Source organism: Leptodactylus fuscus, chromosome 3 (genome assembly GCF_031893055.1).
Source record: "Leptodactylus fuscus isolate aLepFus1 chromosome 3, aLepFus1.hap2, whole genome shotgun sequence".
NCBI classification, from domain to species: domain Eukaryota; kingdom Metazoa; phylum Chordata; class Amphibia; order Anura; family Leptodactylidae; genus Leptodactylus; species Leptodactylus fuscus.
The window spans coordinates 226,196,542-226,332,512 of record NC_134267.1 but is presented as its reverse complement, the minus strand read 5'-3'; the positions used below and the strand labels follow the sequence as shown (position 1 = coordinate 226,332,512).

Sequence of the window (135,971 nt, the reverse complement as noted above, 5' to 3'; positions counted from 1 at the left end):
ACCCAGCACTGAACAATGGGGTACACCACTTATACCAGAGGACCCAGCACTGAACAATGGGGTACACCACTTATACCAGAGGACCCAGCACTGAACAATGGGGTACACCACTTATACCAGAGGACCCAGCACTGAACAATGGGGTACACCACTTATACCAGAGGACCCAGCACTGAACAATGGGGTACACCACTTATACCAGAGGACCCAGCACTGAACAATGGGGTACACCACTTATACCAGAGGACTTAGCACTAAATCCTGGGGTACATCACATATATCAGAGGACCCAGCACTGAATCCAATATAATTGGACCATATAATTATCCTGCAACAAGTTAATACAATTCTGCAGCGTTTTACAGACCAGACATTTTGAATAATTGTCCCATAAAGGGTTCGCAATCTGCTTTCTCTATCATTATGTCTTTGGGGTATGGCAGGAAATCCACAAAAACACAGAGAGAACATACAAACTCCTTGCAGATGTCTTTGGTTGGATTTGAACCTGCAAGTTTACAGTGCTAGCCACTGAGCAACCGTGCTGCCCTATTAAAAAAAAAAAAACCTCCCATCAAGACCACTGTACCCGCCTGTGCTGCTCACTCGAATTGCATATACAAATGGCCCTCTAACTCCTCGGTTATATTGGGAGGGGGGGATCTATAGATTATGCCAAAAAGTATTTTACCAGTGGTCACATCTTTATGAAATTCCACCAACAAAAATTCTGCATCCTCACAATCTTCACCTAAATTTGCTTCTTTCAAATTCTGTGGTGAAAGGGCAAACTGAATTGCTAACAATGAGTTAAACTACACATGACTTGTATGTCCTGGAAGAAACCCAAGATTGGGATGGAACTTGGCAAGGCGCACAGTTCATAGCTCAGTCCTTGTTGTTACACTATGTTCTAACTGTTTTTGCTGCTCATAGTATTTGTGAGAAGAGTCTTCTAGTAATTTGTGAACGTCTTCTTGGATTACTAAAGGGATCCAGAACATTAATGACAACAAGGTGAGGAGGCAACCAGGAGGAATTAAAAAGTGGAACGTCTTGCATGCGATAATACACAGACGTTGCTGAGCAGCACGGTAAGTTTTTGTTGTATAAACTCATATCAGCCAAACCAGAGACTGTTGTAGTAGACAGAGCGACCTATCTAGAGGTAATTCTTCACCAGTCAATCTTAAAGAATAAAAGTCTTCCTTACTGGACACACCTTGGTGTGAGGTATTAGGTTCCTAAATTAATAGACTCCAGCTAAGCTATACTGAGTACCGGATAACTTATGGTGTTTGACTTCAGGTTGGCCACTGACTTTGTCTCTGCTACTGCTCTCTTCTGACTACCTGTTGCTGACTCCAGCTTGTCCCTGACCACTGAACCTCTGCCGCCAGCCCAGATTTTTAACCTGTTTACCCACTCTTTGCAAACTATGCCAGCACTGACCACTTGATGATCTGCTCCTTAGTCCCTCGTCCACCTGGTCAGTTGTCACCAACATTCGGGCCACTTAAAAACGTAACAACCTAGTGGTCTCCCTGCAGCAAAGTCCAGATCTTTGTCCCGGGGATAAAAGGTGCAGACCAGGGAGGCCAGTTGGTCAATGTCCTTAGGACTGGCCTTAAGCCAAACTGTTAGCCCTCCAAGAAAAGGATTAGAACAGTGAACTGGGCATTTTAGGAATCAGGCGAGAGTTGATAAGAGGAAACAGTAGCATTTCCATCTGGTAATATATATTACAAAGTTTCTTGCATTCACCTGAACTATTGAATTATAAGAGAGCCTCTTTAGGAGAGTGAATTATTGTCAGCTAGACTTTGTACCTGTTCATTAGGGAATTGAAAACTTATCCAGAAACTGGGGTAGGTTATGGTAGGGTTTTGTGGTTTGGATGTTCCAGTATGTTTATATAAGTTATATTGTATAGAGAAAGTTGCCATGTTCTAACAAATCTGCAATCTCCATAGAATTCTTGATCGTTGTGTAAACAAGGAGGATTTTCTGACTTTGGGATCTGGTTTTCATATTATTTGTGCGTAGTCCCCCTGCTCTGTTCTCAGGACTATAATACTGGGCTTTTGTGTTCATATAATAGTATTTGTGGTTATAATACTATAGTAGAGTTGAAGAGAGTTGTAGAATTGAAAGTCAAGATCTCTGAGTTATTTTTATGTACTTGAGAACCAGTGGCGTAACTAGAAACGGTGGGGCCCCAAGGCAAACATTTGACATTGCCCCCCCCCCCCTCAGCTCCCTAAAAAACAAACACACATCAGGGACCTGCCGGGACCCCTAATGTCCTGGGCCCTGTACTGCTGCTAGCCCCATAGTCATGCCCCTGTTGCGAAAGTTATTTATTTTATTCTGCTCCCCAGTGGTGGAGATATTATTGTCATTAATTTCAGCACCAATGTCTCCCCACTAGGGTTGAGCCGATCTTGAGATTTCAGGATCAATTTTAACATCTGATTTCCGATCATTTTCCAGCCGATCCCGATCGTGAAATTTGCTCGATCGCCAATCGGGATCCGATCTTTCCCGATCGCTCAACCCTATTAATGATATATACATGAATAGGGTTGAGCCGATCTTGAGATAACCTCTGACCTCAATCCCGCCGGAAAAGATCGGGATCGGAATTCCGATCGCGATCGTGAAATTTACTTGATCACCGATCGGAATCCAATCTTTTCCAATCCTGATCGTTCAACCCTACTCCCTGCTGTCAACAGGGCAGGCCTAACACCGTAGCGCCATCGCTGACAGTACTCTTCCATAGACAATGTGTTGCCGATGCAGTTTTTCCCACATTGGTTTTTTACTGCGATCCACCACTTGGGGCCTTAGCCTAAAAGCCTGACCTCATGTATACTGTGTATACTATTATATTTGACTAATTCTGTATTATATGTGTATCATATCTGAATCACATAAAGATTACCAAGATCACAAGAGACACACATGACCAGCAATGAAGATGTTTTGAAGGGAATCTGTCACCAAAACCCAACATACAAACCCATATCAAGTGGTGCTTTCCTCTTGTACCTCTGTTGCTGCGATATCGCTGTCTTTGTAGGTATGACCTCTTTGGAGCAACAGCTACACTCTCATTGCTCCAAGGAGTTCATTTTCATATTGACATAAACAGTAATATCTCAGCAATGGAGGAAGGGGGAATACACCATACTGACTCAGGTGACCCTAACCTATCTATCTGGGGCTGAGTTGATATGCTGGGCTCTGGTGACAGACTCCCTTTAGTGGGAAGTCTAATGGAATTCCTTCCCCTAGGATGTTATGTATTCTTCTTGTACTGCTTATTAATTGATGAAATAGACTTTGTTAATGGTTAGATACAATTTCATGATACCGTCGATAAACCATGTTCATATTTGTCTTTCCACAGAAACCTTTCCTGGCACCATGATCATCGCCAATCCCACCGTGTTGGTTCTGTCTATCCTTTTAGGCCTTCTTATTGCCCTATTTTTCTATAGACAGAAAAGAAATTCTCATTCTAAGCTGCCCCCTGGACCTAGACCACTGCCCATCATTGGGAACCTGCACATGCTAGACCTGAACCGACCATATCAAACCCTCCATCAGGTAACAGACTGTATGGCTATTGTATCTTAAAGGGATCTGGTTCTGTCCCCTTGAAACCTGTACTATATACAGGGGCGAACCTGTGGCCAACTACAGAAAAACGCCCCCCCCCCCCCCCCCCCCCCCCGCCGGGAGGAGCTTGTCCTGGACTGGCTTAGGTAACCAAAAATGCCGCCCTCCCTGAGGCCCTGGCATAGCGCCTCTTGAAGCGGTCGCTTCAGGTCGCCTCATGGGAGGTGCGGCGCTGACTACATAGAGTGAATATTTAAAGGTATTGACCATGTCATGTCTTTTTTTTTTGTGGATCTTTTGTGGCTCTGAGTAGGCTTCCTCGAGCAGGACATGTATAAACAGGTTGTAGGTGATCATATTATCTTGCAAATGGACACCAAGAGGAAGTGTCAGACTAACAGACTCTCCTGCTTCACTTTTGCAGCTTTCTAAGAAGTATGGACCGGTGTACACAATACAGATGGGAGGAGAAAAAGTTGTTATGCTGTGCGGATACGAGGCAGTAAAAGACGCCCTTGTCAATCATGCAGATGAATTTTCAGGAAGACCAGGAATACCACTTTTTGATGATATAGTAAAAGGACGTGGTAAGGATCGTATGGTTAGTGCTGAATGGTTTAAAGGGGTATTCCCACGTCGCATACTCACCAGTCTTCACTGCTGTAAAATCTTCTTTCTTCCTGGTTTCTTACATCATATGGTGGGCGGGGTTTCACATGCAACCTGCCGTTTATCTCTGCCTCCAAATTCGCATGTAGCTCCGCCCACCCATATTGGACTATGAAGTACAGGCAGGAGCAACTCCATTCTGTGTTACATACAGAGACTGCCTGTCTCTGCCATAATGAACACAACTGAATTATCTAGCCTGATAACTGGGAGACCAGAAGAAATGAAAGCAGCTCCTCTATCTGAGTGCAGGATCTAGGTCACGTGGTGTAGACACAGGATTAGCTAAATACACAGGCTCGCTCCCTGCACTTAGCCCCTCCTCCCTCCCACCTGAGAGCAGCAGATACATCACTTGACTTTTGAGCAGATAAGTCAGGGCTGTGTCAACAATGAATTGAATAAAGTAATATAGTGGACAAACAAAGCAGTTTTTCTGAAGCAATGTATTTAGGAAAAGTCTTACATCCACAGGATTTCAGGTTCCCTCCTGTCTTCTCTCTCCTTCACTTCCTGGTTTTCATCTCAGTCCAGCAGCGTGCTTACCAGGACTCAAAGACTAAAATCAGAAGGAGAGTAGAAAATATGTGGTCAGGAGCTGGGACTTTGTTTTAAGCCCGACCTGAGATCAGATCTGTAACCTAGACATCCAGCTACAAACGCTGAGGAGAGAGATTTAGCTGTATCTGGTGAGGAGCGAGATAGATAAGGTAGTGTATTGGGTAAAATGCATTAGACAGCATAAGCTAAAAGTCTTAATATGATCCTTGAGATGGGAATGCCCCTTTGATCTCTATCCCTTGGTCATTTCTATTCTGACACAGGTAACTACGTTAAAGGGATCCTATCATTAAAACATAGACATTTCTGTCTACCACATAGGAATAGCCTTCAGAAAGGCTATTCTTCTCCTACCTTTAGATGTCTTCTCCACATCGCTGTTCGGTATATAATCTGTTTTTTTGTCGACATGCAAATGTGTTCTTTTGTAGCACTGGGGGCGGTCCTCAGTGCTCAAACAGCAATGGGGGCGTCCCCAATGCTGCGAGAGATCTCTCCAGTGCTGTCTCCATCTTCTTCAGGAACGGGTCTACTTCGCGTCTTCTTCCGGCGGTGGCTTCAAACTTCTAGCCGACTGTGCATGCCTGCCAAGCACAAGAAAATGGCCGCTTACAATACTGTTTAAATGGCTATTTTCTTGTGGCTAACGGGCATACGCAGTCGGCTTTTCCCTTTTTCCCTAGGGCCGAGACCTAGAAGTTTGAAGCCACCGCTGGAAGAAGACCCATTCCTGAAGAAGATGTAGGAGAGTTCTCTCGCAGCATTGAGGACACCCCCAGTGCTGTTTGAGCACTGGGGAACGCCCCCATTGCTGCAAGAGAACTCATTTGCATACCGACGAAAACCGGATTATATACCGAACGGTGGTGCGGAGAAGACATCTCAAGGTATTAGAAGAATAGCCTTTCTTAAGGCTATTCCTACGTGGTAGGCAGAAAAATTTTTTAATGATGGGATCCCTTTAAAGTAAACACAGTACAAGCCAGAAATTATGTGAGGTCATCTGCTTCACTGGCAGATTTTTAGTAGACGGAGTGAATAAGAGCTTACACAAGGCCCTACAGACTGACCCATGAGTATAAGGGTGAGTTCACACAATGTCTTTTGGCTCGTAATCTGGCACGTCTACGCCGCAGGAGCTTTTGCGGGCCGTATAAGCTCCCATTGATTTCAATGGGAGCCAGGATCATATACGCGGCACTATTTTGCGGCTGTGATTTTGCGTAGATTACGAGCCAAAAGACATCGTGTGAACTCACCCTAAGGGTCTACTCTAGTTTAATTTTTTTTATTGGTTTCCAGTTTCTTAAGTTCTTATTACAGTGACTTTCTTCCCATTCCTGACCCACGATGACCACAAGAAAAATTGTTAATCGGAACTTTACAATCCTACAATAGAAGAAGGCACCGATTAGGTCCGTGGGGTCTAAAATTTTTAAACTTCCACACCCCAAGTAACTTTAGCTTGACTTTCTTCTAAAATGTGCGATTCTGAGAAAACTTTGCATAGATAGTCAAGGCACAATATTTCATCAATGAGAACTTTTGACACTGCGCTCTAAATAAAACAGAAATATTGGTCGCCATCTTGTAAGTCTCATTATTTTTCACTCATAATTTGACACCCTCAGGAGTTATTCTTGCTACTGGTGAAAACTGGAAAGTGATGAGACGGTTTACTCTGTCAACACTTCGAGATTTTGGAATGGGGAAGAAAACCATTGAAAACAAGATTTCTGAAGAAAGTGATTTTTTGGTACAGAAGTTTAGATCTTACAAAGGTAGGTGGTCCAATCCAACCTTGTTCATAGCCATTTGCATATCTTACATTTAGGAAATACTAAGGCTACATGAGCGGGTGCGGGGTACGGGCCAGTAAAAATGGCATTGATGGCTCTTCACTACGGCCACTATGGCTGTGTGTATGGGCCCATAGAAATGAGTATATCCATACTTTGATCCTTAATTCCGAATCCAAAATTGCGTATAAAAAAATTGATCATATGCAGGAGACCTTAATGGTTAAGTATTCTATCTCACCCCAATGCTTTACTTACATCAGTACTGCTCAGTATACTTCTATGATGGACTCTATCTTGCTTTTGAGTGAGATAGGTTCCACCCACACGGAAGAAGTTGGCACTGATTCTGGCGTGGAACCCATGTCAGAATCAGCGCTGAAAAAAAAAGACTCCCATTGACTTCAATGGGTTCCGTTTTCCATGCGGAATCCATTGAAATCAATGGGGGGGCTTTTTTTCCCATTGATTTCAATGGGTTCCGCGCGGAAAACGGAACCCATTGAAGTCAATGGGAGTCTTTTTTTTCAGCACTGTTTCTGACACAGGTTCCGCACCAGAATCAGCACCAATTTTTTCTCCATCTTTGGATGATGGATTGAACAGTGCTCCTTGGGATGCTCAAAGCATGGGATATGTTTTTAGAACCTAACCCTGCTTTAAACTTCTCCACAACTTTAACTTTGTCTTGTCTGGCGAGTTCCTTGGTCTTCACGATGCTGTTTGTTCACTAGTGTTCTCCAGCAAACCACTGTTAATGTTGAGTACACTCTATTGTTCTGTTCAGTATATTGCATGTTTAGTAATTCACTGTTTTGGGTTTGGTTTCAGCTGCAGGGCTGTCTGTTTAATGTGTAGGGCTTTACGACCGGGGACTGCTGTACCAGGTTCATGATTGTTCATAATCTCACTGGGATATGAGGGTGCTGGACACTGTATCACATACAGGGCTAGAGTTTTGGGGTCCTGTGTTTATTAGTTTTTAGCTTAATAGTAAGATATTTCACACCGGTAGTTATTTGAGGCAAAGATTTGAACATAACAATCATGGCGGAGTTTGGTTGTGAGTCAAGGCTGAGAGACCGAGATGTTCAATGTGAAAGAGCTGGGAGATGACAGTCCATGGAGATTACTCTGCAGTGCACATGATACAGTCTATGCTCGGGTCTAGAGCAAGTACATGAGACACAGTCATAGACCTGCAGCCGGAACCTGCTTATTGTTTGCAACTTACGAAGGCAGATCCTTGGTGTATTGGCGAAGACGTGTTCTTCAAGTAAATGATGTGACCCCCATGGGTCTGCCTTTTACCTTGCAACTTCTACAGAGTCTGTCTCTACTTTACAAGCTTAACCTGAAAAGTCCTCCAAAAATGTAGCTACATGTTAATTGATGTCTCTATGACCCGTATCTTCTCATGTATTTCCAGGAGAGCCATTTAATAACATATTGATAATAAATGCTGCCGTAGCCAACATCATCGTCTCCATCCTACTGAGTAAACGCTTTGACTATGAAGACCCCACACTTGTGAAGTTATTAAAGATGAATTATGAAAATGTTCAACTGTCTGGAGGAACAATGGCCGTTGTGAGCAGCTCCATTCCATATTATATAAGATAAGATAATCCTTTAATAGTCCCACATTGGGGAAATTTCAGAGGGGTCTTACGGGAAATGATAGATGGAACGATAGATGGTCTATCCTTAGGACATCTAATGTGATATTGGTTAGCTAAAACTTACAAACATTAAGGTGTTTGCAAAATACAATCAAAAATATCCATTTACATAGCCAACCAAACTAATATAAGGCTCGGGTCTCACAGAGCGATCTCTTTACAGTTGGAATTATTGGGGGGGGGGGGCCTACTGATGGACGCAAAGTGTTGGAGTTGGTGGAGATGATAAAAGGTCTTCTAAAGCAGCCATAGAGTAAGCCAAGCCCAGTGTAGGACAGTAAGGGTACTTGATAGAGATGAGCGAATAGCGTTCTATCGAACACATGTTCGATCGGCTATCAGGCTGTTCGAGATGTTCGATTCCATACGGACACCACGTGGCAAACTCCAAAAAAATTTGATTCCCCTCCCACCTTCCCTGGTGTTTTTTTTTGCACCAATAACAGCGCAGGGGAGATGGGACAGGAACTACGACAACGGGGGCATTGAAAAAAATCGGAAAAAGTCATTGGCTGCCGAAATCAGGTGGCCTCCAATTTATACGAATAGTGGATTTCAAATCTGGGTCATATGAGACTGTGAACTATGTGACTATGAGACAGGGATAGCTGTACTGGCAGGGATAGCTAGGGATAACCTTTATTTATGTAGGAATGTTATTAAAAATAACTTTTTGGGGCTCTATCGGGTGTGTAATTGTGTTTTTTGTGAGATAAACTTTTTTCCCATAGGAATGCATTGAGCAGCGTTGATTGGCCGAATGAGATACAGAACACGTCATTCGGCCAATCAGCGCTGGCTCTGCCGGAGGAGGCGGAGTCTAAGATCGCTACACACCAGTCTCCATTCAGGTCTGACCTTAGACTCCGCCTCCTCCGGCAGAGCCAGCGCTGATTGGCCGAATTCTGGAGACTGGCCAATCAATGCTGGCCAATGCATTCCTATGGGAAAAAAATTAGCTTGCGAAAATCGCAAGCTGACAGGGATTTCCATGTAATAAAGTGACTTATATGCCCTCAGACATGCTTCCCCTGCTGTCCCAGTGTCATTCCAGGGTGTTGGCATCATTTCCTGGGGTGTCATAGTGGACTTGGTGACCCTCCTGAGATGGATTTGGGTTTCCCCCTTAACGAGTATATGTTCCCCATAGACTATAATGGGGTTTGAAACCCATTCGAACAGTCGAACAGTGAGCGGCTGTTAGAATCGGATTTCGAACTTCGAACATTTGGGTGTTCGCTCATCTCTAGTACTTGACAAAAGACAGTCAGTCTGCACCTCCTAACAAGGTGAAATACAGAAGTGTCCGCTCTTACATTTTCTTGACTTTGACTTAGTACAAGTGCAAATCATTGGAAAGAAATAAGTGGCACTGAGTCACCTGGAAGTGCCCCGTGTATAGCCATATACACTTGACCACTAGGTGGTGATGAACTATTTTTTCTCTTCTATCCTAGACTGATATATACTACAAAACACTGTATGAGAGGTGCCAGGTCGATATAGGTTTTATAGTAGTAGAAATAAAAGTATATTAGTAAGTTGCTGGACCTCCTACATCCATACATCATATTTATCCCCTTTCAGCTTTATAATACATATCCATCTGTGATGAAATGGTTTACTTCAGTCAAAGATAAGATGGCTAAGAATGTAGAGGAAGTTCAAGGGTTTCTTAAAGAGACCTTCACCAACCAGAGGAAAGAACTGGATGTCAATGACCAGAGGAACCTTATTGATGCATTCCTGGTCAAACAACAAGAGGTAACAAACACTAAAACATGGTTACATTGCAATGTGCTAATTATTATTTGTTTCACTTACCAGATTAGCTTCAGGGGTCTAGTGTCTTCTTTACATGTGATATATTTTATATTTTAGGAAAAGCCAAATCCTGAACTATACTTCACCAATGAAAACCTAATAATGCTTGTTAATGACCTTTTTGATGCCGGGATGGAGACAACCTCAACCACCCTGAGATGGGGAATTCTGCTGATGATGAAATATCCAGAAATCCAAAGTAAGTGACTAACCTGTATGTGTAGGAATGTCTCCTGTATCCTGTCAAGCAGTGACCTAGGGATGATGAATGTCATGACTCACTTCCACTTTGACTTAACTTTGAATATGTTTGCCTTAGAGAGCTAGAACTTGGATAGATAGGTTCATGGGAGCCCTAAGAGTATTCTACACTATGTTTTATAGATAGGTTCCTAGGAGTCCTAAGAGTTTTCTACACTATGTTTTATAGATAGGCTCCTAGGAGCCCTAAGAGTATTCTACACTATGTTTTATAGATAGGTACCTAGGAGCCCTGACAGTATTGTACACTATGTTTTATAGATAGGTTCCTAGAAGCCCTAAGAGTATTCTACACTATGTTTTATAGATAGGTTCCTAGAAGCCCTAAGAGTATTCTACACTATGTTTTATAGATAGGCTCCTAGGAGCCCTAAGAGTATTCTACACTGTTTTATAGATAGGTTCCTTGGAGCCCTGACTGTGTTCTACACTATGTTTTATAGATAGGTTCCTAGGAGCCCTGACAGTATTCTACATTATGTTTTATAGATAGGTTCCTTGGAGCCCTGACTGTGTTCTACACTATGTTTTATAGATAGGTTCCTAGGAGCCCTGACATTATTCTACACTATGTTTTATAGATAGGTTCCTAGGAGCCCTGACTGTGTTCTACACTATGTTTTATAGATAGGTTCCTAGGAGTCCTGACAGTATTCTACATTATGTTTTATAGATAGGTTCCTAGGAGCCCTGACAGTGTTCTACACTATGTTTTATAGATAGGTTCCTAGGAGCCCTGACAGTGTTCTACACTGTTTTATAGATAGGTTCCTAGGAGCCCTGACAGTGTTCTACACTATATTTTATAGATAGGTTCCTAGGAGCCCTGACAGTGTTCTACACTGTTTTATAGATAGGTTCCTAGGAGCCCTGACATTATTCTACACTATGTTTTATAGATAGGTTCCTAGGAGTCCTGACAGTATTCTACACTATGTTTTATAGATAGGTTCCTAGGAGTCCTGACAGTATTCTACATTATGTTTTATAGATAGGTTCCTAGGAGCCCTGACAGTGTTCTACACTATATTTTATAGATAGGTTCCTTGGAGCCCTGACTGTGTTCTACACTATGTTTTATAGATAGGTTCCTAGGAGCCCTGACAGTTTTATACACTGTTTTGTAGATGGGTTCCTAGGAGCTCTGTGAATGTGCTACACTATGTTTTAAGTTAATTTAAGTTGTGTTTTGTACTGTACTTGTTTGACCCAAAACAAATGTGTGGGACGAGTATCTGAAACCAAAACAAATCGTGAAAGGGTCATCTCAATGTTTCTCTACGGGAAAAAACATCAAAAAATTTGTGACAATAGCAGAAATGAATGAACAGTTGGGTTACGTGATGCTTGCACTAATCGGTGATTTCACTATAATCACCACACAAACAAAAGTCTTAAGATTGAACGTGATCAAAGTTAATGCTTTATCAGGTTGTTCAATGATCTTTTTCATTCCTAGATTTGTTTTTGTTTTGAAAATAGAAAAGGTCCAAAGTGAGATTGAGAAAGTTATTGGGTCGGCTGAGCCTCAAGTGACTCATCGGAAAGAGATGCCGTATACTGACGCCGTCATCCATGAGATTCAACGCTTTGGAAATATTATTCCAGCTAACCTTCCCCATGCTACTACTCAAGATGTGAACTTCAGGGGATATCTTCTACCCAAAGTAGGTAAAATGGAAATATGGAGGCTTATTAGTCTTTCTAAAGTACAATAGCATGTGGATTGTGTAATAGGGCGATTTGAGACACCAAACCTCCAGCCCATAGGGATCCATGGGAGGTTTAGCGCCCTAAATCACCCTGACAGGTTCTCCTTAAGTCCTATTGGTAATATGATTATGCCTATGTTGACCTCCAGGGCACCCATGTGATCCCACTGCTGACCTCCGTACTCTTTGACAAGGATCATTTCAAAAAAGCGGATGAGTTTTATCCAGAACACTTTCTGGATTCCAGTGGAAATTTTGTAAAGAAAGAAGCATTCATGCCATTCTCAGCGGGTGAGTAATTGTATCCCGGGTCACCTTGGTGATATCTCAGCAATGGAGACACCGATTCACAATGAGTTAAACAAATAATTGATTCAGGTGATTGTAACCTATCTACCTGCAGAGTGGGTTTGATATTCAGGGATCCAGTGAAACAATCCCTTTAAGACCACTAATTGTTTTCCAATGGTATTCAATTTTTGGATTTATAGCATCTGTGTAAGGAGAGGGCGGCTTTGCCTCTTTTCCATTTTTATGGAAATGTTTATATTGGATTGGCCCACTCATGATATTGTAGCACCAGGCTGACCCGTCTTTTTATATAGTCTATATTGGAAGCCATATTTTCACATACATTTTCCCTTTCATCTTTCATTGCTGTAGGGAAGAGAAGTTGTGCCGGAGAGAACTTGGCCAAAATGGAGCTGTTCCTGTTCTTCACAAAACTGTTGCAGAACTTCACGTTCCAGGCTCCTCCTGGGGACACGCTAGATCTCACCCCTGCTGTTGGATTTACATGTGCCCCAATGCCCCATAAGATCTGTGCTTTACCCCGTGTATAACCAATGAGAGCTCTGGTGTCTGTGGTTTCCATTAAGAATTGCAATTGGTTCATCTGACCACAGAACAGTCTAAATCCACATCGCACAATAGTAGTGGTGGCCGTGGTTCTAGTATTGCACACTTTGCTAATGTAATAAAAGAATCTCCATTATTTTTGCAGGGCTTTTTGTGTGTTCACTGAATACATTCTAACCTACAAAATATTAAGGATTAGGAATTTCATGGTTTTTTCGCCCTGGTTTGATGTCTGATCCACACACAGTGTGAAGGAGGTGGAGAATTGTTGTTGTTCTGAACTAAATCTTTGAATGTCCTGCAGTCTGATCCACATGTGGCCAAAGCCGCCTAGGGCCGACCACCGCTGCCACCATGCAGTCAGACATGTCCTGCAGCCTGGTCCGTCATATTCGTCCTTGTCACACTGCTACATACTGCCATGACCACTGCCACTTGGATAGATATGTCCTGTGGCCTGGTCCACCATCACATTCCACTATAGCATGATATTGGTATAAAGACAAAACAAACAAAAAAAATTCGATTTCACATCCGCTCCATCACAGGATAATTTTTGGTGGCTTTTTGTTATTTTTGAAAATCCAATTCTTCATCACATTTTAAGTGTCTGGCACAAATTGGTCTCCCAAATAACAATAAGCTTCTAATAGAAATGCGGTAATTTTTCTACAAAACCATTTGCAATAAAACCGCAATGTGTGTATGAAAAACCAGACATGCACATTTTCTTGATAAATTGGGTAATTTCGAAGCATGTTAAATGTGTAAAAGGCAGTTTCAGCGCAGTGTATGGTCAAACTCTGAGCTTGTATTCTCAGCTTACCATTCATTTTCCATAGACATACATAACGCATTCACTTTGACGTAACTTTGGCTGAGTTTGCTTTAGAGAGCTAAAAATTGGATAGATAGGTTCCTAGGAACCCTAAGAGTGTTATACACTATGTTTTATAGATAGGTTCCTAGGAACCCTAAGAGTGTTATACACTATGTTTTATAGATAGGTTCCTAGGAGCCCTAAGAGTATTCTACACTATGTCTTATAGATAGGTTCCTAGGAGCCCTAAGAGTATTCTACACTATGTCTTATAGATAGGTTCCTAGGAGCCCTGACAGTATTCTACACCATGTTTTATAGATAGGTTCCTAGGAGGCCTAAGAGTATTCTACACTATGTTTTATAGATAGGTTCCTAGGAGCCCTGACAGTATTCTACACCATGTTTTATAGATAGGTTCCTAGGAGGCCTAAGAGTATTCTACACTATGTTTTATAGATAGGTTCCTAGGAGACCTGACAGTATTCTACACTATGTCTTATAGATAGGTTCCTAGGAGCCCTGACAGTATTCTACACTATGTTTTATAGATAGGTTCCTAGGAGCCCTGACAGTGTCATACACTATGTTTTATAGATAGGTTCCTAGGAGCCCTAAGAGTATTCTACACTATGTCTTATAGATAGGTTCCTAGGAGGCCTGACAGTGTTCTACACTATGTTTTATAGATAGGTTCCTAGGAGCCCTGACAGTATTCTACACTATGTTTTATAGATAGGTTCCTAGGAGTCCTGACAGTATTCTACACTATGTTTTATAGATAGGTTCCTAGGAGCCCTGACAGTGTCATACACTATGTTTTATAGATAGGTTCCTAGGAGCCCTAAGAGTATTCTACACTATGTCTTATAGATAGGTTCCTAGGAGGCCTGACAGTATTCTACACTATGTTTTATAGATAGGTTCCTAGGAGCCCTGACAGTATTCTACACTATGTTTTATAGATAGGTTCCTAGGAGTCCTGACAGTATTCTACACTATGTTTTATAGATAGGTTCCTAGGAGCCCTGACAGTGTCATACACTATGTTTTATAGATAGGTTCCTAGGAGCCCTAAGAGTATTCTACACTATGTCTTATAGATAGGTTCCTAGGAGGCCTGACAGTATTCTACACTATGTTTTATAGATAGGTTCCTAGGAGCCCTGACAGTATTCTACACTATGTTTTATAGATAGGTTCCTAGGAGTCCTGACAGTATTCTACACTATGTTTTATAGATAGGTTCCTAGGAGTCCTGACAGTGTTATACACTATGTTTTATAGATAGGTTCCTAGGAGCCCTGACAGTGTTATACACTATGTTTTATAGATAGGTTCCTAGGAGGCCTGACAGTGTTCTACACTATGTTTTATAGATAGGTTCCTAGGAGCCCTGACAGTGTTATACACTATGTTTTATAGATAGGTTCCTAGGAGCCCTGACAGTGTTATACACTATGTTTTATAGATAGGTTCCTAGGAGCCCTGACAGTGTCATACACTATGTTGTATAGATAGGTTCCTAGGAGTCCTGACAGTATTCTACATTATGTTTTATAGATAGGCTCCTAGGAGCCCTAAGAGTATTCTACACAATTTTTTATAGATAGACTAGTAGAATACCCGGCGGCTTCACTCGCGGAAGACATGTTAAATTGTTGGTTAGGCTAAAGTAAAATTTTCCATGTCACACTGATATTGACATTTTCAGAGCTACAGTAAATCTTTCTTTTCCACTTTAAATTTTTATTTTGGCATTTTACTTATTTGTCGTAACATTGATGTGAACAACTTTTTCTTTCATTTCAACATTTTTCTTGATTTTATATATTCAATACATATTATGTAGTATAAACTACTACAACTATTTTTTTGAACTATTTTTTTTTATCAAAAATTTAAATGTATGCACCTTAGGCAGCAGCTGCCACAGGCCTTGGGACATTAGGGGGCCCGGCGACAACCGCTACTGCTGTGTTTTTGTTTTTTGTTTTAATAGGCCGTTACTGACTGGAGTTACTCCAGGCGGTAACAGACCCTACTTACTTACTGATCCTGGCAAAAGCCCCACAAACATTATTATACTTGAGGGTCTGAAAAGACCCCCGAGTATAATGACCGGATGCCCAGGAGAGGTAAGGAAATATAAAAAACTGTGTGACTTACCTCTCCGGGCAGGCTTCGGGCCTACTTGTGTGATGTCCCTGACTTCACATGACCGGGGCCTGCGTCCTCTGTGTAGCGACCCAGGTCCCTTGGGTCACATGACGTCCCGGACATCATTGAAGATGGCCGCCATCAGCGGGAAGTACAGCAAAGCCAGGGATAGGTAAGTAACAGTGTTTTTTTATATTTGTATCCCTCCTAGGTCTACGATTATTATACTCTGGGGTCTGAAAAGCCCCCAGAGTATAATAATTGTTCATGGATGTCCACAATGGGGCATAATGCTGTATGCAGGAGCCACTATGGGGGATAATACTGTGTGCAGAGATCACTATGGGGTATAATAGTGTTTGTGGGCGGGTTGGTCGGGGTCTTCAACGTCGGTGGGAGGGGGCCCATGTTAAAAGCTTGTCACGGGGCCCCGCCATTCCTAGTTGTGCCACTGATTTACACCCAATTAACAACATAGTGCAACCCTTCCCCCTCCCTCCAGTGTAATCTATAAATAGTTCATGGACAAAAGAGTACAATTGGTTTCCAGTTACACAACTATCTATTGTAGATCTTCAGTGATGAAAGCTCTCTCTATAGTCAGCAATAATGACAATCTTACTATCAGGCAGTTTACTCCTGACCAATATGGCTGCTCAGTAAGGCTGCTTGCACACTACAGTAACACTACAGTCTATGGGCCGTGGATTCTACACCTGCATAGACTTGTATGGAGCCTGCAAAATTCACAGCTTTCTGCACAAAGAAGTCTAAGAACCGCCAAATCCATGGCCCGGAGGCCTGTGAAAAATACTATAGTGTGCAAGCAGCCACTAAAGATACCAGACATGTTTTGTCAGTGCATACGTGCGTGTGCATGCGTGTGATCCAAGTGTGTGTATGTAATATGTGTGTGGTCCGTGTATATATATGCGTGTATGTGCACGTGTGATACATGTGTTTCTGCGTGCACAGCGCAAGTGTCCATGCGTGTGGTAGTTGTGTGTGAGTACGCATGTGCTCTGTTTCTCAGTGTGTGTAGTGTGCATCCATCTGAGTGTGTTTGCTTGCGTGTGTTGTCTGTGTGTGTGGTGTGCATGTGGAATTCATGGGGTGGTGCTGTGGTATTTGTGAGGTGGTGTTTGTGTTGTGTGTATCTAGAGTGGTCTGGTGTTTGTGTGCTGTGTTGCGGCATTTGTGTGGTGTTGTGCTTGTGGGTTGGTGTATGTGTGCTGTCTGTATGATGTTTATATGGTGTTTGTGGCATGTTTGTGTGTTGTGCGTGATGGTGCATCCCCTTTAGCAGCGACTCTTTGGTGCCGTTGCTATAATCAGTCCCCGTCAGTCACAACTCTTGTTTTCCCCTCAGCGCTTTCACATTTCCCCATTATATGTATAGGGCCTAAATTTAGGGTCCCCAATCTCATGACGGGGGGACGCTAGTGAGATGTAACGTGCGCAGTATTCTGCTCCTGTGGGTGGAGAGGGGGCATGTCAAATTTCAGCCAAATCGGGTGAGAACTGTGGATATCTCACAGTGTTCTACACTATGTTTTATAGATAGGTTCCTAGGAGCCCTGACAGTATTTCTACACTATGTTTTATAGATAGGTTCCTAGGAGCCCTGACCGTGTTCTACACTATGTTTTATAGATAGGTTCCTAGGAGCCCTGACATTATTCTACACTATGTTTTATAGATAGGTTCCTAGGAGCCCTGACAGTATTCTACACTATGTTTTATAGATAGGTTCCTAGGAGCCCTGACAGTATTCTACACTATGTTTTATAGATAGGTTCCTAGGAGCCCTGACAGTGTCCTACACTATGTTTATAGATAAGTTCCTAGGAGCCCTAAGAGTATTCTACACTATGTTGTATAGATAGGTTCCTAGGAGCCCTGACAATGTCCTACTCTATGTTTTATAGATAGGTTCCTAGGAGCCCTGACAGTATTCTACACTATGTTTTATAGATAGGTTCCTAGGAGCCCTGACAGTGTCATACACTATGTTTTATAGATAGGTTCCTAGGAGCCCTAAGAGTATTCTACACTATGTCTTATAGATAGGTTCCTAGGAGGCCTGACAGTATTCTACACTATGTTTTATAGATAGGTTCCTAGGAGCCCTGACAGTATTCTACACTATGTTTTATAGATAGGTTCCTAGGAGTCCTGACAGTATTCTACACTATGTTTTATAGATAGGTTCCTAGGAGTCCTGACAGTGTTATACACTATGTTTTATAGATAGGTTCCTAGGAGCCCTGACAGTGTTATACACTATGTTTTATAGATAGGTTCCTAGGAGGCCTGACAGTGTTCTACACTATGTTTTATAGATAGGTTCCTAGGAGCCCTGACAGTGTTATACACTATGTTTTATAGATAGGTTCCTAGGAGCCCTGACAGTGTTATACACTATGTTTTATAGATAGGTTCCTAGGAGCCCTGACAGTGTCATACACTATGTTGTATAGATAGGTTCCTAGGAGTCCTGACAGTATTCTACATTATGTTTTATAGATAGGCTCCTAGGAGCCCTAAGAGTATTCTACACAATTTTTTATAGATAGACTAGTAGAATACCCGGCGGCTTCACTCGCGGAAGACATGTTAAATTGTTGGTTAGGCTAAAGTAAAATTTTCCATGTCACACTGATATTGACATTTTCAGAGCTACAGTAAATCTTTCTTTTCCACTTTAAATTTTTATTTTGGCATTTTACTTATTTGTCGTAACATTGATGTGAACAACTTTTTCTTTCATTTCAACATTTTTCTTGATTTTATATATTCAATACATATTATGTAGTATAAACTACTACAACTATTTTTTTGAACTATTTTTTTTTATCAAAAATTTAAATGTATGCACCTTAGGCAGCAGCTGCCACAGGCCTTGGGACATTAGGGGGCCCGGCGACAACCGCTACTGCTGTGTTTTTGTTTTTTGTTTTAATAGGCCGTTACTGACTGGAGTTACTCCAGGCGGTAACAGACCCTACTTACTTACTGATCCTGGCAAAAGCCCCACAAACATTATTATACTTGAGGGTCTGAAAAGACCCCCGAGTATAATGACCGGATGCCCAGGAGAGGTAAGGAAATATAAAAAACTGTGTGACTTACCTCTCCGGGCAGGCTTCGGGCCTACTTGTGTGATGTCCCTGACTTCACATGACCGGGGCCTGCGTCCTCTGTGTAGCGACCCAGGTCCCTTGGGTCACATGACGTCCCGGACATCATTGAAGATGGCCGCCATCAGCGGGAAGTACAGCAAAGCCAGGGATAGGTAAGTAACAGTGTTTTTTTATATTTGTATCCCTCCTAGGTCTACGATTATTATACTCTGGGGTCTGAAAAGCCCCCAGAGTATAATAATTGTTCATGGATGTCCACAATGGGGCATAATGCTGTATGCAGGAGCCACTATGGGGGATAATACTGTGTGCAGAGATCACTATGGGGTATAATAGTGTTTGTGGGCGGGTTGGTCGGGGTCTTCAACGTCGGTGGGAGGGGGCCCATGTTAAAAGCTTGTCACGGGGCCCCGCCATTCCTAGTTGTGCCACTGATTTACACCCAATTAACAACATAGTGCAACCCTTCCCCCTCCCTCCAGTGTAATCTATAAATAGTTCATGGACAAAAGAGTACAATTGGTTTCCAGTTACACAACTATCTATTGTAGATCTTCAGTGATGAAAGCTCTCTCTATAGTCAGCAATAATGACAATCTTACTATCAGGCAGTTTACTCCTGACCAATATGGCTGCTCAGTAAGGCTGCTTGCACACTACAGTAACACTACAGTCTATGGGCCGTGGATTCTACACCTGCATAGACTTGTATGGAGCCTGCAAAATTCACAGCTTTCTGCACAAAGAAGTCTAAGAACCGCCAAATCCATGGCCCGGAGGCCTGTGAAAAATACTATAGTGTGCAAGCAGCCACTAAAGATACCAGACATGTTTTGTCAGTGCATACGTGCGTGTGCATGCGTGTGATCCAAGTGTGTGTATGTAATATGTGTGTGGTCCGTGTATATATATGCGTGTATGTGCACGTGTGATACATGTGTTTCTGCGTGCACAGCGCAAGTGTCCATGCGTGTGGTAGTTGTGTGTGAGTACGCATGTGCTCTGTTTCTCAGTGTGTGTAGTGTGCATCCATCTGAGTGTGTTTGCTTGCGTGTGTTGTCTGTGTGTGTGGTGTGCATGTGGAATTCATGGGGTGGTGCTGTGGTATTTGTGAGGTGGTGTTTGTGTTGTGTGTATCTAGAGTGGTCTGGTGTTTGTGTGCTGTGTTGCGGCATTTGTGTGGTGTTGTGCTTGTGGGTTGGTGTATGTGTGCTGTCTGTATGATGTTTATATGGTGTTTGTGGCATGTTTGTGTGTTGTGCGTGATGGTGCATCCCCTTTAGCAGCGACTCTTTGGTGCCGTTGCTATAATCAGTCCCCGTCAGTCACAACTCTTGTTTTCCCCTCAGCGCTTTCACATTTCCCCATTATATGTATAGGGCCTAAATTTAGGGTCCCCAATCTCATGACGGGGGGACGCTAGTGAGATGTAACGTGCGCAGTATTCTGCTCCTGTGGGTGGAGAGGGGGCATGTCAAATTTCAGCCAAATCGGGTGAGAACTGTGGATATCTCACAGTGTTCTACACTATGTTTTATAGATAGGTTCCTAGGAGCCCTGACAGTATTTCTACACTATGTTTTATAGATAGGTTCCTAGGAGCCCTGACCGTGTTCTACACTATGTTTTATAGATAGGTTCCTAGGAGCCCTAAGAGTATTCTACACTATGTTTTATAGATAGGTTCCTAGGAGCCCTGACAGTATTCTACACTATGTTTTATAGATAGGTTCCTAGGAGCCCTGACAGTATTCTACACTATGTTTTATAGATAGGTTCCTAGGAGCCCTGACAGTGTCCTACACTATGTTTATAGATAAGTTCCTAGGAGCCCTAAGAGTATTCTACACTATGTTGTATAGATAGGTTCCTAGGAGCCCTGACAATGTCCTACTCTATGTTTTATAGATAGGTTCCTAGGAGCCCTGACAGTATTCTACACTATGTTTTATAGATAGGTTCCTAGGAGGCCTGACAGTGTTATACACTATGTTTTATAGATAGGTTCCTAGGAGCCCTAAGAGTATTCTACACTATGTTTTATAGATAGGTTCCTAGGAGCCCTGACAGTATTCTACACTATGTTTTATAGATAGGTTCCTAGGAGTCCTGACAGTATTCTACACTATGTTTTATAGATAGGTTCCTAGGAGTCCTGACAGTATTCTACACTATGTTTTATAGATAGGTTCCTAGGAGTCCTGACAGTATTCTACATTATGTTTTATAGTTAGGTTCCTAGGAGTCCTAAGAGTATTCTACACTATGTTTTATAGATAGGTTCCTAGGATGCCTGACAGTATTCTACACTATGTTTCATAGATAGGTTCCTAGGAGTCCTGACAGTGTTCTATACTATGTTTTATAGATAGGTTCCTAGAAGCCCTCAGAGTGTTCTACACTATATTTATACAGAGGTTCCTAAGAGACTTTACAGTATTCTACACTATGTTTTATAGATAGGTTCCTAGGAGCCCTGACAGTGTTCTACACTATGTTTTATAGATAGGTTCCTAGGAGCCCTGACAGTGTTCTACACTATGTCTTATAGATAGGTTCCTAGGAGCCCTGACAATGTTCTACACTATGTTTATACGGAGGTTCTTAAGAGACTTTACAGTATTCTATACTATGTTTTAAACCAATCTATAGTGTGGTGCCGAGAGGAAGGGACAGGACGTTCCCGAAATGCATCGCTAATTAGACTGGTTAACCTCTAACAGTTACTATGTAACTATTTTAAATGATAGAATAAAAGTTACGTTTTAATCTACCGCGAGAATTTGTCTACTATCATCCTGGATGCAGCTGGTCATCACGTTTTATTTGAAGCTTCCGGGCTCTCCAGGAGAGGTTTACTTACATGGATATGGTGAGCTGAATACACATTTTTCTTATTGCTCAATCTATAGTGTGGTTCTTGCTGAATCTGCTCGCCCCTAAATGAACCAGGGATCAGAGGACCAAAAGTGAACACAAAACAAATTGTGAGAGGTTCATCCATCTCTGTTGCTGTACCCATTGTTGTATTGTCTACATATATACCCCCCATCTCGATATTGTCATGTTTAGTGCTGTATTGTAATACGACCATAATTGTTATCCCTACCAACCCTCACCCCCCATTGTGCTCATGCCTTTTGTACTCTGTGAACCCCTCTTATACTCTCACCCCCCACACTCTTGTTGTTGTGCTCTTTTCTGTATGGACAGTATTGTGCCTTCTCCCATCATCATTGGTAATAGATAATTAGATACAAAAGATACAAAAAACAGACACCACTAACCATCAGATAAGGGCCACACCGAGTCATCTCTACTGGCAGGAGACACCGATATGTTATTAACTTCCCATTCTGTGATATTCAAAGTCACATTTTGAAGCCATTTGAGCCAACAGACACCTGCGAGTTGCTTCAAAAATCCATTGAAGTGAATGGGTTTTTAAAAGGACCATTTTCAAGCCATTCCCAGTCTGTTTTTCTGCAATTTCGTAGGATTTACGACAGACGGAAAGCAGGTGCAAGTGTGACAGAAAAGGCGCTTCTCACAACTGAGGTGTTGTTATAGTTCACGTGTATTGAAACCCCACTAATCATACATAAGTGAGGAATCTGGGGGAGACATAGTGACCTTCCATAACCTTGCCATTTCCATACATAAATATATATATATATATATATATATATATATATATATATATATATCCTATTAATATTAAATGTTTGTGGGTTTGTGTGCTTGGATGTTTGTTCCTCAATCACGGCCAAACGGCTGAACGAATTTGGGTGAAATTTCACACACACACACATATTTCCCACGAAAGGCGAATAGGCTACTTTAAATTTGGGTCACTCACCCCAAATCGCCACCGTCACCCTCCAAACACCCCTCCGCCTCGGCTATAGAAGCTGGCATTCTGCCAGCACTGCTCTGTCCACGCTCCTCCTATTGGTGCATGGCAGGCTGTGGGCGGGCTATAGAGCCAGGGCTGCGGCACCATTGGTTAAGGGCTGCATGTGGGCGTGCCGATTCACCAGGAACACAGTGAGGAAGATGGCGGCCACCCACAGGGTCCCGGAGCCGCAGCTATACCTCGCTGCCTAGACACATCGCGGAGGAGGCAGCTGCACCCGACCCATCAGATACAGGTGGGTGCAGCGGGGGGAGGGGGTGTCCCGAGGGAGGGGGGTGTCCCCAGGTCGGTGTCCCCAGGTCCCCAGCTTCAGTTCCCCCCTACATCGGCCCCCGTCACCTCGGCCTATCTCCTCCTCTCCTGTGTCTCCTCGCTGCATACAGCCGGCTGCCTGTGTCCTATATGAAGCTCTGGGTTGCTGGATGCTATGACGCCAGGCCTGCTCTGCTATATAAATGACACAGAACTGTCTGCAGCCAGCAGCGAGAGCAGTGGAGGACATAGGCAAAGGTGAGTGCTACTATACGGGGGCCGATGTAGGTGAGGGGGGTTATGAAGCTGGGGGAACAGATGGGGGGACATGAGACTGGGTGGAAGAGATGGGGGGTGAAGAAACTGGGAGCAGAGATGGGGGGGAGAAACTGGGGGCAGAGAGGAGGGCACATGAGACTGGGGGGAAGAGATGGGGGGGGGAGACTGGGGGCAGAGAGGGGGGCACATGAGACTGGGGGGAAGAGATGGGGGGGAGAGACTGGGGGCAGAGATGTGAGGGACATAAGACTGGGGGGCAGAGATGGGGGGAAGAAACTGGGGGCAGAGATGGGGGAACATGAAACTGGAGGGCAGAGATGGGGGGGAAACTGGAGCCAGAGATGGGGGGACATGAAACTGGGGCCAGAGATGGGGGACATGAGACTGGGTGGCAGAGATGGGGGGGAGAAGACACTGGGGGCAGAGATGGGGGGGAGAAACTAGGGGCAGAGATGGGGGGGAGAGACTGCGGGGCAGAGATGGGGGGACAAGAAACTGGGGGCAGAGATGGAGGGGGAGAAGACACTGGGGCAGAGATGGGGGGGCGAGAAACTGGGGGCAGAGATGGGGGAAGAAACTGGGGGCAGAGATGGGGGGACAAGAAACTGGGGGCAGATGAAGTGGACTGGGGGCAGAGAAGGGGGGACATAAAGCTGGGGGCACAGATGGGGTGAGAAGAAACTGGGGGCAGAGATGGGGGGACAAGATACTGGGGCCAGATGAACTAGGCTGGGGGCACAGATAGGGGGACAAGAAATATAAGTGGTTCAGCCCCACCGCCAACCCGTAGACGAAGTCGCGGGTACCAGCTAGTATATATATATATACTGTGACAGGACCAGGGGCAAAGTGGTAGGAGGAGTATACATTTCTCCCAGGTTCCTGTCATACACAATCTAGGTGCAGCTGAGCAAAGCTGTGCTCCTAAAACCCTGGAAAAGGTCTGGCTGCTGGAGTTGGAGTATTGGGTGTGTCTATACTCCACTCAGCCACTCCAGGTTTTGAGATGTGTGGGGTTAATTCCTGGTTTCATGAAAGTGTCTGTATAAAAGGGCAGACAGCCCAAAGGAAAATGGCTCTGTCTACTGCTGGGGGAAAATACTTGTAAGTAATATTGCTGGTTTTGTGTTCAGGGAGCTGTGCAGAAGGCCCAGCTCTCATAGTTAGGTAACCTGTGTTGAAGGTAGAAGCCGGACGTCGAGGACTTTATTTTGCATTTTTTGTTTTGCCTGGAAAAATCCTAATAAAACTGGTTGCGGCCAGTTGCACCATACTTGGCTGGATTGGACTTTCATTATGTGCCAAAAAGTGCTCAAGACAGCGATCCCTGAGCTAATCTTGTTGCAATATATATAACATATATGTTCTTCACATTGTATCATTTCCTTTCTGTTAAACAAGGGCCCACACAAATTTATACACTCATATATATTTATATACTCTTGTACACTTTATACACTTGCACACATATTTATATACTCATCTGCACTCATATATACATGTACTTATATACTCCTGCCCACGTTTATACTCATATATAGGTAGATATACAGTATATGCATTTATACACTCATGCACACATTTCTAATCATACACTCACACTTATATACTCATGCATACATTTATACATTGTATATACAGTATTACACTCTTTTCACTTGGCGCCTGCTGTTACGGCTCCACTATAGTCTGTGACGTTTCATTGTTTTACATTAATCGCACTGGCCAGGTTGCCCTTTAAGTGCCAAATCACTATTTTTTAACCCACAGCATCAGTGGTGTGCACTCGGGTTATTATTACATGTTAGTTTATCCGCACCTTTATTTCTTGCAGTGTCCATTACTCACATGCCAGCTAGGTAGGGCAGATATATCCAGAACATTTGATATCATTGTCCAATGATTTATTTGTTATGGTGCCAGATACAATAAAGCTGTGATACATATATATTTAGACACTGTTGTGTGCTTTGGTTTCATGCTCTCCTGTTACTCATTCCACTATGGGTCACCCGGAGTTATTTTAACCCTTCACTGCAAGTCGGCCGCTCCGGCAGGTCTTAGACCAGAGACAGAGGAGTTGACATCAGGCAGTTTCCCGAACCCCCAGACCATACATGTACAATGCAGAAACGCGTTGGTCAGTGACAGCCTAGAGACAATTTACACTAATAGAATGAGAAATTAGATTTAGCTACATAGGGACCGAGCGGATGTGATGGACACCTACATCTGGTATCTGACACCTACAGCTCCTTTCATCCTCTGGTTGTAGCCCTTGAGGATTCAGTCTATGATATAGGTGGCTATAAATAGTCCGGGCAATGGACCAGCAGTCCGTAGTAACAGCTGAGAAATAACTGAGCAAACCGCACCGCGACATATTGTATTGTTTCCGCAGTGAATATTTATCAGGTTTTTAATTTTTGGATAGGGGGGAGCTGGACTGTTCACATCATAGACAATATCATTGCTTAAACAATATTTAGCAAGGTACCAACAATGTGATACATGTTATAGTCTCCTCCTCTGCACATTCACTCTCCGCTGACTAAATAGCCCCGTTATTACCTTTCGTTTGGGCATACATTGTTATCAATGGGAATTTTTTTTCTTTCATCACATATCTTTATTTACTGAATATTAAATGTTTTGGTTTTATATTCATTGTTAATAACCAATTTTGTAGAAACAATACACTGTTTCTATCACATTTCCTTCTTTTAGATCACTTGCCATGTGGATGCCCAAACACTCATTCCAAGTCTGCTTGTATCCTACGTACATCCTCCATAGACTGCAGTGTACTGCATAGCTTGTGTCATCTGCAAAAATAGAGACAGCGCTAATAATCCCATCTTCTATATCATTAATAATAAATTATATAACAGAGGACCCAGCACAGACCCCTGGGGTACACCACTTATATTAGAGGACCCAGCACAGACCCCTGGGGTACACCACTTATATTAGAGGACCCAGCACAGACCCCTGGGGTACACCACTTATATTAGAGGACCCAGCACAGACCCCTGGGGTACACCACTTATATTAGAGGACCCATCATTAAACCCTGGGGTATGCCACTTACAACAGAGGAGTCTGAGCTGCCGTCATTGGGCACAACTCTCTGGATATGATCTTTTAAACAAGTTTTCAATCCAATTACAAACTATATTGTCCAAGCCACCAAGAGTCTGATTGTACCCATTAAATATCTATTATGAACAATGTCAAATGCCTTTGGAAAGTCCTGATACACTAACCAGATTCCCACCTGTCCACTATATCCACAGCCTCCCCTCTGTCCACTATATCCACAGCCTCCTCTCTGTCCACTATATCCACCGCCTCCCCTCTGTCCACTATATCCACCGCCTCCCCTCTGTCCACTATATCCACCGCCTCCCCTCTGTCCACTATATCCACCGCCTCCCCTCTGTCCACTATATTCACCGCCTCCCCTCTGTCCACTATATCCACCGCCTCCCCTCTGTCCACTATATCCACCGCCTCCCCTCTGTCCACTATATCCACCGCCTCCCCTCTGTCCACTATATCCACCGCCTCCCCTCTGTCCACTATATCCACCGCCTCCCCTCTGTCCACTATATCCACCGCCTCCCCTCTGTCCACTATATCCACCGCCTCCCCTCTGTCCACTATATCCACCGCCTCCCCTCTGTCCACTATATCCACCGCCTCCCCTCTGTCCACTATATCCACCGCCTCCCCTCTGTCCACTATATCCACAGCCTCCCCTCTGTCCACTATATCCACAGCCTCCCCTCTGTCCACTATATCCACCGCCTCCCCTCTGTCCACTATATCCACCGCCTCCCCTCTGTCCACTATATCCACCGCCTCCCCTCTGTCCACTATATCCACCGCCTCCCCTCTGTCCACTATATCCACCGCCTCCCCTCTGTCCACTATATCCACCGCCTCCCCTCTGTCCACTATATCCACCGCCTCCCCTCTGTCCACTATATCCACCGCCTCCCCTCTGTCCACTATATCCACCGCCTCCCCTCTGTCCACTATATCCACCGCCTCCCCTCTGTCCACTATATCCACCGCCTCCCCTCTGTCCACTATATCCACCGCCTCCCCTCTGTCCACTATATCCACCGCCTCCCCTCTGTCCACTATATCCACAGCCTCCCCTCTGTCCACTATATCCACAGCCTCCCCTCTGTCCACTATATCCACAGCCTCCCCTCTGTCCACTATATCCACAGCCTCCCCTCTGTCCACTATATCCACAGTCTCCCCCTGGCTACTCTATCCACAGCCTCCCCTCTATGCACTATATCCACAGTCTCCCTCTGCCCACTATATCCACAGCCTCCCCTCCAGTCACTATATCCACAGCCTCCCCTCTGTCCACTATATCCACAGTCTCCCCCTGGCTACTATATCCACAGTCCTCCATTGTCCATTATATCCACAGCTTCCCCTCCAGTCACTAAATCCACAGCTTTCCCCCAATCCAGACTACTACTTGCCTCTTCATAAAAGCAAATCAGGTTATTCTGGTAACTTCTGTCACTTATAATATTACATATAGTCACATACTCCTGTATAGATTTGCTTAAGAGCCCCTCAAACTGTTTCCCCACAATGGATGTTAAGGTCACCGGTCTGTAATTACCTGGGGTAGACCTAGAGCCCTTTTTGGCACTAGATATCAAATTAGCCTTGTGCCAGTCCCTTGGCACTGTACCAGTCACTAGAGAATCCCTAAAAATTAAGAATAGGGGAACAGCAATGACAGGACTCAGTTCTTTAAGTAATCCTGGGTGTTATCCATCTGGACTTAGAGCCTTGTTCAATTTAGTTTGTTCAGCTTGACTTGGACCATTTCCATGTTTATCGAGTTTAGTACAGACAGTAGGTTGATTTATTACCAGCATTGGAGACACCTACATCATCTACCCCCTGTTCTATTATATATACAGAGCTAAAGAACCCATCTAGTACCTCTGCCTTTGATCCTGCATTATCAGAAATGACCAGATCCAGCAGAGCGCCCCCTCTAGGTAGATTTTCTAGAATCTGAACCATGAGACGCCAGATGACTAGGCCGAAGTCTCCACGGATCATGGAGAGGTAAGTAACAGTGTTTTTTATGTTACTTTGCTCTCCTGGTCCGCCAATCATTATACTCGGGGGTCCGAAAAGACCCCCGAGTATAATGATAGCAGCAGTAGCAGCTGTTACCGGGCCCCTAATGTCCCGGGCCCTGTGGCAGCTGCCTCTGCTGCTATGGAGGTAGTTACGCCACTGATTATACCATAAAGTATTTTATCAGTGGTCACATCTTATTCATTTCCACCCACAAGGATTCCACATCCTCACAATCTTCGCCCACATTTGCCTCTTTCACACTCACTTTCATGCCAATTCTGACATACAGTGTTGGCCAAAAGTATTGGCACCCCTGCAATTCTGTCAGATAATACTCAGTTTCTTCCAGAAAATGATTGCAATCACAAATTCTTTGGTATTATTATCTTCATTTAATTTGTCTTCAATGGAAAACCACAAAAAGAATTGTCAAAAAGCCAAATTGGATATAATTCCACACCAAACATAAAAAGGGGGTGGACAAAAGTATTGTCACTGTTTGAAAAATCATGTGATGCTTCTCTAATTTGTGTAATTAACAGCACCTGTTACTTACCAGAGGCACCTAACAGGTGGTGGCAATAACTAAATCACACTTGCAGGCAGTTGAAATGGATTAAAGTTGACTCAACCTCTGTCCTGTGTCTTTGTGTGTACCACATTGAGCATGGAGAAAAGAAAGAAGACCAAAGAACTGTCTGAGGACTTGAGAATTGTGAGGAAGCATGAGCAATCTCAAGGCTACAAGTCCATCTCCAAAGACCTGAATGTTCCTGTGTCTACCGTGCGCAGTGTCATCAAGAAGTGTAAAGCCCATGGCACTGTGGCTAACCTCCCTAGATGTGGACGGAAAAGAAAAATTGACGAGAGATTGCAACGCAAGATTGTGCGGATGGTGGATAAAGAACCTCGACTAACATCCAGACAAGTTCAAGCCGCCCTGCAGTCCGAGGGTACAACAGTGTCACCCCGTACTATCCGTCAGCATCTGAATGAGAAGCGACTGTATGGTAGGAGACCCAGGAAGACCCCACTTCTTACCCAGAGACATAAAGAAGCCAGGCTGGAGTTTGCCAAAACTTACCTGAGAAAGCCAAAAACGTATTGGAAGAATGTTCTCTGGTCAGATGAGACAAAAGTAGGAAAAGGCCTCAACATAGAGTTTACAGGAAAAAAAAGAGGCCTTCAAATAAAAGAACACGGTCCCTACAGTCAGACATAGCAGGGGCCCCTGATGTTTTGGGGTTGCTTTGCTGCCTCTGGCACTGGACTGCTTGACCGTGTGCATGACATTATGAAGTCTGAAGACGACCAACACATTGTGCAGCATAATGTAGGGCCCAGTGTGAGAAAGCTGGGTCTCCCTCAGAGGTCAGGGGTCTTCCAGCAGGACAATGACCCAAAACACACTTCAGGTCAGCACTAGAAAATGGTTTGAGAGAAAGCCCTGGAGACTTGTAAAGTGGCAGCAATGAGTCCAGACCTGAATCCCATAGAACACCTGTGGGGGGGAGAGATCTCTTGGTGGCAATTTGGAGAAGGCCCCCTTCACATCTCAGGGGGGACCTGGAGCAGTTTGCCAAAGAAGAATGGTCTAAAATTCCAGCAGAGCCTTGTAAGAAACTCATTGCTGGTTACCGGAAGCGGTTGTCCGCAGTTATTGTGTCTAAAGATTGTGCTACCAAGTATTAGGCTGAGGGCGCCAATACTTCTGTCCGGACCAGTTTTGGAGTTTTGTGTAAAATGATCAATGATTTGACTTTTTTTTCATTCTCTTTTGTGTTTTTTTTTCATTGCAAGCAAAATAAATGAAGAAATTAATACCAAAGAGTTTGTGATTGCAATCATTTTCTGGAAGAACATGAGTAGTATCTGACAGAATTGCAGGGGGGGCGATACTTTTGGCCAACACTGTACGTACACGCCACCTCCCTTCCTTCTAGCCCTGTCTTTGAGAACAGTGTAAAACTTGGAATATTAACAACCCAATCCTATAATCTTTGTTGACTTGGCAAAATGATTTGTTAACAATGAGTTAAACAACACACGCCTTCTATGCCCTGGAAGAAAGCCAAGATGAGTCTGGAACTTGGCAAGGTGCACTGTTGACTGCTCAGTTCTTGTTTTTGTGGTCTTACACTATGCCTGACTGTTTCTGCAGCTCGTAGTATTTGTGAGAAGAATCTTTTGGTAATCCGTGAACGTCTTCTTCGATTACTACAGGGATCAACAAGAGTAGTGAGGAGGAAACTAGGAGTAGATAAAAGGGCATCTCTTAAAAGTGGAACGTCTTGGATGGGATAATACAGAGACGTTGCTGAGCAGTAAGGTAACTTCATATTGTTTTATGTGGATAATGTCATATCAGCCAAACCAGAGACTTCCATAGAAGACAGAGTGATCTATCTAGAGGTAATTCTTCCCCAGACGACTTCTGTCAATCTTCAGGGATAAAAGTCTTCCTTACTGGACACACCCTGGTATTAGGTTCCTAATGTAATAGACTCCAGCTAAGCTATCCTGTGTACCACATAACTTATGGTTATTGACTTCAGCCCAGACCTCTTGACTGTTTATCTACTCTGTGTAAACTACGCCAGCACTGACCCCTGAACCATAGTCCCTCGCCCGCCTGGTCAACTGCCACTAACATTTGGACCACTCGAAGAGGTAACCACCTGGTGGTCTCCCTGCAGCAAAGTCCAGATCTTTGTCCAGGGGTTAAAGGGTGCAGACCAGGGAGCCACTTGGTCAATGCCCTTAGGACTGGCCCTAAACCAAACTACGAGCACTCTGAGAAAGGGATTAGAGCAGTGAATTGGGCAGTTTAGGAGTCAGGAGAGAGTTGTTAAGAGGAGACAGAATCATTTTCCTTTGATACGATATACTACAACGTTTCTTACTATTGAGTTATAAGGTAAAGCCCCTCATTTTGGAAGCACAGCATTTTTTTTTTGTGGATAAGTGGCGTTTTTTGCTGCAGATTTTGCTACGGTTTTTAAAGCCAAAGCCAGGAGTGTATAGAACAGAAGGGAAACGTCTAAGAACTTCTTTTATGTTTCCCATTCCATTTCAAGCCACTCCGGACTTTGTATCAAAACACCACAGTAACTAAAAAAAAAATGCTGCGTTTCCTCACGGTGGGGCCTCAGCCTAAAACTCGGGTCCCACGTTGTTTGGCTGTGGCAAAAACGCCACAGAAGAAGTGCGGCGTCCTACAGTCCCTGCATAGTGATTGGTAGTCTAGCGAATGCCATCCATACAGCGAGCTTGCTGCCATTTACAAAACCGTTTAGGGTTTGGGCATGTCCATTATAGCTACAGAAACGCGTGTGGTTTCCCTATAAGCATAACGGAAGCAGAAAATCTGCAGAAGACACTTTTAGTGATAAGCGTTGCGACCCGCTACGGGGAGCTTTAGCTAAGACAGTTTCTCTTTAAGAGAGATGTTGTAATTGTTTCTTAAGGAAGTGTAAAATGTTCCAGGAACGGTTTTATATGCACTGGGTGTGGTGGGGTAGGTTGGGGTGGAGTAGGTTGGTTGTGCCAGTTACATTGTATAGAGAAAGTTGTCATGTTGTAACAAATCTCCGTAGAATTCATGATCGTTGTGTAAACAAGGAGGATTTTCCATCTGGGATTTGGCATTCATATTGTTTGTGCTTAGTCCCCTGTTCCCACAACTATAACACTGGGCCTTTGTGTTCATCTCATAGTATTCCTGGTTATTACGATGTCATAGAGACTTGTAGAATTGAATGTCAAGAATTCCGGGTTATTTTTAGGTACTTGATCCAGAACTGCCAAATGACAACGCATTTCCGTAGAACAACTGTGGCTTTTCTCAAGCCTAAGTAATAACGGCATACATGGGGAACATATTGCACATGTAAAACCAGTGGTATAACGAGGAATGGCGGGGCCCCGTGGCAAACTTTTGACATGGGGCCCCCCGACCGAATAAGGGGCATAATACTGTGTGCAGGGGCCACTATGGGGCCTAATAGTGTGTAAAGGGGCCACTATGGGGCAAAATATTGTGTGCAGGGGCTAATATGGGGCATAATACAGTGTGCAGAGGCCACTATGGGGCATAATACAGTGTGCAGAGGCCACTATGGGGCATAATACTGTGTGCAGAGGCCACTATGGGGCATAATACTGTGTGTAGGGGCCACTATGGGGCATAATACTGTGTGTAGGGGCCACTATGGGGCATAATACTGTGTGTAGGGGCCACTATGGGGCATAATACTGTGTGTAGGGGCCACTATGGGGCATAATACTGTGTGTAGGGGCCACTATGGGGCATAATACTGTGTGTAGGGGCCACTATGGGGCATAATACTGTGTGTAGGGGCCACTATGGTTCATAATACTGTGTGTAGGGGCCACTATGGGGCATAATAGTGTTTGCAGGGGTTACTATAGGGCCTAACAGTGTATGCAGGAGCCAATATGGGGCATAGTAGTGTATATAGGGGCCACTATGGGACATAATACTGTGTGAAGCAATGCAGTTTGTGAGGGGGGACCTTGGGGCCCAGTCATTCCTAGTTGCTGAGATGTGTGCTATGATGTTCTGCAGCAGCTAATGTTAAGTAGAATAAGGTGTTGCAGCAGCATATATTTTTTTGCACTGGTCCCACCAATGGTTTAAAGCAACCCTGATCTTTGTGAAAAGAAAAGCTTCTTGAATATTAAAACTACAGTAAATACAAGGTCCCCTAAGGGCTTGTCATACTAATAACCTATCTGCAGGATAAGTCATCAGTATGTGATCTGTCGGGTCCAACACCTGGACCCCACACAGAGCATCAGTTGTAACAGCCCCCGGGTGCAGGAAGCTCTAGTGGACGGGCAGTGCATGCAGCAATGCTACTATACAAGTAATATAAGAGGCGTTGAAGTTTTCCAGAACCATTGCTATGTTATGGACAGGGCTGCTGCCCCTCTCCTCTACCTTGTATAGTAGCAGCGATGCAAGTGCCACCTGTCCACTAGCAACTTCCAGCACCCAGAGGCTGCTAGAATAGATGATCTGTGCAGGGTCCAGGTGACAGATCCCAACAGATCATATGTCCTATCCTGTGGAAGGGTCATCAGTATGAAAATTCAATTTGGGGGCTGGAAAATTATTTTAAAGACTGACCTCATGTATATTGTGTATATTATATCTGACTAATTTATTATTATGTGTGTATCATATCTGATAGATATAAGTATATAGGGTTCAGGATCACCAAGATACAGGCACACATGACCAGCAATGTATACGTTTTAAAGGAAATGTTACCAAAACCCAACATATCAACTCCTATCAAATGGTGCTTTCCTCTGGTGAATTGGTTTCTCCTCCGTTGCTGAGTTATCACTGATTTTGTAAATATGACTTCTTTGGAGCAACAGCCACGCCCTCATTACTCCAAAGAGTTAATTTGCATATTGCCAAAAAACAGCGATATCTCAGCCATGGAGGAAGGAGAAACATCATACTGATTCAGGTGACCCTAACCTTTCTATCTGGGGCTTAGTTGATATGCTGGGCTCTGGTGTCAGACTCCCTGTATTGGGAAGTCCCTTGGAATTTCCTTCTCCTAGGATGTTGTGTGTTCTTCTTCTACTGCTTTGTTAATTGGTTAGATATAATTTCTTGATGTGATCAATAAATAATCCAGTTTATATTTGTCTTTCCGCAGAGACCTCTCCTGGCACCATGATCACCGCCGATCCCACCGTGTTGGTTCTGTCTATCCTTTTATGCCTTTTTATTGCTATATTTTTCTATAGACAGAAAAGAAATGCTCATTCTAAGCTGCCCCCCGGACCTAGCCCACTACCTATCATTGGGAACCTGCACATGCTAGACCTGAACCGACCATATCAAACCCTTCATCAGGTAACAGACTGTATGGCTATTGTATCCTAAAGGGATCTGGTTCTGTCCCCTTCAAAGCAAGACCAGGAATAATAGGCTACATATACTATACATAGTAATATTTAAAGGGATTGACCATTTTATGTAATCTCTTGTGGGCACCTGCAGTTCCTCTGGATGTGAGCTGCTTTATACTGTGACTCTGAGCTCTGAGTAGGTTTCCCCAAACAGGTCATATATAAACAAGTTGTAGTTGATCAGATTATCCTCGAAAATGGACACCAGGAAGAAGTATCAGGGTATCAGAATCTCCTGCTTCACTTTTGCAGCTCTCTAAGAAGTACGGACCGGTGTACACAATACAGATGGGAGAAGAAAAAGTCGTTGTACTGTGCGGATACGAGGCAGTAAAAGACGCCCTTATCAATCATGCAGAAGAATTTTCAGGAAGACCAGGAGTGCCACTTTTCGATGATATGATAAAAGGATATGGTAAGGATCGTATGGTTAGCTCTGAATGGATTAATTGGGTTTTCTCATCTCAGGATTTCACCTGCCCTCCTGTCTCCTCTCTCCTTCACGTCCTGGTTTTCATCTCAGTTCAGCAGCATGCTGGTGTGTGTTGTAAACTGCAGAGTTATCTCTGGATTTACATACACAGATAACAAAGATATCGATCAATAAACTTTACTAGGTGTGAAGGATACCGCACACCTGGTGCTCACCCTTCTTCCTTACTTTCTACTCACGCTCCGTCAGTGTGTCCAGGCCTTATAAGATAATACAAAACAAGCTTTCAAAATTGTATATGTTTATTAATCCTGGATGGGTCGATACTAGCCACTAACATATACAGAAATATATATCAATGGATTGTCAAGCAAAACCAGTTACAGAACAATACAATGCATAAAACAAAAGGGGAATAAAAGATAGAAAGGAAACAATACCAAACGAGTCTCTGAAGTTGATCTCCTAGACTCCAGGGCATATGCTTAATCAGTAAGAGATCCTTAGCCTTCTCACATGGCTTCCAGCAGTAGAACAACTTGTCTCCTCATGGGAAACAATATATCTCTCCCCACTCTCCTCTCAGAAAGATGTCATTAGGGAGGAAGTCCAACTTTCCATCCTTGAAAGCAAACAACTAAGAACAGTCATAATTCCTCACCAGATGATCATAGGTCAAGCCAGTGTTATCATGGGGTTTGTAGTGACGTCCACTTCAGGTAGACACCAAGGATGATACCTCTCATTCCTTTTGGGTAATGAGTTCAGTGCCTGGACCCTTCTCTCTTCTTCTTCTGCTCTCAACACTAGGGAGTTTGGACTTTGGGCATTCAAGTTGGCCTGACACACCCAAGGGAAAAAAACATGTGTCCTTTGAAGTCTGACCCAGAGACAACCGGTCAGGTAATAACTCGCACAGGCCAAAAACATAATTGTAAATTACATAGCTGGGATTCTCTTATCCTCACACTAGGACTCAATTCTGAAAGTAGAATGCAGAGAGAGGGAGAGTAGAGAATATATGTGACCGGGAGCTGGGATTCAGTTTTAAGCCCGGCCTGAAAGCAGGTCTGTAGCCTAGGCAACCAGCTGTAAAGACTGAAGAAAGAGATTTAGCTATATCTGAAAAAAAACAAGATAAACAAAAGTTGTGTATTGAGTAAAACACATCAGCTAACTAAAGGGGAGTCTATCATTGCTCCAACCCATTTTTCACTGAACCCATAATGGAATGGCCTTTATTCTGCTCCTTCCTTTTTAACTTTTCAGTTTGCCACTATTATTTAAGCACAGCATGGACATCCCCATCACGCCACCTCTGGTGACCATTTGTTAGGACTGTGTGGCAGGTGCAGCCAAGGGATCAGGGTCGAAGCCAGTTCCACTGTTATTGCTCAGTCCAGGAAGGCTGGGGTTAATTCCCTTGCAGCCGGTAGATGTGGTCGGTTTCCTGACTGACATTGGTGCTAACCTATGAGCACCGGGCATGGGCACTTGGGCTTGATGTTTAGACCCGCCTTCCCTCTATTTAAGGAGGAAGGTCTGTTTGCCCGGTGCCCTAGCCTTAACTCAGATTTGTGCACATTAATGCAAACATTAGTTTGGCAGTAAGCTGCCTTAGCTAGGTAGGTCCTTAGATAGAATTGTTCTCTAGATAGAATTGTTTCCTTAGTAAGTACCCAGGGAACTACTACCTTAGCTATTCAGCTACCTGTGGTGCTACAACAGCAGGTGGCTGTAGTGAGTGCGGCCCAGGAGGTTACTGGGAGCACATGGTCATAGTTCTTTATGTTAGTCTAACAGTGAAGCAACTGTTAGACACTGTTTCCATTAAGCAGCTGCTTTGTTCTGCAGTAGCCTGCTCCCTGTTTAGTAACAGAGAACACCCAGTTGGTGGTGTAGTCCGGCAGTGAGGCTAACTGTTGGGCCTTGTTCGCACCAGTGTGCCCTGCAGTTCAGAGGCCAGTTGGGCTCCGCGGGCTTTTGTTTATTTTTTTTAAGTAAGCCTGCTGACCATAACACCGTTATTCACACTCACTGGTTCTGCCAAGTCATCCTCTTCACTGTGTAAGCAGGGGGCGGTCTGTGGGTGGGGCCGGCGCGGAGCATGAGAGCAGGAGACAGCGGCGTTCTGTGGCCGCCCAGGGATCCCCACTGTCTGCTTGTTCACAGTGCAGGCAGAGAGTTATCTCTGGACACTGGCAGCCCCACCTGCCAGTGTCCGGAGATGACTCTCAGCCTGCACTGTGAACAAGCAGACAGTGGGGATCCCTGGTTGCATCCCGCAATCGACCCATACGTCCATTGCGATTGACCAGTAGATCGCGATCGACGTATTGAGCACCCCTGTTCTTACCTATCTTTTCAACCCAACCCCTGACCCATATTCCATACTTACCCTTCTTCCTGTGAGACGGCCTCTTCTCCTCCTATACTGTGTGCACGCTCCTTCTCCAGCAACGAGTTACCTCTACTGCGCATGCGTAGACACGTACGCACCCTGCCAGTACAGGATGAAGAAGCCATGGATGAGTAAGTATGAATGAAGTGGATGGGGGTAGTAGTAGTGACGATCTATTTCTGACTTAGGATGGGTTCGAGAAAAATTGTTGATCAGAAATGTATAATCCTATAATAGAAGAAAGCACCGAGTGGGTCTGTGGGGTCTAAGATTTAGAGATTTCTGAACCCTAAGGAACGTTAGTGTGAGTTTCTTCTAAAATGTCTACTTCTGCAAAAACTTTAGATGGTAGAATATTTCATGAGAATTTTTGAAACTGTGCTCTAAATAAAGCAGAAATATTGGTCACCATCTTGTATGTCTATTATTGTTCCCTTATTATGTAGGATCCTCAGGAATTATTTTCGCCAATGGTGAAAACTGGAAAGTGATGAGACGGTTTACTCTGTCAACACTTCGAAATTTTGGAATGGGGAAGAAAACCATTGAAAACAAGATTTCTGAAGAAAGTGATTTTTTGGTACAGAGGTTCAGATCTTACAAAGGTTGGTTTTGTTGGTTGCTTTATGAATAAAAATGGAAACTCCTATAATAGTCAAATTGGTTATAATGGGATCACCAGAAGAGATGATACCAGAGCTACAATTTCCAGGTAAGGTCATTCTTGGGTCTATAGTTACTTGGTCACCTATAGAGTTATCATTACACATATACTGTATATTATTAATAATATTATTTATTTATATAGCACCATTAATTCCATGGTGCTGTACATTATTATATTAATTCCATGGTGCTTTACATTTGGGGGTTACATACAATACACAAATTATACAGGTAGATATAATACTAACAATGACTGACTGGCACAGTAGAATAGAGGGCCCTGCCCACGAGGGCTTACAATCTATGGGGGAAGGGGGGTAGAGACAGAAGGAGAGGGGGAGACTGTACAGATGGCAGTGAGGTGATAGTGTTATTGGAGGTTGTAGGCCTTCCTGAATAGATGAGTCTTCAGGGCCTTCTTGAAGCCTGTGATTGTAGGGATCAGTCTTATGTGTCTTGGTAAGGAGTTCCAGAGTATGGGGGATGCACGGGAGAAATCTTGGAGACGGTTGTGTGAGGAGCGGATGAGAGCAGAGCGGAGTAGGTCATTGGAGGATCTGAGGTTACATGTGGGCAGGTAGCGGGAGATGAGGTCAGAGATATATGGAGGGGACAGGTTGTGGATGGCTTTGTATGTTAGCGTTAGTAGCTTGAATTCAATTCACTGGGCTATAGGTAACCAGTGGAGGAACCGGCAGAGGGGAGCAGCTGATGAAGATCGGGGGGTGAGGTGGATTAAGCGAGAAGCACAGTTTAAGGTGGACTGGAGGGGGGCGAGGGTGTTAGCTTGGAGTCCATGGAGAAGGGTGTTGCAGTAGTCTAAGCAGGAGATTATGAGGGCCTGGATGAGAATCTTAGTAGTTTCAGGGGTGAGGAAGGAGCGGATTTGATGGATGTTCTTGAGTTGGAGACGGCAGGAGGTGTTGAGGGTTTGAATGTGTGACTTGAAGGATAGGTTGGAGTCCAGGGTTACCCCAAGGCATCGGGCCTGTGGGACAGGGGTAAGTGTGATTCCGTTAACTTTGATAGATGGGTCAGGTGGAGGCGCCATACGGGGTGGGGAGAAGATGAACTCCTTTTTCTCCATGTTGAGTTTGAGAAAGCGGGAGGAGAGGAAGGAGGCTACAGGCGCTAAACAATCTGGAACTCTGGCCAGCAGGGAGGTAATGTCTGTTCCAGAGATGTATATTTGGGTGTCATCGGCATAGCAATGGTATTGAAAACTATGAGATTCTATGAGTTGGCCCAGGCCAAGGGTGTAAATGGAGAACAGGAGGGGTCCTAGGATGAAGCCTTGGGGGACACCTACAGAGAGAGGGCGTGGTGAGGAGGTGGTGTGCGAGTGGGAGACGCTGAATGTACGGTCGGTGAGGTATGAGGAGATCCAGGAATGGGCCAGGTCTGAGATGCCAAGGGATGAGAGAGTTTCTAACAGGAGGGAGTGGTCAACTGTGTCGAAGATGAAGGAGAGGTCAAGGAGCAGGAGGACAGAGCAATGGCGCTTAGCTTTGGAGGTAAGAAGGTCATTGGTGACTTTTGTTATACTACTGTATATACTTCTATGATATACTCTATGCTGCTTCAGAATAAGGAACAAGGAAAAACCTTCTGCTTCCTCCATGTGCTAGCTATGGGAGATATCAATGCAGCTGGTCCAATGGTTAATGTTGAGTACACGCCATTGTTTTGTTCACCATGATATATGTTCACTTATGACACTGTGTTTGGTTTCAGGACAGGATTTAGTTGAGACAGAGACTTAAGCCTTGTGTCTACTTTACAAGCATAACCTGAAAAGTCCTCCAAAAATTTGGCTACATTTTCAATGATGTCTCTATGACCCTTATCTTTTCATTGTACTTCCAGGTGAGCCCTTCGAAAACACCATGATTCTGAATGCTGCCGTAGCCAACATCATCGTCTCCATCCTACTGAGCAACCGGTTTGACTATGATGACCCCACACTTGTGAAGTTATTAAAGATTACTAACGATAATGTACGAATATCTGGAGAACCAATGACTTTGGTGAGCAGCTCAACTCCATATTATATATAAATGGGTCTCATGGGACATCATAGATGGTATGGTGGATAGACTATCCTTAGGACATGGAATACGACATTGGTTAGGCTATTCATATATACAGTGGTAATCGAAATTATTCAAATCCCAAAAGTTATTTAAATAGCCCAACTAATACAATGCTCAGGTCTCGCATGGCGATTTATTTTATGAGTTATGCCAACTATTATAATAGTATATAATAGTAGTATATAATAGTTCACTATTATAATTCCCCTGTACGGCATTCACTATTATTATAAGTTTGCATTTTCAGACGCAGGGATTAGAGATGAGTGAATGGCGTTTGATGGAGTACATGTTCGATCGGATATCAGGCTTTTCGAGATGTTTGATTCCAGTCGAACACCCGGTGACAAACTCACTAAAAATTTGATTCCCCTCCCACCTTCCCTGGCACTTTTTTTTACACCAATAACTGTGCAGGGGAGGTGGGACAGGAACTACGACAGCGGAGGCATCGAAAAAAAAATCAGAAAAAGTAATTGGCTGGCTAAATCAGGTGACCTCCACTTTATACGAATAGTTAATATTCGGTTCATCTGAGACTGTGAACTATGTGACTGTGAGACAGGGACAGAACTACAGGCAGGGTTAGCTAGGGATTACCTTTATTTAGGTGGGAATGTCACACACCCAGCTCTTTGGGGCTCTATCTGGTCGGGTTCCCTGTCAGCTTGCGATATGCGCAAGCTGACTTTTTCCCATAGGAATGCATTGACCAGCGTTGATTGTCCGAATGCCATACAGAATACAGCATTCGGCCAATCAACACTGTTTCTGCCGGAGGCTCGTTTGTGAGGAGGCGGAATCTAAGATCGGACCAGAATGGAGACTGCTGTAGACCGATCTTAGATTCTGCCTCCTCAGGCAGAACCAGCATTGATTGGCCGAATGCTGTACTCTGTATGGCATTCGGACAATCAACACTGGTCAATGCATTCCTATGCCAAGATGTAGCAATGCTGGCCGTGCGCTCAGCTCAGCTACACCGGAGATGCAGCAGAGCTGAGTGTGCAGCAGGGTTCAGCACACACTCAGCTCTGCTACATCACTGATGCAGCAGAGCTGAGTGTGCAGCAGCAGGGTTCACATCTATGGTGCAGCAGTGCTGGCCGTGTGCTCAGCTTGGCTGCATCTCCAGTGTAGCCGAGCTGAGCGCATGGCCAGCACTGCTACATCTTGGCATAGGAATGCATTGACCAGCGTTGATTGGCCGAATGCCATACAGAGTACAGCATTCGGCCAATCAACACTGGTTCTGCCGGAGGAGGGGGAGTCTAAGATTGGTCCACAGCAGTCTCCATTCTGGTCCGATCTTAGACTTCGCCGCCTCACAGACAATCCTCCGGTAGAACCAGCATTGATTGGCCGAATGCTGTACTCTGTATGGCATTCGGCCAATCAACGCTGGTCAATGCATTCCTATGGGAAAAAGTCAGCTCCCGCATATCGCAAGCTGACAGGGATACTGACGGAATACAGTGGCTTGGGCATGTTAGATGCCCCCAGACATGCTTCCCCTGCTGTCCCAGTTGCATTCCACGGTGTTGGCATCATTTCCTGGGGTGTCATAGTGGACTTGGTGACCCTCCTGAGTCGAATAGTGGTTTCTCCCTTGACGAGTATTTATTCCCCATAGACTATAATAGGGTTTGATATTCAATCGAACAGTCGAGTATTGAGCGGCTACTTGAATCGAACTTCGAACATTTCACCGTTCGCTCATCTCTAGCAGGTATACATATTGTGCATCTGTTTTACATTGTTTATTTATTTCTATATGTGATCTAGAGAAAAGGGGATGATCTGAACTTTTAATATTTATATATGTTTTATTACTTTTGTACTTTTTTATTTTTACACTAATATCACTATTATAATATACTGCAATGCTAATGCATTGCAGTGTATTGTAAAATCTTTCCACTTCTATTACAGGCTGCCCAGTGCCTCATGTAATAGAAGTAATATAATTCCAAACCCAACACAAAATGTAATAGAAGTAATGTAATGCCAAGCATGGGAGACTTTTTTTAGACTCCCGGCTATCATGGTAATGGATCGCCACCCCTGGATCTCGTTTTGGAAGACAAAGATGCCACTCAAAATGGTGAAGAAGACCTTTCACCACCCCACCATTCCTCTTAGTTTCAGAACCCAATATGGTAGTTAGGCTCTCTACTATCAGATTGGTGGTCCTTGTCTATCTTCTCCAGCTGAGAATCTGATCGTAGAGACTCAAGTTAGTCTAGGAGCACAAATTGATCAAGAATGGTCAGGTTTACAGAAAATATCTCAACTTTTCTGGAATCATTGGAGGGGCACTATTAAGGGATGCAAAGTGTTGGAGTTGGTGGAGGTGGTGACAGGTCTTCTTCAACATCCAAGGAATAAGTTAAGTCCAGGGTAAGTCAGAAAGGGCACTTGGATAAAGACACGGTCAGTCAGCACCTCACAACAAAGGGAAATACAGATGTCTGCTCTTACCTTTGCCTGAATTTAGGTACAAGTTATGTACAAGTGCAAATCATTGGGAAAAAACAAGAGACACCGAGCCAGTCACCTGGAAGAGCCCTGTTTATAGCCATCTACACTTGACCACTAGGTGATGGACTATATTTTTTCCCCTAGCCTAGACTCATATATTTTGTAAAAAAAAAAAACACTGTATAAGAGGTGCCAGGTCGATATGGGTTTTATAGTAGTAAAAATAAAAGTATATTAGAAAGTTGCTGGACCTCCTACATCCATACATGATTTTTTTTTTCCCCTGCAGCTGTATAATGCATATCCAACTATGATGAGATGGTTTTCTACAGTCAAAAATACAATGTACAAGAATATGAGTGAAATGCATGCGTTTATTCGAGAGACCTTCACCAACCAGAAGAAAGAACTAGATGTCAATGACCAGAGGAATTTTATCGACGCATTCCTGGTCAAACAACAAGAGGTAACAAACACTAAAACATGGTTACATTGCAATGTGTTAATTTGTTTCACTTACCACATTACCTTTAAGGGTCTAGCTTCTTCTTTGCATGTGATATGTTTTATATTTTAGGAAAAGCCAAATCCTGAACTACACTTCACCAATGAAAACCTAACAATGGTTGTTAATGACCTTTTTGATGCCGGGATGGAGACAACCTCAACCACCCTGAGATGGGGAATTCTGCTCATGATGAAGTATCCTGAAATCCAAAGTAAGTGACCAGCCTGTATGTGTAGGAAGGTCTTATCTTATTGAGTTCTATGGGAAAGTGTTGGAGGCATGCTGTGACATGTGCAAGGAGGGAAAGGAGGAACTGCGCCATCTCCACCAATGGTGGATCCTTAGTTATCTACCTCCAACTTCATAATATAGATGTTATCTCTCATTGTAAAGGTAACTTGATGAGAAAGAGATGTCCACTAACTCTTTGGTTTTCATAAGTCATAAAAAGGGGGAAAAAATGGTGATACACGTTATCTCAACACTGACATTGCATCACCGAGAAGGACAAGTCATAAGTAGAGATGGGTGAACTGCTTCAACACGAACCAGATTCAACCTGAATATTTAAAATTGTTTGGTTTTTAGTAAAACTGACCAAATGGTGATTTGCGATACTAGAGAGACCCTAGAGTATAATAGGTGGAAGTCCAAGGGAGGTGCCAAAAATAAAAAATATTCATACTCACCTTCCGTTACTTCTTTTGGGCCTCCTCAAGGGTCTCTCCTGTGAATCTTGGTCCTAAACCCAAAAATAAATCCGATTCGAACAGCCGAACACTGTTCAACTGTTCGAACGGATTTCGAACCCCATTATAGTCTATGGGGGAAAATGCTCGTTTCAGGGGTACGCAAAATTCGATAAAATTATACTTACCAAGTCCACGAGTGACGGTCGGGCTGGATTCTCCTTGAAGTCTTCTCCCATCACAGCGTCCCCGCGTCTTCTTCTGGCTGGAATTCACTCTGCCTAGGCATCGGGGCCTAGGCAGAGTCGACTGCGCATGCGCGGTCAGTGAATTCCAGCTGGAAGACGCCGCGGGGATGCTGCACGGAGAAGACTTCTAAAGGTAAGAGAAGAACCAGCGTTGATTGGAAAAATGTATAGCATTCTGCCAATCAACACTGGTTCTGCATCGAACCTTAAACTTCGAACAGCTAGTAGTGTTCGTTCGAGTACGAGTATTTCGAATACCGTAGTATTTGATCGAACACCTACTCGATCGAACACTACTCTCTAATCTTGATAGGTTCATCCATCTCGAGTCATGAGGTTAGGCAAATTGAAGTGTCGCTGAAAATGATCAAATTTTGATTATACAAGCCACGATATTAATCTTTCAAAATTGGTCTGAAGGTGGACAACCTCCATTTAATGACGCACCATTTTTTTCATTGATCTTTTTTATTTAGTCTTGTTTTTATTTTGGAAATAGAAAAGGTCCAAACTGAGATTGACAAAGTTATTGGGTCGGCCGAACCCCAGGCGGGTCATCGGAAAGAGATGCCGTATACTGACGCCGTCATTCATGAGATTCAACGTTTTGGAAACATAGTTCCAGCTAACCTGCCCCATGCCACCATCCAAGATGTGAACTTCAGGGGATATCTTCTACCCAAGGTAGGTAAAGAGGAATTGTGGAGGCTTATTAGTCTATCAAAAGTATAATAGCAAGTAGCAGCATACATAAATAGACTGTTAATGGCTATATAAGAATATAAAGGGGACACTAAACCACCCAGAGGTCTATATGGATCAGGGTTTAGTATCCTATATCGTCTTGTTAAAACATAGTCTGTGGCAGCATAAAATTTTTTAAAAAAAGCTATTGCCTGCACTTTCTGCGCTGGTGCATTTCTTCAGTTAAGCATCAGGTACATGCGCAGTATAGTCAGGGTGTACATCACCGGCTTCACTGATGAACAGCGCAGGTGCCAGGAGCACCACAGATGAGTCTGATGAGACTAGAGATGAGTGAACAGTAAAATGTTCGAGGTTCGATATTCGTTTTGAGTAGTCCCTCAATATTCGACTACTCTAATTGAATATCGAACCCTATTATAGTCTATGGGGGGAAAATGCTTGTTTCAGGGGTAGGCAACGTTCGATCAAATTACACTTACCCTTACCAAGTCCACGAGTGAGGGTCGGGCTGGATCCTCCAAGCAGTCTTCTCCGTGCAGCGTCCCCGCAGCATCTTCCGGCTCTGAATTCACTCTGCCAGGCATCGGGCCTGGGCAGAGCCGACTGCGCATGCCCGCACTACAAGCAGGCATGCGCAGTCGGCTCTGCCCAGACCGATGCCTGGCAGAGTAAATTCAGAGCCGGAAGACGCCGCGGGGAAGCTGCACGGAGAAAACTTCTAAAGGTAGAAGAAAAACCAGCGTTGATTGGCCAACTGTATAGCATTTGGCCAAACAATGCTGGTTCTGCATCAAACTTTTACATTCGAATAGCGAGTGGTACTCGATCGAGTACGAGTATTTTGAATACCGTAGTATTCGATTGAATACCTACTCGATCAAATACCACTCACTCATCTCTAGGTAAGTGTATTTGGGACACTAAACCCCTGGAGCACAAGGACCCATGGGAGGTTTGGTGTCCTAAATCACCTTGACAGGTTCTCCCTAAGTCCTATTGTTAATATAATTTTTGCCTATGTTGACCTCCAGGGCACCCATGTGATCCCGTTGTTGACCTCCGTACTCTTTGACAAGGATTATTTCAAAAAAGCAGATGAGTTTTATCCAGAACACTTTCTGGATTCCAGTGGAAATTTTGTCAAGAGTGAAGCATTCATACCATTCTCAATGGGTGAGTAATTCTATCAGGCGTCATCTACGGAAAATCTCCCAATGCTTAAAAGGGTTATGTGGGGAGATTACCAGAACTCTGCGTTCCACCACCCGTGCCACTGCTTTGGCTTTTTGTGACTTCATTGACTCTGCTCTACGCCATCTGCCTTCACATAGAGTAGAGCAGAGTCAGACATGGGACCAACAGGCTGAGTGTCAGCACACACACTGCAATGTGCAAATCGAATAATTGGGGCACTGGGGTGTTTAAAAAGATAGATAAAAACACAAGATCCAAATATAATAGTATTCATAAATAAATCCCCTTTACAGGGAGTTTCTCACCAGAAACCCACATATGAACCCAGTTGCAAAGACAGATTGGTCAGGTGACCCTAACCTAATGATGTTTCCCCCTTTTGAATTGATGCCAAGATATCATAATTTTTGTCTATATGAACTGAGCTTTTTGGCGCAACAATGGTGTTGCCAGTTACATCTTTGGAGAAATGGCAACACCCTCATTGCTCCCAAGAGCTCAGTTCCATATTGTCAAAACTGATGATATTTCAGGAATGGGGAATCTGACTCACAATGGGAAATAAATGATTTATTCAGGTGACCAATAGCCCATATTGGAAGTAAGATGTTCCCATAAAAGAATCTAAACTTATTTTTTATCTTATGTTTCATTGTTGTAGGTAAGAGAAGTTGTGCTGGAGAGAACTTGGCCAAGATGGAGCTATTCCTGTTCTTCACAAAATTGTTGCAGAACTTCACGTTCCAGGCTCCTCCTGGGGAGACATTAGATCTCACCCCTGCTATTGGATTAACAGCTTCACCAATGCCCCATAAGATCTGTGCTTTACCCCGTGTATAATCTATGAGACCAACTATACGAGGAAATTCAGTGAATCATTATTACTATGAATGATGCTTTACTATCTCATCATCTTCTAAATTACAACCCCAACTCCAAAAAAGTTGGAACTCTATGTCAAATGTAAAGAAAGTAAGAATGCAATGATTTGGAAATCTCATGTAACCATATTGTATTCACAAAAGAACATAGAACATATATCAGAAGGTGAAAGTTACACAATAGGACATAGATCGCATATCAGAAGGTGAAAGTTACACAATAGAACACATATCAGAAGGTGAAAGTTACACAATAGAACATAGATCACATATCAGAAGGTGAAAGTTACACAATAGAACATAGATCACATATGAGAAGGTGAAAGTTACACAATAGAACATAGATCACATATCAGAAGGTGAAAGTTACACAATAGAATATAGATCACATATCAGAAGGTGAAAGTTACACAATAGAACACAGATCACATATCAGAAGGTGAAAGTTACACAGTAGAACATAGATCACATATCAGAAGGTGAAAGTTACACAATAGAATATAGATCACATATCAGAAGGTGAAAGTTACACAATAGAACAAGCTCAGCATAATGGTGATTATATTAGGAAAAATTCTATTACATTGCATCATAATGGCTGTACACTGCTTTGGCACACCTTTTTTTTTCCCAAAATTCCCTTTAATGCCCCCAACTGTAATGTATCCTTCCCCTCATAGCCCCTATCTCCTTAAGGCCTGTGTATGAACAACTGATGAATTGGTTGAGCCTACCTCTCACCATCTTGTTTCATGGACGACCAATGTGAACAGAAACGGGTGTCCACAGACCAACTCAGAAGCCATTAACGACTCTGTCCTTGGCTGCAGCCTCCTCAGGCATCCCTGATAACACCCCAGGCCCAAGCCAGCCCAGGTTATAACAGTGCACCCACATCAGACATTCCTCTGCTATCCAGAACCCACATCCCAGCTTAGTTCAAGGACAACTAATATGAACATTAAAGGTTAACCACGGATGGACCACTTCCGATGCCATCGACATCACCGGCCTTGGCTGAGGCCTGCCGCAAGCCTAAGGGCCCCTTCACACGGAGTATACGCACGCTGATTCTGAACCTGTAACACGTTCCGTATCAGCGGCGTTAAAACAGATCCCATTGCTTTGTATGGGAGCCGGCATATGTGCGCTCTCAGCTTTGGTTTAGCATTTTAGAGGGGAGTAAACCTGAACTGCCAGGTACCAGACTGCACCGCCATGGAGGTAGATTCATACCACATGTGTGCGCACTATACACTTGGTTTGATCTGTACCCATCCTAATATTCTGCCATCAGGGGGTCAGGTGGGTATGTAAGCTCTGTGTGTGTCATAGTAGTAGGCTCATATGAATTTACAACTATCATTGAATTGTATTGACAATCTGGACATATTGTATATACAAAGTAACTGCTTCCCAATAGAGAGCCGAGGCTAAGTGCCCATGTATCTACTATGTATTTGCTTAATATATATATATATATATATATATATATATATAATAGTGAAAATGTATTCATCACATTGTATCATGTGCTTTCCTTTGCTCTGTTTGTATAATATCTAGTAAAGTCAGTGTTTTTTCCTACATGTTACTGGGACTATATTTGAGGGAAATAGACCAGAAGACTCCAGAAAACTCACAGTGCTTTGGCTGCATTGGATCAATGTCCTAACTATATATAAGAGGGTCCCCTGTTATCTCGATTATGATTAGAGATGAGCGAGTAGTACTCGATCGAGTAGTTATTCGATTGAATACTACGGTATTCAAAATACTCGTACTCGATCAAGTACCACTCGCTATTCGAATGTAAAAGTTTGATGCAGAACCAGCATTGATTGGCCCGAATGCTATACAGTCGGCCAATCAACGCTGGTTCTTCTCCTACCTTTAGACGTCTTCTCCGTCCGCTTGTAGTGCGGGCATGCGCAGTCAGCTCTTCCCAGGCCCGATGCCTGGCAGAGTGAATGAAGAGCCAGAAGACTCCGCGGGGATGCTGCACGGAGATGACTTCTTGGAGGATCCAGCCCGACCCTCACTCATGGACTTGGTAAGTATAATTTGATCGAACGTTGCCTACCCCTGAAACGAGCATTTTCCCCCCATAGACTATAATAGGGTTCGATATTCGATTCGAGTAGTCGAACATTGAGGGGCTACTCGAAACGAATATTGAATCTTGGACATTTTACTGTTCGCTCATCTCTAATTATGATCCTTGCAGAATCCGGTGGAGGGGTCATGCATCTCTGTGCTCAGTCTCCTCCACGATGGCTTTGGTTCTCTGTGATGTCTCCAATATACAGTAATTATATAGTCTATAATATTAGGACAGGAAGTGTTTTGTCACTAATATATTTTTATTCATTTAATCTTTCGTGAAATGGAAACTTGCATTATTTACAACGAGTTAAACTACACAGGCCTTGTGTGCCCTGGAAGAAACCCAAGAGAAGGCTGGAACTTGGCGAGACACCAAAGTTTCATGAAAACACATTTCTTGTAAAAGTTGTAATGGTTTTGTGCTATGCCTGACTGTTTCTGCTGTCATCTGTAACATTAGGAGATAGCTTTTGTCAGGTTTTTTTTTTATATGAAGTGAGCGCCAGCTGCATTGGCTACTTAATGTCCGTTGCCCTCATCCCGTTACAGAAGAAAGAAATGGACAATTATAAGTGAAGGCTGGGGACTAATAGAAGAATCTTACTGACCGATGCAGGATATAAGGATCAATAAGAGATGTACTCTGAGCAATACTAAGATAGATAGATAGATAGAAATATGAGAGATAGATAGATAGAATAGGTAGAAATATGAGAGATAGATAGATATATGAGAGACAGATAGATAGATAGATAGATAGATAGATAGATAGATAGATAGATAGATAGGAGATAGATGATAGATAGGTAGATAGCTATATGAGAGATAGATAGATAGATAGATAGATAGATAGATAGATAGATAGATAGGCGATAGATAGAAATAGGAGAGAGAGAGAGATAGATAGATAGAAATATGAGAGAGAGATAGATAGATAGATAGATAGATAGATAGATAGATAGATAGATATGGGGGGGGAGTCATTGCATCTTATAAAGTGAAGGTGCTGAAAATCATGGCAGCCCTATTGCAGGATCAATCACAAACCCGATCACAGTCTCTGTGAAGAGAAGAGCACCAGAGCCCAGGAGAGGTATATTGTTTATTATGTTTGATCATCTCTAGTCATTATACTGAGGGGTCTTGTTTCTTGGAAACCTGAAATTTTGGTAAAATTTGTACAGAAAATAATATGGGCCACTATATGGCATTATAGTGTGTGAAGGGGCCACTATGGGGCATTGTATTGTAGGTGGAAGGGCCACTATGGGGCATTGTACTGTAGGTGGAGGGGCCACTATGGGGCATTGTACTGTAGGTGGAGGGACCACTATGGGGCATTGTACTGTAGGTGGAGAGGCCACTATGAGACATTATTCGGAGACAATATGTGGGGGTTGGCAGTCTCCCTTTCTATTATACATGCCAGTAATTCTTCCCCAGCCTACTTTTGTCAATCGTCATATATATGTCTCATCACCGGACACGCCATGTCAGAGGTATTAGGTTAGTAACTTGCTAGACTCCAGCTATGCTATTTCGGTGTACCTCTTGATTCACAGATTGTTCATTGACGTCTCCGACTGCCAAGGTCTCTTTAAGAGAGAGAACTATTGCAGTAACCTCCAGAGGTGAAATAAGGTCAGCTAAGGTGCTAGTACATTGTGGAGGTAAATGTATCCAAGAACTTGCTGATATAATCTGGAGATGTTACACAATACAAGCGGAGTAGTAATGTCTTAACAAATCTGCGCTCACTTTAGGATTCAGGACCATCGAGCTATTTTCTTTGTAAACAAAGAGGATTTCTGTAGGTCTGTGGGATCTGGCTGCCATGTTGTCTGGTTGTCATGCTGTTGTACTTCTGCTCTGTTCCCCGACCATACTCATGTGTCTGTCTTTCCCCCTACGCCCAACAGCAGCACAACTGGGGTATTTCTGCCCCTAATGAGCTGTTAGGACAGGTGGAATTTTTAATTACCTAACAGCTTTGACCCCTATAAGAGGCCGGAAGACCTGCTCCTCCCTTGTGTTTTTTTCTCTCCTGTGGGACAGGACAGGTGGTCAGGGGGGAGTAGGAGTTCTGACCTCTCATAGGGGTCTGCTTCTCTCCCCCCTCTTACCTGACAGCCGAAGACTTTCTTTTTCTTGCTCCTTTTTGCTACTTTTTCTCCCCCCACCGGGGGAGCTCTCCGGCTCACACGCATGCTTGGCGGCATCTGCTGTGCTGCCGGGGCTTCCCTGTGTGGGGAGGAACTTTCGGACCTAGGAACCTTTCTTTAGGTTCCCGGGTCCGCCGGCTGGGGGTGTCCGCCGCGCATGCGCAGTAGCGCGCGGCGGCCAGGAAAAAAAACCCTACAGACGAGCGGTTGCTGGTGAAGTTCAGGGAGGGGTCCCCCTCCCCTCCCTTGAGGGTCCTGCAGCCTGGAAGTCTAGGGGGGGGGGGGCCCATTAGCCTCAATTCAAACTTTGCCCCAGAGAGAGGAAGGGGGCTTTCCCTCCAGAAGTTCCCGCCCCCCTGGCCTATAACTTCCCCTCCTACCCACCATTTCAGTGCTTGTCGCTCCGGTTACAAGCAGCACGAAGAAACTCCTGGCAGTTATTCGTGTCCTGTGGAAAGCTAACTTTCTACGCCGAGTGAGGTTTGGTGGAGGTGGCCGGGGGGGGGGAAGGGGAGTATCCCCATCATGGAGGCAAGTTTGTTAGTATTGTTGTTTCTCTCTTCTCCCACAGAATGTCGTCTTCTTCCTCCTCCACGGAGGAAAGCAGTCTCAAAGAGAAAGCACCTTACATGTGCCACCTGCAGAATCCCTCTTCCGGACGACTCCCAGTACTGGTTTTGCCCGGGATGTAAAGCTCCCTCCTTTGAGGCGACCCCCATGCGTGAGATGGTATCCTGGGTGAAGGGATTTGTCCAGGATTCCATGAAGAGGATGGAAACCTCCGTCTCCCACCTGGCCAAGAGAACGCGCCTGGACTGTGAATTGTCCCTCCCGCCCTTGGAGAACCTGCGCCTCAGAGATGTGGAGTCGTCGTCGGATTCTGAGGAGGAGAAGGAGATCTTCCCTATGGAGAAGATGTCAAAATTGTTCAGAGCACTCAGGATCAGAGAGGGTGGAGAAGGCGCAAGCCGCAGGTCCCGTACCTTCAAGCCTTCCTCAGAGATGCTCCGCCTGATGGAAGGGGAGTGGAGGCGCCCAGGAAAACCCTTTGCCCCATCTAGGCGTTTTAAAACCCTATTCCCTGTCTCTAAAAGCCAGCTAAAGGCGTGGGGCTCTCCGCCTAAAGTCGATGTGGCTGTCGCCAAGTTATCAGGACGCACGGTCCTCCCGACTGAAAACGGGTCAAGTCTGAGGGATCCTATGGATCGAAGGGTGGAAGGATCCCTGAGGCGAGTGCATTCGGCCTCCTCTGCCCAGGCCTCTCTTGGCATTGTCGCCAATAAAGTAGTCACTGGCCTGCGGGCAGAGCTCTCGTCTCTGGCCAAAGACATTGACTCCGGAGTGGATCGGGACGACCTCCTAGCAGCGATGTCAGACATCACCTTGCTGGTAGACCACTTAACGGAGGCCACCCATTTCCAGACCCGTCTGGCCACTAGATCTATGGCGTTAGCTACCGCTGCTCGCTGGCCCCTGTGGCTGAAGCCCTGGGGAGCTGACCTCACATCTAAGAACAGCCTGTGTAGCCTCCCCTTTGAACCCGGCCGGCTGTTCGGGAACGAGCTCGACCGCATTATGGAGGGATTGGTCGACTCCAAGGCAAAAATCTACCTCAGCCCTTTGAAGGACAGAGCTCCTCCTTTCAGGGTCGGGGAGCCTCTAAAAGAGGAACCAGAGGCCAGCGGTGGTCCAGCGGAGGAAGAGGTCGGGGTTCCTCTCGTGGCGGTAAGAGAACCTCCTTCTAATTCTCCCACCTTTCCCCCCCCCCCCCCTTCCCTGTGGTGTCTTTCCCACTATGTGGATGCCTGGCGCCAAACTGTTCGGGACCCCTGGGTCATCCAGACGATCCAGGAGGGTTATAAAATCAATTTTATTTCCCAGCCGCCAGAGAAGATGGTAAGAACCCGCCCTCTTCAGGGCTCCAAACAAACTTCATCTGGAGAAATCGATTCAAGAGTACGTGGACAAGGCCGCGCTGGAGGTGGTACCTCGCGCAGATCAAGGCACAGGCGTCTATTCTCCAGTCTTCTTGCTCCCCAAATCATCAGGCGAGTGGTGCATGATCATCGACCTCAGATACCTGAATCGCTTCATCCGCAAGGTGCGCTTCCGCATGGAAACCATCAGGTCAGTGCTGCCCTCTCTACAGCCTGGAGATCACTTCATCACTCTGGACCTGAAGGACGCCTATCTCCACGTACCCATCTTTCCGGCACACCGAAAGTTCCTAAGGATTGCCGTAAACATAGAAGGGAAAGAGGTGCACTTCCAGTTCGCAGCCCTCCTGTTCGGCATATCCTCCGCCCCCCACACCTTCACAAAGGTCATAGCTCCGGTCGCTGCTGCCCTGCGCCTTCAAGGCATATTCATAGTCCCGTACCTGGACGACTGGCTTCTGATGACTCATTCAAAGGAGGTTCTTACCACGCAGGTGCAGACCGTCGTAGCTCTACTAGACAAGCTGGGGTGGCTGGTAAACTGGCAGAAGTCAGTAGTGGTGCCATCAACACAAGTTCAGTTCCTGGGACTTATTCTAGACTCTCTCAACATGACGGTCTCTCGACCCTCTCCTCGCAAAAGGAAAATTGCTCGGGCAGTACATCACATATCTTCTACATGGAAGGTCACCATCAGGATGGCTATGAAGGTCCTTGGATTGATGTCCACTACCCTAGATGCAGTTCCTTGGGCCCTATGGCATATGTGCCCACTACAGAACGAGATCTTGAGAGTCTGGAATCACAGTCCTTCAGGTTTACAGAAGCCAATCCAGTTAACCATCAGCACCCGGCAAACCTTGCCCTGGTGGACCCATCTACGAGATGGGAAGTCCTCGGTCCAGCCCGCCTGGACCCTGTTGACTACAGATGCCTCCCTCACAGGCTGGGGAGCTCATCTGGGGGAGACCCCGGTACAAGGTATGTGGAATCAGCAGGAGAGGACGCGCTCATCCAATTGGCACGAGCTTACCGCAGTTCATCGAGCCCTTCTGTCATTTGCACCACTTCTACGGGGGAAGGCGGTCAAAGTAAGGTCGGACAATCTGACGACAGTCCATTATATCAACAAGCAGGGAGGTACCAGGTCCCCCTCGCTCCTGCAAGTCACCAACCTGATCTTCTCCTGGGCAGAACGGAACCTCTCCCAGCTGGCCGCGGTACATATCCAGGGCCGCCTGAACATCCTAGCGGATCAACTCAGCAGAGGCCGCCCGACCGCAGGCGAATGGTCCTTGAATCAGGACATCTTCCACTACCTGACCAGGAGGTGGGGTCTCCCCGAGGTGGATCTGATGGCCACCCAAAACAATGCCAAAGTAGAAAGGTTTTGCTCCCTGTACCGGGAAGACAACCCTTTGGCTGTGGATGCCCTGTCAATACCATGGAGGTTCGAACTGGCATACATGTTCCCTCCCATCCCGATGATCCCGAAGGTATTGGCGAAACTCAGGCAGGACCAGACTTCGGCTATAGTGATCATGCCGTTCTGGTCAAAAAGGGCATGGTTCACCGACCTTATCCTTATGAGTCGGGGGAACTACTGGAGGCTTCCACCAGTCAGGAACCTGGTGTCACTGAACAGTCGGCCATGCCTGGGCCTAGACAAATTCAACCTCACTGCCTGGAGGTTAACCGCGCCATATGCACAGACAGAGGATTGTCCCAGGGAGTGCTAAGTACCTTAGCCCATTCAAGAGCAGAGGCAACCAATCAGAGCTACTTCAGGATCGCCCGGATATTCCGAGATTGGTGTACAGGCAGCCACCGCGATCCAGACAGAGATGCAGTCCTAGAGTTCTTACAGAACGGCCTGGAGAGAGGACTAGCACCTGCCACCCTCAAGGTCCAAGTGTCAGCTCTATCTGTTCTCCTGGAGACACGGTTATCACAAGATCCTCTTGTCAAACAGTTCCTTAGGGGGGCTGCCAGGCTCCGCCCCCAGGTACGGCCCCCTGTCCCAAGGTGGGACCTGGCCGCGGTTCTACAAGGGCTTTGTGCGCCCCCCTTCGAACCATTATCTGAAGTGAACTGGAAGTACCTGTCATTCAAGGTGACTTTCCTGCTGGCAATAACCTCTGCTAAGAGAGTTGGTGAACTACAGGCCTTAGCGGCCTCCGAACGCTTCACAACCTTCTTTCCAGACAGGGTGCAGCTGAGGTTCGTCCCAGGATTCTTGCCGAAGGTACCCATACTTCAGAACACCAATCAAGGGATCACCTTAGCTGTTCCCTACAGGCCCAAGATGTTCCTGTTCCAGAATTCCTACGAGCCCATGCCACCCGGGCAGTGGCGACATCATGGGCAGAGAGACGGTTCCTCTCTTTTATGTGCTGCAGCCTCTTGGAGCTCACAACTGACTTTTGCCAAACATTACAGACTGGACTGGTGTACAGCCGATGCTACAGCATTTGGGCACTCCGTCTTGGCATCAGCCTGCCAGGATGACCCACCCTAGGGGAAACAATACTTGCTAAATCCCCAGTTGTGCTGCTGTTGGGCGTAGGGGGAAAGAAAGATTATGAATGATAATCTGTTTTCCCTTAGCCCAAACAGCAGCACAAGGCTCCCTCCCTAGGAGGTACTGTTGTACAGATTCTTTATGTGTATGTACCACTTTGTATTTGCTCTTTATATGCTATACTTGATACTAACACAAGGGAGGAGCAGGTCTTCCGGCCTCTTATAGGGGTCAAAGCTGTTAGATAATTAAAAATTCCACCTGTCCTAACAGCTCATTAGGGGCAGGAATACCCCAGTTGTGCTGCTGTTTGGGCTAAGGGAAAACAGATTATCATTCATAATCTTTCTTTGTTTACCTATAATAGTATTTCGGTTATGTTGATGTCATTGAGCATTAACCCCTTCCCACCAACGGCATATTTCGATTTTCGTTTTTTACTCCCCTCCTTCTAAACCCCATAACTTTTTTATTTCTCCGCTCTCAGAGCCATATGAGGTCTTAATCTTTCCGGGACAAATTTTTCTTCATGAGGCCACCATTAATCATACCTCCCAACCGTCCCGATTTCCGCGGGACAGTCACGATTTGGGTGACATGTCCCGCGGTCCCGGTTGAAGGGAGGTATGTCCCGATTTCAACTCAGATCTGCATCCAGAGGACGCAGATCTGAGTTGAACACATACGCGGCTGAAGCAAGGAGCTGACACAGGTCAGCTCCTTGCTTTGCCGCTGCGTGTCTCTCTCGCTGACACATGCGGCTGAAGGAAGGAGCTGACCTGTGTCAGCTCCTTCCTTCAGCCGCATGTGTCAGCGAGAGAGCCACGCAGCCTTCCTTCAGCCACATGTGTCAGCGAGAGAGGCGCGCAGAGAGCGGCGAGGGAGCAGAGGAGAAGGTAAGTTTAATGTGGAGGTGGAACGTGAATCTGGGGGCAGATGAAGGAGAGGTATAACAAGAAATATTTAATGAGAGTTTCCCTATAAATTAATATTTTTAGAAAAAAAAGGGGATAAAGTGAGTATCCAAAAAATATAGGGTAGCAAATTAAAACTCAAAAGCTTTTATTAATACCCGCTAAAACATTTACTATAAAATTGCTCCCCCACAAGTGAACCACCATCACCTATCACAATGTAGGATAGCTAGACTACAGATAGTCGCATAGGTCTGATTGGTGGTATAGTAGCCAACACAGGTATTCCAGCTACTAGGATGTCAAGGGGAAAAATATAAACAAACAAGGATCCTCCCCCTCCTTTCCTCAGATCCCTTCAACACCCCATATCAGATCCAATGTGTAAGTTGCTTTTGGGAGATACACAGGATGCTCTTGTATACTATTGTTATCTCACTCCTGTGTCAGTATAAATAGCAACTAAACTAGCTGTTTACAATGTTTCTAACTATTTAAAACAGCAATGTAAATATAGCAGAGTGCTTCCTCATATTCCACTTGCTACACTCAGTTTGCCTTTAGCTGCCTGGACTCTCACACTAACACTAATAGCTCCAGGCACTGATAACTGCCTAAATTCACAGCACTATCAGCCTTGAGTTCCTGGCCCTCAGCTCTTGGCAATGCTAACTGCTTAACTTTTCAGCAATGTTAGCTTCACTGGTAACAGCCTGACATGTTTCCTTACTGCTCACTGCAAGTAATTCATCAGAGGCTTCTCTAAGATAGCTTGCCACTTCCTAAAATAAGTGATTGTTTCAAAACAAGGAGAGCCTAGTCACTGCCCCGCTCCCCCCTTGGCATTTTTTTGCAGCCATAAAGATGGAGAGGACGGCATGACACTGGGGGCAGAGATGGAGAGGATGGCATGACACTGGGGGCAGAGATGTGGGGACATGAATCTTGGGGTAGAGATGGGGGGACGTGAATCGGAGGGCAGAGATGTGGAGATGTGAATCTGGGGGCAGAGATGGGGGGACGTGAATCTGGGGGCAGAGATGTGGAGATGTGAATCTGGGGGCAGAGATGGGGGGACGTGAATCTAAGGGCAGAGATGGGGGGACGTGAATCTGGGGACAGAGATGGGGGGACGTGAATCTGGGGACAGATGGGGGGACGTGAATCTGGGGGCAGAGATGTGGAGACGTGAATCTGGGGGCAGAGATGGGGGGACGTGAATCTGGGGGCAGAGATGGGGGGACATGAATCTGAGGGCAGAGGAGGGGGGACATGAATCTGGGGGCAGAGATGGAGGGGGGACATGAATCTGGGGGCAGAGATGGAGGGGGGACATGAATCTGGGGGCAGAGATGGAGGGGGGACATGAATCTGGGGGCAGAGATGGGGGACATGAATCTGGGGGCAGAGATGGGGGGGACATGAATCTGGGGCAGATGAAGGGTGTATATTAAACTTGGGGGAGAGAGAGGGGGGACATATAATTTACGGGTGACTGTAGGAGGATTATACTGTGTGCGGGCACATGAAAAATTAGTGAGTGGGTGGAGTCAACACAAAAGTGGGCGGGGATAAAGTTGGGAGGTATGCATTAATTATTCTGTATAATGTACTGGGAAGCTGGAAAAAAAATTCAGAATGGGGTGGATTTGAAGAAAAAATGCATTTCTGCTACTTTCATACGAGCCTCGGTTTTACGGCGTTCACTGTGCAGCCAACATGACATGTCCCCTGAATTCTATGTTTTGGTACGATTCCAGGGATACCAAATTTATATGGTTTTATTTACATTTTAACCCCTTAAAAAAATCCAAAACTGTTAAAAGTTTTTTTTATAAAAGTCGCCATATTCTGACAGCCGTAACTTTTTTATACTTCCGTGTACGGAGATGCATAGGGCGTCTTTTTTTGTGGGGCCGGGTGTACGTTTCAGTTCTGCCATTTTTGGGAAATGCTATTGCTTTGATCACATTTTATTCAGAATTTTAGCAAAAGCAAAACAGTGAAAAAAACGGCCTGGCACTTTTGACTCTTTTTCCCGCTACAGCAGGAAAAATATTTTTACAGATTTGTAGAGCGAGCGATTTCAGACACAGGGATACCTAACATGTATGTGTTTCACAGTATTTCAGTACTTTTATATGTGTTCTAGGGAAAGGGGGGGGGGGTGATTTGAACTTTTAATTTTATTTTTTTAATGCATTTATTAGACCCACTACTTGAACCCCATGGGGTCTGATCAGTAATGCAATGCATTGCAAAATACCGGTGCTTCTATTGCTGGCTACCTGTCATAGCCTGCAATAGAATGACAGGCTGGGGAACCTTCACAGCTCCCGGCTGTCATAGCAACATGACGCTGACCCTGGAGCTTACTCCAGGTGTCGGCAATTACAGCAAAAATGGCGCTTTGGTCAGCTTTGAATGAGGCGCCGGAGGGGTTAATGTCCCCGCTGAGTGCAGACACCGACCAGGGGCATTAGCACTGGTTGTCTACTGTATAAAACAGTAGACATCCGGCAGCTATGGTGGCCACCTGGTTCCCGGGCGGCCGCCATAGTTGAACTCCCAGGAACCTATCTATAAAACATAGTGTAGGATACTTAGGCTGAGTTCCCACAGTTTTTTGGTCCGAAAACCACCACAAAAATAGCCTCTATTGGGAGGCTTTTTTTGGAGGCTGATTTGGAGGCAGATTCCTGACCGAAAAACTCTGAACTCATCCTTAGGTTCTAGGGGCCCTACCTATCCAATTTCTAGCTCTCCGAGATTAACAAAGCCAATGTCACATGTCTGTCTATAAAAAACAAATGGTAAGCAGTGGATAGAAACAGTTTAACCATACACGGTGTTGACACTCGCTTTTACACATTTAAAGTGGATAAGCTAAAACTCCCATGGCAAGCTAAACCAGATCCTTCCTATTGGTCCAGAGTTACATGCTGATGCAGCCGATGGGTGTCAGTTGCCTGTTGTGGCTCTGGTTAGACGAAAAATAGCAGGTTAACCATATTTTAGATTCTTTTCTATTGAGGTTTTGTACTCCTGATTACATACACACACACACCGAGCAGCGCCTCGTATGATACCTCCAGGTAATTACAAAGGTAAAGCAAACTTCAACTAAATGGCCCCTCACCTTTATGGGCTGTGAAGGGGTCACACCTTCCTGAAGTTCAGAAATAATACTGGATGAAGACGGGTGTGTAGTAGCTGCCGGAGACTCTGTAGTATACATTCAGAACTAACACTCAAAAGGCAAGAATTAATAGAAATATTAAAAAAATAAATATATAAAAAAAAAATAGTATAAAAATTACTTTTAATGTTTCCAGACAACCCATTTGACATAGTCCAAGACCTAGAGCGCAGAAGGTCGAGAAGAGAATGTTACACCACCAGTACTCCTCGCTTGAAGCTTGCCGCCAGTAAATGTGGAATTGGAACATCGAATCTCCAGCAGTTTAGTCATGTAAAATATCCAGTCAAAGGAACAAGGTGCCACCCAGCCCTGTCCAACACCGTCAGTCTTCAGGTCTCTCTAGATCAGTCCTCTTCCATTCTTGTCATCTAGAAGTCCAGAGATCTTGATCCTTGCACTGCAAATCTCCTTCGTGCACCCTCCGGCAAGACAACCTGCAGAAAACAGATCAGTATTATGGAATATATACAACTATATATGAACATATACAAGGACTGAGATTTTGATGTGGTTGGTCGGTTCAGCGAAATTGTAATTTTCTCTCTAATCCCCAACGTAGCTAAACAATCAATGGTGTTATTTATGCTGCCTGATATGCTATTTAGGCTCTGTAGTGTCAAGTGGGCGGTGTCAGGCAAAGGCAGAAAAGGGGGCTGAGCTCTGACACTGGCTGCCTCCAATTGGAGCTCAGAATCACGCCCCCTAGCTGACACTACCCTTATGACATTACAGAGTTAAATGGAACAGACACCAAAACTACCTGCACTTGTTGCTCAGGAACGGTGAAGGCTTGAGAGAAAATTCCAAATGTGCCAGAATCAGTGGAGCTGAGGCTATTAATAGATGCTAATAATTGGTGAAAGGTCCTTTTTCATATTTAATTTGGTGTATATTTATGTTTTGTTTTATGTGTTGGCATGTCACATCTATAGATCACTAGCGATTTTTAGTGGATTTTTATATTAAATATATTACATACATACAGTACATGTATATTTTATATGATGAATTATTGATACCCATTGGACCTCACAGTCTTGTTTTTAAGGAATTTCTTTTACATGGTCTTGCAACGTGATATATTGAAGATTTTATTACTAAAGTTTAAGATATTTTATTTGATTGTTGTAATTTGAGAAATGATTGGTTTAGCCCATTACCAAGATTAGTGCACGGTACAGGCAGAGTCAGGTTTTGACTATCACATACCTATTTTGTCTTCCGAGATCAATACTTGTCCACAGGATCCTTGACCCAAGATCTCAATGACATTGTAACACTCTGCGATGTCCTCAAGCTTCACAGTTTGGACACAGATTTCCATTATAGATTTATAACAGAGGATTGTGGATTTCTTGATTATGGCCTAAGGAACAGACTCAATATCGCTCTATAGGAACAGACAGTATATGGAGGATTATTATATGTCATGTTGTCCAGATCCACAAGCATTTGCATTCACAATGAAGCTACCTCTGAAAGATGGGTTAAGAGATTTGGCACAAGATGGTTTCAAACCCAAAAATCCCCAATTGTTTAGTTTCATTTAAAAAAAAAAAAAAAAAATGACACTCCTCCCATCATCTCTTTTGGACCTTCTGGCAGTGGCCAGCGTTCTCCTTTTTGCAGTCATGCCCCCTGGGTCACCGCTGAGGCCTTTGATTAAGCCACAGCTGTGAAATGGGAACGCCAAGCGTCCATTAGTGGGGGATTGGAGAAAATTTTCTAATTTGTTTTTTAGTTCCAAAATCAATAATTTTTTATGTTTCTTATTCAGTTCTGAGCTGTAGGAGGCTTAATTTTTATCCCATGTGTTTCAATGGGAAGATGAAAGGCACTTTTATTCAAATTGTATTGCAAGTCAAAAGAACAATAAAAACTATGATTGAGCCTTTCCCTGCTATGGCATTCACCATGCCATAGCACCGCCGAGTGGCGTAACTAGGAATGGCGGGGCCCCGTGGCGAACTTTTGACATGGGGCCCCCCCCTCCCCAAACCGATGCCGAAGACCTCGACTGACCCCCTCCCCCGCACTCTATTGTGTCCCTTAGTAAGTCCTGCACACATTATCCCCAATAGTGTCCCCTGCACACACAGTATTAACCCCTATAGTGTCCCCTGCACACACAGTATTAACCCCTATAGTGTCCCCTGCACACACAGTATTAACCCCTATAGTGTCCCCTGCACACACAGTATTAACCCCTATAGTGTCCAATGCACACACAGTATTAACCCCTATAGTGTCCAATGCACACACAGTATTAACCCCTATAGTGTCCAATGCACACGGTATTATTAACCCCTATAGTGTCCAATGCACACGGTATTATTAACCCCTACAGTGTCCAATGCACACACAGTATTAACCCCTATAGTGTCCCCTGCACACACAGTATTAACCCCTATAGTGTCCCCTGCACACACGGTATTTACCCCTATAGTGTCCAATGCACACACAGTATTATTAACCCCTATAGTGTCCAATGCACACACAGTATTAACCCCTATAGTGTCCAATGCACACAGTATTATTAACCCCTATAGTGTCCAATGTACACACAGTATTAACCCCTATAGTGCCCCTGCACACACAGTATTATCCCCCATAGTGTCCCCATATGTCCCACTGTGGACACCTATAAACATTTATTATACTCTGGGGTCTGAAAAGACCCCAGAGTATAATAATCGGAGACCCGGGGGATTAAAACCATTAAAAGAACAGAGACAGTTGCTTACCTGTTCCTGTCGGCTGTCCTGTCCGCTCTTGTCCAGCTTTAATGACGTCAGACGTCACATGACCCGGGAAGCTGGCCTGGGTCATGTGACGACAGACACGAATGACGGAGGCCTGGCAGGATCGTGGAGAGGTAAGTAACACTGTTTTTTATGTTACCTTACCCCTCCCGGTGCGCCGATCATTATACTCGGGGGTCTGCAAAGACCCCCGAGTATAATGATAGCCTCTGTGGGCCCCGCGGTGTCACTTGCCGATCCCGGCCCAGCCAGGATCGGCAAGTGAATAGGGCCCGTAACGGACTTTAAAAAAAAAACAAAAAAAAAACCGCAGCGGTAGCGGCTGTCACCGGGCCCCCTAATGGCGCGGGCCCTGTGGCAGCTGCTACTGCTGCTACCACGGTAGTTACGCCCCTGGCACCGCCATCTGTACAGTCTCCCCCTCTCCTTCTGTCTCTATCTCTCTCCCCTCATAGACTGTAAGCCCTCGCGGGCAGGGCCCTCTACCCCACTGTGCCAGTCAGTCATTGTTAGTATTATATTTGTTTTGTATATTTTGTGTACTGCATGTAAACCCTCAAATGTACAGCCCCCTGGAATGAATATAATAATGTACAGCCCCCTGGAATGAATATAATAATGTACAGCCCCCTGGAATGAATATAATAATGTACAGCAACCTGGGATTAATATAATAATGTACAGCACCCTGGAATTAATATAATAATGTACAGCGCCCTGGGATTAATATAATGTACAGCACCATGGAATTAATATAATAATGTACAGCACCATGGAATTAATATAATAATGTACAGTACCATGGAATTAATATAATAATGTACAGCACCATGGAATAAATGGTGATCTATAAATAATTATCCATACAGTGCCTTCTCCGATCATGGGCATTAGTCCTTGTGACCAAGGCATCTGATCAGCAGTGTGAGCTCAACCATGTTGAAGACTTACCATGGAATGCAATTGGGAGATCAGCAATCTGTCTCTTTGACAGCTAGGAATCTTTTGAAGGCTCCGAGACTTGTCATTTCTATAGTTAAATATAGGTAGCCTGTAATAGAAAAGGGTGGACAGTATAGTACAATACAGTTGCATTAGAGCATATTGTATCCCTAGAGTTGAATTCACACCCCAAAAAACATGAAAATACATAATATTCTGCTCAAACCTAAAAATATATATTTATAATTCACACTGCTAAATGTACGGGCAGTCAGCGGTGCACGATGTAGAAGATCGAGGTAGAAAACTAAATAAAATTTCAGCCTCTTAGATGCCGCCTCACACTAATACGCTCCTAACAGTCCACATGTGTGCCTAGTATTGCCCCATCCAATGATTCCAGTCAACATTTCACTATATTATAGAATGGGTCATTTGAAGTTTTCAAAAAGTTGACTAAGGTTTTGCAATGGCAGGACATACAACCAATTACTTACCTGATAATCTCTTGTCACGCCAGCACGGATGCTCTGGTTGTCCTCACGGTCCTGCAGCGAATAAGTCATGTACGTTATTCATATGACCTCAACTAGCGGAAAAAATAGGCTTGAACTTCAGGTAGATCACAACAGATAATATTTCCACCAGATTTAATTGAAATGAACGGAAGGCAGAAAACCCTGCCTGGCAGGTGCAGAGAATTAGGTCAAGCGGAAAAAGTCCTAAAACTAAAATTTTTCAGCTAGGAAAATTTTCACCATGTGACTATACTCTTATAGCCAAGTCAATTTTGGAATCAGGACATTTAGCAATTTTTTTTTTTTTTTTTTTAAAACTTTCATCTCTATGTGGCCACATTCTATGGATTTCTCATTTTTTTGGGACTGTAAAAGAGTTTGGCAACTATTTAAAAAAAAAAGTTTCATATTTACAGAACTTTATTGAAGAGACCAACAATTAAGGGGGGGACAAAAAAAAACAAAAAAAACACACACCATATGGGCCGGGCCATATAATCAAGGCTTCCCAGCATACATAAGGGGCACTATTTATATGCAGGGTATATATAAGAATGTACAAATGATGAAAGGGTACAAAGATCTATTACGCAGTCCAAATGTGGGGCCATTACAGTTTAGGGGCAGAAAGGTGGTAATCCTATAGCTCTAGTTTTATTTATCCATTTGTAGGGCACATTTTGGGGTATATAAGGTAGCACTTTTACTTTGTAGAGCAGGACTATTGTCTTTGCCCCTGTGCCGTGGGGACGGACGTCATGTACTATCCATATGGCGTAAATGCTGCAGTTTGGTCTCAGCAAGAACCACAGCATTTTACAGTCACTGCAAAGTGGAAGGGAGTCTAGTGAACCCCATTCACACATTGCAGAGAAATATGTGCAGCAGACACATTGCGGTTTCCAAAACCACTACCATACTTTGTCTACAACCATCTCTGTCTGCTATTAGGATAAGCCCCCAGGTTCTGAGCCACGACTGCACCATGTGAACAGATTTCAAAAAGTTGACCTTACCCTATGGCCTGAGACAAAAGATGGAGGGTTGGTAGGTGGATCCCTTATATAGTCTTATAAGCTGCTCATGACACTCACCTGAGCCGTATGGGAGGAGCGCTGGGACCAAGGCAACACAAAATAATCCTACCAGTCGCTTCATGGTGACTTCTGTATGGGTAAGTTAACACAGGGGGTTTTGGATCGGAACCTGAGGCAGAGGCCGCCTCAGGTTCTGGTCCAAAAACCGGGTAGCCGCGACTGAAAGCCGGCGCACTGCTCCGGCATCCAGCCGCGCACTCCGCTCCGGATTAGACACAATGACTGGGCCTAGTCCGGAGGAGGGAGTGTCTTCAGGCCAAATCACAAGGCGAAACAGCCTGAAGAATGAGTATCTCGCTTCTTCGGTTTGTGTCGGCTCCCATTGATTTCAGTGGGAGTCGTAATCGCCTCAAAATCCTGACCAAAAAAACTGTGTGAACTTATCCTATAGTGTTCATATTAACCCTTAAGTACTAGCATGGTGTCTATCATAATGATATGTGTACGATAGTGGCGTATGATAGACACCATGATAGTACTTAAGAGTTAAAAAAAACAGCAATATTCCTATCATCCTGATCCTTTTTATATTTTATTCAAACCGCCACCAAAAACCACCGCCGTTTCCGCAACGGTTTTGGAAATCGCAGCATTTCCACTGCAAGTATTTTTCCGCACGGCAAAGACTGTAAAATGCCATGTTTTTATCAAACCGTGGTGTTCACGCCACATGGATTTGCCGGCCATCATTGGACGAAAAAAAAAATGCTGCAAGTCCGATCTTTTCGACTAGCAATTTCAGTTTCAAAAACCCCAACACCCAAAGGACCCCGATCTAGTAAATGGGACCCCTCAGGCTCTGTGCGGGTCCACAATTTTAGGGATCTGTTATAGTCCGACAGACCAGAAGACTTTCCAGCGCAGATGTGACTGGTGCACTTATAACATTGTAATATTATCATTATTTTTTATGTTTATATCACTATGTTCTGTTAATATTATTAATATACTGTACAATCATTTGTTATATCATACACTATAAATTATATTAAACATGATATATATATATATATATATATATATATATATATATATATATGTGTGTTGAAACGATTTTACTAACTTTCACTTTTTGATTCTTTTTCAATATAGTCCTCTGAAAATACTTGTGCAGCAAAACCACGACTCTGGTGGGACTCGAACCCACAACCTTTGAATGTCTTTCTCTCTCTAGAAGTCCAATGCGCTATCCATTGCGCCACAGAGCCATCTGTTGCTCAGCTGTCACACGCTGACGGCTCTGCTACACCACATGCTATTGAAGCTATGTAGCAGAGGCTGAACGTGTAACCATGGTGTATACAGTACACAGGAAAGACAATCCCGCAGTCACCTAACATCACACTGACTCACCCTAGTGGAGGATAAGAGGAACTACACTGAGAAAATCTCAAAAAGTCTTCCTTACTTTCCTTATAAACTGATTATAAAACCTATTTTCAGGTTCACTATTATGACTTAAAGGGATTGTCCGGACTGATCCCAAACTGATGTAAATGTGTGGGAATATGTAAAAATCTTCTTTGTGCTCCCTTACATATATGTTATACATTAGAATAACCCTGATATAAGCATACTTCCCAACCGTCCCGATTTCCGCGGGACATTCACGATTTCGGTGACGTGATGACGTCACATCGCACCTACAACTGTGTTAGCGAGACTACAGAGAGCGCTGCGGGGGAGCGAGGAAAAGGTGAGTTTAAGTGGTTTTGGTGTGTAGACATTGAGGTGGAACATGAAACTGGGGGCAGATGAAGGAGAGGACGGCAAGACACTGGGGAAAGAGATGTGGGGACATGATTCTGGGGGCAGAAATGGAGGGGACATGAATCTGGGGCCAGAAATGGGGGGACATGAATCTGGGGGCAGAGATGGGGTGATATAAATCTGGGGGCAGAGATGGGGTGATATAAATCTGGGGGCAGAGATGGGGGACATGAATCTGGGGGCAGAGATGGGGGACATGAATCTGGAGGCAGAGATGGGGGGACATGAATCTGGGGGCAGAAATGGGGGAACAAGAATCTGGGGGAAGAGATGGAGTGGAAATGAATCTGGGGCAGAGATGGGGGAACATTAATCTGGGGGAAGAGATGGGGGACATGAATCTGGGGGCAGAAATGGGGGGACATGAATCTGGGGGCAGAGATGGAGGGGACATGAATCTGGGGGCAGAGATGGGGGGACATGAAACTGGGGGCAGAGATGGGGGGACAAGAATCTGGGGGAAGAGATGGAGAGGACATGAATCTGGGGCAGAGATGGGGGAACATTAATCTGGGGGAAGAGATGGGGGGACATGAATCTGGGGGCAGAGATGGGGGGGCATTAATCTGGGGGCAGAAATGGGGGGACATGAATCTGGGGGCAGAGATGGAGGGACATGAAACTGAGGCAGAGATGGGGGGACATGAAACTGGGGGCAGAGATGGAGGGGACATGAATCTGGGGGCAGATGAAGGGTGTATATGAAACTAGGGGAGAGATAGAGGGGGGGACATATAATGTACGGGTGACTGTAGGAGGATTATACTGTGTGGGGGCACATGGAAAATGAATGAGAATGGGTGGAGTCAACATAAAAGTGGGTGGAGAAGCAAACTGATGTAAATGTGTGGGAATATGTAAAAATCTTCTCTGTGCTTCCTTACATATATGTTATACATTAGAATAAACCTGATATAAGCATACCTCCCAACCGTCCCGATTTCCGCAGGACATTCACGATTTCGGTGACGTGTCCTGCGGTCCCGGTTGGAGGGAGGTATGTCCCGATTTCAACTCAGATCTGCGTCTGGAGTTGAATACATACGCAACTAAAGCAAGGAGCTGTCACAGCTCAGCTCCTTGCTTTGCCGCTGCACTCCGGCTAGTGGCTGTGTAGACGCGATGTGATGACGTCACATCGCACCTACAACTGTGTTAGCGAGACTGCTGAGAGAGCGGCGGGGGAGCGAGGAAAAGGTGAGTTTAAGTGGTTTTTGTGTGTAGACATTGAGGTGGAACATGAAACTGGGGGCAGATGAAGGAGGGGATGGCAAGACACTGGGGAAAGAGATGTGGGGACATGATTCTGGGGGCAGAGATGGAGGGGACATGAATCTGGGGGCAGAGATGGAGGGGACATGAATCTGGGGGCAGAGATGGGTTGATGTAAATCTGGGGGCAGAGATGGGGGACATGAATCTGGGGGCAGAGATGGGTTCGGTAGAAGCAGTGGTGCAGGCCCAAACAGTCAAGACAGGGACACAAAATATACAAACGGTTTATTTAGAAAAAAAACCCTGAAAAATAAATAAACCTTGACTTCAGACACAAAATGAGCAAAACAAAATACAGCCTTAACTTCAGGCAAAAACAAAATAAATACCTGCTCGTCTGAGCCACTAGCTAAACAGAACTGATAACCTAACTATACATGTGGCTTACTAGCAGCCACACGAACAAAACAGGCGCAATATTGACTCAGGGTTACAGGACAGAACCATACACCTCCTTTCACTCCATGGAATGGATCTGCACTGTAATGCAGGACCAGTAATGAGCCCAGGATCTACACCTGGAGCTGAGGCCTACTCAAGACCCATACTAGACCACACATAAGTTAAAAATGTTGGGGAGATATAGAGAGATTCCGGCACTCTGCCTGTCATCTTCTCACAATATGTATAAGCCTTCATACTCGGATAGAGCAAGATTGTCCAGGAGAGGTGTGGTAAGATGAGTATATGTCTTTGTTATTTTCCATCACCTCCCCTGAGTCTCCAATTATTATACTTTGGGTCTGAGGCAACCCCAGTGTATAATAACGAAATGTCTGCCTGTTTGGGTCTCTGCACCACCCTCCTAGACATCCCAGGCTGACACGGTATACAGGTCAGGTTTACACTAGTAATACAAGGAGTGTATCCGAGGGCATGGTTTCAGGATATTGATTGTTTCGTGGACCTTATTCAATGGAAAACTCCCATGGGAGACATGTGAGTAAAAGGATCTTAAAACATTGTGGTGGGATGGGACTTCTTGTGCAACACATTCATTCCTCCCAACCATCCTGGATTCAGCGGGACAGTCCCAGATTCCGGGTCCTGTCCCACGGTCACGGTCGGCGGAAGGGATGTCCCAAATTTAACTAATCTGCGTCCAAAGAGAATGCAAATGAGTTGAATACAGTGGTGAAGCGGGAACGCATAGCTCCTGGCTTGCCATTGTGCTCCCTATGTGCTCCAGCTTGAGGAGCTGTAAGCGCGATGTGATTACGTCACTCATATCGCGCCTGCAGCTCCCGCGACAAGAGACTGCAGACTGCACAGCTGGGGAGCGAGAAGTGGTGAGTATCAGTTTATTAAACTGTGGAGGCAGATGGAGGGGGGGGGGCAATATACTGGGAGAGCATATGAAGGGGACATTAAACTGGGTGGGGCATATGAAGAGGGACATTAAACTAGGTGCAGCAGATAGAGGAGGACATTAAACTTTGGGGGAAGATAGAGGGGGCATTAAACTGTTGGCACAGATGTACGAGACATTAAACTAGGGGCAACTGGAGGAGGACATTAAACTAGTGGCAATTGGAGCAGGACATTAATGTCTTACTCTGGTTTCCACTGTGGTTTAATGTCCCCCTCCAGTGGCCCAGTTTAATGTCCCCCTCCAGCTGCCCCAGTTTAATGTCCTCCTCTAGTTGCCCTGAGTTTAAACTATGGAGCAGCTGGAGGGGGACATTAAACTGTGGGTACACCAGGAGAGAACCTTTATACTGTGGGGTGTCAATTTGACAAGAACATCATAATGCATATAATATTCAGGTGACTGGAGGAGCATTATACTGTGTGGGGAGCACAAAGAGAAATGAATGGGAATGGGCGGAGTCAATGTAGTGGATGGGTGGAGCTAAATTTGCCACATTACGCTACACTGAAAACAGACTATTAATCCTGCAGGGTTTCATCGCCCCTCCTTGATCCTTGTCTACATTAGCATTGAAAAGGCAAAATGACATGTGACCAATGCAGCCAATTGTAAGATGTAGCCGTGATATATTATGTGACCACTACAGCATTCATGTTAATATTGCATGTCATCACTGTAGTAATTATATATAGCCATGGGAAATAAAAGTACATCATTAAAGGGGTTGTCTGAGATAAACTATGTATTAACCCCTAAACTAACTTCTAATTTTAAAAAAATATATGTATAATTACTAGAGATGAGTGAGTAGTATTCGAAACGGAAGTTTCGAATAGCACACACCCATAGCAATGAATGGAGCCGGACGACGTCCTGCTGCTTAACCCCCTGAGTCCATTCATTCCTATGGGTGCGTGCTGTTCGAAACCGCCGTTTCGACTACTACTCGCTCATCTCTAATAATTACCCATATCCCTGGAGAAGTCATGTGACACTCTGATAATTCAGTGACATTCCATTTCACCACTTCCAAAATGGAATATCACCAGTACTCCCCTCCCCCTCAACGCCATCAATACTGACGTGTCTTTTTGTGTCCGGGATGGCTGCTCCTCTCCTCCTCTCTTGAAGCGCTTGCACAGTCTGGAGGCGATTGCAGACAGAGGGGAGGGGGGGAAATAGAGTAAGAGAGGATGGGGAGGGACCAGTGACAGGGAGGTAGTGTGGAAAGTAGACAGGAAGTTACATAGCAGGAAACTAACACCAAGTAAACAAATGCAGAAGATACCAGGAACTCACAGAAACACCCAGAAATCACTCAAAACACAGCTAAAAGTATAGGAGTGTACTTTGTAAATGTAAATGACCAGGTAGATTAGATGAGAACTGATGCACCCAGAATAAGCTGAAGAGGAACTAGGGACTAGAGCCTAGATAGTTGTAGACACACTAACTAGATCCAGGTGAGCTGATACATCTGGTGCGGAGCTTTAACCGATAAAATTCTTGGACTGCACTTTCATGTATCATTTACTAGGGTTAAAAATGTGAGGTTCTTGGCACACAATTTGGTAAATTGTGCGAGCCCATCTGCCACGTCACGGCGACCTCATTCAGATGGGTCCCTACACTAAGACTTTACTTGTACTAACTGTAATGTAGCAGAGAGTCTTAGAAAGGTTATCTCCTGACCTATATGTAAAGTGTTAGTGTAGGGACCCATCCTAATAAGGCCACTAAGTGGTCGATGGGATAAAACAGGTCATGCAAAATTTGCTATTGCTAAAACATCGTAATATACTATAGAATATAGGTAATAGTAATGTACTACAACATATCTATCTATCTATCTATCTATCTATCTATCTATATTACAAATATATATATATATATATATATATATATATATATATATATATATATATATTAAATACACACAGTAAACCTTACACTTCTTGTATATATAAATACTTATTAGGTAATTTGCACAACCCAAAACCAGATCTAAATATACACACATACACAGTATGTAATTGTAGAAATATATACTGTACATACAATACCCACCTTTCATATATAGTAAACAGAAACAGATTGAAAGGAGAATTCTTAGTAAGTTTATATAATCTTTATATAAATACCTATAAATATTACATTAAGGAATAAGGGGGATATAGCTTTCCCCTCTACCACCATCTTCTCCATCCCTCTGTGCCTCTTACATCTCTCCTCTAGTTCTCCATGCCTCTTGCTTCTCTTCTCTACCCTTCCTCACTTCTGTACTCTCTCTCCTCCTCACCTCTCTACTCGCTCACTCTGTGCCTCTCTCTTCTCTATTCTACCCCTCAGTGCCTGGATCCTCTATCCTTTATCTTCTCCCCTCCTTGCCTCTTGACTCTTCTTTCCTCTAGACTTCCAAACCTATTGGCAATCTCCATCCATGCACCTTTCCTCTTCCATTCCTTGACTCATCTTCGCTACTTCACCACACCGCTCTCCTCTTTTTGTTACCCCTCCTCATTTCTGTCCTCTCTTCTCTCTGCCTCTCTTTACTGTATTGTGTGCCACCCACTTCTGTCCTCTCTATTCTACTCCTTTGCACCTCTAAGCTCTACTGTCTACACCTCTCTCATGTACCCCACCATGGCTCATGCCTCTCTTGCCTACTCTACTTGCTTCTGTCCTCTCTCCTCTACTCCTCCGTTCCTCTCACTTCTCTCCTTTCTTACTCCACTGTGGCCCATGCCTCTGTCCTCTATTACAATTCGCTATTGTCCTCTTTCTCTTCTACCCCTCTGCACCTATTGCATCTCCCCCATTGTACCTATCATTAGTCTCATTTTTCGTCTACTCCTCCACATCTCTCTCACTGGAGTCCTCCACTGCCGTTCATTCCTCCTTTCTCTACCCCTAGTTTAGATAGTTATTACACAATTATGTAAGTGGACAATACTTATAAATATACATATTTATATATACACACACACACATACACAATACATACACCTGACACATATAGTACAAACACATGTACATACACATTTTACATAGAATCATCTCACTTCTACCCCTACTCGCTTCTGACACCCCCTCTATACCTCTCCACTCTTCACTTCACGCCTCTCTCCTCTGCACCTTGTTACTCTCTCCTGCACTGTCTATACCTCTTGCCTCTCTCCGAGCCTCCCACGTCTTTCCTCTGTCTTTTACCCTTCTGCAACTCTCTGCATTGCCCTCTGTCCCAGTGCGCCCCACACCTCTCTCCGTTATCCCCCTTGCTTCTGTGCTCTCTCCTCTACACCTTCACTCCTCTAACCTCTCCTTTTCTGTGCTTCTCTCTTCTACCATACATATAATCTTTATACAAATAACTAGAGATATTATGTTATTAAGGAATAAGTAGGTTATGGCTTTCCATTCTATTACCATATTCTCCATCCTTCTGTACCTCCTACATCTCTCCTAGTTCTCCATGCCTCTTGCTTCTCTCCTCTATCCCTCACTTCTGTACTCTCTCTCTTCCACACCTCTCTACTCGCTCACTCTGTGCCTCTCTCTTCTCTATTCTACCCCTAAGTGCCTGGATCCTCTATTCTTATCTCCCCCCCCCCTTGTCTCTTGACTCACACACTTTTTTCCTCTCTGTTCTACTCCTTTACACCTCTCCTGTCTGTACCTCTCACATATACCACTCCACCTCACGTCTGTCCTTTCTACTTTACCTCTCCATGCCTCACACCTCTTTTCTTCCCTGCGTTACTCCGTGCCTCTATCCTTTACTCCTACTCACTTCTGTCCTCTCTCATCTAACCCTCTTCACCTCTCTCAACTCTTTTCTACCCCACCATGGCTCATGTCTCTTGCCTACTCTACTTGCTTCTGTCCTCTCTCCTCTACTCCTCTGTTCCTCTCACTTCTCTCCTTTCTTACTCCACTGTGGCCCATGCCTCTGTCCTCTATCACAATTCGCTATTGTCCTCTTTCTCTTCTATCCCTCTGCACCTATTGCATCTCCCCCATTGTGCCTATCATTCTCCTTTCTCATCTACTCCTCCACATCTCTCTCACTGGAGTCCTCCACTGCAGTTCATTCCTCCCTCCTCTACCCCGAATTTACATAGTTATTACACAATTATGTAAGTGGACAATACTTAAATATACATATTTATATACAGATATATTCAATACAAACACTTGACACATATTGTACATATAGTACAAACACATGTACATACACTTTTTACACTGCTCTCCTCTTTCTGATACCCCTCCTCATTTCTGTCCTCTCTCCTCCATGCCTCTCTTTACTGTCTTGTGTTTCACACACTTTTGTCCTCTCTATTCTACTCCTTTGCACCTCTTAGCTCTACCGTCTACGCCTCTCTCATGTACACTTCTGTGCCTCTTGCCTCTCTCCTCTACCCCTCCACACCTTGTGGCTCTCTCCTCCAGCCTTCACTGCCTAGGGCTTCTATCCTCTACTCCACCATACCCCACACCCCTTTATTCTATCCCTCCATGCCTTGTGACTCCCTACTCTAGCCCTTTACATCTTGCACTTTTCTCCTTTTTCCCTCCACACCTTGTGACTCTCTCCTGCACCCCTCTATACCTCTTACCACTCTTTTCTTTGTGCCTCACAATTCTCTCCTCTACCCCCCTTCTTTCTTTGCTCTCTTCTCTAATCCTCTCTCTCTCTTTTCCCACTCCACTCACCTCATTCATTTACCTCTCTCTTGTACCCCTCTATACCTCTCTCCTTTCCCACTTCACTCACCTCTTTAATCCACCTTTCTACACTGCGCTGCTGTCATCTACCTCTTAATGCCTCTTCCCTTTACTTGTCATGCTTCTCTCACCCCTTCACTTCTAGCCTCTCTCCTCTACCCCTCCTCACCTCTTTCCTCTATTCCTACTCATGTCAATGCCTTTCTCCTCTACCACTCATCTCTTCCCTTTCTACTCTACCCCTCTGCACCTCTCTCCACTCTCCTTTATTCCACTGTGGCTCATGTCTCTATTTTCTATGACTATTCTCTACTGTCCTCTGTCTCTTCCACCCCCTACTCCTATTGCATCTCCCCCATTGTGCCATTGGCTAGTCTCCTTTCTCGTCTACTCCTCCATACCTCTCTCACCAGAGTGTTCCACCGCAGCTACAAATTTAGTTATTACACTTTTATATAAGTATACAATATATATTTATATATACACAGATATACACACACACATATATATACAATACAGACACCTGAAACATATAGTACATACAGTACAAATAACATATAGATACACTTTTTACATAGATATCTCTCGCCTCTACCCCTACTTGCTTCTGACACCTCTTCTACACCTCTGTGCCTCTCAATTCTCCTCTCCACACCTCTCTTCTCCATGTCCTTTACCTCTCTCCTCTACCGCTCCACATCGTGTGACTCTCTCCTCCAGCCTTCAGTGCCTAGTGCCTCTATCCACTGCCCCACCATGACACTCAGCCCTCTATTCTACCCCTCCATGCCTTGTGCCACTCTATTCTAGCCCTCTACACCTTGCACTTCTCTCCTTATCCCTCCACGCCTTGTGACTCTCTCCTGCACTCCTCTATACCTCCCTCCGAGCCTCTCACCTCTTTTCTCTGTCTTTTACCCCTCTGCAACTCTCTACACTGTCCCAGTGCGTCTCACACCTTTATTTTCCCCCCTTGCTTCTGTGCTTTCTCCTCTACCCCTGCACACTTCTCACTTTACTCTTTCTATCCCTCTCTCCTTTTTCTTTCCCCCTCATTGCCTCTTGACTCTCTTTTTTTCTCTAGACTTCCGAACCTATTGGCAATCTTCTCTACTCCACCACACCTCGATCCTCTTTCTACTAACCCTCCTCATTTCTGTCCTCTCTCCTCCATGCTTCTCTTTACTCTCTTGGAGGCCACACACTTTTGTCCTCTCTATTCTACTCCTTTGCACTTGTACACCTCTGTGCCTCTTGTCTCTCTCCTCTACCCCTCCACACCTCGTGGCTCATGCCTCTCTCCTCTGTCACTATTTTCTACTGTCCTCTTTCTCTTCTACCACTCTTGCATCCCTCCCACTGTGTCTATTGCTAGTCTCCTTTCTCGTCTACTCCTCCACCTCTCACTGTTGTTTACTGCAGCCATTCCTCCCTCCTCTACGCCTAGTTTAGATAGTTATTACACTAATAGTTATTACAATATTGACACTTGATTCTATTCTTTCCTCCAGACTAACGAACCTATTAGCAATCTCCCTCCATGAGCCCACCCCTGGACTCTTTTTCTCTACTCTACCACACCTCCTCTTTCTGCTACCCCTCCTCATTTCTGTCCTCTCTTCCATGCCTATCTTTACTGTCTTGGATACCACACACTTTTGTCTCTATTCTACTCGTTTGTGCCTCCGCATCTTTTGCCTCTCTCCTCTATCCCTCCACAGTTTGTGGCTCTCTCCTCTAGCCTTTAGTCCCTAGTGCCTCTATCCTTTATCCCACAATTCCCCACACCCCTTTACTCTACCCCTCCATGCTTTGTGCTTCTCTACTCTAGATTTCTACATCTTGCACCTGTCTCCCTTATCGCTCCATGCCTTGTGACTCTCTCCTGCACCCCTCTATAGCACCCTTGCCTCTCTCCAAGCCTCACAACTCTCTACACTGTCCTCTGTCCCAGTGCGCCTCACACCTCTCTCCTCTACCCCCTTGCTTCTGTGCTCTCTCTCTCCACACCTCTAACCTCACCCTTTCTGTACTTCTCTCCTCTCTATTCTACCCCTCAGGGTCTTGATCCTCTCTCCTCTTGTTTATCATCCTTGCCATGTGACTCATCTTCTCCACTCTATTTGTTACCACTCCTCATTTCTGTACTGTCTCCTCCATGCCTCTCTTTGCTCTCCTATATGCAACACACTTTTGTCCTCTCTATTCTACTCCTTCTTTGTGTCTCTCAGCTCTCTTGTCTGCGCCTCTCCCATTTACACCTCATGCCTCTTGCCTCTCTCCTTTACCCCTCCACACCTTGTGGCTCTCTCTCCGAGCCTTCAGCACCTAGTGTCTCTATCCTCTACTCCACCATACCCCACATCCCTCTATTCTATCCCTCCATGCCTTGTGCCTCTCTGATCCAGCCCTCTACACCTTGCACCTCTCTCCTTTATCCCCTCCATGCCTTGTGACTCCCTCCTGTACCCCTCTATACCTTTCTCTGAGCCTTCCACCTCTCCAGTGAACCTTATACATCTCATCTACCCCTGTCCCACTCTCCTTTCCCATCCTACTTGCCTCTTTCATCTACCTTTCCACACCTTGCGCTGCTCTCATCTACCCCTCCATGCCTCTTTCCTCTACCCATTTGTGCCTCTTGCTTCTCTGTTTTACCCTTCCAACCCTGCGCAATGCATATGAATTACTGGGCAGCAAAGCCTGCTCTGTAACAGTGAGATACTGTGCCAGCAACATGTAAGACTTGACTTTATAGACTGCTACATCTATATATACAGCAAACACTTTAGGGGGTGTTCACATTTCCACTCGTCCATGTCCGCCCTGTGTCATTCTGCTGGGTTTCCATCCTCAGCCTCGGTGAAACTGGACAGGGAACCCCATTATTTGAATGGGTTTTTAAAGGTAACAATCAGTGTCCACCAGCGGCCTCTCTGAGGGAAAACCGTTTTTTTTTTTTTTTTTATCTGGACACAAAGTTGGACATGCAATACTTTGTGTCTGGCCCAAAAAAAAAGGTTTCCCCAGGGAGAGTCTGAAGGCAGACACAAGTGGTTACCCTTAAAAAAAAATCCATTCATTTGAATGGATTTAAAATCTGACCATCAGGAAGCCGTCCCCTGTCCAGTTTCGCCGGGGATGAGGACGGAAACCCAGCGGAATGACACAGGGTGGACACGGCCCCAAAGTGTGAACACCCCCTTACACACTTACTGTAGGGACACCTGATACATAAGAGATACTTCTTACAGATATGTCTAAATACATATGCTCAGAAAGATAGACATGGATATACATATGTGCAGATATAATATACTCACCTTACACTTATTGCTTAGTGATTTCGATGTGATCGGCCATTTCTTATGATCTTCAGGGTTAGATCTCAGTCACTTACCAAACCGATTGCCAGAACGTCATCACCGCAGCAGAGCTGAGCGCACGGACGTCCGTCTTCCCTCCTCACTGACTACTAACTAACGGCAACCAACTGATTTTTCAAATCTATATGCAGCAATCCCATTGGTTGATGCTGGTTCTAGATATCATGGCGACAAATGCGGCTGAGCATTTAACCCCTTAAGTGCCAATGCTTTTTCAGCATTACGGCCTTCTTTATTTTTCTATAGATATTGCTGTATGAGGATTTGTTCGTTTTAGGATAAAATACATATTACTATCTCATCGGTTTTTATTATCTCTTTTTAAGGAGGAGTGGAATGTGCGATAACAATTCTGCTCTTGAGTTTGCATGTTAAGGCCGGGTTCACACGGAGTGTTCTGACTCGTCATTTGGTACGTAGACGCTGCAAAATCACGGCCGCAAAATAGCGCCGCGTGTACGGTACCGGCTCCCATTGAAAACAATGGGAGCGTATACGGCCCGCAAATCCTCCCGCGGCGTCTACGTACCAAATGACGAGCCAGAACACTCCGTGTGAACCCGGCCTAAAGGGGTTGTCCAGGCAAAAATGTCCCCTCTAGCTGCCCCAGTTTAAACCAGAGGTGACATTAATAAGAGGACAACTAGAGGGGGACATTAAAGGGGTATTCCCACGTCGCATACTCACCAATCTTCACTGCTGTAAAATCTTCTTTCTTCCTGGTTTCTTGCATCATTTGGTGGGCGGGGTTTCACATGCAACCTGCCGTTTAGCTCCGCTCCCAAATTTGCGCGTAGCTCCGCCCACCCATATTGGACTATGAAGTACAGGCAGCAGCAACTCCACTCTGTGTCACATACAGAGACTGCCTGTCTCTGCCATAATGAGCACAACTGAATTATCTAGCCTGATAACTGGGAGAACAGAAGAAATGAAAGCAGCTCCTCACCCCTATCTGAGTGCAGGGAGCTAGGTCACGTGGTGTAGACACAGGAATAGCTAGATACACAGGCTCGCTCCCTGCACTTAGCCCCTCCTCCCTCCCCCCTGAGAGCAGCAGATACATCACTTGACTCATGAGCAGCTAGGTCAGGGCTGTGGCCACAATGAATTGAATAAAGTAAGACAGTGGACAAACAAAGCAGTTTTGCTGAAGCAGTGTATTTAGGAAAAGTCTTACATTCACATTAACCAGCAGTATAGATAGGATCCTTGTGATGGGACAACCCCTTTAAACTAGGGCAGCTGGAGAGGGACATTAACCTAGGGGCAATTAGAGGGGGACATTAACCCTTCCTCCCCCCCCCTTCCCCCAGAGAGCAGTGACTCATCCTTCCCAACCTATGTTATCAGATGCAGGTCAGGCACCAAGGAAACAATGAGCAAACAATGGGAGGAATAATCTAATATTTCAGGCAACAAATGAAGCAGTTGTAACACTCAGGAAGGCCAGGGTTGGTATCACGGGTAATATATCAGATGTGGCCGGCTTTCAGGGGGTCCCTGGGTCCCAAAAGTGCACAAAATTTCCTTTTTGATGTCCCCGACTACCCACCCCCACTCTGATATCTGACAATGACAACAGACAACCAGGCTTCAGGGGTAATCGTTGCTCTTTTACTAGCAGGGCAAGGTATTCCAAATATACATATGGAGTAATTCTTCACATACAATACAGCGATCTTTGTAGGCAGTGTCCAATTGAGCAGGTGATAGAGTTTAGAGCAAGAATGCTTTGGATAGTTTAGGGTAGTTAAACTTGTATATACTTGTAAAGATGGCCTGTATCCAAGGGGTTAGTTCTCAACAAACTGGGTACGCGTATGTAGAATAGCAAATGCAATTTGTCAGGAGCGGGGGACCCTCAAGTTCTGCCAGACTAGCTATGGGCTTCTTAAATATAGATTTGTCCCAAAGACTTACTTGGATAGAGAGATACGTGTGAGGTCCCAGATGTATGGATAGACAGGTCCATAAGCTTTTAGTGCTTGTGAGCTTGGAACTTCAGAGGAAAACACTCTCTGAGGCAAATCTTGAGTACAGAGGAAAAGCCATCTCTGTTGGAAGTCCTCTCAGACTTGGCTGCCATTTTCAGCTCTCCATGTGCTGTCTCTGCAGCTGTCTCTACACAAAGGAGCAGACAAAAGGTCCCCAACCCCCTAGAGGGGGCTGTAACTCAACCCCTCCTCCAGGCCAATCAAGGGAGCTTAATTGGTCCTGAAGGTCACCTGATTATACTGACAACTCAAATTACAATGGCAAAGTATAGGCAGGTGTAGTACACAAAAACATCCACAAGATGGCGCATTAATAGACCCCCTGTGTGCTGCTCTGGAAAAATAGAAGGAATGAAGGGGGAGGAAAATCTTGACCTTATATGCAAAAGTCCATACCATCTCGGTCTGCAAGGTCTATTAAAGGGAATGGGACAAACAGTACCGGGACATTACACAGTGAAGCAATGTATTTTGGGAAAGTCTTGAATTTACACAGCCTAGCAGTATAGATGGGAATACCCCTTTAATCTTAGTGAGGCTAAAATCAAACAACACACCTGAAATACCTTAAAGAGGACCTTTCACCGATTTGGGCACAGGCATTTCTATACACTGCTGGAAAGCCGACAGTGCACTGAATTCAGCGCACTGTCGGCTTTCCCGATCTGTGCCCCGGGTAAAGAGATATCGGTTCCGGTACCGTAGCTCTTTACAGCCAGAAGGGCGTTCCTGACAGTCAGTCAGGTACATCCTTCTCCACAGCAGCGCCTATCGCGCTGCACAGTGTGAGCGGGAGGAACGCCCCCTCCCTCTGCTCACAGTACTGGTCCATAGACAAGTATTATCAGGAGGGGAGGGGGCGTTCCTCCCCGCTCACACTGTACAGCACAATAGGCGCTGCTTTGAAGAAGGACGTACCTGACAGATTGTCAGAAACGCCCTTCTGACTGTTCACACAGAGTTTTTTTGCATGCTGATTTTGAGGCAAATTATTTCAATGGCAGTCAGTAGCAGTTTTTTCCTCTGGCTGATTTTTTTCAGACAAAAAGTGTGACATGATCGATTTCCAGTCAGAATCCACCTTGAAAATCCTATTAAAATCAATGGGGGGGGGCGGAGCCTGACCGCAGAACAAGACGGCCGCCTGAAAGAAGAGCTCCCGTCACCTCGCCTGGCAGCCGAACGAATATCTCGCTTTCAGGAGTCAAAATGGCCTTTGAAGGACAGAGTTGGGGAGAGACCGGAGACCCCAAAATCTAAAAAAAGTCTCAGGTCCCTTGAGAAATTCGTCCGTAAGAAGACATTACAGTCTCCGGCGTGCTCTCACAACATGGCGCTCCCGCCTGCTCCCTCATCAGAGCTGGGTGAGCTGGAGGACTCGGACCAGGAGGATATCTCGCAAGACATAGAGATACCTGATTCTGCAGACTCATCACCTATTTCCCGAGCTTACCTGAAGAAAATTCTCTCCCAGACCCTGGCACAAGCTCTCTCTCCAGTTATGAAGGAGCTAGGGGAAATAAAGGCTGAGGTAAGCCACATGGGGACACGCTTAGATGTAGTGGAAAACAACCAATCCGCCATCTTAACTTTTTGTAACGCCACAGAAACATGCTGCAGACAGCAATTAAATGCCCTCAATATTGCCTTAGAAAAGATTGAGGATCAGGAAAATAGGGGAAGGAGGAAAAATATCCGATTTAAAGGGATCCCAGAGTCTATCTCACATCAGGACTTACCTGCAGCTGCTTCTAAAATCTTTGCCTTGCTTTTGGGTGACGAACAAGCTGCCTCCATTTCCATAGAACGTATACATAGGGCTCTTCGCCCGGTCCCTTCCTCAGCAGAACCCCCTAGGGACGTAATTTGTGCCCTACTATGTTATACGGACACTGCAGCAGTCTTCAGAGCAGCTAGATCTTACAAAGACCTATCCTTAGATGGTGAACCCATATCTCTCTTCCAGGACTTGGCGCCTTCCACTCTCTATAAACGGCGCATCCTCAGGCCATTGACCGCTTACCTGAAGGAGAAGAAGATTCTTTTTCGCTGGCTATTCCCGTTCGGGTTACAATTCCAATATGATGGCAAACGATGCACAATTAGAGTTCCAGATGATTTACCTGCGGCCTGGAATGTGCTTAAAATTGATCCCATACCCATATCCTCTTGGCTCTCGGTTACCGACCAACACTTGGACTTCCCCAAGCTCCCCTCGGCTGAACAATGGATGAAAGTATCCAGAGGAAAACCTGCGAAATCCAAGAGACTCCCAATATGAGGCCCTCAACTCCACTCTATGTCTATGTAGTGGTTTGTCACGCTATATTGGACTCTCATTAATGCTCTTGGTTGTTATCTATTGTTTATTCTCCCTCTTCCTTCCCCTTTTGTGTTTCCCTATTTACTCTCTTATTTATTTTGTAGAAGCATTTATTTTGCCTTTTTTCTTTGCTCTCCAATCCCCTGGTCTCCTTACTCCTTTATCTCTCCTTCTTTTCTGTTTTTTATTCTTTTGTGATACTTTGACTCTGATATTTACCATGCTACTGTTATGTTACGGCCTGCCAGGCGTTGACACTGATCAGGAAGATCATGTATAAATCATGGTCTTTACCCCACTCCGTTCTCCCTTCCCCCCCTCAATGCTTCACTACTAGCATTCGATTTGCTAAGTTAATGTTTAAAGTTATACTAATTGTTCTGTTATTTTTCGGGTCTACAGACTTTAAGCTTAGATATGAGCTCTTTGTCATCTCTCCAGTACTACAGTCATTATCTTTCTATCCCAGACAATATGGCATCACTTAAGTTTACATCTTGGAACATATGTGGTCTAAATATCCCGCAAAAACGTTCACAACTATTCACATTGTTAAAACGATTTAAGACTGATATCTGTTTTATACAAGAGACACATTTTAAGTCCTCTCATATACCTAGATTACCCACCCATTACTTCAAACACTGGTTTCACAGCTCCTATGCAAAAGCTTCCAGAGGGGTCTCCATAGCCATTGCCAAAACGGTTCCTTTTGAACCCTTGGTAATATGTGCAGACCCGGAAGGGCGATACCTATTTGTAAAAGGCAAAATTGGGAATCAGTTAATTTCCTTAGGTAACTTGTATGCCCCTAATGTCAAACAACCGAATTGGATCTCACAGACCCTCTCTACCCTGGCCACCATGGATGTAGAATCCCTGTACTCCAACATCCCACACCAGGACGGTATAAATGCCTGCCAGTTTTTCATGGAAAAGCGAGGTATGAACGCTGAATCGGTGGTGAAACTGACAAAATTCATCCTCACTCACAATTACTTCTCCTTTGGTGACTGCATCTATTTACAACGGACCGGCACCGCAATGGGGAGCAAAATGGCGCCACAGTACGCTAATCTCTTCATGGCCAAGCTGGAGAGTGACTTCCTCTCCACCTGCACCATTAGGCCTCGGGCCTACTATCGCTTCATTGATGATATCCTAATCATTTGGACCGGGTCTGAGGAACAGCTTAAAACCTTCCATGAACAGTTCAACCAGTTCCATCCCACCATCAACCTGACGCTCAATCACTCCTTCTCCGAAATAAACTTCCTGGATGCAGTCATCAAGATACAGGACAACAAAATTGAGACATCACTGTATCGGAAGCCGATTGACCGACCAACCTACCTAGGATGGGACAGCTTTCATCCGAAACACATAAAGAACTCTATTGTATACAGCCAGGCCATCAGATACCATCGCATATGCTCTAACCCTGCAGATAGGGACGAACACCTTGGGGGCCTCAAAAACACATTCTTGAGGCAGGGTTACCATCCAAGAACAGTTGATAACCAAATCACCAGAGCCACCAGGATACCAAGATCGGAGTTATTAAAATACAATACCAAACAGGAGAACACTCGGGTACCCCTGGTTGTCACATACAACCCCCACCTGGAGACGCTGAGAGGAATCACACGCAAATTACATCCACTACTGCAAAAAGACAACCATCTAACATCCATATTTTCTGACCCCCCTCTCCTATGCTACAGACAGCCACCAAACCTCAGGAATATGATTATTAGCAGCTCTCTGTCACCTCCAACTAACAAAGGAACATTCCCATGTGGACAGAAGAGGTGCAAAACCTGCCCCCACATACTGACCACTGACAAGATAGAGATACCAAACTCTAACAGGGAATATAAAATCCCAGGTACGTTCACCTGTAACACACCTAATGTGGTGTATTTGATCATTTGCACCAAATGTTCCACTGAAAATCTGTATGTTGGAGAGACTGGTCAGAAACTCAGAATGAGAATTAATTCACATCGCCATACAATCAAACAACAGAGAACTGATCTTCCCGTGCCAAATCATTTTTGCCAGGAACACCACAGCATCATCAATGACATGAAAATCTTGATCTTAAAAGGAAACTTTAAATCAAGGAAACAGCGACTGATTTATGAGTACAAGGCCATGACCCTATTCCAGACGTTGGACAATGGGATGAACATCTCACGTGGGTTTATGTCTTTTTATACAAATCATTAAGACAGCCATTAAGATAAGAACTGGGGGATCTGGCAATTGATTGTTTGTTGTTATAAGTATATAGTAATAAGCCTCTTCCCCCCTCCCTCCTGTAATTCTAGCCCTGTGTCCAGTTATAAATATGCAGCCTCTACAGAGTGTTTTTTAGTTATATCTGAAGAAGAAGCTCAGAGGAAAGCTTCGAAACGTCATATTCTGTCATCATTATGAGTTAGCCATTAAAAAAGGTATCACCTACTGAAGACTTGCAAAGTTTTTTTTGTTTTTTATATTTTATAACCACTGGCTAACACGGTACCAAAACAAACATTTTCCTTAGACCCTCTCTAGTTTTAGAGACTTTGCTGAGGGTATTAGAATCATTGGAGGAGACTTTAACATTGCCCTTAACCCTCTGTTAGATTCTTCGTCTACTTTCAATCCACATTCCCAGAGATCTTTGGCTAGTCGCCAAAAAGCGCTTGGTGAAACGGAGGTGTTAGACTCCTGGAGAATCTTCCACCCGTCTTCCAAAGACTTCACCTACACTTCCTCAGTTCATTCCTCCTCACATCGCCTTGATTATTTATTTCTGTCTAAACCTTATGTAAGTACACTAACTGCTGTTGATATAGGTTCTTTTACTATTTCAGACCACGCTCCAGTCTCTATGTCTTTGTCCCTCCAGAACCTCCCTGCGAAATCCTGGTCTTGGAGGCTTAATGAGACCCTCTTGGACGATCCTCGCCACGTAGCTTCTTTATCCTCTAAGTTACACCGCTTTTTCATAGAGAATCCAGCTTCGGACACTTCATGTGCCATCACATGGGAAACGCACAAAGCGTTCATTCGAGGTGAGCTAATTGCATTAGGGGCGAGGGTTAAAAGACAAAGAATGGCTCGTTTAAACGAGCTGTTGGCAAAGATCTATGCCCTTGAGTGTATCCAGAAACGCTCTAAAGCCATTTCAATGCAAACGGAGCTTAATGATCTTAGGAATCAACTGCACAACCACCTGAATATCAAATATGCTAAAAGTTACCAATATTCGAAATTTAAATACTATTCACTAGGAGACAAAGGAAATAGGATAATGACACAAATGATAAAAAAAACGGAAAGATTCGTCCTTTATTTCCAAAATAACCCCTGACGGTGGATCAACAGTTACCACTACGGGAGAAATTGCTTCCCAGTTTCAAAATTTTTTTCACAATTTATATAATCTATCACCGGCCTTGAACCCTAACGATCCAGACACTGTTAAGCGTATGGATGAATTTCTCTGCACCCTGAGGTTGCCTTCCCTGTCTAAGGAACAGGCCCTTTCACTTCTCCAACCCATTACTTTACAGGAAGTACAGAAAATTCTTTCTTCGCTGCCATTGGGCAAGTGTCCGGGTCCAGATGGCCTCCCGGTGGGATATTATAAAAAATTTGAGCAGGTTCTTCTTCCTCACTTGACCAATTGGTGCGAGGAACTTCGGCAGGGAGGTTCACTCCCACCACAAGCCCTCGAGGCTACCATCACTATTTTACCGAAAGAAGGAAAGGACCTTAATAAATGCGGAAGCTATAGACCCATATCACTATTAAATATAGATGTGAAGTTGTGGGCAAAAATATTGTCTTCCCGCCTTCAGCTATTCCTCCCTTCATTAATTCATCAAGAGCAATGTGGATTTGTGTCTGGCAGGGAGGGCAACCAAAATTCTTGTAGAGTGATACAACTGGTTCAATACGCTGTGAGGCAAGGCCTACCACTGGTCCTTCTCAGCACAGATGCTGAGAAGGCCTTTGATAGAATAAACTGGACTTACATGTACCGTGTACTATCTAGATTGGGAATCCCACAAGAATTCATATCAGCCGTCTCCTCACTTTATTCTTTCCCCAGTGCCAGAATAAGGGTGAATGGAACTCTTTCAGACCCATTTACTATAACCAATGGTACGAGGCAGGGGTGCCCCCTTTCGCCCACCCTCTTTATTTTAGTAATGGAAACATTATTGCAGGCTATCAGAGACCACCCTATCATTAAAGGGTTCACTGTGGGCGAAGACACTCACTACAGTGCTGCCTTTGCAGATGATCTGCTTCTATTTGTCTCTGACCCAATCAACACGTTTCCACATGTCCTCTCATTGCTAGAACAATTTGGCCAACTTTCCAACTTTAAAATAAATTACTCTAAATCGGAGGCCATGAATATAACTCTTTCAATCCCAGAGGTTAGAGTTCTGCAACGTGACTCCCCATTTACGTGGCAACCTTCTAAACTTAAGTATCTAGGTATTCAAATTACTAAAAATCCGAATTCTTTATTCCAGGCTAATTATCTTCCCCTCCTAAGCTCAATAAAAAATTATCTAGAATCCCTTTCTGTCCCTCATGTCTCGTGGATAGGCAGGAAAAACTTAATTCGCACCTACATATTGCCCAAATTTCTCTATGTTATGCAGATGGTTCCTATAACTATCCCAATTTCTTATTTTAAGAGAATTAGGTTTCTATTTACCTCCTTTCTTTGGGGCTATAGGAAAGCTAGGATTTCACATAACCATCTTATACGTCCAAAGAAAGTTGGCGGCTTCGGCCTACCAGACCTCTTAACCTACTATAAAGCTATTCTATTGAAAAGGTGGTTGCACCTTCATTCTGAAGGTCCTAGGGCATTAGATGTTTCTCTAGAACTTTGCTCTCTTGGCCCTCGCTCCCGAGCTGGATTATGGGGCCTGACCCCCTCTACTGAGATTCCTTTTCAAATTTCTGCAGTCGTGGCGAGGAAGTTTAAGGAGGTTCTTTGCTCTTCTCCACTAGTGAGCTACCCACCTGCTTCAATGCCAAGTGATTTAGCGCCTTTTTTAATACGGCCTAAGGCGAAAGAGGTATCTGAAGTATGGAAACTGGTGAATACATATACCTTAAAAACCCTTTTAAGTTGGGAAGCTCTACCCTCACTGTTATTAGAGAAAACACGCACCTTCCTCCAACTCTCCGATTTGCAGAATACGCACTCTTCACTTAGGTGTCTATTCCCAGATGTACCTAACCCCTCTTGGTTTGAAACCTTACTCTCTCAAAACCGTTCCTCGAAAGGGATCATTTCTTTGATTTATACTCACTTATTGACGATTTCTTACAATGCCAAACCCTCTTATATTGGCAAATGGGAGAAAGATCTAAATCGCATGTTTTCGGAACCAGAAATAGCTCGTATCCACAATAGATCCCATGGGTTTTCGCCCTGTATTAGGACCCAAGAGAATTCTTTTAAAATACTCACAAGGTGGTATAATGCCCCAGCTGACCTAAAAATGAAGCGCCTACGTGAAGACGACATTTGCTGGAGATGTGGAGAAAGTGGAGGTACATTGGGCCATATATTTTGGTTCTGCAAATGCATATCCCACTTTTGGTTACAGGTGGAAGAAGTGATCTGCCAAATCACCCATAATAAACAATTTAAACTTTCTCCTGCCTCAGTGCTACTCTGGCTCCCTGAAAACTCCTGGATCCCCTCCAGAAATAATCTACCTACCCTGCTAGTCCAGGCAGCAAAACTCTTGATACCACTACATTGGCTAAGCAAAGATCCTCCCACAGTAGCGGAGTGGCTATCTAAAATAGACGATCTAGCGAGACTCGAAGAATTGTATAGTTGGGAACTAAGAAAGCATCAATCTTTTATGGCGCTATGGAGACCATGGTTCGAATACAGAAATTTACATAGGCCATGATATTCCACTTATATGCTAATATTGTACTGGAGAGCTACTGAAATATCCTAGTCAGTCTGACCTAAGACCCTTACTTGTTTAACCCTTACCCCCCTCCTTATCCCAATCCTTAGTTTACCCACCCTCTCCCTAACTCAACATTTGTCTATTTCATATGTTTTATACTTTGTACATTTTATTATGTGATAATTTTTCAATTATGTTTATGTTTTGCAATTTCTTATTTCTCTTATAATTGCAATATTTTTCGTTGTATAATCTACATTGTTCACTTTGCATATCCTACTCAATAAAAACAGAATTTGAAAGAAAGAAAAATCAATGGGAAGCAATACTGTGGGGTCAATTTGAGGAGAACATTATAATGTCGGAGCAGATAATATTAGAGTGACCGTAGGAACATTTTACTGTTTGGGGAGGGAAAAAAAAGAAATAAATGGGAATGAGTCAATTTAGAATTTGGTGGAGCTAATGCCATGCGTGCCACACATTTTGTCCCTCTTTCTGTCCTTTGAGAGTTAGGAGGTATGATATAAGCACTGAAACTGAGGATATTGGTGTTGGTAGAGAAAGTCAGGTGATCCAAGTATAAGATTCCCCAAGTTCATTAAAAGGTGACAATTCATTTGTTGTAATACTGCGCCTTGGCCGTAATTCCAAATCCACTTTAGCTCAAGGCACTGTCCTCTAGTGTGTACAGGGATGGTAGAGACAATTACAATTGTTTCTTTTATGCAACAAATCCTAAAGCCCCGTTTGTATCTAGTGTTTGTCAGAGGAGAGTTTTGTGGTCACGCGGGATCATCTTTTGGAGCGCTACAGTGATCAACAACATTAATGGTGGCAAGGTGAAGAGGCAACCAGATGGCGATATGAGGACGTCTCGGAAAGGGGAGAAAGTCTTGGCTGGAATAACATACAGACATTGCAGGGCGACTTTTTTGGTGACTCCACCAAAGGACAGAGCGACCCACCGGCAGACAGAAATATGAAGGTTCTTGCATCATGCCATGATACACTATGATCATTTATTGACTTAGTACTTAGCACTGCTGAAGGTGGCTGCACCCATACCCCTGAGTTTCTATAGGCTGGCGTACGGTATCTGGCTGGCAGACAAATTTTTGTTGACACCTTAGGTAATGTGACTCAGAACTGGTAGATCCAGTTGAAGAGCAGGGCACGGTCTACTCTTCATCTAAACATTACTACAAGTGGGATCTTACTGAGAACTGCAGGATATAAGGTAAGACGAATGTAATGAGGCTCTTCGGCCACTACCAACATAGATACATAGTAAGATAGTTGGTTAAGTTGGGTAACGGTTAGTTCAACCATAATCCTTCCCTGTTGACCCAAAAAAAAGGCAGAAAAGGAGGTGGATGACTAATGTCCCATATGGGGAAGAAAAATCCCTTCTCAACGCTAGACACAGCAATTGGACATCCTATCCCAAAAAAAGTCTAGTTCCCATAACCTGTGATATTTTGCACTTGTATAAGTTATCAGTCATCTTGTGGTAGTAAATCCCATAACCTCACTTACTGATAAGACTACAGTATAAACCTAGATATAAAGAATGCCCCTTGTTATGGTTACAGTCCCAGGTGTATCATTGGAAAGTTCTTTGTACTGTCCATTCATATATTTGTACATTATTAGGCCACCATTAGGCCGCTTGCAGATGACCGTGGTGTGGGTCAGTGTGTTGTCTGTGTATTTCACGGATAGCACACTGACCCATTCTTTTCTATGGGCCCGTACACATGACCGGGATTTTCAGTCTGGGTCGCATCACATAGGACAGGTTCTATCGCTGTCCTATTATGTGGCCCGTTCTTCGTAGCTCCTATTCATTTAATGAAAAGGCCTATGCACGGGTAGCACAAGGAAAGATCCCCGGGGCCCCCCTGTGCAGCCCATGCTTTTAATCCATGGCAGGTCAGTTGCAGTGCGGTCATCTGCAACTTTTCTGTTTTTATATTATTACACTGTTGTCCTCTGTAACATAACATTATCCTCCTCTGTGTTACTCTACTAGCCTCTGCCCGCGACTTCATCTGCGGGTTGTTGGCATCGATGATCCGCCTATATTCAGCAAATTGCTGCTGTCGATGGTTTGCCTGCTCCAGCATTTCGGCAGATCTCAAACTGTCCTGCTGCTGAACTTTTTCCTCACACAGATTGTTCCGGCATCTCAGCAGCTTGCTGGGACGCCATATAATGAGCGTGTTGTTGGTGTTGATGATCCGCCTGCCCCAGCGTTTCAACAGCTGTGAAGCTGGCCTGCCGCTGAACTTGTTCCTCGCGCTGTGCCTGTGATTGCTCCGGCATGTCGGCAGCTCACTGGGATGTCATATAATGAGTGTGTTGTTGGAGTCAATGATCCCCCTCAGCTCCGCATGAGGAGAGCTCTGTGACTTCTGGCTTCCTTCATGGCTGTCGTCGTTTGCAACAAATTAGATTTTCTTTTTCCAGACATGTTTAAAATTGGCAAACTGCCAATTTTGGATTAAATGTGTTTGCCCATGTCCTTTTGTCAGCACTGGAGCGGATCAAATAATATGCAAATGAGATACACACTGAGGGTTAGCGTGTGCTTACACAGAGAGATAACAGCCCTGGCTAAGATAAGGCTACTGCTAAGAGAAGTATAATATAGTATGTGAGCTTAAATTCATAACAGCCATGAAGCCATGTCATTTACCAGAATAAATAGTAGCCTATATTTTAATTGAGGTTACAATCTATCTATGTGCCGAATTTCATTCAAATCCCTTCAGCCGTTTTTGCATGATTGAGGAACAAACACACAAACATCCAAACTTTCACATTTATAATATTAGTAGGATAGGATAGGATATCCTACTATGTAATACTACACTATCCTCCCCTGTAATATTATACTTTCTTCCTCTGTAATATTGCACTGTCCTATTCTGTAATATTACACTATATTACAGAAACTGAGTCTTTACCACTAAACCCTTCCCACCATAAGCATTTCACTTTTGCATGCACATACTGTAGCTAAATGAGGGCTTATTTTATTTGATACAGGATTAATTCTACTTTATAATGACATAATTTAATATTCTGTGCAATGTATTAGAAAGCTGGAAAAATCATTCTGAATTGGGTGGATTTGGAAAAAATTGCAATTGTCCATTTTTTTATTACAGATTTTGTACTGTAACAACATTCACTGGGTTTGAATTTGCAGTCAGTCGATTGCTTATACCATAGATTGCAACACTATAGTATTGCAGTCTATTGTAAAATCCCTGTACTACTGTTGAGGCATGCCACAGCCAGTCTCAGATAACAAGTCACTGAGCTTGGCACCATCTTTAAATCGGCACACACCCATAGAGTTCTATAAGACAGTCTGTGCCATGCCGTCATGTCTGTGACTTTGCGGACCTGCGGGATTTAGTGCAGACCCTGGTCATGGCACAACACGGATAAAATATCCGGTGGTGTAAGAGGCCGCGCTGAATACAATGCGTCCACATTTGCAGACTAAACTTACTGTCATGTAAGACCAGCCTAAGTCCAGATACATCTTTCCCACCTATCCTGGGCTACCTCGCAGCATTTGGTGCTACACGGTCATCCTCTTCCATCATATTTTGGAGACCTGGATGATGTCACAGGCTCCAGGGGACATCTGAAAGCTGATTGTGATGCTCGTTGTTACAATGAGACTTGCTTCAATGCACCATCGTGACAACACCAGATTCACAAGCCTAAGCAGTCCCCCAGGACATCACCCAGGAGGCTAGAAAACAATGGAAGAGGACTGCAATGTATCCCAGGAGAGGTGAGGGAAGATGAGTGGCGAAGCCTGTGTGGCAAAACGTGCGTTGGGGCGCGGTCATCCTTCTTGGTCAGTAATATGACTTACTTGTTTTCCTTAGCATGTGTTCCTTTTTTACTTTGGGTATTACTTATGTTTGTCTTTCCACAGAAACCTTTCCGGGCACCATGATCATCTCTGATCCCATCACATTGGTTTTATCTCTCGCTTTATGCCTTTCTGTTGCCCTTTTATTCTATGGATGGAAAAAAAATTCTCATTGTAAGCTGCCCCCTGGACCTAGATCACTACCGATCATTGGAAATCTGCACATTCTAGACTTGAAGAGACCATACAAGACATTGCATCAGGTAAAAGATAAAGATGGGCCAACCTTGTGGTAGTCGATTCGCGAATATTCCTAAGGTCTGACTGCCAAACTTGTTCGGTCAGAACCAGAAGTGCTATTATACTTTCTTCAAACCCCACAGTATAATAAGCAGAGGTGCATAAAAATAATAAACACTGATACTCACCTTCCCTCACTTCTACTGGACCCAATCACAGGCCACAATGGGGACCCCAAGGCTGATGACATCAAAGAAAGAGGACCGATGTAGTGGAAAGACATTGTACATTGGATGACACAAGGGAGCCCATTAGAGGTGATGGAAGGTGTGTGTTACTGTAGTGGGCCTCTGGCGTCTGAAGAGACCCCAGAATATACCCAGAATATATTACTGATTTGCGGGTAGCAAAACCCAAAATTCTCTGGTTCAGTTGAGTTTGATATTTTTGGAAAATTCATAACTAGAGATGAGCGAACACTGTTCGGATCAGCCGTTCCGACAGCACGCTCCCATAGAAATGAATGGAAGCACCTGGCACGGCGACCGGCCGCCGGCAAAGTGTACGTGCCGGGTGCTTCCATTCATTTCTACGGGAGCGTGCTGTTCGGAACGGCTGATCCGAACAGTGTTCGCTCATCTCTATTCATAACCAACCCAGCTCATCTGGTTACTTGAGTAGGGTACCCAACCAGCACCTGTAAAGAGAATGCACAAACACCTGGGAGGTCATCATATTATCTTGCAAATTTCTACCAAAATAAGTGTCAGAATATCAGAATTTTCTGCTTCACTTTGTAGTTATCTAAGAAGTACGGACCGGTGTACACGATACAATTAGGAGAAGAAAAGGTCGTTGTACTGTGCGGCTACGAGGCAGTGAAAGACGCCCTTGTCAATCATGCAGAGGAATTTTCAGGAAGGGCAAAAATCCCAATCATTCATGAAGTAATCAAAGGACACGGTAAAGATCGTATGGTGACCACTTATTGGTGGATTCATTAATCTCTTTTCCTTGCTCATTTCACTTCTGAATACTTTGTTGGGTCCCCTAAAGACCAGCTGATCACAATGGGGAACCAAGTTGAGATCCTTCAAGATCAACTTGAGCTAATCACAATACAACTGCTTATCCTGGTTCAATCTGGGAACCAACATCTTCCACTCTAAGATGACACTAAAATGTCTTTGAAAGGAACACAAACATTTTTAGCAAATGTATTTCTCCAACATACCTATTAGGTCCAAAGAATAAACTAAAAATCAACTAGGACATGGTGTTTTAGATTTTTATCCTAGAGGTTCACGTCTATCTCCTTCTCCGTCCACCTTGTCCTTAGCTTAGACAATCAGAACGAAAAGTTTGAGATAGGGTTGTGGTCTAGGCTTTCTAACCTTTCATTGGGACTGATACAGGAGTTGGTTTCCTATCATACTATAAATTATGACATTGATTCAATGAAGTCTTTCCCATTCCTAGATATAGTACCAACCAGAACTTGGACTACATGAGAAAGACCATCTGCTTCACTAGCAGGTTTATACAAGAACTTACATACAAGTAGGTCCTTGCAGACCAACCATTTTCCAAGTGTTTCCTCTGTTTTAATTTTTTTTTGTATTAAGTTATTGGTTCCTTTGAGTTCTTATGACAATGTCTTTCTTCCCATACTACACCTAAATAATCTCCCCATCCTGCACAGCTTCTTTGAAACTAACACTTTCCAGATCTCGGAACAGCCCAAGAGAAAAATTTCTGATTGGAAAATTATAACCTTGAAGACACTGCAGATTTAGATCTGTGAGGGCTAAAATTTAGAAATTCCCACGCTCTAACTCCAGCTTGACTTTCTTCTAAAATATCTCATCATGCAAAGTCTTTAGATAACCATGGTAGAATTTTTTAATCTATTTTTTATCTAAAGTTAACCAGAAATTAAACATTTTGTATGTCTGTTATCTTTCCTTCATGTAACATCCTCAGGAATTATTTTTGCTTACGATGATAACTGGAGAGTGATGAGACGGTTTAGTCTGTCAACACTTCGAGATTTTGGAATGGGAAAGGAATTCATCGAAAACAAGATTGCCGAAGAAAGTGATTTTTTGGCACAGAGGTTCAGATCTTACAAAGGTGGGTGAATGGTTCTATCATACTGGACGTGGAAATGTCAATTACTATATTAGTAGCTAATATAGGAATGGGTACAGTGAGCAAACCGGAAGTTATGATTCCAAAGGTCCATTCTCCAGCTAAGGTCCATCCTTGACTTGTAATGACTTGGTCACCTATACAGTTATCATTGCACACATATCTGATAATGAATACTCTTTAATAATCTACAAAATGCAGAATACAAAACATATAAGGTCACATGGTGTGATGAAAAGTCATCCGCAAATTTAGGAACACTTTATATCAGGGGTCTCAAACTCAATTTACCCCGGGGCCGCTGGAGGTAGAGTGTGGGTGAAGCTGGGCCGCATCAGGTTTTCCCAATTTTTTTTTTCTAAAAGTCGCCATATTCTGACAGCCATAACTTTTTTATACGTCAGTGTACGGGGATGTATAGGGCGTCTTTTTTTGCGGGGCGGGGTGTACTTTTTATTTCTACCATTTTCGGGAAATGCTATTGCTTTGATCACTTTTTATTCAAATTTTTATCAGAATCAAAACAGTGAAAAAACGGTTTGGCAATTTTTACTATTTTTCCCGCTACGGCATTTACCGTACAGGAAAAATATTTTTATAGAATTGTAGAGCAGGTGATTTCGGACGCGGGGATACCTAACATGTATGTGTTTCACAGTATTTAACTACTTTTATATGTGTTCTAGGGAAAGGGGGGTGATTTTAATTTTTAATACTTTTTATATTTTTTTATATTTTTTTTTTACTTTTTTTAATTTTTTTTTTGCATTTATTAGACCCCCTAGGGGTGCTGAACCCCAGAGGGTCTGATCACTATTGCAATGCATTACAATGCTAATGCATTGCAAAAAACCATCCTTTCTTTTGCAGGCTGCATAGAGCAGCCTGCAAAAGAAAGAGATTGCAGACAAGCCTGGGAGCCTTGTAAAGGCTCTGGCTGACATTGCAACGTGACGTCGCCCCTGGAGCTTGTTCCAGGCGCTGGCGATCACCGGCAAAATTGCGGTGCCCATGCGCCGCCAGGAAGCGCCGGAGGAGTTAATGCCTCTGATTGGTCCCGGGACCGATCGGAGACATTAGCGCCGTTTGTCTACTGCTTAAAGCAGTAGACACCCAGTGGCTATGGCGGTCGCCATAGTTACACACCTGGCATGCGCCGTACTATTACAGCGGATGTCGGGATGTCCACCGGGGGCCACAAACTATTGTCCCGAGGGCCGCAGTTGGCCCGCGGGTCGCAAGTTTGAGACCCCTGCTTTAAATGATGTATCTAATATTCCTTGTCTTCTCGTTGTACTTCCAGGAGAGCCTTTTGATAACACCATACTTATAAACGCTGCCGTCGCCAACATAATCGTCGCCATCCTACTGAGTAACCGCTTTGACTATGAAGACCCCAAATTTGTGAAGCTATTAAAGATTATTAATGAAAGTACCCGATTAGTTGGAACCCCAATGGCTATGGTGAGCAGCTCGACTCTATATTATATTATAAAGATTTTTTTTTTTAGGAAAATAGCATTGTTGGACTATCCTTAGAAAGTGAAATGCAAGACTGGTTAGGCTCCAACCTTTAACCCTTTAGGAATGCAGGGTAGTTTGGCTGTTAAGGCTCGATGACTTTTTGTACGTTTTCCACCTCTGTCTGTTAAAATCCATAACTTTTTTATTTTTCTATCAGGGTATCAATACGGGGGCTTATTCTTTGCCCAACCGGTAGCACTGAGATATTGCACTGGAAAGAATTAAGAGGCATCCTACTGTGTGGGGTCACTAAAGGAGCATCCTAATGTATGGGTGGCAGATTTTTTGGTTTATAGTGTCACGTTCTGAGCCCTGTTTCTTTTTCAATAAGCCACACCCCTTTTCCAGAAAACCATGCCCAAGTCAAGAAAGTATCCAAACACTTAATGAATAGAACACAAGGCATATTAGACTTGGTAAGTTTGGTGCAACATACGCCATATTACTTAGTAAATATCCCCCATCCTAGCAAAACCAATGAACAGAAAGCAGAGATATTCAGAGTAGTGTGGAAAGTTTCTGAACCTTATCAATCCACACATGATTTCCCCCCCCCTGCAGTTGTATAACGCATATCCATCTGTGATGAGGTGGTGTTCCACAGTCAAAAATAAATTGGCCAGGAATGTGGCGGAGATGCACGCGTTTGTTCAAGAGACCTTCACCAACCAGAGGAAACAGTTGGATGTCAATGACCAGAGAAATCTTATCGACTCATTCCTGGTGAAACAACAAGAGGTACGACACACTAATACATACATGGCGGAGTTGTACTCCACTATCAGTGAGGGATTTAGGATAGATTGGCTAGGTAGATCGTTCCGATAGCTACTAACCTTCAGCTCTCTGCTCCACTAGTCACATAGTTACATAGTAGATGAGGTTGGATAAAGACATTAGTCCATCAAGTCCAACCTATAACCCTACAATCCCTATAGTGTTGATCCAGGGGAAGGCAATAGTGTCACAGATTAATCCTCCCAAGGGATACGCTAAACGGGCATGATACTGTGCTCGGGACACTAAGGAGACATCTTAGTGTGACAGAAAGTAGTAAGGGGGCATCATACTGTGTCAAGAACCCTTAAGGAGCATAACAGTGCTTGGGAAGGCACTAAGGAGGCATCATACTATGTAGGGACATTGTGTGGTTGCACAAAGAGACATTATACTTTGTGTAGAGGTACTGAGAGGGCATCATCTTGTGCATGGTAGCACTAAGGGGCACCATATTCTATGGGTGCCCCTAACACTTACATCCTCTATTATCAGAACCTCCCACGCTCGTATACAAGACTTCTCCCGAGCTGCACCACTTCTCTGGAATGCTCTACCCCGGACAATTCAGATTAACTCCCAATTTCTACAGTTTCAAATGCAAACTAAAGACGCATCTTATCAGACAGGCCTATCACAATGTCTAATGTAAACCCTTCCGTACTATAACTAAAATCCCCAAAATTTAACCCTCCTCTGTCCCCGCTCCCACATTACCCCACATGATATGAGGCCTTTTCAGGATAACTTTATATGTCCAAGCTCCATCCACATGTTACAGGACACGACTAGTGATGGTTCATAAAGTTTTAAGTTTGTGTAATGACAGTCACCTCTATTACAACATTGTCTGATCCCTGTATAAGCAATGCCGCCCCTGATACCTCTTGTGTCACCCCCTCTACCTCATAGATTGTAAGCTCTTGCGAGCAGGGCCCTCAGTCCCATTGTGTGAAATGATTTTCTTTGTAATGTATCTTTCTGTCTGTATTTGAACCCTACAAATTATACAGCGCTGCGGAATATGTTGGCGCTATATAAATAAAATGTATTATTAGGGGGGGGCATAATACTATGTTGCAAAGAACAACGGAGTATCATAATGTGTGGGGGACACTTAGGAGACATAAAACTGTGTGTGGAGACACTAAGGGAAATCATATTGGGTGCAGGTATTAAGGGGCCATCATAACATGAAGGGATGCACTAAGAGGGCATCATATTGGAGACAATATGGGATTGTCATACTGTGTGGGTAACACTAAGGGGGCGTCATACTGTGTGGAGAGCACTAATGGAACATAATAGGAAGCACTATACCATTTGGGAATAGTAAGGCAACATCATATTGTGGGGAATGCACTAAGGGATCATGTGGGAGGGATTGAGAGAGGTAAGAGGTGCCCATACCACGGGGCCTATCCCTTCCTAAAACGGTGGGAGGTATCCTATTATATTTAGCATAATACAGGGTTCCAGATTGGTTTATTACAGAAAGGTATTCCATCTTGTTATAACATGAATGTGGCAATCTTTTGATTTGATATGTTTTAGGAAAAGCCAAATCCTCAACTATACTTCACCAATGAAAATCTAACAGAGGTTGTTTCTGACCTCTTTGGTGCTGGCATGGATACAACCTCAACCACCCTGAGATGGGGTCTTCTGCTGATGATGAAGTATCCTGACATCCAAAGTAAGACACAACTTCTATCTATGGAAATGTATATTTCATTTTGCTTTTACCCATTAAAAGCAGGCACGGATGCATACATCATTCTGTTCATCTCATTTGTTTTTATTTTCTGATAGTACTATAGACTTATTTTTTTTTTACATCATTATTATGGTAGCCATCTTTCCTGTGTTGCTGGTCTGAACCTCAGTTCACAGATTTGTTCTACAGCAGTTACACAAGCTATGGTGAAGCAGCCCAGATAGAGCAAGGCCAGGAGGTTGGGAATAAATGTCAATGTGGTCACAGTGGCAAGGATTTTGACCGAATCCTCAGATGTGGCTCCTGGGTTGGTGCAGTGCTGGGGGGGGGGGGGGGCCTGAAGGCTTTGTAATTAGAGATGGGCGATTATCTCAAGATTAATTTCATGTTTGGTGGCTAGGGTCTCCGGTTCATTTCGGAGTAACAAGTTCAGTACAAACCACACTTTAAATTGGCTTAATACATAGAACACGCTTAGGGCTCCTAGGAACCTATCTATAAAACATAGTGTATTACACTGTCAGGGCTCCTAGGAACCTATCTATAAAACATAGTGTAGAACACTGTCAGGGCTCATAGGAATCTATCTATAAAACATAGTGTAGAATACTCTTAGGGCTCCTAGGAACCTATCTATAAAACATAGTGTAGAATACTGTCAGGGCTCCTAGGAACCTATCTATAAAACATAGTGTACAATACTCTTAGGGCTCCTAGGAACCTATCTATAAAACATAGTGTATAACACTGTCAGGGCTCCTAGGAACCTATCTATAACACATAGTGTACAATACTCTTAGGGCTCCTAGGAACCTATCTATAAAACATAGTGTAGAACACTGTCAGGACTCCTAGGAACCTATCTATAAAACATAGTGTATAACACTGTCAGGGCTCCTAGGAACCTATCTATAAAACATAGTGTAGAATACTCTTAGGGCTCCTAGGAACCTATCTATAAAACATAGTGTATAGCACTGTCAGGGCTCCTAGGAACCTATCTATAAAACATAGTGTACAATACTCTTAGGGCTTCTAGGAACCTATCTATAAAACATAGTGTATAACACTGTCAGGGCTCCTAGGAACCTATCTATAACACATAGTGTACAATACTCTTAGGGCTCCTAGGAACCTATCTATAAAACATAGTGTATAACACTGTCAGGGCTCCTAGGAACCTATCTATAAAACATAGTGTAGAACACTGTCAGGACTCCTAGGAACCTATCTATAAAACATAGTGTAGAATACTCTTTGAACTCCTAGGAACCTATCTATAAAACACAGTGTAGAACACTGTCAGGACTCCTAGGAACCTATCTATAAAACATAGTGTAGAATACTGTCAGGGCTCCTAGGAACCTATCTATAAAACATAGTGTAGAATACTGTCAGGACTCCTAGGAACCTATCTATAAAACATGGTGTAGAATACTGTCAGGGCTCCTAGGAAGCTATCTATAAAACATGGTGTAGAATACTGTCAGGGCTCCTAGGTACCTATCTATATAACAGTGTAGAACACTCACAGGACTACTAGCTACCATTCTACAAAACATAGTGTTGAACACTCCCGGGGGTACTATGAACCTATCTATCCAGCTCTTCGGCAAACACAGCCAAAGTTATGTCAAAGTGAAAAGTGAAATTATTATAATCTGGGGTATCTTCAGTAGTGTGTAATAGACCTATGGTAATGACAAGCCTAGGAGCCATCAATACGCTCTCGGCTGTCATGGAAAATGATCGCCACCCTCCAATGATGATAGCAATTGCTAAAAACGGTCTAGCCCATGGTGCCTGTGCTCTTTAGATGCCACGGTTGGGTTTGACTGCAGCATCTAAAAGGTTAACAACTGCAGTGCCAGCATTGATCACGGCTGGTAGTGGTAGGTGCTGGCTGTATTAGAGAGGACTCAGTTAAGGCGTTCGCCTCCATGAAATGGCACATGGATTTCTACTTCTTCTAGCAGTTAATACCAACTTTTTTCTCCCTGTGTCAGTGCTGCATTGCAGTTACACGGGCTTAGCTCTAACTCCCACACTTTCCTCTCTCAGAGCTGACTAGGACACTTTGGAAGCTGGGTGAAGACTCTTGGTCTCCTTCCGCTTTTCAGAACTTTGGTGGATGGACTATAACATTAACTCCCAATTAAAATTGGATCAACCCATTTAAGGGTCAATACACAGTGGCAATATAACAAGTTTTATGGTGATGCTGCACAGGCACCTTGGAGATGCAGAGACCTCATTTCAGCCATTAAAGGCTTAGATGGCAATACATTTTTTATTAATGAATTATCTTTTTTACTTATTATTTCACGTTCTTTTGTTTTAAAAATAGAAAAGGTCCAAAATGAGATTGAAAAAGTTATTGGGTCGGCTCAACCCCGAGTGGCCCATCGGAAAGAGATGCCGTATACTGACGCCGTCATCCATGAGATTCAACGTTTTGCAAATATTGTTCCAGTCAATCTGCTCCATACCACCACCCAAGATGTGAACTTCAGGGGATATTTCCTGCCCAAAGTAAGTAAAAATGGAATATCGAGGCTTAGTCTTCCTAAGGTACCATTTGGCAGCGGCTGCATATTGCTTGTCAAAAATCGTGAAGGTAAACAGCAATTTTACCTGCAAAACTGTAACATTAGAGGTGAAATTATTTCACATTTTATTCCCAATTTCTTCAATACATGTATCTCTGGATAGGCTCTGCTCTAAGGAAACCCATGATGCATAGCAACATCCATCACACAACAAATACTATTGACAATCCCTTGACAATTTATGGGATTCAACAAGTTTTTTCATCCTTTGTGTCATTTTGAGGGGAAGAATAGTGTTGCCTGCAATCCATTTTTTCCATTCCTAGAGACAGATGCTCCACCACCATTGTGACTTATGTAAATGTTGAATCTTCCAGGACACACAAGTGATCCCACTACTGACCTCCGTACTCTATGACAAGGATCATTTTGTTAAAGCGGATGAGTTTTACCCAGAACACTTTCTGGATTCCAGTGGAAATTTTGTAAGGAAAGAAGCGTTCATGCCATTCTCAGCTGGTGAGTAGTCCTCTTATTTTTCCTGTTAGCACTTAGGTGGAGTTCAGATTTTTAAAAAAAAAATCTCCATCATGAACCTAACAAATTCATAGAAGTTAATTCATATCTGCATATCACAAGGGAGAAAATGACTGGAGGTTCTTATTTCCACCATCAATAGAATTAGAATCAGAATGACCAAGAGTCTACGAAAATGTTCCCTCATCGGATGGAATTTATCAATCCCCCTAGACCAGTTTTTGAAACACCAATGTGTTAAGAGCCAGTCACCAGAATCCAGCATATCAACCCAGCCCCATAGATAGATAGGTTAGGATCACTTGGAGTCGGGATGGAATTTTTTTCCCTGAAGTAGAGCAATTGGCATGAGCCTCATGGAGTTTTTTGCTTTCCCCTGGATCAACACTGTAGGGGACTGTAGGGTTATAGGTTGGACTTGATGGACTGATGTCTTTATCCAACCTCATCTACTATGTAACTATGTAACTTGTTTCAAACAGTGTTTTCCTTGTTGGTTGGTTCCTCCATTGCTGAGACATCACTGCATACGTGAGCTCTTTGGAGCAATGAGGCCTTTGCCATTGCTCCATTGAGGTAAGTGGCAACACCCTCATTGCTCCAAAGTGCTCATTTGCATATTGAAAAAAATATATATTTTGATTCACAAGTGCAAAACACTATTTGATTCAGGTGACCCTAAGCTATCTATCTGCTGGGTTAGGTTGACATGCTGGACTCTAGTGACAGACTCTCTTTTGAACAGCTTAGATTGGAAGTCTATGACATCCTGTGATTTACACATTAAGGAATACCTACTTTTGAGTTTTACCTCATATTCTATTATTGTAGGTAAGAGAAGTTGTGCTGGAGAGAACTTGGCCAAAATGGAGCTGTTCCTGTTCTTCACAAGACTACTGCAGAACTTCACGTTCCAGACTCCTCCTGGGGCCACACTAGATCTCACCCCTGGAATTGGAGTCATATCAGGACCAATGCCCTATAAGATGTGTGCTTTACCTCGTGTATGACCTATGAGTTTGAGTGAAGGACTCTTACCATGAACATGGACACACTGTCTTCCCAGATTGTATCCTGAATATTTGTACAATTCACCAAGTGGTTTTTCTTAACTGTGAATTTCTAACCTGTTGCAATGACCCAGAAGTGGTGTCTCCTTAACAAAAACCAAAATCTATATTTCTTTGTTGATCTGATGGGCCAGTAATTTCTAAGAATTATGATATGCACTTTCATAACATATTGTATGCAAAACTAAGAAGCTGCCAATATCTTCATGAAAATGGAATATTTTTACTGGAAAATAAACATCTCCACTCCAAGAATGAACCCATACAAGTCTTCATCAAGTGCAGCATTGATAAAGACTCCTGTATGGGTCAACATGTAGTATAGACGTGTTTGTTTCCAATAAAAGCTGTTTTTTATGATATTACTTATAACTTTTTATTATTTTTTTGTTACATAATGACTGTGTGTGCTGTCTTCCCAGCAGTGGGATATCCCCTGTTGGTGGTGGTGCTGTTCTTGTGTATATTTTTTCAAGACATTCTGTTCTGAAGAGATAAGTCAACATCTTCCAAGCCAATGTCCTCCAAGCGTCCTCCAAGCCAATGTCCTCCAAGCATCTTCCAAGCCAATGCCCTCCAATGTCCTCCAAGCCAATGTCCTCCAAGCATCTTCCAAGCCAATTCCCTCCAATGTCCTCCAAGCCAATGTCCTCCAAGCATCTTCCAAGCCAATGTCCTCCAAGCGTCCTCCAAGCCAATGTCCTTCAAGCATCTTCCAAGCCAATGCCCTCCAATGTCCTCCAAGCCAATGTCCTTCAAGCATCTTCCAAGCCAATGTCCTTCAAGCATCTTCCAAGCCAATGCCCTCCAAGCATTTTCAAAGTGATCTTTCAAACTATCATCAAAGCCAACAATCTTCAAGCTAATTTCCTTCAAGCCAACAGCCTTCAAACCAACATCTTCTAAGCTAATGCTTTCCAAGGAACGGGAGATATATAGGAACTAGAGATGAGCGAGTAGTACTCGATCAAGTAGGTATTTGATCGAATACTACGGTATTCGAAATACTCGTACTTGATCGAGTACCACTCGCTGTTCAAATGTAAAAGTTCGATGCAGAACCAGCATTGATTGGCCGAATGCTATACAGTTGGCCAATCAATGCTGGTTCTTCTCCTACCTTTAGAAGCCTTCTCTGTGCAGCTTCCCCGCGGCGTCTTCCGGCTCTTCATTCACTCTGCCAGGCATCGCTTGTAGTGCGGGCATGCGCAGTCGGCTCTGCCCAGGCCCGATGCCTGGCAGAGTGAATGAAGAGTTGGAAGATGCCACGGGGACGCTGCAAGGAGAAGACTGCATGGAGGATCCAGCCCGACCTTCACTCGTGGATTTGGTAAGTATAATTTGATCGAACGTTGCCTACCCCTGAAACGAGCATTTTCTCCCCATAGACTATAATAGGGTTCGATAGTCGATTCGAGTAGTCGAATATTGAGGGGCTACTCGAAACGAATATCGAACCTCGAACATTTTACTGTTCGCTCATCTCTAATGGGAACCTCTTATACTTTTGCTGCAAACATAAGGATCCAGCTGTCACAATAAGATCCAAATTTCTTAAAGGTTCCCAATACAATACATTTTAACTGTCATGTTCCCAAAATCTGGTGGTCCAGAGCTGCACCACAACACTACATCCTGCAGGGCCTCCAATGTGCCTGACTGACTAGTTCATTAAACTGGGATCCTCCCAACTCCAACACAGAACCAGACTATTATCTACCTGCAAGAACTGGCTTCCGTATTCCCCATACATCTAGAAAATTCCCAAGAGCTAACCACGTAACTGATTCAGACTGCAGCCTTCATATAACAATTCCCCATTCTGTGAACCATAGTCCATGTATTGAAGTCAAAACAGCTGTCCTACTTCATTTTCAGTATCCGCTCACTCCTTGTAGGCATCACACTACCCCACATACTTTGCAAAGGCACAGGTCATGTTCCCCTAGCCTCTTGTCACCCTTAGTTTTAAGCTGCCTTTTTTACATCCCACATCACTGGAGAACCACCATTTGACTAGTTTCCAACACATGCACAGACCAACAGTTCTTCCATCCAAAACCTCATACAGATCTCTGCTAACCATAGAGATGAGCGAGTATTGAAATTTTCTATATTCGATTCAAGTAGAACCACCTCAATATTCGACTATTTGATCGAATATCGAATCCCATTATAGTCTATGGGAAAAATTCAACCAATTGGAGTCACCAAGTCCACAATGACACCTCAGGAAATGATGCCAACACCTCTGGAATACAACTGGGACAGCAGGGGAAGCATGTCTGGGGGCATCTAACATGCCCAAGTCCCAGTGTTACCCCAATATCTCAGCCTATCAACTAGACACTCCAAACTCAATATAACCTCTATGGAAAATGGAAAAATACTTGGAAACCTTCTTTCTGCTACATTAGTATGGGCAGAAAGACAAATTTTAAACTAAAGAAACATTAGCCTGCACTCCTTTAAATCACGTAGCCCATGACCACCACAGATGGCATAGGCAATGGGAAATCCAACAGTACCCACCCTGAACTGTCATTGTGCATGTGTGTGTACATCTGTATGTTACAAGTATATACTGAGCTTAAAACAAGAACTGGAGATGGGAAAGGTCGATTGGGGGAAAAGATGGTACAGAATTAGAGCCCTAACAAGGGCTTTTGGGAAAATTATTTGCAAATATACAGATGGATATATATATACAGATGGTGTATGTAATTCCTAGCTAACCCTGGCAGAACGTCTATCCCTCTCTACTTCACAGTCGCATCTGACCCGAATTTGACTCCCACTATTCTTATAAAGTGGAGGTCACCTGATTTAGCCAGCCAATGACTGCATACATTTTGTTTTCAATGCCTACATTGTCCAAGTTCCTGTCCCACCTCCCCTGCCTAGTTATTGGTGTAAAAAAAAGCACCAGGGAAGGTGGGAGGGGAATCAAATTTTTACTGTGTCTACCGTGTGGTATTCGACCGAGTACAAGTATTTCGAATACCGTAGTATTCGATCGAATACTTACTCGATCGAATACTATTCGCTCATGTCTACTCACCACCAAATCCACCAAATCTACCCCTTTTATGTGCTCTGCTCCCTTACACAAGTGTGGTGGGGTTGCTTATTAAGTTCCCATCTTGTACCAGGCTCTTCCTGTGCTTAGACCATCTATTGTACCTCTCCCTGAAATTGTCTCCAAGAAGACTCTCCCACCAATTAAGGCTAGTTTCACATCTGAATTGGAGCCTCCTCCTCCTAAAATTGGCGGAGAGAAAAGTCCTCCAGTATAAAAATGGCAGAAACCCGACTGAGCCCTAGATACTATAGTCTATGGGGTCCACGGATGTCCGCAAGTAACCACTTTTTTTTTAGCTGACAGGCTCTCCATCTTTCGGGTTCCCACGCGAACCTAGTGAAAGAGTTAACTACAAATTACAAATACAGCATGTGGCCTTAGACTATGGACCCACCTAGTGAAACGCAGCAAAAAAATAATCTGTAAAACATAGTGTTTTATTGCTGTGGGGTTTTTTGCAGCAAAAACACTGCATTTTTGCAATGTGAGGCCCCATCTTAAAGTGGACCTTTCACTACCTCCAACTAGAACTCTCAGTACCCTTCAGTAGCTGCTGCTCCACTAGTTCTGTAATTACTTCAACCTGACTAATCCCTCGTTCACATCTGCGTTTGATAATACGTTCGGGGAGTTTGCATGGGGACCCCCCCAAACGGCCTACCAAACGCATTTGAAAGCACACGGATCCCATAGACTATAATGGGATCCGTGTGCTCCCCGCGCAATGCCCGCACAAATCATGCGGACAGGAAATGAATCTAAATCAAAACTAAATCACACAATGGATTAAAGTTGACTCAACCTCTGTCCTGTGTCCTTGTGTGTACCACATTGAGCATGGAGAAAAGAAAGAAGACCAAAGAACTGTCTGAGGACTTGAGAAGCAAAATTGTGAGGAAGCATGAGCAATCTCAAGGCTACAAGTCCATCTCCAAAGACCTGAATGGTCCTGTGTCTACTGTGCGCAGTGTCATCAAGAAGTGTAAAGCCCATGGCACTGTGGCTAACCTCCCTAGATGTGGACGGAAAAGAAAAATTGACGAGAGATTTCAACGCAAGATTGTGCGGATGGTGGACAAAGAACCTCGACTAACATCCAAACAAGTTCAAGCTGCCCTGCAGTCTGAGGGTACAACAGTGTCACCCCGTACTATCCGTCAGCGTCTGAATGAGAAGGGACTGTATGGTAGGAGACCCAGGAAGACCCCACTTCTTACCCAGAGACATAAAAAAGCCAGGCTGGAGTTTGCCAAAACTTACCTGAGAAAGCCAAAAATGTTTTGGAAGAATGTTCTCTGATCAGATGAGACAAAAGTAGGAAAAGGCATCAACATAGAGTTTACAGGAAAAAAAAAAGAGGCCTTCAAATAAAAGAACACGGTCCCTACAGTCAAACATGGCGGAGGTTCCCTGATGTTTTGGGGTTGCTTTGCTGCCTCTGGCACTGGACTGCTTGACCGTGTGCATGGCATTATGAAGTCTGAAGACGACCAACACATTGTGCAGCATAATGTAGGGCCCAGTGTGAGAAAGCTGGGTCTCCCTCAGAGGTCAGGGGTCTTCCAGCAGGACAATGACCCAAAACACACTTCAGGTCAGCACTAGAAAATGGTGGTGAGAGAAAGCCCTGGAGACTTGTAAAGTGGCAGCAATGAGTCCAGCCCTGAATCCCATAGAACACCTGTGGGGCGGGAGAGATCTCTTGATGGCAGTTTGGAGAAGGCCCCCTTCACATCTCAGGGGGGACCTGGAGCAGTTTGCCAAAGAAGAATGGTCTAAAATTCCAGCAGAGCCTTGTAAGAAACTCATTGCTGGTTAGCGGAAGCGGTTGTGCGCAGTTATTGTGTCTAAAGGTTGTGCTACCAAGTATTAGGCTGAGGGGGCCAATACTTTTGTCCGGCCCATTTTTGGATTTTTGTGTAAAATGATCAATGATTTTACTTTTTTTTCATTCTCTTTTGTGTTTTTTCATTGTAAGTAAAATAAATGAAGATATTACCAAAGAGTTTGTGCTTGTAATCATTATCTGGAAGAAACTGAGTATTATCTATCAGATTAGCAGGGGTGCCAATACTTTTGGCCAACACTGTAGTAGCGTGTAAAGCTAATAGCATGGAAACTCTTTTTTTTTTTTTATTGGTGATGGGGGGGGGGGGGCTTTCTATAGTCCACCTCAGGCGGCAAAGAAGCTAGGTTCACCCCTGACAACAGGGCAGGGCTTCCACTTCTACACCTGTACCCCATATAGTTACACCACTGGATACATCAACACATGGAGGTGTCATGGATTCCTTTGAACTGTCATGTTTTTGCGTGGGTTTCCTCCAGGTACTCCGGTTTCCTCCCACACCCCAAAGACATACTGATAGGGAATGTAGATTGTGAGCCCTATATGGGACAGTGACCACAATGTCTGTAAAGCACTGCGGAATATGATGGCGCTATATAAGTAAGCTAAATAAAAAATTATGATAACGTTGTAAATGGTACCAAAACGCTGGCAGTAAAAACTACAGCTTGTCAATAGAGTTAAGCGATCGGGATCGGGAAAGATCGGATCCCGACCGGCGATCAAGCAAATTTCACGATAGGGATTGGCTGGAAAATGATCGAAAATCGGATTTTAAAAACGATCCTGAAATCTCAACCTTACTTGTCAAGCAAAAAACACTAACACTAGTCCTAACACTAATTTGTCCATGAAAACGTTACAAAGTTATGGTATGTCAGAATATGGCGACACACAGAGCAAAACCATATAAATGTAGAATTGCTGAAATTCTACTGGCTCGCGGTATGAAGTTACCATGTCATACATATAGGGAATGTTCCCATGTTACATAGAGTGAACTTCACACTCTTTAGTGTGTCAGTGTCATAACAAGGTCAGAAATTCTTGGCCCGGAGTTTGTTGAACTGACTTCCGTCTAGTAAAATGAATAGTAATTGCCTCCAAGGTTCATGTGATATTTCACCTCAGTGCACTCCAAGGGTCATTGAACCTTTTTGTGAAGAGCGGACGCTTTCACGAGACACTGATCATGACCCAGTAATCAAAAACACAAAAAAAATACAGATGAAGAAATAAAAGCTAGAAAATTCTTTGGTAAAACATGTTTCCTCCTAAGTCTATGTATATTATCGCCTTTGGCTATTATGCAGTGACCTGCAGGACCCGTTTTTTGTTTTTTTATTAGCCCACTACCTGCTGGAATAACCCCAGGAGGTAGCAGGCCCTATTTACTTACAGGTTCCTGACGGCCTCCACTTCTGCCTTCCAGGGGGCCCCATGCATCTCATATCACGTTGTTGGGCTACCCTGGAGGGAAAAAGGGAAAGTGGAGGGGATAAGTAATTAAAGCTTTGGGCCCGCGGCAAGACTGATATCATTATACATTGGTCTCTTCAGACCACAGAATATAATGGTCGGAGGCTCAGAGGAGGTGACAAACATAAAGACCAGTTTTACTCACCTCTCCGACATCATGACGCCGGAGAGGTGGCAACCCATGCCGATGGCGTCATTGAAGAGGACCATGGTGGAGCCCAAGAGAGGTAAGTATCACTGGATTTATGTTTGTCACCTTCTCTGGGTCTCTGATCATTATAATCTAGGATCTGAAGTGACTCCAGAGTGGAATTATAGTTTCTAGGCGGTGTACCTCAAAATTCCGGGTTCTGCTGAACCCGAACATTTTTTCAATATTTGCAACGAACATCATTGGGGATAAGATGGGACATTATACTGTGTGGAGGGGCCACTATGGGGCATATTATGTGTGCAGGGGCCACTATGGGACATAATACTGTGTGCAGGGGCCACTATGGGGCATAATACTGTGTGCAGGGGCCAGTATGGGACATAGTGTGTGCAGGGGCCACTATGGGGCATAATACTGTGTGCAGGGGCCACTATGGGGCATAATACTGTGTGCAGGGGCCACTATGGGGCATAATACTGTGTGCAGGGGCCACTATGGGGCATAATACTGTGTGCAGGGGCCACTATGGGGCATAATACTGTGTGCAGGGGCCAGTATGGGACATAGTGTGTGCAGGGGCCACTATGGGGGATAATACTGTGTGCAGGGGCCACTATGGGGCATAATACTGTGTGCAGGGGCCAGTATGGGACATTATGCTGTGCAGGGGTCGCTATATAACATTATACTGTATCAAAAGCCCGCAAAGGGACATTATAGTGTAAATAAAGAAAAAGAAAGATAATCCTTTAATAGTCCCACCATGGGAAAATTCCGTGTGTTACAGCAGCATGGATAATACAGTAATATATTGCAAGAAAAAACACATACAAGCTCATAGCAGATAGAAAAGATACCAGGTGTCATAGCAACTAGGAAGAAAAAGAAAGACTCATGATCAGTCAGTTCTCTATGTGAAGTGATCTTCGCTTGGTCTGATGTAGATTATACAGCCTGGTCGCAGTTGGAAGGAAGGACCTGCGATAGCTCCTTCTCACACTTGGGGTGGAGCAGACGGTCACTTACAGTGCTGCCAAGACCCATCAGGGTCCCATACATGGGGTGGGATTTGTTCTCCCGCATGGAGCTCACCACGGACAGTATCCTTCTGTCACCCACCACCTGTACTGGGTCCAGGGGGCTCCCCAGGACAGAGCTGGCCCTCCTGATCAGCCTGTCAAGTCTATTTCTGTCCAGGGTTGATATACTGCTCCCCCAGCAGGCTACACCGAAAAAGATGGCTGAGGCAACCACAGAGTTGAAGAAGGCCCTAAGAAGTGTCCCCTGGACTCCAAAGACCCTAAGCCTCCTGAGCAGGTAGAGTCTGCTGTGACCCTTTCTGTGCAGCACCTCCAGGTGATCAGCCCAGTCTAGTTTATTATTGAGGATCACGCCCAGATACTTATAGGTATTGACTATCTCACTGCCGGTCCCCTGGATGTCCACTGGTTTTGGAGCACATCTCTGCTTACTAAAGTCCACCACCATCTCCTTGGTCTTCCCAGCATGAATCCTGAGCTGGTTCTGCTGGCACCATTCAACAAAATCCCAGTTTAAGTCTCTGTATTCCCTATCGTCGCCATCAGTGATAAGGCCGACTATAGCAGAGTCATCGGAGTACTTCTGTAAGTAACAGCTGGATGAGTTGCACCTAAAGTCAGCAGTGTACAGTGTGAAGAGAAATGGGGCAAGAACTGTACCTTGTGGTGCCCCCGTACTACAGATCACAGTGTCAGACACACAGTCCTGGGCTCTCACATACTGAGGGCGGTTTGTCAGGTAGTCTAGGATCCAGTTGGAGAAGCGATGGTTTACTCTAACAAGGTTCAGCTTCTCCCTCAGTAGCCCTGGCTGAATGGTGTTGAACGCACTGGAGAAATCAAAGAACATTATTCTCAAAACTTGTTGCATCAGTCCCAAGAACCAAACAATATTTAGTACAGAAAAAAAGGTATGTGTACCCAGATTTGCAACTAACAGGAAAAAAAAAAAGAAAAAATTTTGAAGTACACTAAAATATAACTAAAGGCATATAGGTTTTTGCTGTCCGCTTGAAAAATTGGACATCTTTGTGAAGGGACAGTTAAGGACAAACACGGACTGTAAAAGAACACACCAAATGTCCCATTAAATCAATGCAAAATGTACAGACGCAGCTAGTGTCCGATGCTAATATCCACGATGGTGCCGGCGTCAGTGGAGTGAGCACGCGGAGAGAGCGGCGAGGGAGCGTGGGAAGGTGAGTACAACTATTTATTTGTGTTACACATCCAAGGTGGACATAATCTAAGGGGCCTATGAAACTGGGGATAAACTGCAGGAAAGTGAAAAGCATGACACTGGGGCACAAAACTGGAGACAGAGATGGGGGGGACAAGAAACTGGGAGCAGAGATGGAGGGACATGACAATGGGAGCAGACATGGTGGGACATGACACTGGGAGCAGACATAGGGGGACATGAAACTGGAGGCAGAGATGAGGGGACAAGAAACTGGAAGCAGAGATGGGGGGACATGAATCTGGAAGCAGAGATAGGGGGACATGAAACTGGAGCAGCGATCGCGTGCATATAAGCGGTTCAGTGCCACCGCCAACCCGCAGACGAAGTCGCGGGTAACTGCTAATAAAGAGATAATTCTGATTCCAGAAGTTTAACAGCACAGTTAGTCAGAGGGAGAGGGGGCTACCTCCTACAATTGTGGGGTGCCAAATGGTTCTCATGGTTGCCAAGGGTCTTGTGAAGGCTCCTAGGTATGCCATCAAAGTAATCCTATTAAGTCCTGCCAGAAAAAAATGTTGCTCCAGCGATATCAGTCTCCCTAGTCTCCCAGGGGGACTAAAACTAAAGAAAAATATACTTGAGGTTCTCTTTGTTATTTAACATATAAAAAAAAAACCAATAAAAATAAACACAATTGGTATCATGGCATCTGGAAACGTTTGAACTCTTTAGAGAAGTTCTTGGCCCAGAGGTTATTGAACTGTGGGTTGTGTCGTAAAAGTAATTGTCTCCAAAATCAAAGTTCATGAGACCATTTCACCTCACTGCACTCCAAGGGCCATTGAACTTTGTCTGATCAAGAGGACACTTTCCTGAGTCGTAAATTTGTCAACACCGATCATGGCCCGGTAATAAAATACATAAAAATACACAAGATACAGAACACTAATCTTAAAAATCTTATTTAAGACATGTTTTATTGTTTCTACCTATGCCTTCCTATGGTATCACCTTTGACAAGTACTTAGACAAAATCCATTCCTTAACCCTCTCATCCAATTTTTTGTCACACAGTTAGTTCACACATTCCGACGCGGCAGCCGCAACGAGATGCCGGTGCAGTGCACTGGCATGTCGTCACGGCTTTCCACTCCGGATTAGGCCCGAATGGGCCTAGGCCAGAGGGTGGTGTCGTTGAGGCGGACGCCGCGACTGAATCTGCCGCGGAATCTGCCTGAAGAAAGGGCAGCTCACTTCTTTTTTCTGTGAGCGGGATCAAACTGCTCATGGAAAAAGTAAATGACTGGCTCCCATTGGATTTCAATGAGAGGTGGCAGGATATTGACGCAGATTCCGCCTCAATATCCTGACCATCTTGCCCCGTGTGAACTAGCCCTTAGAAAAATGACCCTCAGAATAAGAAAGTTGCTTGTAACAGTCTGTATACAAGTATAGAACGGTATTGTTGTCTCTGCTTGTCTCCCATTGTTCAGACCTCAATTCTTCACAATGTCACAATGTCAATCATGTCATCAGGTACCGCAATGGGGTTAAATGCGCCCCCTCTTATACAAAAACATACATGATAGTTTTTAAGGAAGATTTCGTGCATATATACCTTTACCTAGAATCACTATTTTGAGGATATTTTTGGGTTTGGGCGGCATAATCCCTCCATCGTGAATTTCCATAGCAATATTAACCCTTTAATGACACCTTGGCCTTCAGGATGAGGCACACTGTTTTTTGCATTTGTTCACTCCTGTCTTCTGCGAGCCCTAACTTTTTTATTTTTCCATTGAATTACCCATATAATGGCTTGATTTGGCCAAGACAAGTTGCATTTTTAAATGGGGCAATTGGCATGAGCCTCATGGGGGTTTTTCGCCTTCCCCTGGATCAACACTGTAGGGGATTGTAGGGTTATAGGTTGGACTTGATGGACTGATGTCTTCATCCAACCTCATCTACTATGTAACTATGTAACTAAAGGGAACCATCTTAGAGTACAAGTAATGCATTTAAAAAAAAAAAAAAAACTTTTATTTTTCTTTGGCCAGTTGAATAACAAAAAAATAGCAATTCTTCATTTTTTTGGCTTATTTTTTGTTTTATACAGTGGGGCAAAAAAGTATTTAGTCAGTCACCAATAGTGCAAGTTCCACCACTTAAAAAGATGAGAGGCCTTTGTACTTTACATCATAGGTAGACCTCAACTATGAGAGACAAAATGAGAAAACAAATCCAGAAAATCCCATTGTCTGATTTTGTAAGAATTTATTTGCAAATTATGGTGGAAAATAAGTATTTGGTCACCTACAAGCAATCAAGATTTCTGGCTCTCACAGACCTGTAACTTCTTCTTTAAGAGTCTCCTCTTTCCTACACTCATTACCTGTAGTAATGGCACCTGTTTAAACTTGTTATCAGTATAAAAAGACACCTGTGCACACCCTCAAACAGTCAGACTCCAAACTCCACTATGGTGAAGACCAAAGAGCTGTCAAAGGACACCAGAAACAAAATTGTAGCCCTGCACCAGGCTGGGAAGACTGAATCTGCAATAGGCAACCAGCTTGGATTGAAGAAATCAACTGTGGGAGCAATAAATAGAAAATGGAAGACATACAAGACCACTGATAATCTCCCTCGATCTGGGGCTCCACGCAAAATCTCACCCTGTGGGGTCAAAATGATCACAAGAACGGTGAGCAAAAATCCCAGAACCACGCGGGGGGACCTAGTGAATGAACTGCAGAGAGCTGGGACCAATGTAACAAAGCCTACCATCAGTAACACACTACACCGCCAGGGACTCAGATCCTGCAGTGCCAGACGTGTCCCACTGCTTAAGCCAGTACATGTCCGGGCCCGTCTGAAGTTTGCTAGAGAGCATTTGGATGATCCAGAAGAGTATTGGGAGAATGTCCTATGGTCTGATGAAACCAAACTGGAACTGTTTGGTAGAAACACAACTTTTCGTGTTTGGAGGAAAAAGAATACTGAGTTGCATCCATCAAACACCATACCTACTGTAAAGCATGGGGGTGGAAATATCATGCTTTGGGGCTGTTTCTCTGCAAAGGGGCCAGGACGACTGATCTGGGTACATGAAAGAATGAATGGGGCCATGTATCGTGATATTTTGAGTGCAAACCTCCTTCCATCAGCAAGGGCATTGAAGATGAAACGTGGCTGGGTCTTTCAACATGACAATGATTCAAAGCACACCGCCAGGACAACGAAGGAGTGGCTTTGTAAGAAGCATTTCAAGGTCCTGGAGTGGCCTAGCCAGTCTCCAGATCTCAACCCTATAGAAAACCTTTGGAGGGAATTGAATTGAAAGTCCGTGTTGCCAAGCGACAGCCCCAAAACATCACTGCTGTAGAGGAGATCTGCATGGAGGAATGGGCCAACATAGCAACAACAGTGTGTGCCAAGCTTGTGAAGACTTACAGAAAACGTTTGACCTCTGTCATTGCTAACAAAGGATCCTATTAATATTATAAATGTGAAAGTTTGTGAGTTTGGATGTTTGTGGGTTTCGATGTTCGGATGTTTGTTAGTCAATCACGCAAAACCCGCTCCACCGATTTGGCTGAAATTTTCCACAAACATAGTTAATACACCCCATTGCGCAATAGGCTACTTTTCGTCACAATAGCGCACATACGTTTTTCCTAGGACCCGCACAAAACCCAAACTCACATCATTATCTCTGCAATCTCACACACTTTGGACCATAGCAAGCTGAAATTTTCCACAAACATAGTTACTACACTCGATTGCGCAATAGGCTACTTTTCGTCACAATAGCGCACATACGTTTTTCCCAGGACCCCCACAAAACCCAAACTCACATCACTATCTCTGCAATCTCACACACTTTGGACCATAGCAAGCCACAAAATTCATATTACCCTCTACAGCAGAGGTCAGGATGCCAAGAGTGGCACTCCTGCCATATTTCACTGGCACACCAGCAGCACAGGACCTGCAAGAGTTAAATGCAGTCCGAGTCTCTTCAGTGGGCTGCTAGAGCTGAGGCATAAGGACACTCCCCTTTGAGAGGGGTGCAGGAAACCCAGGGGGTGGAGCTTAATCACTCAGGTCTGTGCCTGCTATAGTGGTCTGCATCCTGCAAACATTCCCCGAGGAGGAGAGGAAGCTGCTAGCAAAGTGAAACTGAAAAACACACAGGTACATAGGATTACTATTCTCATTAATGTCAGGCATTTGGGGTTATTAGTTTAATGTTAGTAACTCCATGTGCCTCACATTAATAGGAATAAACCCCATCATGTCCCTCATATTAACCCCTGTGTGCCTCATATAAAGGTTACTACTATGTGAGACATATGGAGGTAATAATAAAAGACCTCAATAATGAAGATACTTAATTATTACCTCCAAGTCTCTCACATATCAGTAACTCTTACACAAGGGTTAATGTGAGGGACATGATGGGGTTAATTGCTATTAATAAGAGGCACATGGAGTTACTACCAGGGGCAGATCCAGGGCCGGGCGAGCTTAGCGGGGCCCCGCGGCCCGGCCCTAACAAAATGGTCCCGGTCAGCCTCGGCATAGTCGGGCAAGTGCCGGGGCCCACAGAGCCTCTGGGGGCCCCCCGGCACTTGCCTGTCAGGATTTCAGCTCATCGGCGTCCGTCCGCCGATGAGCTGAATACATACGCGATGCAGGAGCTGTGAGATCAGCTCCTGCTTTAAAGCTCCGGCCTGGCTTGCGTGTGTAGGCGCGATGACGTCATCACATCACGCTTACACACGCAAGCCGGGCCGCAGCTAAGCAGGAGCTGAGGTCACAGCTCCTGCATTGCCTATGTGACTGGAGTGAGAGAGAGGAGCGTCGGGGGAACGATGGAAGGTGAGTGATAGAAGGTGAGTGTAAGTGTTTGTTTTGTATTAAATATTAAGGTGGAAAATAATGAAGGGGGCCCATGAAACTGGGGGGCAAATGAAGGGGAGGGGGGGAATGGCATGACACTGGGGAAGATGAAGGGGGTGGGGAGAGAATGGCATGAAACTGGGGACAGAGATGGAGGGGGCCCAAAGAAACTGGGGGGCAAATGAAGGGGAGGGGGGAACAGCATGACACTGTGGCAAATGAAGGGGGGGGAAGAACGGCATGACACTGAGGCAGATGAAGGGGGGGGAATAGCATGACACTGGGGTGGATGGAGGGGGGAGAACAGCATGACACTGGGGCAGATGAAGGGGCGAGAACGGCATGACACTGGGGCAAATGAAGGGGGAGAGAACGGCATGACACTGGGGCAAATGAAGGGGGGGAGAACGACATGACACTGAGGCAGATGAAGGGGGGAGAATGGCATGATACTGGGGCAGATGAAGGGGGGGATGGCATGACACTGGGGCAGATGAAGGGGGGAGAATGGCATGACACTGGGGCACATGAAGGGGGGGACAATGGCATGACATTGGGGCAGATGAAGGGGGGAGAACGGCATGACACTGGGGCAGAGACGGGGGGGGGACATGAAACTGTGGGCAGATAAAGGGGGAGAATGGCATGAAACTGCGGACAGAGATAGAGGGGGGGACATGAAACTAGGGGTAGATGAAGGGTGTATATGAAAATGGGGAGAGATGGAGGGGGGGACATATAATTTACGGGTGACTGTAGGAGGATTATACTGTGTGGAATCACATGAATAATGAATTAGAATGGGCGGAGTCAACATAAAAGTGGGTGGGGCCTAATTTGCTGCGGCGCGCTGCGTGTAGGGCCCCGCCAAAGTCAATTGCCCAGGGCCCCGCAAACCCTGGATCCGCCACTGGTTACTACACTGTCATGCACAGGGCCAGACTTTATGTTGCTTGCTCAAGAGTATCCTGTGCCCAAAACTTACATGTACTGGTGGCAAATAAAAAATCATACCATATCGTATATCCAAGTATATTCACTTGAAATAACTCTGTCCCAAAGACACTATAACAACACCGTATAGCAGCTGAAATACAAATTACATCCAACACAAAAGTCTCATGTGCTCTCAGAATTACAGCAACAACAAGATACAAAGTTACATTTCATATCCCATACCTTATACACAGTACGAAAACCTTATCCGCGCCTGTATATACCCACTTCTACGATCACCGCAGACGAAGTCGCGGGTACCAGCTAGTATATAATAAAGTATTGAGATTAAATTTTGTTACTGACCAAATACTTATTTTTCACCATAATTTGCAAATAAATTCTTACAAAATCAGACAATGTGATTTTCTGGATTTGTTTTCTCATTTTGTCTCTCATAGTTGAGGTCTACCTATGATGTAAATTACAGACGCCTCTCATCTTTTTAAGTGGTGGAACTTGTACTGTTGGTGACTGACTAAATACTTTTTTGCCCCACTGTATTTATGTCACTTACCCTACGGTATAAACAACATGCTCATAGAATCATAGAATCTCATGGTTTCCAATACCATTGCTATGCCGATGACACCCAAATCTACATCTCTGGACCAGACATGACCTCCCTGCTGGCCAGAGTTCCAGATTGTTTAGCGGCCGTAGCCTCCTTCCTCTCCTCCCGCTTTCTCAAACTGAACATGCAGAAAACGGAGTTCATCATCTTCACCCCACCCCATATGGCCCCTCCACCTGACCCATCTATCAAAGTTAACAGAACCACAATTACCCCTGTCCCACAGGCCCGATGCCTTGGGGTAACTCTGGATGCTGATCTATCCTTCAAGTCACACGTTCAAACTCTCACCACCTCCTGCCACCTCCAGCTCAAGAACATCCATCGAATCCGCTCCTTCCTCACCCCGGAAACTACCAAGATGCTCGTCCAGGCCCTCATAATCTCCCGCTTAGACTACTGCAACACCCTTCTCCATGGACTCCCAGCTAACACCCTCACCCCCCTCCAGTCCACCTTAAACTGCGCTGCTCGTTTAATTCACCTCACCCCCGATCTTCATCGGCTGCTCCCCTCTGCCAGTCCCTCCACTGGCTACCTATAGCCCAGCGAATTGAGTTCAAGCTACTAACGCTAACATACAAAGCCATCCACAACCTGTCCCCTCCATATATATCTGACCTAATCTCCCGCTACCTGCCCACACGTAACCTCAGATCCTCCAATAACCTCCTACTCCGCTCTGCCCTCATCCGCTCCTCACACAACCGTCTCCAAGATTTCTCCTGTGCATCCCCCATACTCTGGAACTCCTTACCACGACACATAAGACTGACCCCCACATTCACAGGATTCAAGAAGGCCCTGAAGACTCACCTATTCAGGAAGGCCTACAACCTCCAATAACACTATCACCGCACCGCCATCTGCACAGTCTCCCCCTCTCCTTCTGTCTCTACCCCCTTCCCCCATAGATTGTAAGCCCTCGTGGGCAGGGCCCTCTACCCCACTGTGCCAGTCGGTCACTGTTAGTATTATATCTACCTGTATATTTTGTGTATTGTATGTAACCCCCAAATGTAAAGCACCATGGAATTAATATAATAATGTACAGCACCATGGAATTAATATAATAATGTACAGCACCATGGAATTAATATAATAATGTACAGCACCATGGAATTAATGATGCCATATAAATAAATAATAATAATAATAATGCTAACTTTATTTTGTGGGTCAGTACGAGCACAGCGATGGCTCATTTAGAAAACGATTTTCACTTGTTAATACTTTTGAACAATGAAAAAACTTCCATAAATTAAACACTTTGTTTTTGCATTGCCATTTGTAGCTTTCATCCGTACTTTTTGGGGTGCAAGTTTTTTTTTTTAATAATTTTAATTCAATTTTATTGAGACGAGATTAACAAAAAAAATATACATAATATATAATACATATATATAATTTCTCTTATTACTTTTTGCAATGATTTTACTGCATATTCTGAAATTGTATAACTATTAACTAAATTCCTATTTAGCCTACTGTATGTGTATGACTCAATATTACATCATTTACCACCAATAGGTTCTAGGAGGTGGATCCTCCCTTCTCCATATATTAAAAACCTCACCTTGCACAACAATGCATCTTATCTGAAGGACTGCAGAAGCTGCTTTTGCTGTAAGTAACCATGTATGCTGCTGCTGTTTTATGATGGACTGTACCTACATTGAAATGAATAGAAACCCTGCTTGTGGGTTATCATGCACTAGGCTGACTATATAGGTGAGCAACCTCTGTGGTCAGCTTCCTCTGCTGAAGGGGGCGTCACAATTGATTTGCAGAGATTTATTTTTAATTTTTTTTTTTTAAATGTAGATTGTGAGCCCCATATAGGGATCACAATGTCCATTTTTTTGTCCTATCAGTAGGTCTTTATAGAATGGGAGGAAATCCACATAAACTCGGGGAGAACATACAAACTCCTTGCAGATGTTGTTCCTGGCAGGGTTTGAACTCAGGACTCCAGTGCTGCAAGGCTGTAGTGCTAACCACTGAGCCACCGTGTTGCCCCAATTTGCAGAGACCACAAAAAGTATTAAAGAATCCTTTTTTTCAGGCCTACCACATCGGAATAGCCTTAAGAAAGGCTATTCTTCCCCTACCTTTAGAGGTCTTCTCCGCAACGCTGTTCCGGTGATATTCCCGTTTTTCACTGTATGCAAATGAGTCTCCAGACAGCACTGGGGGTTGTCCCACCGCACTCAAACAGCACTATGCTGCCTGCAGACTCTCCAGCGATGCCCTCCATCTTCTTCTCGAGACTGCCTCTTCTTTGTGGCAGCCATTTTCCTGTGGCCTCTCATGCGATTGTCTGTTCGGACACAGGAAAATGTCCACTGCACATGTACAGTTGGCGTTTTCGGTTGAAGAAATGGAGAAGAGGCGGTCTCGAGAACAAGATGGAGGGTGTCGCTCGAGAGTGTTCAGGCAAGTTCTCTCACAGCATTGGGGACACCCCCAGTGCTGTTTGAGCGCTGGGGCCCGCCTCCAGTGCTGCGAGAGAACTCATTTGCATACCGACAAAAATTGGGATTTCAAGCGAATGGCGGCGCGGAGAAGACAACGAAAGGTAGGAGAAGAATAGCCTCTCTTAAGACTATTCCGATGTGTTACTGAGAAAAAAAGGCGTTTGAATGATAGGATCCCTTTATGCACTCTATGGTATCAGTACAAGATGTAATGTCATAAAATATATATATATATATATATATATATATATATATATATATATATATATATATATATCCCACTCAGTGTAGGATAAAGTAAAGGAGTATTTTGGAGGTTTTGGATTGTGTGTCGTCTTTGTGAGTCTTCCAAGGAGCCATAACCTTAAGATTGTTCTACGTTCACAAATGACTATGTACTACTAATGCAGACTGATAATGGAAGCGCCTCCTCGTGCCTATATTTTCAATGTGATTCTCTTTTGCAGAAACTACTACAGACATGGCCATCCCGGATCCCATCACAATCGTTCTGTTCATCATTCTCATGTTATTGCTCAGTTCCTTCTATGAAAAGAAAGAGCACACAAGTCCCAAATTCCCACCAGGCCCATGGTCATTGCCCCTTCTTGGAAACATATTCAGTATAAATATGAAGAAGCCGTATAAGTCTTTTCAAAAGGTGATGGAAAAAAAATTCAAAAATAGACAAAAAATTCTGTTCCCTTTTTGTTTTTACCTGGACGTTATTTCTTACAGTTTGCTGAGACATACGGTTCAGTGTTCAGCCTACGGATAGGGCCACAGAAGATGGTGGTCCTGAGTGGATATGACACAGTTAAAGATGCTCTTATCAACTATGCCGAGGAGTTTTCTGGAAGACCCTGCTTGCCGGCTTATGAAGACTTAAGAAAAGGACACGGTAAGCAAACTTAAGAATTTTATGAAGCCAACAAAAAGAATAAGGACAATTATATTTATATGGGGACAACATATTCATGCACTTTACAAACTGCATTGGCATTGCAGAATAATAAGTCTATATCACAATGGGACTGAGAGCTTACAATCTATGAGGTAGAGGGGGTGACACAAGAGGTAGCAGGGGCGGCATTACTTATGCAGAGGTCAGACACTTTTGTAATAGAGGTGACTGTCATTGCATAAACATAAGACTTTATGAGCCGTTGACAGTCGTGTCCTTTAACAAGTGGATGGAGCTTGGACCTATGAAGTTACATCATATCCTGTAATGCAGGAGTGTGAAAAGTGGAGGGTTCGTTTTAGGGATTCTACCTGCAGAAGGGTTTAGATTAGGAATTGTGATAGGTCTGTCTGATAAGATGCGTCTTTAGTTTGCGCTTGAAGCTGTAGAAATTGGGAGTTAATCTGATTGTCCGGGGTAGAGCATTCCAGAGAAGTGGTGCAGCTCGGGAGAAGTCTTGTATACGAGCGTGGGAGGTTCTGATAATAGAGGATGTAAGTGTTAGGTCATTGAGTGAGCGGGGAGCACGGGTTGGGCGGTAGACAGAGATGAGGGAGGAAATGTATGGAGGTGCGGCATTATGGAGAGCCTTGTGGATGAGGGGGATAACTTTATATTTTATTCTATAATGAATAGGCAGCCAATGTAGTGACTGGCACAGACCAGAGGCATCGCTGTAGCGTCTAGCCTGATAGATGAGCCTGGCCGCTGCATTCAGAATAGATTGTAGAGGGGAGAGTTTAGTGAGGGGAAGACCGATTAGTAAGGAGTTACAGTAGTCAAGGCGAGAATGAATCAGAGAGACAATAAGAGTTTAGTCTGTTTCCACATTATTTTCTGATTATTGACAGGTCCTACTAGAGATAGTGGAATATTCTGAGATTTCTACCTTGTACATTTTCTGTATACCAAAGGTTCACTTTTATTTAACAACCATGCAGGTATAATTCTTGCTAATGGTGAAAACTGGAAAGTGATGAGGCGTTTCGCTATGTCAACTCTCCGGGATTTCGGAATGGGGAAGAAGACAATTGAAGATAAGATTATTGAAGAATGTGATTACTTGACTAAACACATGTGCTCCTTCAAAGGTAAATACTACACTTTATAGGTATAGAAAAGATATTCAGAAGGTTAAAGATCACATTAAAAAAATTGATAAAAATCTATGGTTTGTTGATTCAACAGGGGTTCAAGGAGAGGGTTTTTTTTACATTCATATTATACTAGGTTCACACTAGTGTTCAGCTTTTTATTCTTCGAGCCCATTTCAAAAGATGTTACCCGCAGAAACCCGTGGACCCCATAGACTTTTCTCTCCGCTTTTTTCAAGCGGAATGGGGGACAGAAACTCCCAATGGAGACCAAGCGCTAATGTGCACATAACCTTAGAGGAACAATCTTGTGATTTACTTTGACTTAATATATTGTCTGAAAGTTGTCTCCTTATATATTGTAATAATTACCGTATATACTCAAGTATAAGCCGACCCGAATATAAGCCAACCCCCATAATTTTACCACAAAAAACTGGGAAAACTTATTGACTCAAGTAAAAGCCGAGGGTGGGGGGGATGCAGCATCATCCTCACAGCCTCAGATCATGTAAGGTCCATGTTGGTGTTATCTTTTCAGTGTTTTGCAGAAGTACATGGGTGCTGGTACTAGACATGGGTGCTGGTACTGGACATGGATGCAGGTACTAGACATGGGTGCAGGTACTAGACATGGGTGCAGGTACTAGACACGGATTCAGGTACTAGACATGGGTGCTGGTACTAGACATAGGTGCAGGTACTAGACATAGGTGCAGGTACTAGACATGGGTGCTGGTACTAGACATGGGTGCAGGTACTAGACATGGGTGCAGGTACTAGACATGGGTGCTGGTACTAGACATGGATGCAGGTACTAGACATGGGTACAGGTACTAGACATGGGTGCAGGTACTAGACATGGGTGCAGGTACTAGACATGGGTACAGGTACTAGACATGGGTGCAGGTACTAGACATGGGTGCAGGTACTAAACATGGATGCAGGTACTAGACATGGGTGCTGGTACTGGACATGGGTACAGGTACTAGACATGGGTGCAGGTACTAGACATGGATGCAGGTACGAGACATGGGTGCAGGTACTAGACATGGGTGCAGGTACTAGACATGGATGCAGGTACTAGACATGGGTACAGGTACTAGACATGGGTACAGGTACTAGACATGGGTGCAGGTACTAGACATGGGTGCTGGTACTAGACATGGATGCAGATACTAGACATGGGTGCAGGTACTAGACATGGGTGCTGGTACTAGACATGGATGCAGGTACTAGACATGGGTGCTGGTGCTAGACATGGATGCAGGTACTGGACATGGGTGCAGGTACTAGACTTGGGTGTCAGCATCAGTAATAGCATGTTTTGAATTATTGTTAATGACTAGTGTTGAGCGAATAGTATTCGAAACTATTCGTCGAATACCTTGCTCCCATAGGAATGCGTGTAAGCGGCCAAACACCAAGGGGTTAAGCGCAGTGAATATTTGCATTCCTATGGGAGCGAGTTATTCGACGAATACTATTCGCTCAACACTATTAATGACTACCTTGCATAGCTAAAAGAATAATATGCTGAAATCTTGCTTTAACCTAACAAATTGTAATGCAAATTCTAGGAGAAGCGTTCCAGGACAACGAGTTGCTGAATGCCGCTGTAGCTAATATTATCGTGTCCATTGTTCTTGGCCATCGGTTTGATTATCAGGATCCAGCGCTACTGAGGTTACTAAAGTTATCTGATGATAACCTCCGTGTTGCAGGCAGCCCTATGGTCTTGGTAAGTCGGTTAACGTTGGATTCACCCACCTATCACAGTTGATCACTGCGGGTCCAGGCAGATTATTATCTGGAGATCTTTCTAAACAGATTGTCCATAGAAGAACTCAGATGTCCCTTATGTAGATCCTTGGGCTTCTACATCGACTATGTCACATTAATGCAGTCTTATTCTATCATCTTTCATAGCTCTACAATACTTTTCCATCCGTGGTACGTTGGCTTCCTGGAAGTCACAATAGCATTAACAAGAACGCAGAAGAACTCAACAGGTTTGTCACAAAGACCTTCACAAACTACAAGAAAAAGCTGGATGTGAATGATCAGAGGAACCTCATCGAGACCTTCCTGGTGAAACAACAAGAGGTACTGTATGGAAGCATTGCCATTAGGGTTGAGCCGATCTTGACTTTTCAGGATCGATTTTAAAATCCAATTTCCGATCATTTTTCATTCGAACCCGATCTTGATCCCAATTCCGATCCCAATGCAAGTCAATGGGATTTTTTTATTAATCGGAGATCGGATTTTAAAAGCAATCCTATTCACTATGCAGCATGGAATCTAACAATTGAACGCTTTAATTGTTAGAATCCACGCTGTGTAGTGAATCACTAAGTAGCCAGAGGATTTTTTTTTAATCCTCTGGCTACTTAGTCCCCCCTGGTGTCCACTTACCTGCAGAGATGGCTGCTCCGGTGCCCGGTGTTGTTCTTCGCCTCGCTGCCCCCTGCCTCCCAGATTAGGAGAGTGTGGGCGAGTTAGGAGAGTGTGGGCGGGAACTGGGAGGGGAGACGTCTCCCCACCCTGTACCCGCCCACACTCTCCTAAGCCACAAGCCCCGCCTTCCTAGCTCTTTAAACACTAACCTGGGAGGCGGCGGCAGCGAGACGAGAAGAGCAGCGTGATGCGGCAGCGAGGCGAAGAAAAAGAACACCGGGCACTGGAGCAGCCATCTCTGGAGGTAAATAGCTGCTAGAGATGTTAGTTTAGTCTCCCATTAGAATGAATGGAGGCAGCCGGCGCACAAGGCTGCCTTAAGGCTGTGTGCCGGCTGCTTCCATTCATTCCTATGGAACCGCAGCGGAGCCTTCACACTGAGCATACACTCCACTCAGAATGAGCGAAGCGTATACTCAGTGTGAAGGCTAAGAAAAGCATTGTGGGAAATAGTACCGATCTCGATCCCACTAGGTGAAGTGTGATGTGTAATGCAGTTGTGACATTGCTGCTTTATTATTTTAAAGGATCACTTTTATATCTAAATCTCTGTCCCAGAGATTGGAGTGACAGTGGGAGTAGTTGGCACATTGGGTTATATACAGTAGTTGCCCAGGCAAGCATACAATGTATAATGTGTACCCACCAGATTAAAGGGGGTATCCAGTTTCTAATATTGATAGCCTATCCTTAGGACAGACCATCAATATTAAATCTGCAAGGTTCCCGGATATCGGCTGGACCCTCCAAATACACACTGTCCTAAATAAAAACTCCTTACATACAGACCTACAGGTAAGACCCATAAATAGAGACCATTCTAAATAACCACCCTCAGACAAAAGCCTCTAAATACAGACTCTGAGGCTACTACACACAGATTTCAACCTTATATACCTGTGTCTAGAGAATGCACAGTAAAATGGTGCAAACATGGGAAGGGGCCCAGTGCAGCTTCTATAGCGACCCTGATCGTAATATTGCTTGTATTGCCTTATGCGCCAGCCTGCAAATGTTGGGAAGGAGACATAAAGATGACAAATGGATAGTGAGCCTTTACGTACTATACGGACAGAAACAGACTTGACAGGCTGATCAGAAGGGCCAGCTCTGTCCTGGGGAGCCCCCTGGACCCAGTACAGTTGGTGGGTGACAGAAGGAAACTGTCTGTGGTGACCTCCATGCGGGAGAACAAATCCCACCCCATGTATGGGACCTTGATGGCACTTGGCAGCACTGTAAGTGACCGTCTGCTTCACCCTAAGTGTGAGAAGGAGCTATCGCAGGTCCTTCCTTCCAACCGCGACCAGGCTGTATAATCTACATCAGACCAAGCGAAGATCACACTGCACAGAGAACTAAATGTTCCTGAAGTCTTCCTTCTTTCTTCTTCTGTTCCTTAGCTGCCATGGACTCCTAGTATATCTTCTCTTCTCAGCTTATGTGTGTCTACGTCTGTAATATATTACTGTGTATTATCCTGTATCTGTATTACTATGCTGCTGTAACATGCTGAAATTTACCCACTGTGAAACTATTATGATTATCTTATCTTATCATATCTTATACACTTACACTGCCCAATATGCCTGTCTCCTTGCTGTGGACCAAATAGAAGGGCATTAAAGGTTGCTTATGGTCGATATTAGCCTAACTAGTCTTGTACTTCTCATCTTGTAGGAGAAGCCTAGCCCTGACTTGTACTTCAACAACAAGAACCTGACGCTACTTGTGACGGACTTATTTAGTGCTGGGATGGAGACCACCACCACTACTCTGAGATGGGGCCTCCTGCTAATGATGAAATACCCAGAGATCCAAAGTAAGTTTTCATAGTATCCGCCAGTATGCGCCATTGTTAGATTGTTCTTCATCTTATAATAGGCATATATTATGGAACGGCTATATTCGCTTCAGCTCCTAGAGACAATACAAGGATCCCTCCAAGCCACTGATTGGAAGGAACTATCTAAAAGGCTAAATTTGAGCATTAGGACAAAAAAAATTGGGGTTCCCCCTGAAAGCAAAAACAGCTCCCAGTGTTGCTGACTACAGCGTTGGTGTCTCCATCTTGCAAGGAGTATAAAAATGGCGGAAGCCTGGTGGAAACCCAGCGGACCCCATTATCGTCTATAGTTTCCACGTGTAACCACTTTTTAAGTGGACAGGGTCACCATCTTTCGGGTCCCCATGTGGACCTTAAGGACGGAAACCCGAACACTAGTGTTACATGAAGGCCCATTCATTTCAATGTCTGATCTGTAACACAATAGTCCTGCCGTGGCCGCTGATGGGAAAATGGAGCGCAAGACAAAACATACAGTCCTATGAAAAAGTTTGGGCACCCCTATTAATCTTAATCATTTTTAGTTCTAAATATTTTGGTGTTTATAACAGCCATTTCAGTTTGATATATCTAATAACTGATGGACACAGTAATATTTCAGGATTGAAATGAGCTTTATTGTACTAACAGAAAATGCGCAATATGCATTAAACCAAAATTTGACTGGTGCAAAAGTATGGGCACCTCAACAGAAAAGTGACATTAATATTTAGTAGATCCTCCTTTTGCAAAGATAACAGCCTCTAGTCGCTTCCTGTAGCTTTTAATCAGTTCCTGGATCCTGGATGAAGGTATTTTGGACAAACAATTCAAGTTCAGTTAAGTTAGATGGTCGCCGAGCATGGACAGCCCGCTTCAAATCATCCCACAGATGTTCAATGATATTCAGGTCTGGGGACTGGGATGGCCATTCCAGAACATTGTAATTGTTCCTCTGCATGAATGCCTGAGGATTTGGAGCGGTGTTTTGGATCATTGTCTTGCTGAAATATCCATCCCCGGCGTAACTTCAACTTCGTCACTGATTCTTGAACATTATTCTCAAGAATCTGCTGATACTGAGTGGAATCCATGCGACCCTCAACTTTAACAAGATTCCCGATGCCGGCATTGGCCACACAGCCCCAAAGCATGATGGAACCTCCACCAAATTTTACAGTGGGTAGCAAGTGTTTTTCTTGGAATGCTGTTTCTTTTTGGACGCCATGCATAACGCCTTTTTTTTATAACCAAACAACTAAATTTTTGTTTCCAAAATGAAGCTGCCTTGTCCAAATGTGCTTTTTCATACCTCAGGCAACTCTATTTGTGGCGTACGTGCAGAAACGGCTTCTTTCTCATCACTCTCCCATACAGCTTCTATTTGTGCAAAGTGCGCTGTATAGTTGACCGATGCACAGTGACACCATCTGCAGCAAGATGATGCTGCAGCTCTTTGGAGGTGGTCTGTGGATTGTCCTTGACTGTTCTCACCATTCTTCTTCTCTGCCTTTCTGATATTTTTCTTGGCCTGCCACTTCTGGGCTTAACAAGAACTGTCCCTGTGGTCTTCCATTTCCTTACTATGTTCCTCACAGTGGAAACTGACAGGTTAAATCTCTGAGACAACTTTTTGTATCCTTCCCCTGAACAACTATGTTGAACAATCTTTGTTTTCAGATCATTTGAGAGTTGTTTTGAGTAGCCCATGATGCCACTCTTCAGAGGAGATTCAAATAGGAGATCAACTTGCAATTGGCCACCTTAAATACCTTTTCTTATGATTGGATACATCTGGCTATGAAGTTCAAAGCTCACTGAGGTTACAAAACCAATTTTGTGCTTCAGTAAGTCAGTAAAAAGTAGTTAGGGGAATTCAAATCAATAAAATGATAAGGGTGCCCATACTTTTGCACCAGTCAAATTTTGGTTTAATGCATATTGCACATTTTCTGTTAGTACAATAAACCTCATTTCAATCCTGAAATATTACTGTGTCCATCAGTTATTAGATATATCAAACTGAAATGGCTGTTGCAAACACCAAAATATTTAGAACAAAAAATGATTAAGATTAATAGGGGTGCCCAAACTTTTTCATAGGACTGTATAGTTGAAGAAAAGATAGACTACATGAGACAACCCCTTTAAGGAAGTCTGTATACACAGTATAAGCTCGGGTGTCAGTAATGTAAGGGATTAGTGGCCATTGTGAGATCTGAAATATTTTATAGAGATTTTGGCATGGAGACAAAAAAAAGACAAATAACTATCATAAATTTCTTTATTCACTTTTTCCTTTCATGGCAGAAAACGTTCACAATGAAATTGACAGAGTCATCGGGACGGCTGTTCCCCTTTCGATACATCGTAAGGAAATGCCCTATACTGACGCCGTCATCCACGAAATCCAAAGGTTTGCAAATATTCTCCCGACCAACCTCCCGCACGCTACCACTCAAGATGTCTTCTTTAGAGGCTACTTCCTTCCTAAAGTAAGTGCTACAGATACAAGTACCTTTTTGGGGGTTTTGCCTCTTGTTTCAATTGGGTGTCCTCTTGGGGTGTACACAAAGGAAAGAAGAGGCCTATTGCAAAAAATAAAGTAGGCCCGATATTTGTAGAAATAGTAATTTGGTTAGTGCATGTAAGAGTAAACAGAATTTCACTTCATTGGTATATGCTGATCAATGTATAATAGATACCAGATGTCCCAGGTTCTGTTACATTCTTATAAAGGGGTCAGCACTAAGTTCGGTTAATGTATGCATGCATCATATATTCTTGGCGGTTCTGATTGGAGGAGATGCCCTAAAGACACCATTCTCATTGGAAGATGTATGTAAGGGCAAGCCCAAAAATTGTTGCTATATACTCGAGTATAAGCCGAATTTTTCAGCACAGTTTTTGTGCTGGAAAAGTCCCCCTTGGCTTATACTCGAGTCAGCAAAAAAAAATTATTTATTTATTTTAGGGGGGAGGTCTATGACCAGCAGCAATATCATTGTATAGAATCGCCCATAAAAAAGTTCTAAATCCCTCCTTTCCCTAAAATAGACCCAAAAGTAGAAAATGACTGTGAAACACAAACACATTAGGTATCCCTGTGTCTGACAGTGCCCGGTCTACTGTATATAGGGGATCTGCAGTGCTCCTGTTCTGTCAGGAAGGGGTTAATAGGAGCACTGCAGATCCCCTATACTCAGCCAGGCTGAATTCCAAGTGGAGGAAAAAATACTCAGTCCTCAAGCTCAGGGAAGGGTCAGACAGACAACCAAAACACCCCTTCCCCTTCCCCAGTATCTACTGCACCCAAAAACTCCGACCATTTTAATTTTAGAAATTTTCCAGTAGCTGCTGCATTCCCCCCCCCCCCCCTCCCCTCGGCTTATACTCGAGTGAATAAGTTTTCCCAGTTTTTTTTTTTTGGTAAAATTAGGGGCCTCGGCTTATATTCGGGTCGGCTTATACTCGAGTATATACGGTAATTAAAAATATTGCTGGGAGGCCAGAGAGAAGACTTCACACATGCCACAGTCTTGTTTACTGTCTTTCTGGCCAGAATGATCAATTCCCCCCCACGAAGGGTACTTAACCCATTAACTGCCACGATCCCCAATTGGGGATCGGGTACTTTAACCCACCTATAAATGCCATCTGCCATTGAGGAATAGAAACAAGACATTCATCTGCTCCAGAACGATGTTGCCCGTGATAGGAAACCTAAACTCATCACATGCATGCATTGCCCGGCGCACAAGAGGTCATTTTCAGTATGCGGTTCCCATAGTATTGAAAAAAAATGGCAGTTAATGGGTTAAAAAGAACCTGTCCGGTCGATTTGGGACACTAAACAACCTACAGGTCCTTAATAGACCAGGGGTTTAGTGCCCCATAGATTGTAAGCCCTCACGGGCAGGGCCCTCTACCCCACTGTGCCAGTCGGTCACTGTTAGTATTATATCTACCTGTATATTCTGTATATTGTATGTAACCCCCAAATGTAAAGCACCATGGAATTAATGGTGCTATATAAATAAATAAATAAATAAATAAATAATAATAATAATAATAATAATAATAATAATAATAAATCCATCCTTGGCATATTCCACTTAAATTGGTGTTAAGTGGAATACGCCAGCACCACAAGTAGTGTAGTCCGAGCAAGTCACTGATTTTCAGGGTGAGTTCTGGCTCTCTCTGTCTCCAGAAGTTGAAGACCAATGGCCTGGGCAGTAAAATTGTGCGACTTTCACTTAGGTTTGCGCTGGTGGTTTGGTTTTGCGGTGACTGTAACTTCTGAACCATCGTCAGAATGAAGAAAACCGATTATGGCGACCTTCTACACTCGAAAATGATTGTTTCTTTTGATCCCATCACCCCAGCTATGTCCATATTGCACTACCTGTTCTTGAGTGGTCAAAATTGCTGACAGATACTGTGATGGGACACACCCTTTAGCTGCTGAATTAAGCGAGTCCAGAGGGGCAGGGGCCCCATCAAGTTGGAGGCATTGTGGAATCCATAAAACAACAACCCAACCTCAAGTTCTCTGAATAACTGGCTTTCACTGGTTTCCAAAAAATAATTTTCTAATGTTTTTTCTTTTCAGGGAACATACGTTATTCCACTATTGGCATCAGTCCTACGGGATAAGAATTACTTTGAGAAACCAGAAGAGTTTTACCCCCAACATTTTTTGGATTCCAAAGGAAATTTCCTAAAGAACGAGGCCTTCATACCATTTTCACTTGGTAAGTTAATGGAATCAGAAAGCAAAATAGAAGAATTCCAACATCATCTTCTGATATGTCATGAAGGTCCATGAATAGACTTTAGTAATTCAGTTCATGGGTTGCAGAGAGGGTTAAGGGAATTAAAAAAAAGTATATTAAAGATATTTTCTGGGAAATTACATAGATAGCTTATCTTTAGGATAGGCCATAAATACTTGAACTCATGTCCACTCTGCTGATCAATAAGAGTTTGGCGATTTGGGCCCCCATCTGTACTTTTCAGGTCCACAGTCTCCAACCAAATTTGCATGCCCTAAAGTATGTGTAGTTGTACGCATGCCAACTAGGGATGAGCGAATACCATTCGACTGAGTAGATATTCGAGCGAATATTAAGGTATTGGACATATTCGATTCCAATAGAATACCACGCGGTAAACGCAGTAAAAATTTGCATCCCCTCCCACCTTCCCTGGCGCTATTTTTGCACCAATAACTGTGCAGGGAAGGTGGGACAGGAAGCAGGAAAACATAGGCATCGAAAAAAAAGAGGTAAAAGTCATTGGCTGGCTAAATCAGGTGACCTCGGATTTATAAGAATAGTGGCAGCCATATTCGTGTCAGGTGCGTTTTGGTGAGATAGGGAGAGACATTGTGCTGAGGGTGAGAAAGAGATTGTAGCTTCTGATAGGCAGGAAAACATTTGTAAACAACAGCTCTTTTCAGAGCTACACTGCAGGAACAGTGTACACATACAGTGAACCTGCCAATGATGCGTCAGGGTAGCATCAAGGGACGGGGGCGGGCACGTGGACGAGGAAATCCAACTGGGCATCCAGTCCACAGTCCAGGTACTGGAGAGGGGCTGCCAGCAGTGCCCCTTGTCAGTAGCACAAGGGGGCGAGGACGTGGACGTGGAAATCCAGCTGGGTATCCAGTCCACAGTCCAGGTACTGGAGACGAGGATGAGGAAATCCAGCTGGGGATCCAGTCCACAGTCCAGGTACTGGAGAGGGGCTGCCAGCAGTGCCCTTCGTCGGTAGCACAAGGCGACAAGGACGAGGAAATCCAGCTGGGGATCCAGGCCACAGTAGCTAGACTCCAATTATATACTGGAGAGGGGCTGCCAGCAGTGCCCCTTGTCAGTAGCACAAGGGGGCGAGGACGTGGACGTGGAAATCCAGCTGGGTATCCAGTCCACAGTCCAGGTACTGGAGAGGGGCTGCCAGCAGTGCCCTTCGTCGGTAGCACAAGGCGACAAGGACGAGGAAATCCAGCTGGGGATCCAGGCCACAGTAGCTAGACTCCAATTATATACTGGAGAGGGGCAGCCAGCAGTGCCACAACATTAAGTGGGGTGCAGGGTGTAGTACGGACGAGGCCCGAGCACCAGGAACCCATACTAGGCTGGATATTGTGGACCCGCAACCAGGATGTCCTGTCCACAGTACTGACGAGACACAGTTCCATGTGTCTCTGCCAGCACAGAAGTTCCTCGTCCTCCTCCAACACCACCACCTTCACCATAAATAAATAGTTTAAAAAAAAATTCAATGTTTTAGGTCTCACCCCCAAGGGCCTGAAATCTAATTTTTTCATGATGCCATGCTCTCCTCTTCCTCTAAATAACCTCTAAGGCTGGTCATACCATTTAGATTTTTTCTGTCTATGAAATTTGAATACACAAGTGTCAGACATTTCTGGTGATGATCCATCCCCCCCTTTTCCCTGACATCAGGACCCCACCATACCCATTAGATCGAGAGGTCTGGCTGATGTTCATCTAACGACCACCCTCAGAACTCTCGGTAGAGCCTTGAGGTTTCTCCTGCACCTAGTTCTGAAGAACGTACCTTAAAATATTAACCTAGAAGTCTACAAAGCTGGAACTTGTACAATAAATGTCGTTTCTTTCTTTTATTAGGTAAAAGGAGTTGTGCTGGGGAAAGTCTAGCAAAAATGGAGCTCTTCCTCTTCTTCACGACCTTGCTACAAAAGTTCACATTTCAAGCCCCTCCTGGTGAAAAGCTTCAACTTATCCCGGCAGTGGGATTGACAACCCCTCCTGTAAATTACAGAATCTGTGCTATTCCTCGCAACTAACAGAAATTGACATTAAAAAGATGGAAAAATCTGGTTGCCTGTTACTAGCCAAGACCAGATGAAAAGTGGAGGATGTAAAAAATTTGATGCAGGCCAAGGCCAAGTCACCTGCCATATCATACGTTTCTGACCATATATAGTTAATCGTTGGTGGATTTTACCAAAATTGGTAAGAGCTGCATACAACCTACAGTCCTATGAAAAAGTTTGGGCACCCCTATTAATCTTAATCATTTTTAGTTCTAAATATTTTGGTGTTTGCTACAGCCATTTCAGTTTGATATATCTAATAACTGATGGATACAGTAATATTTCAGGATTGAAATGAGGTTTATTGTACTAACAGAAAATGCGCAATATGCATTAAACCAAAATTTGACCGGTGCAAAAATATGGGCACCTCAACAGAAAAGTGACATTAATATTTAGTAGATCCTCCTTTTGCAAAGATAACAGCCTCTAGTCGCTTCCTGTAGCTTTTAATCAGTTCCTGGATCCTGAATGAAGGTATTTTGGACCATTTCTTTCTACAAAACAATTCAAGTTCAGTTAAGTTTGATGGTCGCCGAACATGGACAGCCCGCTCTCAAATGATCTGAACACAAAGATTGTTCAACATAGTTGTTCAGGGGAAGGATACAAAACGTTGTCTCAGAGATTTAACCTGTCAGTTTCCACTGTGAGGAACATAGTAAGGAAATGGAAGACCACAGGGACAGTTCTTGTTAAGCCCAGAAGTGGCAGGCCAAGAAAAATATCAGAAAGGCAGAGAAGAAGAATGGTGAGAACAGTCAAGGACAATCCACAGACCACCTCCAAAGAGCTGCAGCATCATCTTGCTGCAGATGGTGTCACTGTGCATCAGTCAGCAATACAGCGCACTTTGCACAATGAGAAGCTGTATGGGAGAGTGATGAGAAAGAAGCCGTTTCTGCACGTACGCCACAAATAGAGTTGCCTGAGGTATGCAAAAGCACATTTGGAGAAGCCAACTTCATTTTGGAAACAAAGATTGAGTTGTTTGGTTATAAAAAAAGGCGTTATGCATGGCGTCCAAAAAGAAACAGCATTCCAAGAAAAACACTTGCTACCCACTGTAAAATTTGGTGGAGGTTCCATCATGCTTTGGGGCTGTGTGGCCAATGCCGGTATCGGGAATCTTGTTAAAGTCGAGAGTCGCATGGATTCCACTCAGTATCAGCAGATTCTTGAGAATAATGTTCAAGAATCAGTGACGAAGTTGAAGTTACGCCGGGGATGGAGATTTCAGCAAGACAATGATCCAAAACACCGCTCCAAATCCTCAGGCATTCATGCAGAGGAACAATTACAATGTTCTGGAATGGCCATCTCAGTCCCCAGACCTGAATATCATTGAACATCTGTGGGATGATTTGAAGCGGGCTGTCCATGCTCGGCCACCATCTAACTTAACTGAACTTGAATTGTTTGTCCAAAATACCTTTATCCAGGATCCAGGAACTGATTAAAAGCTACAGGAAGCAACTAGAGGCTGTTATCTTTGCAAAAGGAGGATCTACTAAATATTAATGTCACTTTTCTGTTGAGGTGCCCATATTTTTGCACCGGTCAAATTTTGGTTTAATGCATATTGCGCATTTTCTGTTAGTACAATAAACCTCATTTCAATCCTGAAATATTACTGTGTCCATCAGTTATTAGATATATCAAACTGAAATGGCTGTTGCAAACACCAAAATATTTAGAACTAAAAATGATTAAGATTAATAGGGGTGCCCAAACTTTTTCATAGGACTGTATTACATGGCTGTCATACAAGACTACATTTCCCTTGAAACCACAACTGCAAGACACATATATGGCTGGTCGTGACTTTCCTTAGCAAAATCTGTTGTTTGTTGGAAGTTGTCAGGGATCAGTTTGGTGGTCGTCTGACACCTGGCAGCTATTTGAAGCTGTTGTGGCGCTAGGGCCAGAGTCACCTACACTTGAGAAGCCAATTAGAACTTGTTCATTGGTCACAAGGCCTGTTTGCAACACAGTCCATTCAAATGAATACCAAGCACAGCCACCATGCAATGGCGCAATGATTGGTACGCCTCTTCACTGCAGTCTCGACAGCTGATAACCCATCTGATGTTTATGACCTAACCTAAGAGGTCCCAAGGAATCCATTGAAGCTATACATGGTGGTTGTGGACCCATTTACAAGTAAATGCTTTTATTATCGCTACGTCTAGAAAATTGCTAACGTTACTTTGCAAATTCTTCCGTTACTGTCATGACGGCTGATACCATAAACTTTATGTATGCTAAAAAAAATGTGCGTATTGTGTATTATTCTCTTGCCTCAACAGCATTACCTGTGACCAAGCAGCCAAGCTGGCCCCATGAAATACAACACATGTAGTATGGTGTTGATAAATTTCCATGGGCTCATACTGCATTCCCTTTTATGGGTACAAAGTTTCTTTTCAACACGTTGCAAATGGTTTGAGGTATGGCCTCGACATCCATATACTTGGGACTTATGATGGCCATACACGAGCTGTGATGCTGCCCATCGACTTATGGTGGCATCATTCAGGGGCGTATACAGGATTGAGAAGGGAACAGGTATATCATGGGGGGTTGAGATTCATATGCCATTCACTTTACTGGCCCCCGCCCTGTATATTA

The 135,971-nt window shown here is 44.1% G+C and overlaps 2 protein-coding genes and 1 non-coding gene across 5 annotated transcripts; 2 read left to right on the top strand and 1 right to left on the bottom strand.

The window, feature by feature from the left end:
• Positions 1-913: 913 nt before the first annotated feature.
• LOC142198268 (cytochrome P450 2K1-like) lies at positions 914-13,134 on the top strand. 3 transcript variants are annotated; one of them, XM_075269223.1, is made up of 10 exons: positions 914-1,094; positions 3,416-3,615; positions 4,052-4,214; positions 6,489-6,638; positions 8,086-8,246; positions 9,926-10,102; positions 10,220-10,361; positions 11,906-12,090; positions 12,285-12,426; positions 12,799-13,134. In XM_075269223.1, exons 2-10 carry the CDS (start codon positions 3,433-3,435, stop codon positions 12,975-12,977), a joined length of 1,482 nt encoding a protein of 493 aa, XP_075125324.1. In that variant the 5' UTR covers positions 914-1,094; positions 3,416-3,432; the 3' UTR covers positions 12,978-13,134. The 3 variants fall into 3 exon arrangements, with proteins under 3 accessions (XP_075125324.1, XP_075125326.1, XP_075125325.1); XM_075269224.1 differs by having other exon boundaries at positions 920-1,017; XM_075269225.1 differs by lacking the exon at positions 9,926-10,102.
• A 17,762-nt stretch (positions 13,135-30,896) lies between these two features.
• Positions 30,897-133,310, top strand: LOC142198267 (cytochrome P450 2K6-like). Its single transcript, XM_075269222.1, has 13 exons — positions 30,897-31,022; positions 34,393-34,592; positions 34,901-35,063; positions 94,043-94,192; positions 95,514-95,674; positions 120,865-121,027; positions 122,032-122,181; positions 123,765-123,925; positions 124,114-124,290; positions 126,325-126,466; positions 128,780-128,964; positions 131,085-131,226; positions 133,132-133,310. The coding sequence occupies exons 2-13, from the start codon at positions 34,410-34,412 to the stop codon at positions 133,308-133,310; spliced, it is 1,956 nt and encodes a 651-aa protein (XP_075125323.1). The 5' UTR covers positions 30,897-31,022; positions 34,393-34,409.
• On the bottom strand, positions 66,234-66,319 carry TRNAR-UCU (transfer RNA arginine (anticodon UCU)). The gene is given in 2 exon segments: positions 66,234-66,269; positions 66,283-66,319. It is a non-coding gene; the product is annotated as a tRNA-Arg (tRNA).
• Positions 133,311-135,971: the final 2,661 nt, after the last annotated feature.

Coding starts and splice junctions, on each gene's coding strand:
- LOC142198268 (XM_075269223.1), top strand. CDS start 3,433: ATGATCATCGCCAATCCCACCGTGTTGGTTCTGTCTATCCTTTTAGGC. Junction 3,616..4,051: donor CATATCAAACCCTCCATCAG/GTAACAGACTGT, acceptor TCACTTTTGCAG/CTTTCTAAGAAGTATGGACC. Junction 10,362..11,905: donor GAAATATCCAGAAATCCAAA/GTAAGTGACTAA, acceptor TTTTGAAAATAG/AAAAGGTCCAAAGTGAGATT.
- LOC142198267 (XM_075269222.1), top strand. CDS start 34,410: ATGATCACCGCCGATCCCACCGTGTTGGTTCTGTCTATCCTTTTATGC. Junction 35,064..94,042: donor TGATATGATAAAAGGATATG/GTAAGGATCGTA, acceptor TAACATCCTCAG/GAATTATTTTTGCTTACGAT. Junction 123,926..124,113: donor CAGGCAGCCCTATGGTCTTG/GTAAGTCGGTTA, acceptor CATCTTTCATAG/CTCTACAATACTTTTCCATC.